A 144,179-nucleotide genomic window follows, 5' to 3' on the forward strand; every position below is an offset into this window, starting at 1 on the left:
TCCAACAATGTTTACTAGCGTGATCCGGCTTAAGCAAATGTCCACGGAAATGGCAGTATGTGATTCGCAATCTAACGTGCCAGGAGTCAATGATGAGCAGGTACCTGTTGCATCTACATTTCTTGAAGTACTTACTCCTATATGCAATGCAGGGGGGAGGGAGCCACCCAGTCGAGAGACTGATAGTAAGAGTCCAGGAAAGAGCGGGGAGGTGGTGGCCCCCCCCCAATGGGGTATGAGAAATTATCTGAGCAGGAACTCAAAGATTCAAATCAGGGGCCTCAGGAATCTAATCTAGAGAAATGTGAAAAACAACCTTGTACGTTAAGCTGCAAGTTAAACTCGCAACAAGCTGAGGGTATGGCCAAGTCCCCCACGACATATGAGACTACCCCCTCAGCTCCAGTCCAGAGGGGGAAAGAGGCGAAACCAGCAAACATTGATCAGGGGCCATTAGATACAGCAGAAAGCTTTTTTTCTCTCTCTGATCAGTCTAGAGATTCAGACTTAGACGAAGAAATCCCTTTAACAGACTCAGATATTGAGAGTAGCTCTGCAGCAAGTATCTGGGTATCCAATTATTCAACATGTAGAAGAAAATCAGTTGAGCAAACTGATGTCAGGAGTAGTTCAGGGGCCAAGCTTAGGAGAGATCCGCTTAAGCCACAAGAGGAGGAAGGTGAAATGCAGTGGGACTATACGGCCACCCAACAGGCTTTTTCGAAAAGTGATTCGGCCTGCAGTACTCTAGGGCCCCCTTCCATGGGTGGCCCTGCAGAGCCTCCCTCGTTGGATCTTATCTACAGGACAATGGTTCAGAATCATGAACAGGCACAGAGGGAGAGCAGGAAAATGAAAGCAGCAAACAGGCAGTTACAATTATCCATTAAAAAAGTGGGCAAATCTTGCCAGGACATTGGTGCACGCATCGCCACCATGGAGACTCGAACTGAGGAGCTGGAAATCGAAGTTAAAGCAGCAACAGCACAGACGACGACACAAGGACAGCAGATTTTGGATATTCAATGGAAATTGGAAGATGCAGAAATCCGCCAGCAGCGGAATAACTTGAGGATTTTGGGTATAGCAGAGGACCTTGAGGGGCAGGATACTAGGGCCTACATAGCTTTACTTTTTAAGAAAGCATTTCCAGACCTGATTGGGTGGGATTGGGAAAAGGAGATTCAGAGAGGACACCGTTTTCCGTTAACGAGGAAAAAACAAGCCTTGACCTCTGCCGGTAGAGACCAGAGCTATCCACGGGCTATTATAATGTATTTTGGTAATTTTTTACTGAGACAGGCTGTGTTTGAAAAAGCTCGCCCCAATTCAAAGGTGATGGTGGATGGTGTATCATTCTTTAGTAGGCCAGACTTTGCACATGCCACTGTAGAGAGACGGTGGCGACTCAGGCAGATGATTGCTCAATTCCAAGAGTTGGGGGCGGAAGCCTACTTGTTAAGCCCTGCACGTCTAAAAGTTGTCTATAAAACAACTATAAGATTTTTTCTCTCAGAAATTAAAGCAGGGGAATATGTACAGCAATTGAAAACTGGTCAAGTGCAGGGGGTACGGGAGAAGGGGGGGAGGGTTTGCTGTAAATAGCCGTTTATATATAAATGTATGTGATACTGATTGGGGGTAGGTAAACTCCCCCCGCACTCCGTTCTCTACTCACCCATATTATTATTATTATTATTTTTTTTCATGTATCTCTTTTTGGCCTTTTCTTTTCTTTTTCTCTTTGAATTGTTTATTGGTCAAGGGTTTCGATCGGGAGGGTGAAGAAGAGGGGCCGCGGGTAAGGATTGGTAATAGATGTGTGAAGGTTTTTTTTTTACGTATGGGTGGGCTAACGGGAGCGGGACTGGCAAATACCATCTTACAGGCTCAGGAGCCTGGCGATTCCATTTTTTGGGGTAAGGGTTGGGGGGTGGGTTAAAGGAGGGTGGGGGGGGTCACAGGGACAAAAAGGATAATGGGACACACATCAGGGGGAGTGGGGATAGCTCTCATCAGTGGAAAAAGGGACAGGGTGTGAAAGCAGCAAATTTGAATGGGGCATACAGGGGAGCCAGAAGGACCAACATCCATGAAAATAGCACAGTTAAGTGAAATACGTATTGCCACAGTGAATGTTTGTGGGCTCAATAATAACAAAAAACAGCAGCTTGTAGGAGAGGTTTTCAAGTCATGGAATGTCGATATTATTTGTATGCAGGAAACACATATCCCAGTTACACAAAAGCAACTAATGGAGTTTTATGGCTGGAAGCTAGCGGTTTTTACACGACAACACACAACCACTAGAGGGGTCGCGATATTAACTCGGATCAGTACTTTGGTTATACATAAACAATTTGCTGATAAACTCGGTAGGCTGGCTCTGTTGGAATGTTCGGCTAAGGGGCTAAGGTTCACTCTATGTTCTATTTATGGATCCAACACAGATGATCCAGAGATACTGGATTGGCTTAATTTAGAACTTGCGACCTGGGCAACACCTATCATAATGTGTGGAGATTTCAATATACATTTAGATAATAAAGAACCCATTCAGGAACAAACACTCTACCTGGGTAGAAAGAATAAAGTTTTTAGGGCACTTCAATCATTGGCCATCAATCATGGCTTGATCGACGTCTGGCAGCTGTGTTGCCCGCAGGACTCGGGGTTCACCTTTTTCTCTGCCCCGCATAAGAAATTAGTCAGGTTAGACTACTTTTTTGTGACAGCCTTTCTACAAAACCAAATAAGGATCAACAGACTTCCTAGAATCATATCAGACCACAACCCATTGGTTTTGGCTTTAGAGATTGGGAGAAAGGGCCCGCAGTCTAGATCTTGGACATTTGATAGGGCACTATTAGCCGATCCAGGGTATATCCAAAAAATGAAGGAATGGATCCCGGAATTCTTTAAGATAAATCAGGACTCCGCTTCTTGCCAGACAGTTTGGGATACATTCAAAGCTGCTGTCAGAGGAGAAACCCTGAGCTATGGGTTAAGAAAGGAGAAAATACGCATGGATCAGTTAAAATTAGTTCAGACAAAGCTGGTTAAAGCAGAGCAGCGACTAGGGGAAGCGATCCGCAGCGGAGTAGAGATCGCAGACATTCTGTGTGAGGGGAATATCATTAAGGCAGAAGCCACTAAGATTTTTATGGATAAGGCTGCTGCAAAATTTTTAGTATATCGCCAAAAATGTTATGAGTATAGCGGGAAAGTGGGCCAACAGCTGGCCTTAAGAATAAGACAAAAGCAGGTATTTGGGAACATTAAAAGTTTAGTGAATGAAGAGGGACGGATGGTACACAACGGTCCAGAGATTATGGACGTTTTTAGACGATTCTATCAAAAATTATATACCCAGGAAGAACAGCCCCAAGAAGAGGAAGGGATCAATGCTATGGGCAATGAGATATCAGATCAGTTAAGAGAGGAAGATAAGGCAGCTTTAGAAGTACCTATGACATTGGACGAATTGGAGATAGCAACTCGCGCCTTGGCAAGCGGGAAGGCGGCAGGGGGGGATTTAATTCCACTGGAATTCTACAAAGTTTTTTTTGTGGAGATATGTAAACAGTTGCTTAATTTATTTATTGAAGTACAAGCAGGGGCTCCTCAACCGGCCTCCTGGGGGGAGGCTAAGATAGTAGTCTTTTTGAAAAAGGATAAGGAACCCACGCAGCCTGGTTCATATCGCCCAATTTCTCTAATTAACAGTGATGCCAAAATTTATGCTAAAATACTTGCCAGTCGCCTGAGTTTGGTAATCTCAGGTTTAGTATCTCCATGGCAGCATGGCTTCATCCCGGGGAAGAGCACGGCAGACCATATAAGACGAGTCATCACGCTACTTGATGTTAGTGCAACAGCCAAGCTTCCCATGGCAGTAATCTTGCTAGATGCGGAAAAAGCTTTCGATCGGGTTCACTGGCCCTTTTTATGGTCTGTCTTGCGTAAAAATAACATCGGTTCCGGGTTTGTTAAAGCAATTCAACAACTTTACCATAAACCAACGGCTACGATACAAGTTGCCGGGCTAAAGTCGACCTCAATCAGCATCCAGAGAGGTATGCGACAAGGGTGCCCGTGTTCGCCACTGCTTTTTGCGTTATATATTGACCCTTTGATCAAGAGAATGATCAGTAATGATCGGATCATTCCAGTCTCATTGAAAGGAGGGTGTACTAAGATTTTAGCATATGCAGATGATATTGCGGTGGTGACCACGGACCCCAGGACTGCTATATTGGAAATAGAGCAGGAAGCCCTGCAGTTTGGGAAAAGATCTGGCTACTTGCTGAACAAAAGTAAATGTCAAATGTTGGTGAACGACTCAATATATTTTAAGGATGAGCGGGTGCTGACACAGGTACAATATTTAGGTGTTAAACTCACAGTAAACGTTGACGAAGTTGTGAAAATAAACATGGGCCCGATTTTAACAAAGACTAGGAAAGATCTTGCTCGCATTAACAATCTACATTTGTCACTTATGGGACGTTGCAACGTGATAAAAATGGTCTTTCTACCCAAAATACTCTATCTCTTTAGAACAATCCCCCTAGAGATTGGGCAAGACTGGTTCAAACTAATAGAGGGATTGGTTAATAGCTTCATTTGGTCCTATACAAAGCTGCGCCGGGCTTTCCACTATATGACTCTTCCTAGAGAGAAAGGGGGGTGGGCACTTCCCAACTTTAAACTTTATTATCTGGCAGCAGTGCTTCAGTATGCACAGACACTTTATGTCACAGATAGATCCGGGCAAGATGCTCTCCCTTCGATATATACCCTGATTTTGGGCAAAGAAGCAGATGCAGTCTTTCTGCGGATTCTGGAACCCAGCTACTACAAAAAGGTTAAATTTAAGGTAATCTACGCTGCATTTAAGGCATGGACCCAGGTTAAGCGCAAGATAGGTATAGGACGAATCTGCTACTACACTCCCTTGTGGAATACTCCCACGTTTCCGGTGATATTTAAAGACCATTATTGTTTGAGGTGGAGCAACCGGGGTATTCATAAAGTCGGGGACCTTTTTCATTCTGGCAGCCACTTCAAATCATTTGAGGAACTGAGTGTGGAATTTGCGCTGGAAAAAACAGACTTTTTTAAATTTCTACAGATTAGAGCTTTTCTACTAACTAGTATGACCCAAGGCTGGCACATAGACAAGATTAAACTAATGGAAGTTTCACGACACCCCACTAGCTGCAGCATTAAAAACCTGTATCCGCTGCTTTTAAATACTATATTGGATGACCGGGTTTTACTTGTTAAAAAATGGGAAGGACGGGTTGGAGCTAAAGAGATAGAGGTTTGTGAATCTATGGAAATGGCACGGACTGTTTTATTGTCTGCGAGCCCGCAAGCTCAACATTTTATGGTATTGTATAATTTATATTATACACCTGCTAAGATTGCGAGCTGGGGTAAAACGATGGGAATCATGTGTCCACGATGTGGTTGCCGAATGCAGATCTCTGTCATATGTTTTTTCAATGTGTAAAACTGGAAAGTCTGATTACCGGGATATCCGATATATTGAAGAAAATCTTGAAACAGACTATCTATCTGACACCTCAAATGGTTTTGCTGGGAGTTGATCATGCAGCCTGTAATAGTCGAGATAGATATTTTCTGTTCATAGCAATGTCGGTATTTCGCAGCTGCATAGCATCTCTGTGGCGTGATGTAGACCCCCCACGATTTAATCAATGGTTTTCACGACTTTTATCTATGTATCACTTGGAGAATAGCCTGTATGAACTAAAAGGAGCAGCGGCCGGTAAAAGACTCACTAGAGTTTGGGCACCCTTTTCTGCATGGCTCTCGGGACCTTGAGAATATGTTAATTTAATAAGTAATCTTATATGAGATCTTTAAAAGCAGAAACCATGACTATTGATTTAGAATAGAATGCATGTTTCCCCTGTATGACAACTTTGATGTACTTACGACTTTTTTTTATTTTTGTTTCTCTTCTTTTATGTTGCAAACATGTAACCCGCTGTGTGTTCTAAATAAACAAAAAAAAAAAAAAGGAAGAAATTGGAGTAAAACCCCCTGTTCCACTGGGCTAATGGGACTTCCTCTATGGTGTCTGTGGCTAGAAGCAAGTTGATCTCCTGCTTCAGCAAAACCAGATGGCGGTGCAGTGTTCTGTGCAGTGGAAAATTGGGAGTTTTTAAAAAGAATTCCAGGGTGTAACCATCCTGGATTACATCTAACACTCATTTGTCAGAAGAGATGTTTTACCAATGACATTTGGATAAAGAATTGACTAATTGTTGTGGGAGTGAGGTGACCGGTGCCTGGGACACATCATTGTCTTCTGGAATCCTGTGGCTTTCCTCCCACCTGAGGTTGCTGGTTGCCTGGGGTAGCTGGATGTCACAGTAGTCGTGTATGGAACTTGTGAAGGGTATGATGATCTAAAACCCTGCTGGGTGCATGGCTGGTATCTATTCTGCTGGTAAAGAGATTGTGATGTATACTGACCTCTGCCTCTACTTCCCTGATATAACTGAAAATGCCTCTGCTGAAGTGTGCTAAGCAAGCAAGCTGTTTCTGTGCCCGATTTTATGGACTACAGGGCATCATCCACATGTTTTAAGAAGAAGTTCTCCAGATCAAATGGCATGTCCAGGAGTTTTGCTTGCACCTCTGGGTGGAACGATGATGCATTCAACCAGCCCTGATGACACAAGACCACCACTCCAACCCTCTCACAGAAGGCGGCAGGAGAGATGTCCATTGCTGCATCAATGATCTCTGAATAGGCTTTTTCTCCTTCCAGCAGAATTTCTCTTGCTTCCTTTTTCTTATACTCAGGCAGATAATCTATAAACACCAATATACCTGGCCACATCTAGGATCGTAACTCCCCAAGATGGCAAGAGCATTAGAGGCCCTTATTGATGCGGCCGTCATGGCAGAGAATCTTTTTTTAGATGTTATCTAACTTGTGACAGTCTTTGGTGGAGTTCAGCAGGGAGAAGAAGGATTCTTAGATCGTCGCTGTGCTGCTTGCATGTTAACTGAATCAGGTTGGTATGTTGGTGCATTCGTTGGAGCCCTGTATTTTCTATCTAATTTTGGTATGACTGCTGTACTGAGGCTGGTGTCTTCATTAAATTTAACCCCTCTTGCCCTATATAGTCCACAATGGGTATGGATCTCAATGTACAGTGGGCTGCATCTTTTGAAATTGTACAGAAACCATTCTGTTTGATTTGGAGGAAGGGGTAGATGAAACCACACAGGCACGTGTTCCAAAAGGTGGTGTAGGTGATGCGGACTAATGAATCACATATTCAACCCATTTTGGTCCAGCTCCTATTACATTCAAAGGGATCTCTCCTTCCTCCTGTTGTTTTTTGCCATCATTTTCCACCAAAGTATCCCTGATAGTGATGGGTGGAGGACTTTCAGACAAAGAAACTGTTTCAGGGGCCTGCAATCGCCACAAAGTCTATGGAGCTGACTTTTTAGCCTCTGGAAACGTTTATAGTAATCACTAAGCATGAAACGCAAGTCCTTGATTAGAGAAATAGAGATTGCAATAGAGGGCCCTTCTACCTTATGGTCCTCTCCTGGTTCATCATAGGGGTAATGTTCCTAAAATGTATCATATCCCTGGACCGACTATTGGCTTCTGTCTCTAAATGAAAATTTTCCCTCCAGGTATATAGAAGGACATTGATCTACATCCTCATCACTGATGTCCCAGCACTTAAAGTTCAGTTTGGAAGGACTGTACGCAGGGCCAAACATACCTTCTTCCCCTGACACCTGCATCTCCAGCAGACAAACTGGAGGCAAAGGGGAGATCTTGCAGAGATCAGATTGCAAAGACAATGAAAGGGCTTTTTCTGGCAAAAGAACAGCCTCCTTCACTATCGCTGATGGAGTGGAACTTGATGGAATCTTTGTTGACTGTAGACAGGAAGTCTGCATCAATGGAGTTGTCATGGACATTCTTGTTGCCGCCAACAGTCTTGTTGATGATAGCGTTATTGTCGTCAAAGCCTTCATAGACGACGCAGAGGTAGTCATTATCAGTCTGGCCACCGTAATCACTGGCGTCGAACAGGGTCAAATTGGGATCACAATTAGGCCCAGCCACTCTAAAAAAAAAAGTGGCCCACATGCCCGCACTGTTATTATTTTATTGTAGATTTAGTTGGTGTGAAGTCAGCCCGAAGGCACTGGAGCAATTTATGCGAGCACCGGTACACTACACAAGATCAAATTAATTTTTATTTTAGGTAGGGAGATTAAATGATTTGCCCAGAATAACAGGATGTTGAGCTGATGGTTTCCCATTGTCAAAGTCGGTTAAGGGTACATACACTTCCAGTTAACTGCAAAAATTAATATCTGCCAACAAAACGAGAACAACAGAGGCTCATGCATACTCCCCCCCCTTTTTCCACATAGAGGAGGGGAACATTAATGTGTGAGGAGTGTCCTCACTGGCCCTTATCAGTCCCCCACCACCTTAACTCTCCAGCCTTCGTCCCTATCAGAGTTCTCTATAAAGCAATTGCTAGTGGATTCATATCAACAGCTCCTTGAGGCCTCTGTCACACCTAGAGGGAGCCAGGAGGCAGGCACTCCTCATGCTGTGACAGCAGAGCAGCCCATTGTTATTCTGTCCCTGACAATGAGGCACCCTGATGAGGGTCAGACTCAGTATATGTGTGCAAAGGCTGTAACAATAGCCTTTACTGTTGTGCACTTGCAGTAGAAAATGGATGGCCCTGACTGCTTAATCCACAAACAAAAGCCCACAGGCCTATTGGTCGATGGCCGATAGCCAATACGAGCCTGGCATCAAAAATAACTGCATCAGCAATGTCCTCATAGATGAAGGTGTCGTCAACGGGGTGTTTTTGTTGATGGAGCCATTGACAGGCGAATCTTTTGAACAGCTGGTTCCTTAAATGATGTCATAGGAACCGTATAAGAAGAAGAGGGAGATGTTCTGTGAGAGGGAGATTGTACAGGCTGCTCCTTTGTACTTTACCTCTCCGTGCTAGCTTCCCTGATATGGGATTTCACCAATTTTAGTCCTTGTCAGATGAGGATGTTTCCTCATGTTTGCTCTTTTTTTTAGGACATATGCCCTCTTTCCTCATCCTCAGATGCCAGCCAAGAGCCAGTCCACACACACCACCAGCCCACACTGCCAGCCGTGCGCAAGCCACACACACTGCCAACCAAGTGCCAGTCCACACACAAGGCCGACCAAGCCCTAGTCCAGGCACACCATCTGCCACTGTGCCATTCCACACACAATACCAGCCAGGTGCCATTCCAAATACACCGCTATTACATTTTTGTTTAACAAAAGAAAACACAAAACAATTTGAAGGAGATGAAAAACCAACTATAACTACAAACACAACAGGTCTAACTAAATACTTCATACTACTGCCAACCGTGAAACTGAACGAAAAATATAAAACAACACAGACCAGTCAGTTCACTTTATGCTCATGGTTGCGCTCAATAATTGTGTTGCTGTGGTACAAGTTAAAACACGCAGGCACACATAGCTAAGGATTAGGACACTCAGGCAATACTTACGACTCTTCAGACACAGACTCTGCATCTCCTACTGGGTGCGTTTTTTTAGGGGTATGGGAGGAATGTACTCAGGAAAGTGGTGATCTTTCAATCTACCCACATCTTCCACCGCTCCAACTCTAAGAACGATTGCCTGCTTTACTATAACAAGGCTGCATATGACAGACTGCTGAAACTGAACAAAAGTCATTTTAAATCTGGAGAACAATCCTTAAATACAAGAAAAAAAAACATTGAAGGTTGCTAAATAAAACAAATGGATAGCCCAACCTCTGATCTACTTTATCTATAGCACCTATATGCGTATTGTAGTCTAAATTGCACACAGGTTTGCGTGCTTCAGCAACCTGGCCCCAAACAGTCTCAGGTGAAGTACTTTCATCCTGAATGGTTGTCAACATGGGGACATCTCTCCTGTCTGAAATTTTCACAGGTAGAAGCCCATCACTACACAAGGCACTGCACTGTCCCCTATGAAGCATTTTACATACAAGCTCTTTAGGGTAACCTTTACGGTTAGGGCGGGTTGCGCCGCAAGCAACAGTGCCCACTTTAAACCGGACCTTGAACAATTGCACACCAGTGTAGAAGTTATCTGCATATAAATGGTGACCCTTTTTAAAAAGTCTTCTACCAAGTTCTGAAACAATTTTCTCACTGACTCCATAACTGGACGGACAACCGGGGGGGGGGGGGCAATAGAACGATCCCTACCAGTGTATACCCTGATATTGTAGACATCTCCAGTCCTACTCTTAGAAAGCATATACACCTTAATTCCATACTGTGCCTTCTTGCTAGGAATGTACTGCCTTAGACCCAAACGCCCTTGAACAGGACCAAAGACTCCCCCACATCTCTAGAGTAGGGCTCATGTCTTGCACTGTTGTCCGTCAAATACTGTTCAGCATGCAAATTAGTCTGGTCAACAATCTCATCCAAAAATGCATCATCCACAAACAACTGAAAGAATTTTAAAGGCAAACGTTTTTAGTATTCACTCTACACTTGCAACACCAGTAAAGGTAGGCAACAAAGACTGAAACATGTTTGGGGCAACTCAGTATTCATCTCTTCCTATGGGAAGTCTTTCAGACCCAGGCTGCAATCCAGATGCCTCTTGCTAGACTATCGGCATATCAGTGTCCTCCTCTAAAAGAGGCACTTCCTCCACACCGAGAGTGACTTCATCATCAGATGATTCCTCTCAGACAGAAAATTCATTGCCAGAAACATGAACTACCTCTAATGCAGAGTCAGTCTCAGAACCTTGGTCAGAGGAAGATTCATAAAGCAAGTGAACAACCTGCTGAGCAGTAATCCTGCAGTTAGCCATAACCCTTACTAATAAAAGTAACACAACAAGTCAACAATAACCAACACTGTAAAATAAGTAATAAACATACTATGGCCTTAACAAACAGAAAGTAAAACTACTGGCATATAGTAATCTGGAAGGAAAAGTGAGTCAATACAAAGCACACAAAGACCTATACTCTCAAAAACAATCCAACTCACTTGCCAGAGACAGCTAGCCTGAGGATCACCTGCACCTACTCTGCAAAGACACATCAACCACTAATGTTATCCCACTAGAAAGGAAAAACAAAAGAAAATTGCACACAAGACAACAACAATAAGCATCTTGCACAAATCCAAGAAGAACCTGACACACGGTTAAACAGAAGCTAAATATGCTGCAATTATTACACTATTTAATAAAACACATTAACACAGGGCAATGATATTCATTTGAAGTATACAGTACAAAAAATGTTTTCTTACCAAAAACACAAGCAATTACACAAACTCCAGATCTACCAGTGCTGAAACCACATGCAGGAGCTGCCTCCAGGGACATCAAAAACGTTGCACCAGAATAAAAAAGAGAAATAAAACATTAAGATCACTTGATCAAAGGTTGTCAAGAAATAAAATGGTCAAAATATGAAACACCATGAAGTCTGCCCTTGGGGGCGGATCAGCATCTCAAATATCAGATCTGCCCCGAAGAGGGGACAAATCAAAGGCAAGAATTTAATACCCTAGAGCGGAGTGACCCTTATCACAGCCGAAAATCACTTCACACACCACCACCCAAATGCCAGCCACACACATTGTCAGCCAGAAGCCAATCAACACACACCAACAGCTAGAAGCCATTCAACACACCGCCAGCAAACTCCCCAGTTCAAACACACCATCAGCCAAACGCCAGTCCATACATACTGCCAGCCAAATTCCAGTACACACACAGCCAGCCAAATGCCAGTACATGCAGACCATCAGCCAAACTCGAGTTCACATACACACGAAAAGCTTCCCTGGTGTCTACTGGTTTTCTATCCCCTTTGAGGCAGGTGACCTAAAAATGTGACCGATCTACTGCCACGGGGGCAGAAAACAGCCCAAATATTGGCACAATAAAGGAGAGAAACCCTTGCTCACGGGGCCACTCCCGACATATAAATATAAAACTCCCTGGTGTTTAGTGGGTTTTAGCCTAGCCGATCTATACCCAAGGCTGGATGAAACAGCTAAGATATTGACTCAATAAAGGGGAGCAACTCTTTCCCAAGTGCCCGCTCGCCGACATGCAAATAAAATTATTCCTGGTGTCTAGAGGCTTTCTGCCCCCTTGGGGGCAGATCGGCCTATAAATATGGCAGATCCATTCCAAGGGTGGCAGGAACTGCCAAAATATGTGCCCCCATAAAGGGGATCGAACCTTGCCCAAGGGGCTGCTCCCCAAAAGAAAAAAACAATCCCTGGCGACCTAGTGGGCACATTCCTGCTGCACCCGTGATCGGACAGCAGGAATGCACTGCAAAGAGACACCAGGGAAAGGAAAAACTCTTTCCTTTCCCCTGTGGCCTCTTTACCCTCCCCAAACTTTCCTCAGGGGAAAAACTGACTCGGCTCCTCCAGCGCAAATGCCTTTTAGTGCGTCCCGGCATCCTTTTATGATGACGGCACATGGTGTGGGCACCATTATCATCAGATCGCTTGGGGTTGGAGGGGTATCAGCCCAAGTGCTTCTGCTGCCACCCCAAAGGAGGTATGTTGCTGGGCAGCCCATGGGGAGAGTGGCAGCGATTCCCCTGTGGGGTGGGTGGTAGGACGGCTTCAAGCCTTCAGAATGAAAGGGGTTAAAAATGGGAAAGATATGGCCTATATTGAGAGCACATTACTTTCCACCTAAATTCTGTTGGTCAGTTTTGTACCTGTGGGCAAGAATTGTGGGTAGATTTAAGGGCAGAAGGTCTCCAATTGCAGGACCAATTTACTTAGTTTTCCTGTCTTTCCAGTGACCCACTGCCTAATCTGCTTCTAGCGGTGGGGTGTCTATCAGCCTATGCACATCCGATTCCTCTGACTGGAATGCAGAGAAGCAGCTGCAGTTCCTGCAGTCAGAAAGTGAGTGTCATGGTCTAAACCAACAGGGGTTGCGGATGCAGAAACATTCAACCCGGAAGCACTCTGACTTTCTGAGCAGTAGAGTCTCCACGTCGTAATACCCTGGCCCCATACAGCACAAACAGCACATACAGCCTTAAAAAATAATAAAGAGTATGCATTTGAATCTGAATTTTGGCTTAACAAACCCACAAACACCCTCAAAACACCAAATTCAACAAATCAGAAACAAAGGAGGTGAGTCTACCTGGCACCAGGTGAGTGTTGCCTCAGTAGTCAGGGGCAATGGGGCAAGCCCCTTCAAGAGACGTCTCACCTAACTAAATATCACAGGATGGCAGAAACCCCTATTTAGATCGATATTCTGCCACAGATAGGCATAGCAGGGTCCTGGGATGGTGCTTTTCTTACAGGAGCACAGGCTTTTCCCCTTAGGAGACGAATGGTTTGATACCCTGGAATCATCAGTCAAAAGAGAGGACTCCACAGTGCTCTACCCTGTGGGAAGACAGTTAATGATGCTGACAGAGCCCAGTCATTAAACCTCTTTCCCCTGAGGAAGGAACCACTTATCATAAGACTATGTAACCTCCAGGGTCTCAAAAACATCACAAGGCCAAAAGTAAAAACCATGGGATATCTGCATGGATACCTTTCAATGTCTCAAAGAGGCCTTGTGAGGTACAACCGTATCCAGTGGGTAAATAGGACTAACCAGCATTGACCAGGAATAATTTTCCCTATCTGGATGATGTGGATACTAGGTGTTAGAAATGGGGTCTCTAGTTGGTAGTCAGCTTACACCATGTCCAAGTGGGGACCCTCACTCTATTCAGGGTAAGGGAGATACACAGCTCAAAGAATCCCTGTTCACCCCCTTGGTAGCTTGGCACAACAATCAGACTTATCTCAGAGGCAATGTGCAATGTATTTGTACAAACACACACAGTAACACAATGAAAAGACCAAAAAGGACTCCACACCAATTTATAAAAATAGGCAATATTCATCTAAACCAAACAAGACAAAAACGACAAAAATCCAACATACACAAGCAAAGATATGATTTTTAAAGTAAAAAGAGTCTTAATCCATAGAAATCAATGGATGTGTTGTTTTAGCACAAAGTACCTGGTATGCGTCAAAAATAAAGCTGCATGTGCGAGCTTGAGTAGGAAAAGCAAGCAATGCGTCAATTTCTTACTTGTAAATGAGACAGTCTGTTGATTCTTTGTCCGTCGGGTAAGCGACGCATCGATTTAGGGACACGCAGCCTCAGGTCCTTGTGGTGATGCTGAAGATTTTGACGCCCAGGGACAATGCATGGAAAATCTGGATGCACAGCAGTGATGAATCCGCTCTGAGCTGGCGATGCGTCGATTTCACCAGTGCTACGTCATTTTTTCAGCCGTGGTGCAGGCACTGCATCGATTTTTCTGCCGCTCGGCTGTGGTGCATGGATTTTTACTCTGGTTCTGTCAGCTTCTTCTTCCAGGGGCCCAGCGATTGGATGTGGCACCACTTGGCAAGTCAGGGGGTCTCACCAAGAGAGCCCAGGTACTGGCAGATTAACTCTTTGGTGTCCCTGAGACTTCGTAACAGGAGGTAAGCTCAGTCCAAGCCCTTGGATAATCTTCACAGGCAGGATACATAGCAAAATCCAGTCTTTGTCCTCTTTAAGACAGAAGCAGCAACTGCAGTCCAATCCAGGAAAGCACAAACAGCAAAGTGTCACTACTCCTTCTCCAGGTCTCCAGCTCCTCTCCTTGGGAGAGGTTCTTCTTGATCCAGAAGTGTTCTAAAAGTCTGGGGTTTGGGGTCCACAACTTGCACTCACTTCTGACTTTGAAGTAGGGAAACTTCAAAGGAAAGTTGTTGTTCACACGATCCTGCCTTGCCCAGGCCTGGCCCCAGACACACTCCAGGGGGTTGGAGCCTGCATTGTGTGAGGACAGGCACAGCCCTTTCAGGTGCAGGTGTCATCTCATCTCTCCCTGCTCTAGCCCAGAAGACTCATCAGTATATGCAGGACACACCTCAGCTCCCTTTGTGTCACTGTCTAGAGGGAATTCACAAACAGCCCAACTGTCAGTCTAACCAAGACGTGGATTCCACAGGCAGGCAGAGGCACAGAATCGTTAGCAACAAAATGTCCAATTTCTAAAAGAGACATCTTCAAACAGACAATCTAAAAACCAACTCTACCAAAATATATATTTTTAAATTGTGTATTCAGAGACTCCAAACTCCAGATCTCTATCTGTTCCCAATTGGAAACTACACTTAAAAGATACTTTAAGGTAGTCCCCATATTAACCTATGTGACAAATAGCCCTTGCAATAGTGAAAAACCAAATTTGGCAGTATTTCACTATAAGGACATGTAAAACACACCAGTAGTAGTCCTACCTTTTAAATACCCAGCACCCTGCCCATGGGGCTACCTAGTGCCTATAATAGGGGTGACGTAGTAAAAGAGAAGGTTTGGGTCTGGCCATTGTGTATATTTGCCAGGTTGAAATGGCAGTGCACAACTGCATACACACAAACACTGCAGTGGCAGGTCTGAGACATGCTTACAAGGCTACTCGTGTGGGTGGCACAAACAGTGCTGCAGGTCCACTAGTAGCATTTGATTTACAGGCCTTGGGTACCTCTAGTGCACTTTACTAGGAACTTACTAGTAAATCAAATATGCCAGTCAGGGAAAACCAATCATAATCACAATTTATACAGGGAGCACTTGCACTTTAGCGCTGGTCAGCAGTGATAAAGTGCCCATAGTACCAAAAAGCAGCAAAAACGAAGTCCAGCACACAGTCAAAAATAAAGGAAGCAGAGGCGAAAAGACAGTGAAAACTTTGCCAAGGATGCTAGGTCTAACACATATTCCCCCAGCTGAAAGTGGGGAGAACTACCTAACCTCATGGCAGTACTCATCACTAAGTCAGAAGAATCTGGACAGACCATCAGCATTTGCATGCTCTGTACTAGGGTGGTGTTTCACCGTAAAGTCCATTCTCTATAGGGAGATGGACTACCTCAACAATTTTGGGTTCTCACCCCTCATTCACATTAACCATCTGAGGGGCCTGTGGTCTGTCTGAACCCAAAAGTGAGTCCCAAACAAGTAGGGCCTCAGCTTCTTCAGTGCTTAGACCACCGCAAAAGCTTCTCTCTCAATTGCGCTCCACTTCTGTTCCCTCCTACAAATGAAGGCTACGGGCTGGTCTAGGCCCTCTTCGTTTGCTGTGCTAGAACTGCCTCCACACCATGATCTGAAGCGTGAGTCTGCGCAACGAATTCCCTGAAGAAGTTGGGGTGCTTTCAGCATGGGTGCCGTGCACATGGCTGCCTCCAGGGCATCAAAAGCGGTCTGACAAGCCTCAGTCCAGATCACTTTCTTGGGCTGCTTCCTGGAAGTCAGCTCTGTCAACAGGGCAACAATGGTGCCATGCCCCTTGACAAACCTCCTGTAATAACCAGTGAGACCTAAGAAGGCTCTCACCTCTGTCTAGGTATGGGGGGGATCCCAAGTCAGAATAGCACCATTTTTGGGAAGTAGGTGGCCATCCGGCCACTCCCCACCTGGTGTCCCAGGTAAACCACAGAACTCTGCCCTGTTTGGCACTTACTAGCTTTGATAGTGAGGCCTGCCTTCTTCAGGGCCTTCAGCACTTCACAGAGGTGTTGCAGGTGTCCCCCCCAGCTGAAGCTGAAAAGTGCAATGTCATCCAGTTAGGTGGCGCTGAAATCCTTGAGCCCACCCAAATCCTGGTTCTGAAAGGTGACAGGAGCATTTTTCAACCCAAAAGGCATGACCCTGAACTGGTAGTGCCCCTCTGGTGCTGTCAATGCTGACCTCTATTTGGCCCCATCAGTCAGACGTGAAGTCAAAAGTGCTGAGGAACTTGGTAGCTCTAGGAGCTCATCAGCTCGGGGGATGGGGTGCGTGTCAGTCTTAGTGATGGTGTTGAGTCCACGGTAGTCCACGCAGAACCTAAATTCATGAGTGGCACTGGGGGCCGCAGCCTTTGGAATCAAGACCGCTGGGCTGGACTGCTGGAGAACTCTATCACCCCCAATGTTAGCACCTTGGAAACCTCATCCTTGATACTGCATCTAACCTTGTCAGTCACCCTGCAGCTCTTACGCTTCATAGGTGGACTGTCCGCAGTGTCCACGTCATGTGTACACAAATGAGTGACTCTGGGGTCAAGGAAAACAGAGAGGCAAACTGCCCCAGCAACTGGTGACAGTCTCTCTGCTGTTCCAGGGTAAGTGTTGGGGACAGGTTCACACCCTCCACAGACCCATCTTTGCCTTGGGCAGACAGGAGGTCAGGAGGCGGTTCACTCTCCTCCTCCATCCCATCATTTGTTGCCAAGAGCATGGTCAGCTCAGACCTCTCAAAATGTGGTTTGAAGTGGTTCATATGCAGGACCCTCGAAGGGTTCCTGGGAATATGCAAGTTCACTAGATAGGTGACATTACTCTTGCGCTCTACCACCTCAAAAGGCCCAGTCCACTTGCCCTGGAGAGCACAAGGCTCCATTGGGGCCATGACCCACACTTTCTGGCCAGGCTGAAACTCCACAAGAGTGGCATTCTGGTCCTACCACCATTTCATATTGTCCTGGCAGGTTTCTATGTTCACCTGAGCGAGTTTCTGGAAGCGGGCAGGCTGGTTTCTAAGGGCCAGCACGTAGCTAAATATGTCCTGGAGCGGCCTACTGGGAGCTTTCTTCCAGCCCTCCTTCACCAGACTCAGAGGCCCCTCACAGGGTGGCCATACAGCCAAGTCCCCTCTGCGGTACCTCCCTGTATACAAAGAGAAGGCATGGCAAGAGGACATCCCACTTTCGCTTCATTGGTTCTGACAGACCTGTAATCAGGCCTTTCAGGGTGCGGTTGAACCTTTCAACCAACTCATTTCCCATAAGAAGTGGTGAACTTGTAGGTTAACCCACACTCCTTCCACAGAGACTTCATATAGGTAGATATGAAGTTGGTACCCAAGTCAGATACCACCTCCTTGGGAAACCCCATGCGGGTAAAAATCCCCATCAATGCCCGGCCCACCACAGAGGCCTTCAAAGACCTCAGAGGGATGACCTCCGGGTGGCATGGCCCACCAAGATAACTCTGTTGCCCATGGCTGTCTTGGGGTCCAGAGTCCCCACAATGTCAATTCCCACGCACTCAAAAGGAGTGTTTACAACAGGGCACAGTTGGATGGGAGCCTTGCATCTCCCCCCACTCTTGTCACTTGCGTGGCAAGTCTGGCAAGACCTACAATAGGTGTCAGAGTGCCTGCGCATTTGGAGCTAGTAAAAGTGGGTGATAATCCTCTCAAATGTTTTGACCTGCCCCAAATGTCCTACCAAAGGCACACCACGCAAAAAAAGAACAGATGATGGACTGAATGCAGAGCAAATCAAACATTCACCCCCAGTCACAAAGATATGGGTTTAATCCATTGTTTTTTTGCTCACCACGCCACCCCAGTTTGGACCCAGCCATGTGCAAATCAGTCTTTACCATGTCCCTCATGGGAACAGTCCAGCCCGATTTGCCAAGCCAGGTCCTCCCTGGACGGGAAACAAGCGTCCTAGGACTGGTTTCAGGATATCACCCTTCATCGGCTAGGCTAGCTTGAATCCAGTGGCGCAGTGAGCACGGGACCCACGTCTGGGCATACCCTTACTACTTGGGGTGACAAATGCAAAAAAGTACAGATGATGGACAGAATGCGGAGCAATTCAAAAATTCACTCCCAGTCACAAAGATCTCGGTTTGATCCATTGTGTTTTTGCTCACCATGCCACCCCAGTTTAGACCCAGCCATATGCAAATCAGTCTTGACCCTGTTCCTCATGGGAACAGTCCAGCCCGGACTGCCAAGCCAGGTCCTCCTTGGACTGAAAATAAGCATCCTAGGACCGGTTTCAGGGTGTGAGAAAGTAGCCTCTTTCTAGCCTTGTTACCCCAACTTTTGGCCTGTTTGTGAGTATATGTCAGGGTGTTTTCACTGTCACTGGGATCCTGCTAGCCAGGGCCCAGTGCTCATAGTGAAAACCCTATGTTTTCAGTATGTTTGTTATGTGTCACTGGGACCCTGCTAGCAAGGACCCCAGTGCTCATAAGTTTGTGACCTATATGTATGTGTTCCCTGTGTGATGCCTAACTGTCTCACTGAGGCTCTGCTAACCAGAACCTCAGTGGTTATGCTCTCTCTGTACAAATTGTCACTAACAGGCTAGTGACCAATTTCACCAATTCACATTGGCATACTGGAACACCCTTATAATTCCCTAGTATATGGTACTGAGGTACCCAGGGTATTGGGGTTCCAGGAGATCCCTATGGGCTGCAGCATTTGTTTTGCCACCCATAGGGAGCTCTGACAATTCTTACACAGGCCTGTCACTGCAGCCTGAGTGAAATAACGTCCACGTTATTTCACAGCCATTTACCACTACACTTAAGTAACTTATAAGTCACCTATATGTCTAACCTTTACCTGGTAAAGGTTGGGTGCTAAGTTACTTAGTGTGTGAGCACCCTGGCTCTAGCCAAGGTGCCCCCACATCGTTCAGGGCAAATTCCCCGGGCTTTGTGAGTGCGGGAACACCATTACACGCGTGCACTGTACATAGGTCACTACCTATGTACAGCGTCACAATGGTAACTCCGAACATGGCCATGTAACATGTCTAAGATCATGGAATTGTCACCCCAATGCCATCCTGGCATTGGGGAGACAATTCCATGATCCCCTGAGTCTCTAGCAGAGACCCGGGTACTGCCAAACTACCTTTCCCGGGGTTTCACTGCAGCTGCTGCTGCTGCCAACCCCTCAGACAGGTTTCTGCCATCCTGGGGTCCAGCCAGGCTTGGCCCAGTAAGGCAGAACAAAGGACTTCCTCAGAGAGAGGGTGTTCCACCCTCTCCCTTTGGAAAAAGGTGTCAGGGCTGGGGAGGAGTAGCCTCCCCCAGCCTCTGGAAATGCTTTGATGGGCACAGATGGTGCCCATCTCTGCATAAGCCAGTCTACTCCGGTTCAGGGATCCCCCAGCCCTGCTCTGGCGCGAAACTGGAGCACTCCCCTGACCTGCACCGCCCAGAGCTCCTCCAGTGTGCTCCAGACCTCCGCCATCTTGGAAACAGAGGTGCTGCTGGCACACTGGACTGCTCTGAGTTGGCCAGTGCCAGCAGGTGACGTCAGAGACTCCTTCTGATAGGCTCTTACCTGTGTTGCTAGCCTATCCTCCTTCCTAGGTAGCCAAACCTCCTTTTCTGGCTATTTAGGGTCTCTGCTTTGGGGAATTCTTTAGATAACGAATGCAAGAGCTCATCAGAGTTCCTCTGCATCTCTCTCTTCACCTTCTGCCAAGGAATCGACCGCTGACTGCTCGGGTCGCCTGCAAAACTGCAACAAAGTAGCAAATACGACTACTGCAACCTTGTATCGCTGATCCTGCCGCCTTCTCAACTGTTTTCCTGGTGGTGCATGTTGTGAGGGTAGTTTGCCTCCTCTCTGCACTAGAAGCTCCGAAGAAATCTCCCGTGGGACGACGGAATCCTCCCCCTGCAACCGCAGGCACCAAAAGAACTGCATCACCGGTCGTCTGGGTCCCCTCTCAGCATGACGAGCGTGGTCCCTGGAACTCAGCAACTCTGTCCAAGTGACTCCCACAGTCCAGTGACTCTTCAGTCCAAGTTTGGTGGAGGTAAGTCCATGCCTCCCCACGCTAGACTGCATTGCTGGGTACCACGTGATTTGCAGCTGCTCCGGCTCCTGTGCACTCTTCCAGGATTTCCTTTGTTCACAGCCAAGCCTGGGTCCCTGACACTCTAACCTGCAGTGCACAACCTCCTGAGTTGTCCTCCGGCGTCGTGGGATCTCCTTTTGTGACTTCGGGTGAGCTCCAGTTCACTCCTCTTTGTAGTGCCTGCTTTGGCACTTCTGTGGGTGCTGCCTGCTTCTGTGAGGGCTCCCTGTCTTGCTGGGTGCCCCCTCTGTCCCCTCACACAATTGTCGATATCCTGGTCCCTCCTGAGCCACAGCAGCATCCAAAAACCCTAACCGCAACCCTTGCAGCTAGCAAGGCTTGTTTGTGGTCTTTCTGCGTGGGAACACCTCTGCAAGCTTCTTCACGACGTGGGACATCCATCCTCCAAAGGGGAAGTTTCTAGCCCTCTTCGTTCTTGCAGAATCCACAGCTTCTACCATCCGGTGGCAGCTTCTTTGCACCCTCAGCTGGCATTTCCTGGGCATCTGCCCAATTTCGACTTTGTCGCGACTCTTGGATTTGGTCCCCTTGTTCCACAGGTACTCTCGTCCAGAAATCCACTTTAGTTGCATTGCTGGTGTTGTTCCTTCTTGCAGAATTCCCCTATCACGACTTCTGTGCTCTCTGGGGAATATAGGTGCACTTTACACCTACTTTTCAGGGTCTTGGGGTAGGCTATTTTTCTAACCCTCACTGTTTTCTTACAGTCCCAGCGACCCTCTTCAAGCTCACATAGGTTTGGGGTCCATTTGTGGTTGGCATTCCACTTTTGGAGTATATGGTTTGTGTTGCCCATATACCTATGTGCTCTCATTGCAATCTATTGTGACTATACATTGCTCGCATTACTTCCTTTTGATATTACTGCATATTTATGGTATTGTGTACATATATCTTGTGTATATTTGCTATCCTCATACTGAGGGTACTCACTGAGATACTTTTGGCATATTGTCATAAAAATAAAGTACCTTTATTTATAGTATACCTGTGTATTGTGTTTTCGTATGATATTGTGCATATGACACCAGTGGTATAGTAGGAGCTTTGCATGTCTCCTAGTCCAGTCTAAGCTGTTCAGCTATAGCTACCTTCTATCAGCCTAAGCTGCTAGAAAAACCTCTTCTCCACTAATAAGGGATAACTGGTCCTGGTACAGAGTGTAAGGACCCCTTGGTACCCACTACAAGCCAGGCCAGCCCCCTACACAGGGTATCACCCTTCATCAGCTAGGCTATCTTGAATCCAGTGGCGCAGTGAGCATGGGACCCACGTCCAGGCATACCCTTCCCACTTGGGGCGACAAATGCGAAAAAGAACAGATGATGGACGGAATGCAGAGCAAAGCAAACATTCATCCCCAGTCACAAAGATCTGGGTTTAATCCATTGTTTTTTGCTCACCATGCCACACCAGTTTAGACCCAGCCATATGCAAATCAGTCTTGACCCTGTTCCTCATGGGAACAGTCCAGCCCGAACTGCCAAGCCAGGCCCTCCCTGGACCAAAAACAAGCATCCTAGGACCGGTTTCAGGGTATCACCCTTCACCAGCTAGGCTAGGTTGAATCCAGTGACGCAGTGAGAACGGGACCCATGTCTGGGCATACCCTTCCCACTTGGGGCGAGAAATGCAAAAAAGAACAGATGATGGACGGAATACAGAGCAAATCAAACATTCCCCCCAGTCACAAAGATCTGGGTTTAATCCATCCTTTTTTTTTTTGCTCACCACGCTACCCCAGTTTGGACCAAGCCATATGCAAATCAGTCTTGACCCTGTTCCTCATGGGAACAGTCCAGCCCAAACTGCCAAGCCAGGTCGTCACTGGACCGGAAACAAGCATCCTAGGACCGGTTTCAGGGTATCACCCTTCATCAGCTAGGCTAGCTTGAATCCAGTGGCACAGTGAGCACAGGTCCCACGTCTGGGCATACCCTTCCCACTTCGGGCGACAAATGCAAAAAAGAACAGATGATGGACGGAATGCAGAGCAAATCAAACATTCACCCCAGTCACAAAGATCTGGGTTTAATACATTGTTTTTTGTTCACCATGCCACCCCAGTTTAGACCCAGCCATATGCAAATCAGTCTTGAGCTGTTCCTCATGGGAACAGTCCACCCTTTGTCCATTGATGGTCACCCACTGCCTGTATTTCTTAGTGTTCTCAGGCATGAGGGGCCTCTGGACCATCTCACTGTTCCCTAGTGAGACAAGTGTTATCTCAGCTGCTGGTTCCCATCCTTCTCCTGGAACCAACTCTTCCCCAAGCACTACAATGGCCAAACCCTGTGGCTGTGCACCAGTGGGTGCCAGTGCTCGCTTGGGACACTTGGGATTCTCCCTTACGTGATTAATCTAATAGGGTGTGAGTTGGGGGAAAGAATGGGCACTCAGGGATGAAAGTTTTATATTATATATAAATGGTGCAAACACAGGGGAACACCCCAGGGGCCAGATGTAGGACACTCAGGCATTGCGACTCGCAAATTGCGAGTCAGAGCGACTCGCAATTTGCGAATCGCAATGCCGGATGCAGGATGGTGTCCCTGACACCATCTGTGAGTCGCAAGGGGGTCGCAAAGGCCCACCTCATTAATACCTCATTCGATTGCTACTGTTTCCCTTTCAAACACTTCTGTGTTTTACAGTACATTTACGTGAGATTCGTTCGGGCTACTTGATCAGATATTTTCAAAAGCGTACTCGCGGCTGTTCTGTTAACAAAATATCAAGTTTTCCTGGGTAAGTTCAACTCTAAAACTGCTGATCACGGGATGTTTGCATTACATAGCTTGTTTTTTGACGAGGTTATTCGTTTTTATTTGCAGTTTCGGATTTCTCCTATATATTTTCTTTGGATAATTTTGAGCATTGCTTTTTTTCATTGGAAAGATCGCAATTTTCACATAGTTTATTATTTGATTGAAGGTTTGCTTTTATTATTACTATGTCACAATCAGTTACACTTTTGGTGTGATGTGGTTTTAATGAAGTGACGGATCGTCAGTGGTGTTTCATGACATTTCAAATTTGGGTTAGGCTATCGGTGGTCTTATGTACTATTATGCACAATATTTTTCTCGGTTGATGTTTTTTGGACTTAATAATGAGCATACACGTTATGAGAACACACATCGTTGAGGATTTATAGATTATTTTGGTTTTTGCTAACCGCGTTTCTTACTTTTTTCTTCTTTTTTCTTTTCCTTAACACTTGGTAAATTAGTAATAATTTTCTTTCCAGACATTGTAGTTATGAGCACATTTCAGGTGAGAGAGTAATACTCTATATTACTCATGAGTCCACGTATTTGTTTTAGATACTCCATTTGATGAAATCTCAGCCCTGAGGAAGTCGTTTAGGTAAATGCCCTAAGACGAAACACGTGTTGGCTGTCATGGTTGTTCATATCAACATTTCACATTCATCAACTGAAATTTATGGAGTACTGAAATACACATCGATTTGTCTTTCTACATACCACGGAGTACGGTCTATCGCCCAGGACAACCTGAAGTTTTTCATAAATAAATTCTAAAAGAACTGAACATCACTACTGGACCGTTTTTGCGATATAATAAGATGGTTACATATGATTGTTGTAAAGGTCATTCTCTATGACTGCATCACATTTCCTCCCTTACGTGACCCTCCTGATCACATGCATAGCACTAACGGGGATCCCTCTCTGCAGGCTTCCCTGTCGAGATCCATGGCTTCTTGTCACCTGGGGGATGGGAATCCTTACCCTGGAAACTAGGTTGGGTCCTTTAGAGAGCTGCCCTTGTTTACCCTTACACCCTCTTCTTCTGATGGGGACCCTGCCCGCCCTTGGCGGGGACTCCCCCATACCTCTTCTGGACCCTGGTGCTTTCCTAGCGGTCCCCCTCCTGGTCAAGCTTTCTGGGGTAAATCAGCTTACTGTCAATCAGGTGCTGGTTCCAGCTCTGAAAAACTAAGACTATACAAGTGCTTCTATGCAATCAAATTGTACAGCCCCTCATAAGTTGTTACCTTTCTGCCCTTCACCCATCCATCCAGTGCCCGGCAAAAATAATCAACAAATTCCACCCACATTTGAGAATCTCCCTTCTTGTAAGACCTGAATCTCTCCTTGTACTGCTGCGGAGTGAGACCATATCTAGTGAGTAGGGTGTCCTTCATGGTAGAGTAGGTGAGCCACCGAGGATCCCCTAGGGCTGCCAAGGTTTCCCTCCCTTCTACCTCAAAGTGTTTCCATGGACCCGCCCCCCCAGTGTACCTCAGGGACCAGGTTCATGTGAAGAGCTGACTCGTACCCCTTAACTCACAAGTGTATGTCATCCTCCGTAATATGATCCTTTATCAGATCTTTGGGAAGGTGCACTCTCTTCTCAAGTTGCACTGGGGTACGGCTGCCACCATTCAGATCCAGCTCCTTTAAGTTCAGCTCATGAACTAACATTTTTCTCTCCTCCATGGCCAATGCCATTTTCTTTGCCTCCGTCTATCTATCCAGTTCGGCCAATTCCAGCTTGAGCTTCTCAAGCTCCAAATGATGCTTTCTCTCTGCTTGTCTGTCCCTCAGTTTTTCTGTGGTCAGACCTTTAGAAGAAACACTGGTTCCTGCCCTGGAGGCCTTCCTCCAGGCAGGTTCAGGTTATTCGCCAAACCACCATGCATGCTCTGCACCTCCTCATCCACAGCCATATTCTCCTCTGCTGTGTGCCCCTCAGCCTCCTTTGCTGCCAACCAGGCCCTCAGTGCCTTTTGAGGCTCATCTTTCTTGTGGAGCCTTTGATTGGGCATAGGAACTCCTTAAAAAATTGCTTGAGCTGGGCCACTGTGTAATCCTCCAATTTCTCCAGCTCAAACACAACTTTTGCAACAATTGCTGATGGCTCCCCAGACTGAGACATTTTTGTGGACAAGGTTCAATAAAGGTGCAAACTCTCAAAAGGCAGAGAGATTCCAAAAAGGACAAAAAGAAAAGCAAAAGAAATCCAAGAGAAAAACAGTATGTGGTGGTGTAATGGTCTGCAATAAAATATTGGTGCACACCAATCACTAAGGCCCTCAGTATGACTTTGGTGTTCTACAGCTTAGACTGCCGAAGTCCCGCCAGCCCCAAGGCCGCCAGTGATGGCGGTCATCAGACCGCCATGTTATGACTGGTGGCGGCTCTCCACCATAAATTGAGCGGAGATCCTCCAGCAGCCATACTGGTAGTTGGCGGTGCAGTGGAGGTTGCTCCGCTGGCACCACCACGTCAACACATCACCGCCACACCTATTCTGACTTAGTAATAGGCTTGGCAGGGTGGTGTTTGCGGGGCGCTGGTGGCGGAGCATGCGCCATGGACCCCCTGCCCTCCCAGACCACCACCGAAACCACCACGTAAGGTGATTGACTGACAGGGAAGGGGCTAGGGGGCTGTTGAGTGTTTTGTGCGTGAATGGTGTTTGTTTGTGTAAATGGAGGGAGGTGTGGGTGTCGTGTGTGTTTGTGTACGTGTGTATGCAAGTGTATGTGTGCGTGTGTGAATGCATGTATTCAGGGGGTTGTCACGGCCGTTTGTGCATGTGTGTGTGAGTGAGTGAGTGTGCGTGTATGTATGTGTGTGTGATGTGTGCCTGCATGGATGTACAGGGGTGGGGGGGTTTGGAATGGGGATGGGGGAAGGGGGGTTCAGAATGGGGATGGGGGAGGTGCGTGTCACTGCTTGGGGGGTGGGGACTTATGATGGGGTCGGGGTGGGGGGAGGGTCCTACATGGAGGAGGGGTTGGGGAGTCCTGCAGTGGTGACAGGAATGAGCATTCCTGTCGCCAGTATTGTTACTGACAGGGATTCCGTGGCAGGCTGCTGCCACAGAATCCCAGGCGGTAAGGATGCTCAAAATACTACGGCTGGTATTAGGTAGACCGCCTGGTCGAATGTGGTCATCCTTCGGCCAGGCGGTCCTACCCCCCTGGCAGTACAGGTAGTGAACTGACTGCAATACAGCCAGTTCACTTCCACTGTCATAATTTGGAGGTCCTGCACCACCACACTGTCTGTAGTCTAGCCGCTGGCGTGGCGAAGCAGGACCGCCAGGGTCATAATGACCCCCTATATGTCAAGTACAAATACAAGTCATATACCACCGCTGCCCCCAATGTTACAAATGGGGTCTGTAGTTAGCAGTCAGTTTACACTGTGTCCAAGTAAGGACCCTCACTCTAGTCAGGGTAAGGGAGATGCACAGCTCTGATAACCCGTCCATACTCATCCCCTTGGTAGCTTGGCCCAAGCAGTCAGGCTTATCTCAGAGGCAATGTATAAAGTATTTGTACAGCCACATACAGTAACACAGTGAAAACACCACAAAAGGACTCCACACCCGTTTAGAAAAATAGACAATGGCCCTCATTACAACCCTGGTGGTAAATCCCGCTTACTGCCATGCTGAAGGCCACCGACATACCGTGGCCGCAGCAGAAATCCGCTACAGGTATTACGACCCACATCTCGTAATGTGCCACAATACAGACACCCACACAAGTCCGCCACACCAAAGGTCAGTAATAAACTGGCGATACCAAAACCCACACCGTCACGCCAACAAGAATAAGCCCACACTATCACGACCCATGAATCAACGCGGCGGTCTTTCAACCGCGGTAATCCATTGGCGGTACACACCGCCAAGCTCAAAATACAAACACACTTACAAAACACAACCACAGTGGACAATTCAAAATACACACACCTGATACACATACACACACCACACCCACACACTCACAACACTATAAAACACACACCCACATTACCCACAACCCCTTACAATGACATTTTTGTGAAGAAGCAGAGAGTGAGAATAGCAACACTACACCAGCATTCATAAGCACACAACACCATCACTCAAACAACATCCACACACTTCAAACAACACCCCCCACACAACATATCACACAGCACACCAAACATCACCTCACACATTACCCACACCGCATCATGGCACCTCAAAGACACCCCAGGTTTTCTGAGGAGGAGCTCAGGGTCATGGTGGAGGAAATCATCCGGGTAGAGCCACAGCTTTTCAGATCACAGGTGCAGCACACCTCCATTGCTAGGAAGATGGAGCTATGGCGGAGAATCCTCGACAGGGTCAACGCAGTGGGGCAGCACCCAAGAGCACGGGATGACATCAGGAAGAGGTGGAACAACCTACGGGGGAAGGTGCGTTCCGTGGTATCCAGACACCAGGTAGCAGTACAGAGGACTGGCGGAGGACCCCCACCTCCTTCCCCACAACTAACAACATGGGAGGAGCAAGTCTTGGCAATTCTGCATCCTGAGGGCCTCGCAGGAATAGCAGGAGGACTGGACTCTGGTAAGTCATATCTTTACTACCATATCCCCCCACCCCACCTGCATGTCATCACATACACCTGTGAGACCAAGAGACTGGACTCTACCATGGACATTCCTCCACCATCACCCCAGCCCATTGCACACCCCCTCCACTTTTTTGCACAGAAATAAACACCTTTGAATCACAAATCAATCTGGAGTCAGTCTGTATTTTCACAAATGTGTAATTGCAATCTCTCAGAAAAATAGCAATGTCAATGTTCATGTTCACATACCAATGTTACACAGTTGTTGGGCAGCAGTAAACTTAGCAGAGGGAATAAAGTGGGACCCAGATCTGTGAAATGGAAAGGCAAAGTGACATGTCAGGGTCCATACACAGAGGTAAAAAGGCAGATTTATGCAATGTCCTACAGTAGTATGATATGTGAGAAGCAGTGCCATCCTCTTACCTGTGTCTCACTGGAAGTATTGCATGATGAAGTTTTTCGGTTGTGTATATCTTCTTCTTCTACCTCCTCTTCTTCACTGTCCACAGGCTCCACAGCTGCCACAAGACCAGCATCAGGCCCATCCTCCTGCAGAAAAGGCACCTGGCATTGCAAAGCCAGGTTGGCAAACATACAGCGTGCCACGATTATCTGGCACACCTTCTTTGGTGAGTAGTATAGGGATCCACCGGTCAGATGGAGGCACCGGAATCTGGCCTTCAGGAGGCCGAAGGTGCGCTCTATTATCCTCCTAGTTCACCCATATGCCTCATTGTAGCGTTCCTCTGCCCTTGTCCTGGGATTCCGCACTGGGGTCAGTAGCCATGACAGGTTGGGGTAACCAGAGTCACCTGCAAATATCAAGGGACAACTGTTAGACATCTTCCAACCCATAGGGACTCTCCCATACCCAGACACCTATGTCAACTGTATTGGGACCTTGGGCTCACCTACTAGCCACACCCGGTGCCTCTGGAGTTGCCCCATCATATAAGGGATGCTGTTATTCCTCAAAGTGTAGGCGTCATGCACAGAGCCAGGATACTTGGCATTCACATGGGAGATGTACTGGTCTGCCAAACACACCATCTGCACATTCATAGAATGGTAGCTTTTGTGGTTTCTGTACACCTGTTCATTCCTGTGGGTGGGACAAATGCCACATGTGTACCAACAATGGCACCAATGATGTTGGGGATATGTCCCAGGGCATAGAACTCACCTTTCACTGTGGGCAAATTCTCCACCTGAGGGAACACAATGTATCTGCGCATGTGTTTCAGCAGGGCAGATAACACTATGGACAACACATTAGAGAACATTTGCTGTGACATCCCTGATGCCATGGCCACTGTTGTTTGAAAGGAACCACTGGCCAGGAAATGGAGTACTGACAGGACCTGCACTAGAGGTGGGATTCCTGTGGGATAGCGGATAGCTGACATCAGGTCTGGCTCCAACTGGGCACACAGTTCCTGGATTGTGGCATGATCAAGTCTGTAGGTGATAATGATGTGTCTGTCTTCCATTGTCGACAGGTCCACCAGGGGTCTGTATACTAGAGGATGCCGCCATCTCATCACCTGCCACAGCGGACGTGCCCTATGGAGGAGAAGGGTGAGCAGAGGGTCATACACCACATAGGTTTCACAAGGCTGTTTAGCAAAATTGTGATATAATCGGTGTGTGGCTTTGTCTGTCCATATTCCTGGCCAAAAGTCCTGTGACGCAGTTAGTTGGCCTGCATTGTGGCCCCCTGAAATGGCAGCTGCCTGACCTGTAAGGAGGGACAAGGGGAAATGAGGTAACTGCACTGGCATTGTGCAGCGTCTCGGTAGGCGGTCGAAGACCTCTGCACAATTCAGCATTGGTTATCATTGGGCCCTATGGGTTCCAGGAGCCAATGATGATGTACGCCGGCGGTGACGGTATGCACCGCCGCGGACGTGACCGCCATTTTCTATCTGTTCACTCACTTGATACCTGACCTTCAACAGGAGAGGACCTACACTGCAAGTGCTGCTGTGACCTGAGTCTGGAAGCGACAATGGCTACAGTGTCTGGGGAAAGGACCCCTGCCTTCACTGTAGAGGAGTTGGAGAAACTGGTGGCTAGGGTCCTCCCCCAGTACACGCTACTCTACGGTCCTCCAGACAAACAGGTGAGTAAACTGTGTGCATGGTGGATGGCACAAGAATGTATGGAGTTCCGTGGATGAAAGAGACGGGGGGCACAGGCCAGCATGTGAGGATGGTGAGTGTATGTTTTTCTGGGCCAGGGTGGGAGGTTTGTGGGCAATGAGTGAGAAGAATCGGACGGTGGAGTAGCATCCATTCTTACTTTACTATTCCTCTAGGTCAGCGCCCACTAGAATAAGGGTATTTGGCATGCCATCACCAAGGAAGTGCTGCCCCTGGGGGTCTACCATAGACGGAGCACCCACTGCAGCAAAAGATGGGAGGACCTGTGCCGCGGGTCCAAAAAGACGGCGGAGGCCCAGCTGGGGATGGCCTGCCAACGTGGAAGGGGTGCCCGTCGCAACATGACCCCCCTTATGTACCGGATCCTGGCAGTGGCATATCCTGAGTTCGATGGGCACTTGAGGGCATCACAGCAGCCACAAGGGGGTGAGTACAGTCTCATTCAGCTGACTCTGCGCACTTTACGAGGTGTCTGGGTGGGGGAAGTGGGCTGTGGGGTCCCCTAGGCCAGGGCACACGCGCCAAGGTAGATCCATTGTTTTGCAGGCTCAGTGCCACTTCAAACCCAAAGGTGGTAGAGGCCCTCTACACCTAGTCAGGATCCTGTGGGTTCCAGCTGTGCATCAAATGGGTCTAGGCAGAGTCCCCCATGGGCATGTGCTTTTTCCCTGCCCTGTTAGTGCATGGGTTAGTGCATAGGGCTGCTCCCTGTGTGTTGTGTCCGCCAATGGTAGTGGTGTTGCAGGCATTGACCATGTGTCTCTTCTGTCTTTCCCCCGCTTTTTGTTTTGTCACCCTGTCCTTGTGTGCATTAGCATCATCTGGCGGAGGAGCATTGGCACCAGAGCAGGAGGGAGCTGCAAACCACATGGCCCAGGAGGGTGAATTTACGAAGTCTGAAGGCACCAGTGGGACGGAGAGCGAGGGGAGCTCCACGACGGGTACAGGAGCAGACAACAGCGACAGCGACTCCTCCTCTGATGGGATCTCCCTTGCAGTGGCGGGCACCTCTGTGCCCGCCCCAACAACAGGTACAGCCGCCACCCCCCCTACCAGCACCGCCCTCCTAGCAGCCCCTCATCAAGGAGGGTGAGCATCTCCTTTGCCCCAGGAACATCAGGCCCTGCTCCAGTCAGTCCTACTGCCCTCAGTGAGGAGGCTATTGACCTCCTGAGATCCCTCACTGTTGGGCAATCAGCCATTTTGAATGCCATCCAGGGTGTCGAGGTGTATTTGCAGCAAACAAATGCATACCTGGAGGGCATTCATTCTGGCGTGGCAGCCCAACAGAGAGCATTTCAGGCTCTGGCCTCAGCACTGATGGCAGCCATTGTCCCTGTGTCCAGCCTCCCCCCTCCAACTTCCACTACCCAGACTCAATCCCCTGTACCTCAGCCTATAGCAAGCAAACCATCAGACCAGCATGCACACTCATCAACACACAAGAGTGGACATGGCAAACATAAGCACCACACATCCCACAGGCACTCACAGAAGCACCAGACCCATGCAGACACACCAACATCCACTACCTCCACTGTGTCCCCCTCCTCCGCGTCCTCCTCCTCCCTCCCTGTCTCACCTCCACTCACACCTGCATGCAGTACATCGTCAGCCACTACCTCCATCACCAGCACACCCATCACCACACCGCTCACGTGCACTCACCACCCCCACTACCATGCACACATCCCATGTGTCCTCTCCCAGTGTGTCTGTGAGCCCTCCTCCTAAATTACACAAACGCAGGCACACACCCACTCTACAGCCATCCACCTCACAATAGCCTCTGGCCCAGGCACCTTCACCCAAATTCAGCAGACGTACACCTCCTACAATCACTGCCTCTTCCTCCACTCCCAAACCCGCTCCATCTTCCCGTCCCAGTGTGTCTAAAAAACTTTTCCTGGCTAACATTGACCTCTTCCCTACACCTCCCCCCTGTCCTTCCCCAAGGGCCAGGATCTCCAGGTCCCAGCCCAGCACCTCAGCTACCAAATCCTCCAGCACTGTGGTCTCAGCAAGTCCTGTAACATCGCGGGTGGCACCCATCAGGGCTGCCAGTGTGCTACCTAGCGAGGCCAAGGATCAGCCCATTCCGCCACCTGCCAAGGTGAAGAAGGGGCCCACATGCTGTAGGGAAAAGCCACACCAACCACCCAGCAAGGCCTCCTCCAAGCCAAAAGGGGACAGTGCCAAGGGCCCATCAGCAACATCCAAGGTGGGAAAGGGACACAAGGCTAAGGGGAAGTCAGCACAGGGCACGGAGCTTCCGGCTGAGGGACTAGTGTCACCTCTTCTGGCAAACAGAACAGCAACCTGTACGGGGTGGACACCGCCACCTGCACCGCCGCCTTCACGTCTGCTGCCTCAGCAACAGTCCCCTGCATCATCCCCAGTGGGCAGCCGTCCGAGGCTGCAGAAGACTTCCTGCTGTCTCCCTCCACAAGTGCTGACACATGCACCACCGGCAGCATCTCCGCCACAGACACCACTGCAACCACCACCACCAGCCCCGCGACGTGCACAGACAGTGCCACCACAGCCGACATGGCAAACATTCGCAGTGGACAGCCGTCCGAGGCTGCAGGAGACGTCCTGGACCCTAAACAGAGTACATGAGGCACCACACCCAGCACTGTTAGTATCAGCAGGTGGCAGGCAAAGTCGAAGCAGGGTGGAGTGTGTCTCTGACTCCATGGAGTATCATGCTACCTGTTCCCAGGCAATCTTGTGGCACACACTCACCCAGGTGAGGTAATGGGACCTGCCACACTGCATGTGCAGCACTCTGGGCACCAAGCCCCCTCCAGAACCAGTGGAGAAAAGCATCCACTAACACCAGTCCTTGGCAGGATGAAGCACTCTGGGCACAAAACCTCCTCCAGAACCAGTGGAGAAAGGCATCCACTACCCCAGTCCTTGGCACGATGAAGCACTCTGGGCACAAAGCCCCCTCCAAAACCAGTGGAGAAAAGCATCAACTACCCCAGTCCTTGTCAGGATGAAGCACTCTGGGCACAAAGCCCCCTCCAGAACCAGTGGAGAAAGGCATCTACCACCCCAGTCCTTGGCAGGATGAAGCACTCTGGGCACAAAGCCCCTTCCAGAACCAGTGGAACATGTCACCAACTTGAGAGACTGTGGCTTTGCACTCCCCAGGAGCAAGCAGTGGGCAAACCACCCACTTGAGAGACTTGAGAGACTGTGGCTTTGCACTCCCCAGGACCAATCAGTGGGCAAACCACCCACTTCAGAGACTTGAGAGACTGTGGCTTTGCACTCCCCAGGATAAAGGAGTGGGCAACCCACCCACTGAAAAGACTTGAGAGACTGTGGCTTTGCAGTCCCTAGGATGCAGCAGTGGGCAAACCGCCCACTGAAAAGACTTGAGAGATTGTGGCTTTGCACTCCCCAGGATAAAGCAGTGGGCAAACCACCCACTGAAAAGACTTCAAAGACTGTGGCTTTGCACTCCCCAGGATAAAGCAGTGGGCAAACCACCCACTTGAGTGACTTGAGAGACTGTGGCTTTGCACTCCCCAGGATAAAGCAGTGGTCTAACCACCCACTTGAGAAACTTGAGAGACTGTGGCTTTGCACTCCCCAGGATACATCAATGGGCATGGAGCCCTCTTGTGGATCTGGCGTTGTGCACTTATCCGGCTGAGGTGCCCCCGTTCCCTTCCCCCTGAGGTGCCTGTTTTATTTCGATCAGATGCCCCTGCAGTGTTCTCTCCGTTTGGATCGGGTATTGAGTGTGGGCTTCGCCCATGCATTTTGAGAGACTTGAGAGACTGTGGCTTTGCACCCCCCAGGACCAATCAGTGGGCAAACCACCCACTTGAGAGACTTGAGAGACTGTGGGTTTGCACTCCCCAGGACCAAGCAGTGGGTAGTGAACCCACTTGAGAGACTTGAGAGACTGTGGCTTTGCACTCCCCAGGACCAATCAGTAGGCAAATCACCCACTTGAGAGACTGTGGATTTGCACTCCCCAGGACCAATCAGTGGGCATGGAGCCCCCTCCTGGAGCAGCGGTGACATCCCTTCAACCAGCTGAGGTGCCCTCCTTCCCCTTCCCCCTGAGGCGCCTGTTTATTTTCGAGCTGATGCCCCAGCGGTGTTCTCTCTGTTTCGAGTCAGGTATCATGTGTGGGCTTCGCCCATGCATTTTGGGACCACTGGTCCATGGACCACTATCAGGACTTGTGTAGTTGCTGTACATATTTGTATATAATGATCTGTTACAGAGCTGTTTCCATACCTGAATTTTCGATGATTACACTTGTTACAATCATTTCTTTTTGTCCTTGCGTTCTTCCAGGGGGTGCCGGGGTGTAAATGTAATGTTGATGCATGTATTTGTGTGTATGTTGTTGTGGGTGAGGGGGGAGGTGGGGGTGTTGCGTGATGAATGTGTGTGTGTCACTCTCTCTTTCCTCCACCCCTCCCCTGTGTGCTAGCTGCAGTACTCACTGTGGTCGTCGCCGCCGTCTTTGCTGCTCCTGGTAGAAGAGGAGGTAAACCAACATTGGTAGCACCTGAAGTTCGGGCTCCATGGCATCCTGGTTCCTCGTTGGGTGTCGAGAGGTGAGTGGTTTCTGTTACAAAGACTGTTTCTGCTGTCTTTTTGATGGCGTTGGTACCGCCCCGGAAAAGGTGGTGGATATGCGGATAGGCCTGTTGTAATACAGTGGGTGGTACATTGTGTTCCGCCTGTCGGTTGGCGGTTACCACCGCAGTGTTTGTTTCTACAGCCGTGGCGGTCGGAGTGTTAAAGTAGCTGTCTGTGTTGGCGGTGTCCGCCATGGTCGTGATTCCATTTTTTTTTTACCACCGGCCTGTTGACGGTATTACCGCCGCTTTAACACCGACCGCCAGGGTTGTAATGAGGGCCAATATGTATCTAAATCAAACAAGACCAAAACGACAAAAATCCAACATACGCAAGCAAAGATGTGAATTTTAAAAATAAAAAGAGTCTTAATCCATAGAAATACATGGATACTTTGTTCTAGCACAAAGTACCTGGTATGCGTCAAAAATAAAGCTGCAGGGGCGAACGTGCGTTGGAAAAACAAGCAATGCATCAATTCCTTACTCGTAAGTGAGACCGTGCATCGATTCTTTCTCCACTGGGTAAGCGATGTGTCGATTCTTTCCTCGCAAGGAAGAGATGCGCCGATTTCCAGACATGCAGCCTCAGGTCCGTGATGTTGAAGATTTTAAAGCCCAGGGATGATGCATGGAAAATCCGGATGCACGGCAGCAATTAATCCACGCTGAGATATCGATGCGTTGATTTCACCAGCGATGCATAGATTTTTCAGCCACAGTGCAGGCGCTGTGTTGATCTTTCTGCTGCTTGGCTCTGATGTGAGGATTTTCACTTTAGTTCTGCCAGCTTCTCCTTTCTGTGGTCCAGAGACTGGGTGTGGCATCACTTGGTAAGCCAGGGGGTCTCAGCAAGAGGGCCTACGTGCTGGCAGATGAAGTCTTTGATGTCAACGAGACTTCTTAACAGGAGGCAAGCTCAGCCCAAGCCCTTAAAGAAACTTTCACAAGCAGAATACACAGCAAAGGCCAGTCTTTGTCCTCTTTAAGGCAGAAGCAGCAACTTCAGGCCAACCCAGCAAACAAACAGCAAAGGGGCAATACACCTCCAGCTCTCTAGCTCTTCTCCTTGGCAGAGGTTCCTCTTGATCCAGAAGTGTTCTAAATGTCTGGGGTTTTGGGTCCACTACTTATACTCATTTCTGCCTTTAAAGTAGGCAAACTTCAAAGGAAAGTCTCTATTGTTCACAAGATGCTGCCTTGCTCAGGCCTAGCACCAGACACACTCTAGGGGGTTGGAGCCTGCACTGTGTTTGGACAGGCACAGCCCTTTCAGGTGCAGGTGTCAGCTCCTCCCTCCCCACTCTAGCCCAGGAGACTCATCAGTATATGCAGGGCAACCCTCAGCTCCCTTTGTGTCACTCTCTGGAGATACTTCACAAACAGCCCAACTGTCAGTCTGCCCTAGACGTGGATTCCACAAGCAGGCAGAGGCACAGAATGGTTAAGCAAGAAAATGCCCACTCTCTAAAAGTGGTATTATCAAATAGACAATCATGTTTACAGGGCTACTGATGTGGGTGGAACAAACAAACAGTGCTGTAGGCCCACTAGTAGCATTTGATTTACAGGCCCTGTGCACTTCTAGTGCACTTTACTAGGGACTTACTAGTAAATCAAAGATGCCTGTTAGGGAAAACCAATCTCAATCACAATTTATACAGGGAGCACTTGCACTTTAGCACTGGTCAGCAGTGGTAAAGTGTGCAAAGTACCAAAATCCAGCAAAAACTAAGTCTAGCACACAGTCAAAAATAAAGGAAGCAGAGGCAAAAAGACAGGGGAAACCATGCCAATGATGCCAGGTCTTACACTAGGGATGGATAGAATGATCCAGATGAAGATGATGAACCTGTCTGCAGCTGACTGTGGGGCCAGGACACGAGGGCCACACACCCAAGGCAAGAGGCTGGGGACTCAGCAGTCCCTCCAAAAAATATCACCCCAGACATACTATACACTGATGACATTTACCACCCTCCCTAATCAGAGTGGTCTACAGCAGCCACTGTGGCACAATAAGTGATCAACAGACTATGCAAGCAACTGGAGAAGAAGGTGAGAGGCCACCCTCAGACGGAGTGCCCCAGACCCGCTCTGAGGGTACCATCCACTTCACCTCTGAAAAAGATGGTAAGATGGGAAAATCCCCTAACCAAGTTCATGAAGGATGTGAAGAAGGGGATTGATTGATCCTAGAAAACTTGCCTGGAAAAGCTCTTGGACATAGCAGGTCCCCTTACCAAGGTTTTAGATATACACAGGAGGCCAAAGAGATAAGGACATGACCTCTTTGGACATCCTGTATGGATGGGGACAGTGAGCCTTCTGTTTCTATTGTACTTCCAAATGCACTGTTTCTACAGACAGATGCTGCTCACTGCTCATAAATAATGATCCAGAGTTGATGACTTTAAAAGAACTGGGAACATTTTTCACCACCTTTTCACCCCCTGACAAGGCCCAATAATCTAGGAGACGTGTTTGGACAAAGAGGAAGGTGGTGCTCAACTGGTTGGACATTTTTCCCATCTACCCATAGAGGTCAACCTTTGAGACAGGGCTTTCAGTGTCAAGACCAAAGGTATTTCATAGGATCCTTCCCCTCACGTAGTACAACCAGGGGATGCCGTGCTGTTGGGCACCTTGCTGTTTGTGGACCCAATCTACCAGGATTCCTTTGGCCCCAGGATGAAGGGCCAGGGCTCAGCCACCTCCCGATCATCATTGGAAGCTGTAAAGTGCCTTAAGATCTTCCCCAGCATGGGAAGCATGCGCGCCACACTTGTGCGAAGCCTGGTCCAAGGGCAGGCCCTTCCTGCATCTATCAATGCTAGGAGGAGACAAGGCAGGGCCACCCCCCTTGGTCTTTTGTTTTTCTTTTCCGTGTCGTGGTTTGGTCTTTGCCAGGGTAAGAGATTATGTTGCCATAATACTTTATTACCAACTGTCCAAAATTGTGACAGTATTCTTCTTTTGGTGGGACCAAAGTGATGGGCAGTGGGAGTCTGGGAACCTGTCTGCTTTACTTATCTCTGCTTTTGGAGTCAACCATTGAGGAGCTGCAATTTTGTGAGGAACTAGTTGTAACTGTGCCCAACTTCTAGCATTCATCAGAGAGGCTACCTCTTCACTCCTATGGTGAAACACAAAACAACAGATACACTGCAGGGGAAAAGGGTTAAAAACCCTAAAGTGATGGGGTCCCCGCAGCTTGATGGACCAGTCGACAACCTGACCCTTCAAGACATAGACAACTTAATAGAAGAAGTCAAAAATTTCTTAGGAGGAGGAGACTTCAGTAATGCCCATATGGGAACAGCCAAGGAGAAGATCCAGTCTATCTTTCTGAAGAAGCAAAAAGCCAATGTTATTCGGGCTTCAACATCACAAACTCTGTTATCCATTCGCCCAAATAAAAAGACAATAGATCTGAGTCTGAGCCTATTACTAATATGCCTGAACCGGCACTTACTGATCATGTTCCTATACCATTGTGTGTGTTAACAGATTTTCATCCCTTGCATGTCCCATCCTGCCCCTGGTCCCTCCAGAAGGCTCTACAGAGTTACCAGAGACTCCCTTTCTTTCTGTACCACATTCATTGTCTATGGATACAGTTATAGTGACCAAAAAGGCATGTGGGGGATTCGGCTTGGGTGACATGGCCCTTTTGATCTAAAATCTTCACAGAGGTGGCTGATCTGAGGTCTCACTAACAACAGAATTAGGTAAACTTAGATCTATTGCTAAGCCGCCTGGCCCTCTTGACATGGACCACAGGGCTTGTCGCTCCACCCATACTTCTTTAATTAACCAAAACAAAATAGTGAGAAAAATCATAGATTCATGATCCATAAAGCATCTCGCTCTGCCCCATTTTTATCTAAAGCGCCACCCCTGATGGGGCAGATTTGGTGTCCCCTACTTATCCATACCTCCTGGCCAACAGGCCCATCATTTACTCCTGTGTATAGAAAGAGACACTACATCCCTGGACTGGTGGGGGGGAGGCAAGATAGATCCAGGAACACACCGGGAATGACTGACCCAACGGGGAATATTTTATACATAGTTAAGGACCCCAACCTTAGTTAAAAAAAAAATGCTGATGGGGAGGAAGAATCTTTAATAAACAAATATATACTTCACATACGGACAGTCTTTGACTGTTGTTCCATAGTCCGCTCTGACCTGTTGCATGCAAAACGTTTTTCTGAACCCTCTGAACTATCAGGGTGCTTTGACTACATCAGGCTAGAGCTGAGGTCAAAAGAACTGGTGAACAGTTTAATCAATATGGGTTTGCATTGAAGTCTTTCATCTAGGCCATCATCTAGGATTAAACTGATTCCACCATTCTTCTGTGAACCATCTGATGAAAGAATGGAAACATCCAGTGAGGGGCCGGAGGTCTTGCGGACCTCTATGATTGATAGACTAAATGATGAGGCCTAGACATCTAATAACATGGCTAGGGGCCCTACTAGTTTATGGAAGATTGTCCCCTAGAAATAGTACTACACTTTTGACCTTACTCCACAAGCCCCAACTCAGTACTAGACCCAAGACCAAGATAATTATCCTCTCCTGGAATATAGCAAGGATTAAGGCTAAGCTTGGTGATCCGTCCTGGGGGATTTTATTGACCAATTTGATATTTGTCTTCTGCAGGAAACTGGGTCCCTGAAGCCGCTGTATAGATCTAGTTACATAGCTTTTCATGTTCCAGCATTGCCATTTAAATCGGATGACATCTTAGGTATATCCATCTCCAAGACAGGTACTTATACCAACTACCATTTATAATATTTACAATCAGTTTCCCAGTGGTGGGGGGTCCTTCACAGGTGAATGGCGATCTTGATTCGCATAGGGCTACACATAGTCCACATGATAACATCATTATCAATGGTGATTTTCATACAACATATGAATAGTTGAGCTCGGGTACTGACTCTCCTGGTAGTGGGTAAGAGGAGGAATGCCATTGTTAAATGTTACCCAAGTGAAGCGCTGGACAAGTGCTACCTATCAGCTTTTGATGTTTATCTGTGTGGTCTGAGGGCATGTAATGGCCGCACGTTATTGGTGTCCCATGCTGCCTATACTTTTAACTGCCCCAGACACACAAGCAGAATTGATTATGTGCTAATATTTCTGCACCTCTGGGCCAATCTTGTTGACCTGATCATTATAGATAGGAATGATAGCGATCACAATAAACTTCACTGTTCCTCAAAAGATCTGGTTAACTTTAGGACAGATGTTTCCCTTAGTACTAATCTAGTAGCAATGAATGATAAGAGAAGGATTAAATGGGATAAGGTTGTATCAAATTTGGGCATTAGAGATCAGATGGCCCAGGCACTAGTGGGTGCTGCCATAGAATTAGAAAAGTTGAATTCGCTCAGAAGGACCAGTCCTGGGACTTCAACATCACTAAGTGTAATGAGATTTTCTTTAAAATGCTTGGGGAGTGTTTTACCTGCTCTGATGGCTCCACTTGCCCCCCTCCCCAGACATACGTGGTATAATAAGGCCTGCAATTACAAGAAAAATGAGCTCCGACGAGCCCTAATCTGTGGGGAAATTCCCTTGATTTCTGAAAAAAGGAACACGTCCAATTAAGAGCACATAGGGACTGGAGTCCCTTATATGGGAAAACATATATGAAGCTGCCATGCAGTAAGATTCTATGAAATTCTGGAAATTGGTGGCCAATTGTGATCAATGTCCTAGTATGCTGCAGGTGGGCTCCATTCTCCCGGAGGTATGGCATAGCCACTTTTCCGATCTCTATAATCAGGCACCAGAGCTTACGCTGAAGGTGTTCTCCTTTTGAAGGAGGAATTCCTCCCCCCATCAGGGTACCTCGGGATGTAATTAAGCGATTCTATCAAAGCGATAAAAGCTATAGCTCCAGGTAAAGCGGCAGGTCCGAATGGACTCCTAGGTGATCTTTTTCTAGCAGATATCAAGGGCTGGGCTGAATACTTTAACATGCTAATAAACCTTATTCTTAGGGGGGCTAGTATCCCATCCAGCTGGAAGGCTGTTGAAATTATTCTGATTATTAAAAAGGGTGTGCAGGACTCTCCCCTAAATTATAAGCCGATCAGCCTTATTGATGTTGCCCAAAAGGTCTTTGCTAGGGAAATTTGAAGGGTGGATTGAGGACAATCAGGCCCTCTCCCCCCCCGAAGGTGGGGTTTTGAAAATCCGTTAGTGAAATTGATCAAGTTCTTAGGTTCTTATTAATTTATTGGAAGATGATTCTTGTACAAAAGGCACATCTTTAACTGGTCTTCATAGATTTAAAATCTGCTTTTGATCTTGTACTGTGTGAAAAGCTGTGGAAAGTCCTTAAGGATCGTGGTGTTCCACACGATCTCTTGGACGTTTTGGTTTGCCTATACGAAGCTACATATGCCCAGATTAAATGGGGTGGACAGCTTACTGAATGAATTCCTATTCTAAAAGAAGTTCACCAAGGGAGTGTCCTTGCTCAGAACCTATTCCTTCTAAATCTTAACAATGTAGCTTTCCATCTAGAGGACATAAAAAATTATGCCCCACGTTTGACGGCACGTAAGATTCACATCTTACTATTTGCTGATGACACTCTATTGCTGTCAAAGACCCCTAGTGGCCTCCAACGTTTAGTGGATAAGTTTGCAGCCTGGTGATTAACCACTCCAAAAAAAACGTTATGTCATCAGACCCCACTAGTATTTTAGGGGCTCAATTTTGTTGGATAGCAGTCCGCTGGATAAGGTTTCTGAATTCATCTATCTGGTAATTAAGTTAATCAGCTCTATACCTTAGTTGCCCCAGGTCAAGAGGAGAAGCTTGAATCTTTCACACCACTTTGCTGCCATTCTTAGATTTTATAGGTCATCTCGATTTAGGTACATACCCCCTGCTTTTTAGGCCTATGGGGCCAAGGCTGAGAGTAGTGCCCTTTATGGGTTTAAGTTGTGGGGTATTGCTGATCTGACTTCATTGGAAGTGCCAGAAAACACATTTTAAGAGCATTAACTAACCTTTCTAAAAAACACCCCACTAATACCACTCCATTATGATCTGGGTACGGAAGCCATGATCCACAAGGCACAATTAAAACCACTACTGTTCTGGCGAAGGCTGAAGTACTCGCAGGACCTTGTGGATTCTTATAGTTCCTTCCAGGATGGGTTTCCCACCATAGCTCAGGCAAAATCAAGTGTATATGTAAGGTTACAAACCTTCTATTTCAAGTAGGCTTAGGTGAACTGTGGTCTCCCCCCACCCCATGAAATACCTTTCCAGGGCTGCACTCAAGAATGCATATAAGGCGCATATTCATGAAGTTGAAATCAGGAGTGCCTCTCAAGGGTCCTTAGTTTGTAATTATTTAGACTTTAAGTCCGAAACGGACTTTGAGCCACTTTAGACTATGTTTCGTACTCAGCTGCTAGGATGCAACACCTTCAATTTCGTTATGAAAAATCCAGTGTCGCTGTGCACTTTAATACATTCTCGCATAATGTTTGTCAACTGAGATTTCTGGTGCTTGGAATGGTATTGACACCAATAAATATTTACTCCGCCGTGAACAATTCTAGATTAGGAGGTTAAACATTTTACATCCTAAGGGTTTGAACGATTGCATTGAATTCAGTTGTTTCTTGCGATTTTTTTATTCTTTGATTCATTTTTCATTTTTTTTATTTTTCTATATTGGCATTGTATGTAGATTGTTTCACAAAGTTACATGTTTTGATTAACTTACTTTTTCGTTTGCACGTTTATTATTACTTGCTTTGGATCCCGCTGACGATTGGGTCCATTCACAACATTGTTTCTTGTTTGTTTTTATGTTCACAGAAATTTGTCAAATTACTTATTGTTGTTCTAAAGTTCATAGTCATTTTATTACTTCTGGCGCCTTCGTATTATGGTGCCAATGGTTACACCGGTGGCGGTTCTTTATGTTTACTTTTATTAGAGATCGTGCAGTATGCAACTGCAATGCCCCAGGTTAACCGGTTAGCTGCCAGGCCTTTTCCCCTCAGGTGCCAGGCCTTTTTTTGGCTATTTGAGACAGTTCACGCTTAGGCCCTCAGAACTATTTGTCCACATAAGCTATCCACGCCAAATTTGTGTCCTTTTTTTTCAACATACTAGGGATTCTAGAGGTACCCAGACTTTGTGGGTTTCCCTGAAGGAGACCAAGAAATTAGCCAAAATACAGTAAAAATTTTGTCTTTTTTTTTTTTTAAATGGGAAAAAAAGGAGCTGCAGAAGAAGGCTTGAGGTTTTTTTCCCCTCAAAATGGCATTAACAAAGGGTTTGCAGTACTAAATTCACCAGCTTCCCAGCTTTCAGGAACAGGCAGACTTTAATCAGAAAACTCAATTTTTCAACACAATTTTGGCATTTTACTGGGACAAACCCCATTTTTACTATTTTTTGTGCTTTCAGCCTCCTTCCAGTTAGTGACAGAAATGGGTGTGAAACCAATGAGTAGACAAAATTCTGAATTCAGCAAGGTGTAATTTGTGTAGATCCTACAAGGATTTCCTAAAGAAAATAACAGCTGAAATAAAAAATATTGAAATTGAGGTAAAAAAACTGCCATTTTTCCTCAACATTTTACTCTGTAACTTTTTCATGCAATGTGAGATTTTTTAAAGCAATATACCATTACCTCTGCTGGACTCTTCTGGTTGTGGGGCTGTATAGGGCTTGAAGGTTCATCAAGAACCCTATGTACCCAGAACCAATAAATGAGCTGCACCTTGCAATGGGTTTTTATTCTATACTGGGTATACAGCAATTCATTTGCTGAAATACAAAAAGTGAAAAATAGGTATAAAGAAAACCTTTGTATTTCCAAAATGGGCACAAGATAAGGTGTTGAGAATCAGCGGTTATTTGCACATCTCTGAATTCCGGAGTGCCCGTACTAGCATATGGATTACAGGGCATATCTCAAATAGACGTCTTTTTTACACAATGTCTAACATTTGGAAGGAAAGACAATGGGCAATAACACTTGTTTTGCTATTATTCTGTGTTGCCCCAAGTCTCCCGATAAAAATGGTACCTCACTTGCAAGGGTAGGCTTAATGCTCGCGGCAGGAAACACAACATGGACACATCACATTTTTACATTGAAATCTGACGTGCTTTTTGCAAAGTGCCTAGCTGTAGATTTTGGCCTCTAGCTCAGCCGGCACCTAGGGAAACCTACCAAACCTGCAAATTTTTTAAAACTAGACACCTTGGGGAATCTAAGATGGGGTGACTTGTGGGGCTCTCACCAGGTTATGTTACCTAGAATCCTTTGCAAACCTCAAAACTTGGCTAAGAAAACACTTTTTCCTCACATTTCGGTGACACAAAGTTATGGAATCTGAGACGAGCCACGACTTTCCTTCCACCCAGAATTCCCCTAAGTCTCCGGATAAAAATGGCACCTCACTTGTGTGGGTAGGCCTAGCGCCCGCGAAAGGAAATGCCCCAAAACACAACGTGGACACATCACATTTTCACAAAGAAAACAGAGCTGTTTTTTTACAAACTGCCTAGCTGTGGATTTTGGCCTCTAGCTCAGCTGGCACCTAAGGAAACCTACCAAACCTACGCATTTTTGAAAACCAGACGTCTAGGGGAATCCAAGATGGTGTGACTTGTGGGTCTCTCACAAGGTTCTGTTACCCAGAATCCTTTGCAAACCTCAAAATTTGTGTAAAAAAAACACTTTTTCCTCATATTTCGGTGGCACAAAGTTCTGGAGTCTGAGAGGAGCCACACATTTTCTCCCACCCAGCATTCCCCCAAGTCTCCTGCTGAAAATGGTACCTCACTTGTGTGGGTAGGCCTAGCGCCAGCGAAAGAAAATGCTCCAAAACACAACATGGACACATCACATTCTCCCAAAGAAAACAGACCTGTTTTTTGCAAAGTGCCTAGCTGTGGATTTTGGCCTCTAGCTCAGCCGGCACCTAGGGAAACCTACCAAACCTGCGCAAATTTGAAAACTAGACACCTAGGTGAATCCAAGATGGGGTGACTTGTGGGGCTTTCACCAGGTTCTGTTACCCAGAATCCTTTGCAAACCTCAGAATTTGCCCAAAAAACATTTTTTACTCACATTTCGGTGACACAAAGTTCTGGAATCTGACAGAAGCCACAAATGTCCTTCCACCCAGCGTTCCCCCAAGTCTCCCGCTGAAAATGGTACCTCACTTGTGTGGGTAGGCCTAGAGCCCGCAAAAGGAAATGCCCCAAAACACGATCTGGACGCATCAAAATTATCAAATACAAAGCTACATGTTTTTGCGGGGGAGCACCTGCATTTTTGGTCCTGGGCTAAGCAGCCATATCCAGGGAAACCTACCAAACCCAGACATTTCTGAAACTAGACACCCAAGGGAGTCCAGGGAGGTGTGTTTTCTTACCCAGAATCCTCAGCAAACCTCAAATTTAGCTAAAAAATCACATTTTCCCACATTTCTGTGTGGGATCACCGCACCGAGACAAATTTCCTACCACGCAACGTTCCTCTCAGTCTCCCGGTAAAAATTATACCTCACTTGTGTAGGTGTGCCAAGTGCCTGTGACAGGGAAGAGCCAAAAACATGTCGAAATTGAGGGGGAACCAAGCAGGTCCAAAAGGGCAGTTTGAAAAAAAAACATTTTTAGGCTGACAGGTGCAGCAGAATTTCTATCGGTATAGATGAGACAATGCTGGGTCGTAGGAATTTTGTGGATTCCTGCAGTTTCCAGAAGGTTCCATCACAAATATGTGGGAAAATGTGTGATTTCCAGCAAAGATGGAGGTTTGCAGGGCATTGTGGGGAAGTGAATGGTGCGGGGTGCATGTGAAGCACACCACCCTGGAATCACCCAAATATTTAGTTTTCAGATGTGTCTAGGTCTCATGGATTTTTCTACATGGCAGTGTCCCAAAGTCCAAAAAGTGCAGCCCTCACCTTTCGAAGTGGGACGATTTTGAGAGTTAGCCAAGCTCTCATGGCCCAAATGTAAAACCAAAACCCAAAATAATCAAATGTCCTCTTGCTTTTAAGGTGTTTTAGTGTGCGGGAGAGAGCTGAAAGACTGTTATCCCCTTCAGTTGGGGTGGGGGCATAACCAGGCCCATACTGGTTGGTAGCCACCACCCCACTATTTTTTTTTTAATTGCCTGGCATCTAGTATGCTTTCTGCCCCCCAGGGAGTGGATCCGGGGTAATTGCCCCATCTTACCACCGGTGGGTAGAACAACATTGGCCTTATTTATTTGGGGGTGGGGGTATGGCCATACCCCCACCCTCTTATGGTCAACAGTAGTGTGCCCCCCATGGGGAGTGACCCTTGCCCAAGGGGCTGCCCCCCCAAACAAAACACACACATACACACACACCAATCCCTGGTGCCTAAGTGGTTTCTGCCCCCTCCCCCCAATAGAAATAGGCCGATCTGCCCCCAAGGGGGGCAGAAATGGCCTAAAATAAACTTTCCTCCCCCCGGGGAATGTCCCTTGCCTGAGGGGTCGCTCCCCTTGCGTGAAACTGACACAGAAAAATAAAAATCCCTGGTGTCTAGTGGTTTCTGCCCCCCCTGGGGGCAGATTGGCCTAACAAAAATAGGCCAATCTGCCCCCAAGGGGGGGGCAGAAATGGCCTAAATACAATTTGCCCACCAGGGGAGCGACCCTTGCCTAAGGGGTCGCTCCCCATATATAAAAAAATATAAACATAAAAAAATATATATCCCAGGTGTCTAGGGGTTTCTGTCCCTCCCCCCCGGGGGCAGATCGGTCTAATTATAGTAGGCCTTTTCTGCCCCCGGGGGGAGAAAAGGCCTAAAAATATTTTGGCCCCCTTAGGGAGCGGCCCCTGCCCAAGGGGCCGCTCCCCTAATGTAGAAACATAAATAAAAAACAAAACTCCCTGGTGTCTAGTGGTTTCTTCCCCCCTTAGGGGCAGATTGTTATGTTATGTTATGTTATAATACTTATATAGCGCATGGCTACCCGAAGGCCTCCAAGCGCTCGAGAACAACTCTCCAGAATAGGGGGGTAGATGGCCAAGCCTATTAAAACAGCCAGGTCTTTAGTTTTTTCCAAAAGTTCATTTCGTGGCTCGTAGCCCGAAGCCCTTGTGGGAGAAAATTCCACAATTTGGCACCAAGATATGCCATTGTGGTCCCTCCCCATCTTGATTTTTTAACTCTGGGTACTGTGGCAAGAGATGCCGAGGTAGACCTGAGTTTTCTGGTTGGGATGTAAAAAGCTGCCAGGGTCCTTAAATGACTAGGGCCTCTGTTATATAATGATCTGTGCATACAGCACAGGGATTTAAACACTCTGCGCTGTTCCATTGGGAGCCAGTGCAGATCAACAAGGGCAGTTGTAACCGAGATATGCCTCAGTGTATCTAAGATGAGCCGAGCCGCCACATTTTGTACTACTTGTAGCTTTCGTTTAACATATCTTGGTGAGCCAAGTCCATTACCATAGTCCAACCTGGAGATAATGAGGGCCTGGACGATAAGTCTTTTGGCCAAAAAAGGAAGTATGGCAAAGACCTTTCTCAGGAGCCTCATTATACCAAAACAAGTAGCAGAGATTTTCTTAGCCTGGTATTCCATGGTGAGTTGGTGGTCCACCCAATCCTTACTTCAGTTTTGTCTGTATTTAATTGGAGCTTGCTATCATTCATCCATCTAGATTCTGCCTGTAAACAACGAGGCAGAGGGCATTCATCAGAATCTGAATTCGAGGAGAATGACACCACCAACTGGGTATCATCAGCATAAGAAACTAGCGAAATCCAAAATGGCTCCACTATCTGAGCCAGTGGAGCCATATATATATTAAATAAATAGTGTGGGACTAAGGAATGAGCCCTGTGGTACCCCCGCAGCTACATTTGAATTCACTGGAGAGCGATCTAGGACCTGAAATGTTCTTCCCTTCAGAAAAGAGGATAGCCAATTAAGTGCATTTCCCTCAATTCCAATTCCTTTCATCCTCAGACACAGCAGATAGTGATCTACTGTGTCAAATGCAGCGCTGAGGTCCCGGAGTATGATCGCCGTAGGGCGACTCTCATCCATGCGCTTCCTAGCCTCTTCCGTGACAGTGATCAGAGCAGATTCAGTGTTAAATAAAGGCCTGAAACCCATTTGAGTGGGGTGAAGGATATTGTTTTCCTCTAAATATGCGGATAATTGGGAATTAATGTGTTTGTCTAGTATTTTAGACGGGGAAGGGAGAAGTGAGATGGGCCTGTAGTTTTTCATCACAGATGCATCCAGGTTTGCTTTTTTTAATAAAGGTCTGATTATCGCGTGTTTCCACTGATTGGGGACACAGCTTCTCGATATAGAGAGATTCATCAAGTCAGTCAGAACCGGAACGATCACTGCACCACCTAGGGCCAATGTCGATGGAGGGGCAGGGGCCAGGGGGGGATCCGGACTTGAGAGCTGTCAAAGAGGCAGCAACCTGTTCATGTGACATGAAGGAAAATTGTGAAAGGGAGGCAGCGCCGCTCGGATGAGAGTCATTCATATCCTCTGAATGAGGTTCCTTATTTGAGAAGCTAGAATAGATGTCTACAATATTTTGTTGAAAGAATGATGCTAAATTATTATTATGTTCTTGTGAGGCTTCAATAGATTTGCCCTCAGTAGATGAGAGTAAAATTTCCTTAAATATCTGAAATATCTCTTTAGAGGAGTTAGGGGATTGTTCAATCCTAGCAGTGTAAAAGGTACTTTGGGCTAGTTTAATTTCTACATTGTAGAGTCTAATGGCTTTCCTATATTCTTCCTTTAAAACCGGGTCATAGGATTTCCTCCACCTTCTTTCTAAGCATCTACATTTCCGTTTTAGGCTTTGCAGGTGGTAGATAAACTATGGAGCACCGGCTTTCCGGTGCCTCCCCATGTCCTTGCTATAGGGTAGTAAAGTATCTAGACCATCTTTGATCCAATCATAAAATAAGTCTATACTTGTGTCATTTATGTCAAGAAAAACAGGTTTGTGGTCTGTCAGAATATGATTCCAGTCGTTAGCATTGAGATTATGCCATCGCCTGGAGGGCTGACCTACAACCTGAGTCGGACTGCCATTGGAGGGTATGGCCAGGTCTAATGAAATTAGAAAGTGATCTGTCCAGGGTAATGGAAGCGGGGGATTAGTAATTAAGCCTGCTAAATTGCTAAAAACTAGGTCAATCGTGTTTCCTTTCTCGTGAGTGGGGCCTCTTACTAATTGGTCCAGCTCTAGGGCCACCATGTCAGCCAGGAGGCCTTTGGCTGGTATACTGTCAGCGTTGTCTACATGTATATTAAAATCACCTAGGATGGTAAAGTTCAGTTTTCTACAAGATAAATCAGCCATTAGATCCGAGAAAGAATGTAAAAAGTTGTCTAATGGGCCCGGGGGATGATAGACAAGAACTCCCGAAAATATGAATTGGGGGTTCAGAGCCAGTGAAAACAACATGCCTTCACAGTCGGATATCTGAAGAGGCCGAAAAGTGGCCTTTATAGATTCTTTATGAATGATGGCAATTCCTCCCCCTTTTGAGGTGGTTCTGTCTAAACTTATTATTCGGTATCCTTGGGGTAGTGCCAAATTGACATCCATCAAGGATCCCTCAAGCAACCATGTCTCTGTCAGAAAAAGGGCTGTTGGAGAAACCTCACTTATTAAGAGATTTATATCCAGTTTATGGGCTGGTAATGATCGACAGTTGACCAGCAAAAAGATAGTGCTTGAGGGTGTTTTATCTGGTAAGCCCACTGTTCCTTCAGTTTGAGGAGTCCACAGGCATGAGGAACAGGACCAATGATGGTTGCTCTGAACCAAGCAAAGTTGGCAGTGATCTGATGGTGGCAGTCTGAGCCGTTGGAGTATCTCTGGCGTGTAAGATAGCCCCTTAATCTTGTTAGTACAGATTGGCCGAATAACAATAAGCTGATCTGCCCCCAAGGGGGGCAGAAATGGCCTAAAAGTAAATTTGCCCCCAAGGGAGCAACCCTTGCCTAAGCGATCGCTCCCCACATACATGAAACAAAAATAAGCACAACAATAAAATTAGCCCTGGTGTCTAGCGATTTCTGCTCCCCGGGGGCAGATCTGCCTTATTATAATAGGCCGACTCTGCCCCCAGGTGGGGCAGAAATGGCCTAAAAATAAATTGGCCCCCTGGGGAGTGGCCCTTGCCCAAGGGGCCATCCCCTCATGACATAAACAACAACAAAATAAAATTCCCTGGTGTCTAGTGGCATTTCTGCTGCCCAATCGCATCGTAACCGGGCAGCAGAAATGCTGAGAGAGACATGAAAGGAGAGGAAATGCCTTTCCTCTCCTTTCATGCCTCTCTCGCCCACACCACGTGATCGGAGGAGAAATGCTTTTGCATTTCTCCTCTGAACAGTTTCCAGCGCGGTGGGTGCAGCCTCAGATAAGGTCAGCGCGATATTGTGATTCCCCTTCCATCCCTGCCCAGGGAGGGGGGTGCCAGGCCCCCAGGAGGAGCACTAGCACTTCCCACGTGGGACCCTGTCTGGATGCAACAGTTACGTCCTGGGCACCCGAGCGGGGATGCCGAGGACGTAATCGTTACGTCCAGGACACCCGAGGGGTTAAGATGGTGACCTTTGTTTATTTTTATGATTATGAAGTTTGCATTTAATGGCGACCACAGAACACGCAGGCTTGATACAGCTTGTCGCTGTAGCTGACTGCTTGTATGAGCTGGTGAGGAATTGCAAGACAAGTTTCAATTTGGGTTAATTTTATCATTTTTATGGTTGATATTTTGGACTGCATCTACATATCAAGGGTACTGGTGTCCGGTTTACTGGTGTTTGAACCAGTGACATGCACTTTTGCTTTGCTTTTCTCCTATATGCTTGGGCTTAATCATTTTAAATTTTAAATCTGAGCGCACAGTTGTACATTCTGCATGATACGGTTAATCTTGGCTGCATGAGAATATATGTCTTTCACTTTTCCTTGCTGGTGGGTGCCTCATGAGGCATGTAAGGATTTGTCATGCACTGATAAATAACATTCTGGTTTGTGTTTATTGGTGGTTTTCTTTTTTGTTTGAACTGGTGACACGCATGTTATTGTTCATTCTTCTTTTCCACATTTTGTATCATAAGATTCATATTTGCTGCATGAAAACACATTTTTTCCTCATCTTTTCTTTGTGTCAGGTGCCTTATAAAGCATGTAAAGATTGTATACTGATGCTTTTCCTGTTTCTTGGCACAGAGGTGTCACGTGAAAGCACCGTAATTCTTATTTTCTTCCCTTTATTTACTTTGGTATATATCCGAATAGATAGCAGATTTACTCCCTTAACATTCTTCTTGTTTGTTGTAATGTTTGTAGGAAGCATTTCCCCTGATGAAGGGCTTCGCACGAAATGCATTGGGTTGTTTACCTTGATGGTATGGAATACACATGGTGTTTTGTGAATCTAAATTTTAAAGATACAGCATCCGCATGAAGCCTAATGTTGTATTGCACCTTGAACCACCATAAGAATACTGTTCGTATGCATTCAGAAAACAATTATTTTGGATTTCTAAAAAAATAATATTTTTCTTTACATTTTTGGAGGGTGACTACTGAATTTACGAGTACACAAGATTGGAGGGACGCCACTTTTAGAAAGTTGGCATTTGCTTGTCCTAACAATTGGGTGCCTGTAGGCTGGACCATGGGTCACATGAGTAGGTGTACCTGGCAGTTGGTCTTTGTGTATTGCACCCAGACAGTGAGACAAATGGGGAATAGATGTTGGCAGAATGGGCCTTCTCTGACTTGATGGGGGGGCGGAACTGTCATCTACCTCACTTGTACATCACAAAGGCTCTACCTCCGCACACTCACAAAGGGTTTAACACTAGTCTTTTGTGTCACAGGACAAGCTGGGTCCAGGGTTGGGAGGAAGAAAATTCTAAATACAGCTGAGCGTGGAAACCTTCAGAGCCTTCTCCTACTTCATAGCTGGCACCAAGTATAAATATTGAACCCACAGACCCACATCTTCAGTACACATCTGGACCTGTGGATGACTCAGAAGGACTGTTGTACTGCTCTGCTGCAAGAAGGACTGCTACTCGATTGTCCTGCTAATCTTCTACCCTGCTGCCTGAGTGAAAAGGGCTGGTCCTGTATCTAGAACCCAGGACCACCAGAGTGACTCCAAGGGCTAGTTGTTGGGCGCGCTGTCTTGAAAATTACTTACCTGTTGCTTTTGCGTCCTACTGCATTGGCGTCCTGTTGCTTCGGCACCCTGCTGCTTCGGTGTTCCTTGTATCTCCTGCTCCTTGAGATATTGGCGTCCGGTTCATCCATTTAGCGTTGGGTTCGTCAGACTTCGTTTCTTCTGGTATGTTTCCACCAGAAGGCTGCTGTTACCTAAAAGACAAAAGAACACACAAGATCAAAAAGCTGGAAACTCTTTTATTTGGGTGACAGGCTGTTAGCACTTGTGAGGGAATATACCATGCTTATCTGATGAACTTGTTGAATTGAAGTTAGTTGATGTATCCTTGCTGAACTTGTTGGATGTGATTGATTGATGTATCTTTGCTGCGGAAAAGTCTAACGAATAAAACAAACAAACGGGAAAGTACTTATTATTAAAGACTGTAAAGTGAATGTGTTGAAAGACCGACATTAAAAGAAAAACTGTTAATTTTGAAATAGTCTTGGATTTTGGTTTGGGACTTTAGTTAGAGATCCCACAAAGAACTTATTTGTTGAAAACGTGCGTCTTATGTTTAAGAGTTCTTCAAGTACTCCAGAAGGAGATGAATTTTTGTTATTTGATGTTAACACCTTGAGAGTCAGTCAAAGCAATAAAGCCATCATTCATTAGAAATTATTTAGGTATGTGTGTTAGAGAGAGCAAGTCAGCAAACAATGACATGCATACACAAATTGATATTTCCAAGCATGCATTTGTTGTTTCCACAATGACAAGAACTACAAAAGTTAACTCCTGATAAACCAGTTATATATATATATAAAAATATATATATTACTGGTTTATCAGGAGTTAACTTTTGTAGTATATATATATATATATATATTTATATATATATATATTACTGGATTATCAGGAGTTAGATTTTGTAGTTCCTGTCATTGTAGAAACAACAAATGCATGCTTGGAAATATCGGTACACCTGACAAAGGAAGAAGTGGCACTGGGTAACTTAAGATCTGGTCTTTCCTTAAAACATATAGGGTGTCATTACAACCCTGGCGGACGGTGTTAAAGGTGCGGTAATACCGCAAACAGGGCGGCGGACAAAAAAAGGGAATTATGACCGTGGCGGAAACCGCCAACAAAGACAGCCATTTTAACACTCCGACCGCCACAGCGGTACAGACAAGCAGCGCGGCGGTCACCGCCAACAGACAGTCGGAAGACAATGTACCGCCCACAGTATTAAAATCCGCCAATCTGCCACCTTTTCCGGGGCGGATTCACCGTGGATAAAAACACGGCGGAAACAGATTTTTCAAAGGGAAAACGCTCACCTAAACACATCCCACGAGGAAGGAGGACACCATGGAGCCGGAATTACAAATCCTACCTGCCCTTGTCTTCCTACTCATCTACGAACACCAGCGCCGGCGGTGGCAAAGACAACGGTGAGTACTGCACCTACGACATAGGGGAGGGGGGAGTCAAAAGTCAGGGGGACACACACGCAACACCCCCACCCCCACCCTCGCACATTACAACACACACACCAATGCATTTCCAAACATCACTGTAACAACCCACAACCCCCCCGGAAGAATGCAAAGACAAAACAAAATCAGTTCAAACATTGTAATGTATCAAAATACATGTTTCAAATATATACAGATATATATAAACTCATTCAAAAGTATATACATTACGAGAAGTAGTGCAGATATGCACATCTCAATGTCCTTTCACCACTGTGCCAAAAATGCATGGGTGAGGCCCACACAAGATACCTGTCCACAAACAGAGAGAACACTGCCGGGGCATCAGAGAGAAAAACAACAGGCACCTAAGGGGGAAGGGAAGGGGGGGGCACCTCTGCCGGATTACAGCACCACGCCAGATCCACGACGGGGCTCCATGCCCATTGACGTATCCTGGGGAGTGCAAAGCCACAGTCTCTCAAGTCTCTACAGTGGGTGGGTTGCCCACTGCCATATCCTGGGGAGTGCAAAGCCACAGTCTCTCAAGTCTCTACAGTGGGTGGGTTGCCCACTGCCATATCCTGGGGAGTGCAAAGCCACAGTCTCTCAAGTCTCTACAGTGGGTGGGTTGCCCACTGTTACATCCTGGGGAGTGCAAAGCAACAGTCTCTCAAGTCTCTACAGTGGGTGGGTTGCCCACTGCCATATCCTGGGGAGTGCAAAGCCACAGTCTCTCAAGTGGAAAAGCCTCCACTGGTTCTGGAGGGGGACTGGTGCCCAGAGTGCTTCATCCTGTGAAGGACAGAGGTAGTGGATGGATCTCTCCACTGGTTCTGGAGGGGGAATGGTGCCTAGACTGGATTAGGCTCCCCGTGACAGTTCCTGTCCCGTCACTGCCCCAGCTGTACATGGGATAACGATGCTTGATGTGGCGGTCTTTTCCTTCTGCAGCGGTGCTCTGCCCTGTTCAGCGGCGCTTGCCCTGTTCAGCGGTACTCTGCCCTGTTCAGCGGTGCTTTGCCATGGCTGTCTCTGGGCTGTTCAGCGGTGCTTGCCCTGTTCAGCGGTGCTTTGCCATGGCGGTCTCTGGGCTGTTCAGCGGTGCTTGCCCTGTTCAGCGGTGCTTTGCCATGGCGGTCTCTGGGCCGTTCAGCGGTGCTTGCCCTGTTCAGCGGTGCTTTGCCATGGCGGTCTCTGGGCTGTTCAGCGGTGCTTGCCCTGTTCAGCGGTGCTTGCCCTGTTCAGCAGTGCTTTGCCATGGCGGTCTCTGGGCTGTTCAGCGGTGCTTGCCCTGTTCAGCGGTGCTTTGCCATGGCGGTCTCTGAGCTGTTCAGCGGTGCTTGCCCTGTTCAGCGGTGCTTTGCCATGGCGGTCTCTGACCTGTGCATTGGTGTGTGGCAAGATGGTCCCTCATTGCCCAGCGGGGATGTGGCAGCCGGGGCCCTCCTGGGCACTGACTCCGGCGGTGGTCTCCTGACCAGTGACGATAATTGGGCCTTCCTGGGCACTGACTCTGGCGGTGGTCTCCTGACCAGTGACGATCCTTGGGCCCTCCTGGACAATGACTCTGGCGATGGTCTCCTGACCAGTGACGATACTTGGGCCCTCCAGGGCACTGACTCTGGCGGTGGTCTCCGGACCAGTGACGACGGTGCTGGCGGTGGCGTCCCGGCCGCCGGGGAGGATGCCGCCCTTCTCCGCCGTGCTGCTCTCACGAGGCTGTGCAGACTTCTTCTGGCACTTCACCGCCTTTGGAGGAGTCACAGCTGACTCTGCAATCCCCCTGGGACCCTTGTGAGTAGTTTTGCCTCCACGAGTCTTCACCCGGTCCCGTCGGCCACTTGCCAACTTGAGATGCTTTACAGGGGGTGGACTGGCAGTGCCTTGGCTCCGTGTCACACTGCCTGCCCTGGTGGCCGGTGCACTCCACACACCTGTAACACGCACCACTGGTGCTGGAGTCTTTTTGGCTGAGGCACTACTACAGGACTGATGAATTGGAGGGGTGGGGGTGGGGGCAAAGAGGTCAACGTTGCTGAGGGACAGTTTCTGACGAACACTGGGATGGGTAGCTGGAGGGGGTCTGGGAGTGGAGGAAGAGGAGGTGGTTGTAGGAGGTGTCACTTTAGGTGTTTTGGGTGCAGGTAGTGGAGGCTGTCGTGAGGTGGATGGATGTTGGGTGTGTGGGTGCCTGCGTTTGTGTACTTTGGGAGGGGGCGTCACAGACACACTGGGAGAGGACACAGGGGACGTGTAAATGGGAGTGGGGTGGTGAGTGTAGGTGAGCGGGGTGTGGTGCTGGGTGTTCTGGTGCGAGTCCTAGTGCCTGTAGATGTAGTGCATGCAGGTGAGAGTGTAGACGATACTGGGAGGGAGGAGGGAGACGACGAGGAGGGGGACACAGTGGAGGCAGTGGATGTTGCTGTGTCTGCATGTGGGTGATGCTTGTGTGAGTTCCTGTGGGTTGTGTGGTGCCTATGTTTGCCTGAGCTACTTTTGGGTGTTGAGGTGTATGCATGCTTGTCTGATGGTGTGCTTGGGACAGGCTGGGGTAGAGGGGATTGGGTCTGGGTGGAGGAAGTTGGAAGGGGGAGGCTAGAGACAGGGACAATGGCTGCCATCAGTGCTGAGGCCAGAGATTGCAGGGTTCGATGATGGGCAGCCTGACCAGAATGAATGCCCTCCAGGAATGCATTAGTGTGTTGCAACTCCCTTTCTACACCCTGGATGGCATTCACAATGGTAGACTGCCCAACAGTGAGTGACCTGAGGAGGTCAATGGCCTCCTCACTGAGGGCAGCATGGGTGAGCGGGCACAGGGTGAACGCTGAGGGGCTGCTGGGAGGGCGGTGCTGGTAGGGGAGGTGGCGGCTCTACCTGTAGAATTGTGGGGCACAGATGGTGCCGCCACCACAAGGGAGCTCCCATCGGTGGACGAGTCTGTGTCGCTGGTTGGTGATCCGGTGACAGACGTGTAGCTCCCCTCGCCCTCCGTCCCACTGGGGCATTCTGAGTCCGTGGTGTGGCCCTCCATGGCCATGTGGGATGCAGCTCCGTCGTGCCAATGCCACTGTACCTCCGCCTGATGATGCTGATGCACAAAAGAACAAGGAGAGCAGAAAAAGGGGGAGGGGACGACAGAAGAAAAACAGGTTGAGTGCATGGCTTACCGCTACCGTTGGCGGACAATACAGACACAGCAGCCCCCTGCACTACGCCGTGCTCTTGGCCTCTACAGATGCAATTGCTGGGATATGGCCTCCATGGCTATGGTGGACATCTGCACACATGGATGCCACAGGGGCATCTATACCTGTACTTGGCCCACTACTGAGGTGGGGTGGAGTGGCACATGCCCTGCATTACGGAGGGGCCTAGCCTACGTATTTCTGCCTGGCCTAGGTACACCCACAGCCCTCCTCCCCCACCCAGATCCCTCAACTGCGCGCCAAGTCCCCACAATGAGAGTGTACTCACCCCCTTGTGTCTGCTGTGATGCCCTCAAGCGCCCATCCAACTCCGGGTAGGCCACCGACAGGATCTGGAACATCAGGGGGGTCATGGTGCGACGGGCACCCCTCCCACGTTGGGAGGCCATCCCCAGCTGAGCCTCCGCCGTCTTCTTGCTCCAGCGGCGAATGTCCTCCCATCTTTTCCGGCAGTGGGTGCCCCGTCTCTGGTGGACCCCCAGGGTCCGGACTTCCTTGGCGATGGCATGCCAAATGTCCTTCTTCTGGTGGGCGCTGACCTACATGACATGCACAGGGGAAGAAGAGAAGTCATTACCAACTGCACCGTCGATGTGAGTGGCCCACATCCCTACCCTTGCAATGTGGCACATGCATTCACAGTCCTTCATGTTCCCTGAACTCTGCCCCCTTCCCTCTTACAACCAGCCCTCTCCACCCAGGCATAGCCCATACAACGTGCTCCCTTTGTACTTACCTGTTGGTCTGGAGGACCGTAGAGTAGCGTGTACTGGGGGAGGACCCCGTCTACTAGCTTCTCCAACTACTGAGCAGTGAAGGCAGTGGCCCTTTCCCCAGACGCAGCAGCCATTGTCTCTTCCAGACTGAGGTCACAGCAGCACTTGCAGTGTAGGTCCTCTCCTGCTGAAGATCAGGTATTGAGTGATTGAACAGATAGAAAATGGCGGTGACGTCCGCGGCGGTGCGTATCATCACTGCCGGCGCACTTTGTCATTGGCTCCTGGGACCCATAAGGTCCAATGTTAACCAATGCAGCATTGTGCCGCGGTCTACGACGGCCTACCGCGACGGTGTACAACGCCAGCGCAGTTACCTCACATTCCCATTGTCCCAGTTTAGAGGTCAGGCAGCCGCCATTTCAGGGGCCCACATGGCTTCTTTTACTACTGCATCACACATAGCTAGGCCTACACTCAACACACATACAGGAAGAGTTTTGTGTTTGGTGTCGTGTTCTGTGTATCTGTGGGTACATACCTGGAAATTTGTTGACTCTGTGGTCGCTGCTGTTCTTCCTAGGCACCGTCAGCTGGGACATTTGAGAAGATGGCGGAATCCTCCGGTGTACCGACCGCTGGTGGACCTGTTGACAATGGAGGAGCGACATTTAATCATCACCTACAGGTTTGACTGTGCCACTATCCAGGAACTATGTACTCAGTTGGAGCCAGACCTGATGTCACCAATCCGCCATCCCACTGGAATCCCCCCTGACGTGCAGTTGCTATCAGTGCTCCATTTCCTTGCTAGTGGGTCTTTTCAGACAACAGCGGCCATGGCATCAGGGATGTCCCAGCCTATGTTTTCCAACGTGTTGTCCAGAGTGTTGTCTGCCCTGCTGAAACACGTAAGGAGATACATCGTTTTCCCTGAGGTGGAGGATTTGGCTACAGTCAAAGGTGACTTCTGTGCCCTGGGACATATCCCCAACATCATTGGTGCCATTGATGGGACCCATGTAGCTCTGGTCCCCCCCCCACAGGAGTGAACAGGTGTTCAGGAACCAGAAGAGTTATCATTCCATGAATGTACAGATGGTATGTTTGGCAGACCAGTACATCTCGCAGGTAAATGCTATGTCCCCTGGCTCAGTGCATGAGGCCTACATCCTGCGGAATAGCAGCATCCCTTATATGATGGGTCAACTCCAGAGGCACCGTGTGTGGCTATTAGGGGACTCTGGTTACCCCAACCTTTCCTGGCTATTGACCCCAGTGAGGAATCCCAGGACCAGGGAATAGGAACGCTACAATGAGGCCCATTTGCGGACTAGGAGGGTGATCAAACGCACCTTCGGCCTCCTGAAGACCAGGTTCAGGTGCCTCCATATGACAGGTGGTTCCCTATTCTACTCACCAAAGAAGGTGTGCCAGATCATCATCGTCTGCTCCATACTTCACAATCTTGCTTTGCGACGCCAGGTGCCTTTTCTGCAGGAGGATGGTCCAGATGGCAGTGTTGTAGCAGCTGTGGAGCCTGTGGACAGTGATGAGGAGGAATCTGAAGAAGAAGACATAGACAACAGGGAGTCAGTCATACAGCAATATTTCCAGTGACACACAGGTGAGAAAAACTTTTTTTCACATTACATTCACTTTCACACTTCTACCTCTATCCTGTCTGTTACTTAATAGCAGTATTTGGTCACTGAGTTGTACCTTTCCATTACCGTTTCACAGGTGTGGTTACCAACGTGTGTCATCTGCTTGCATCCTTCAAGGACTTGTGATGTGTGACATAGGTATGTTGGCTTTACAATTGGGAACGCATTTTGACACTGTCATTGATAATACAAATTAACCAAATCACAGACTGACTCCAGATTGTTTTGTGGTTCAAGGGTGTTTATTTAAGTGCTCAAAAATGGAGGGGGGTTGTAAAATGGTGATGAGGGACGGTGGAGGAATGTCCATGGTAGTGTCCAGTCTATTGGTCACACAGGTGCACTGCCCATATGGGCATAGGAAGTGGAGCTGGGGCAGTTTAAGTATGGACAGGGTAACAAAGTGGGACAGTGGGAGGACAATCAGGGTGGTCTCATTTCCTGGCGGGGGTCTTGCCATCTTGCTCTGTCCTGTTCCTGGATCTCAGGGACCGCTTGCGTGGTGGTTGTCCGTCTGCAGGGGGTGGGGTGCTGGTGTGGTGGTCCTGTGACGTGACGTCCTGTCCACGGCGGAGGTGGTGGGCAGTTCATCGTCCATGCTAGTGTCAGGGGCCCCTTGGAGTGCCACGGTGTCCATCATGGTTTTTTGTATGTCCTTTAGCACCCCTACGATGGTGCCCAGGGAGGAGCTGATGGTCCTGAGCTCCTCCCTGAACCCCAAATACAGGTCCTCCATCGTCTCCTGGGAGTGGTGGTATGCTCCCATGATGGAGGATAGGTCCTCGTGGAGAGTGGGTTCCCTTGGCCTGTCCGCCCCCTGTCACACAGCAGCCCTCCCAGTTCCCCTGTGTTCCTGTGCCTCCATCCCCTGGTCCGTGTGCCCACTACCACTGCCCCCAGGTCCCTGTTGTTGTTGGGGTGGTGGGTTATCCTGGGTGCCCTGTAGTGGTGGACACACCGCTGATTGACGTGTCCTGGGTACGGAGGTATGGGCCCGCTGGGTGGGTGCTGTGCTGGTGTTACCAGAGGGTGGAAGGTCGTTGTTGGGCTGTGCCTGTGCAAGGGGAACCGACTGTCCCGAGGCCCACGATGGTCCGGGCTGGTCATCAGGATCCAGTAGGGCAGAGCTGCTGTCGTCACTTTGGGCCTCTTCTGTGGGTGGAGTGGAGATGTCTGGACCCTCCTGTGTGGTGACGTTCCTTAGTGGTCCTGCAGGGATATAAGAGCATGATTATTGTATGTGTGTGTGTAATGGGTGGGTGTTTGTGTACCCCAGTGAAAGCATTCCTGTGTGTGGGTTTGTGTGATGATGGTTAGGGGGTTGTTATGGGTATGTGCAGTGAGCATGCTTTGGTGAGGGGTGACCATGCTTAGTTGTGTCATGCAGGGCTTGGTGTTGGGATGTGTGGTTTGTGTTATTAGTACATTAGTGAGGAGTTGGAGTGATAGGGGAGGGGGTGAGGTTGGGGGTGTGTGATGGCATGCAGGTAGGGTGGGGGATATGATAGTTAAGATATGACTTACCAGTGTCCATTCCTCCACCGACTCCTCCGAGGCCCTCTGGATGCATGATGGTTAAGACTTGCTCCTCCCATGTTGTTAGTTGTGGGGGAGGAGGTGGGGGTCCGCCGCCAGTCCGCTGAACCGCAATGTTGTGCCTGGAGACCACTGAACGCACCTTCCCGCGTAGGTCGTTCCACCACTTCCTGATGTCCTCCCGATTTCTTGGGTGCTGTCCCACTGCGTTGACCCTGTCGACTATTCTGCGCCATAGCTCCATCTTCCTGGCTATGGATGTGTGCTGCACCTGTGAGCCAAATAGCTGTGGCTCTACACGTAGAATTTCCTCTACCATGACCCGGAGCTCCTCCTCGGAAACCCGTGGGTGTCTTTGGCGTGACATGGGGTGGTTTGGGTGATGTGTGGGGTGGTGTCAGTGTTGATGTGTGTGGTAATGTGTAGTGGTGTGTGGTGTATTGTGCATGTAATGTTGTATGGGTGATGGTGTTGTATGCCTCTGTGTGGTGGGGTTCTCTGTTGCTGTGCTCTCTGTCTCTCTGGCCTTCGGTCCTGACTTGTGGTCGTAGGGGTTTGTGGGTGATGTGGGTGTGTGTTTTATATTGTGTTGGGTGTGTGGGAGTGTTGTTTGTATGTGTATCAGGTGTGTGTATTTGGAATTGTCCAATGTAGCGGTGTTTTGGAGATGTGTGTGTATTTTGAGCGCGGCGGTGTGTACCGCCAATGGAATACCGCGGTTGAAAGACCGCCACGTGGATTCGTAGGTCGTTATAGCATGGGCGTGTTTCTGTTGGCGTGACGGTGGAGGTTTTGTTTTCGCCAGTTTTACACTGACCTTTGGTGTGGCGGAGTTGTGTGGGTGTCTGAATTTCGGCGGGTTCCGAGATGTGGGTCATAATAGCTGTAGCGGTATTCCGCGGCCGCGGCAGCGTATTTACGGTCTTCTGCACGGCGGTAAGCGCCTTTTACCGCCCATGTTGTAATGACCCCCATAGTCAGTTTCCATTGAGTTTATTTAGATCTAAAGAATTGCTTTTTATCTTGTAGACCCTGTGATGGTCAAGACAACACAGAAGTCTTGAAGTGATAGTCTGGTACTCATCTGTTTTTGTCCCTTTGTCCCGATGTGTCAGGTCAGATCCATAATGTTTGGCCTGCTTGACCTATAGGGAAGTTGGGAATTCTCATCGTAACCATTTTACTCCTTTGAGAAAGAATCTGTTAGGAGCCTAACACTAGTTGGCTTGCCTCCTGATCAGAGCCTCAGGGACAGAAAAGGAGCTAACTGCCTTGAACACAGCACATGGAGTCTGTCTGCTGTAAGCCTTGCCCTCAAGTAGTGCCATCCCAGTCCTGGACCCTTGGAAGTGAGCTTGAAGGTGCTCTGCCAGCCCAGCTGTGGTCCAAGCAGAACCACACAGCGTAATGAATTACCTCACAGCTCCGTATCGGAACTGCTGCTGCATGACACATGCCGAAGCAGAGATTCCGCAGTGCTTTAGAACTGTCTCTGCCTGCCACCTTCACAACACTGGACCTTGCATTGCAGCTCCATAGAACTACCGGTGGGCAGAACTGAGTTTTATTCCATGGAATTCAGCAGAACTACATTACATTCCATGAGATTCAGCAGAATAAAATCAATTAGGAGAACCTGGACCCGGGAGTCCGCCAAACCTGTTGTGCATGATCAGAGCGCACCGTCACCCTGTGTGTTTGAACAAGAAGGCAGATGGGCATGTTTGTAAGTTGGTAAAGGCGCCTCCGTGCCCCTCCACAATAATGGACTGTGTAGGTCAATTTCCGATCATGCTGCATGTAAGGGGTTGCCAGCTCTGAAGTTGCACATGCTTCAATTTGTGACCCCTTATTCATGAGGAATGTAAACAGCCTTTTTAATGAGTTGCTGTTGGCAGTAAATTGCAGTTTAATTGATAAGGTTAGTAACTTGGACTTATTGTCTGATAAGAGCAGCAATCAACCTCATAGGAAGAGCTGGGTCATCTGCTTGTTTTGTATTTTTTATGCACACCATCACACCCAGCTGCAGAGGTAGCCATATGAAATGAATATTCACACGTAGAGTGGAGAATTCATTAATGCCATGGCTCAAAACATCTAGGCCCATATTTATACTTTTTTAGCACCGCATTTGCGTCATTTTTGGACGCAAAAGGGGCACAAACTTCCATGATACAATTGTATTTTCTAAGTTTGCGCTGATTTTGCGTCAAAAAGCGGCTCAAATGCAGCGCTAAAAAAGTATCAATATGGGCCCTAGACTCTAAAGCACACAAGCTCGCCTGCCTGAAAGCAAAGGCTGAAAAACTGCAGCACCTATGAAAGTGAACATGACCAGCATGGGTTTCTTTACTGCAGTTCCCAAAAACAGTCATATATCAGTGGTCAGTGGCAAAATAGCACACACCCCACAGAACAGCAACCATTTCAGAACAGATTTAAATGTAACTTTGACGGGACTCAACATTTTACGAACTTAGGGCCAGACGTAGGTAGGAAAAAAATAGCGACTCGCAAATTGCGAGCATTTGCGACTCGCAATTTGCGTGTCGCTAACTGCAATGCAAGTAGAAAGTGCGCGGACAAATTGCGACTCGCACCCGGAGTCGCACTGCAGATAGCGAGTCCGCTGTTTGCGAGGTCGCTTTTTGCGAGTGGGTGTCGCAAATTGCGACTGTGCTGAAAATTGAAAGCAGGTGCTGCAGAACACTCTAGAAACCACTCCAGAACACTCAGGAAAACACTTCCTGGCACATGATGATGACATCATGGCCAGGAAGTTTACAAATACACCTGGGAGGAGGGAGGACCACACCCTTTTTAACTGCAGCACAGCTAACAGAGCAGCAGCAACCATGGCTGACACTCCCAGGAAGAGAAAGCTCAAGTTTGCTGAGAAGGAGCTGGAGGTGCTAACGGATGAGTGCTGTCAGCACCAGGATGAGCTGTTTGGCAAGGCAGCCCTCACTGTTCCAGACTCTTAAAAAAACGAATTTGGCAGGATATCCAGGACAAGGTAAACTCTCTGGGGGTCAGCCACCGGAGTGTGGAAGAACTAAAGAAGAGGTGGTACGACCTCCGCTCCCGGACCAAGGAGAGGGTGACAGAGCGGCTCCGGGAGATGAGAGTCACAGGAGGGGGACCATCTACCATACCACCACCCACACCCCTGGAGGAAAGGGTTGAGGAGACCCTTGATGTGGAGGCTGTCACTGGATTTGGAGAACTGGACACCTCTGAGCCCGGACCATCAACCGGTGAGTACCATGTGATATGCTTTTACCTCCATCAATGCCATACCCCCACCCACCATGTACACAAGGCAATGCACAACCAAGATAGCTCCATTTCAGAGTAGCAAACACCAGAATGATGCATTATGGGCAATGTAGTCAAGTAGGCATTTCATAGGCTATTGTTTATTAGGAAGTTTTTAACTGATAGTAGACACTGACAGTGTTTTCCCCATGTCCCACAGGTCTCCCACAAGACACCCCCACCAGCCCAAGCAGCCAGGTGCCAATGGTCAGCCAGCACAGAGAGGAGACAACAGGACCAGCCACCACTCCCAACTGCACCGCCAACACCATCCCCTCTCTGGCAACACCTGTTGCAACAGTGGTGTTGGAGCCTGCACCAGGTACAAGCCAGAGTGCCACATCAGACATTACAGGGCCTCCACCGTTGCGCAGGCGACGCAGGATGATGACAGCAGAGCAGCAGGCAGAGTCAGGGTTTCCCTCCACAACACCAACAGGGGCCCAACTGCTACGGGGTCAGCGCCTGCAAAACCAACAGTTAAGGAGGATTAGTGGGGTTCTGCAGCGCTTTGAGAGGAACCATGCCAACAGCATGCAGCAGGTTCATTCACAACTGGAGGTCATTGGGAACAACACAGGTGACCTTGCCCTGTCTATGCGCGAACTGGTGGCTGGACTGCTAACGCAGAGTGATGGTGCGCGGCGCAGGGACCGCCAGCTGCTGCAACACCTGGACAGGATGGCCTCCTCCATCGTCAGGCTGGCAGTTAACACAACTGGGCTGTCTAGGAGAACAGTCAGCCTCCAGGTTGACATGGGCCACTTTGCGGGTGATGTGGCACGGGGACTGGGCCGGATCACCCATGCAATAGACCTCATGGAGGCATGGCAGGTGTCCAGGGGTACAGGTGACACCCCACAAGACAGTGAGGAGGGCTCCACTGTCAGCAGTGTCTCTGCCGGTGACACCAGGGTGCTACGGAGTGGGAGTACAAGGCAGAGCACTGCTGACCCACCTAGTACCAGCAAGGCTGGCCGAGCCTGCCGTAGGGTGTGAGCTAAACACTGTCCCTGATGTTGGGGCACATGATGGCAATGTGTCCCATGCCAGGTGGACTATTGAAGGCCCTGAACTGTTTTTCTTGTATATAGTTTGGTCATTTGCACTTATTAAATCATTTGTTCGTTCCACTTAACACATGGACTGTTTGTTCTATTGGTGAGTATGGTAGAAGTTAGCACGTACCTTCCAAAGTATTGGTTTGCAATGTGTTCCCGTCTCAGTGTGCCATGATTTGGAATGCTCCTATCCCCATGATGGCGATGTGGTAGCTCTTGCTCTTCATCCTCCGAATCTGGGTCTGCAGGGGTGAGAGGTAGCCCACGTCGGGTGGCAATGTTGTGCAGGATAGCGCATGCGACAACTATTTTGAAAGCCGTTATGGGGGTATACTGGAGGGCACCTCCACTTCGGTGGAGGCATCTGAACCTTGCTTTCAGCAGTCCGAAGGTTCTTTCGATTATGTTCCTGGTCCTCTTATGTGCACTGTTGTATCGCCTCTCACATTCATTGCTGGGTGTTAAGTACGGAGTCAGTATCCCTTGCCGTAGTGCATATGCACTGTCACCTGTTGGGCACAAAACGTACACTGTTAGCAAGGCATGGGTGGTTTGCACATTGATCTGTGTGCATGTCTACAAGGTGTATTCAGCTCTACCTAGGAGGTATCTGTCTCCAAACTCCCCACGTTCCAGGCGTTGGTGTATCCCACTGTGCCTAAAAATGTAGGAGTCATGAGTACTGCCTGGAAACTTAGCAACCATGTCAGTGATGACATAATGGGCGTCACAAACCACCTGAATATTGAGTGAGTGTGTACACTTCCTATTGCGGAACAGATATTCCAGGTTTGCAGGAGGGCATATTTGAATATGTGTCCCGTCTACACACCCTATGACATGGGGAAAGTTGGCAATCCGGTAAAAGTCCAACTTGGTGGTGTTAATTTCTGCCTCATTCCTGGGTAGGTATATGTATCGGACATGTGTGTGAGTAAGGCGTCTAGGAATGCCCTAAAGAGCCTTGATAGTGCACTTTGGGATACCCCACCTGCCACAGCAATGACCCCCTGATAGCAACCCGAGGCCAAGAGGTGCAGTGAGCATAGCACTTGCACATGCGTAGGGATGGCGCAGCCGCGCACAGTCTGGCGTTCTAGCTGTGGTTTGAGTAATTCTATTAAATCTAGTATGGCTGCGCTGCTAAGTCTGTATTTGTCATACATTTCCTCCTCAGTTTGCTGGAAGAGTGTCTGCCTTGTTCTGTATATCTTCTCCTGTCTCTGGCTCCTCCTCCTCCTCTGCTGGGCTGCGTGGGCTCTCCTCCTCACTGCTATCAGGTATATCTCCCCCATCTTGAGTAACCCAGATGCCTTCTGGGTCTCCTTTTATACTTTGGTAATGGTTATCACCTGCTCTGAGTTAGTGGTAAATTGGAAGTGCAAAATGGGCTTTTTGCGACTAGTCGCAATTTGCGAGTTGCTATTGCATATGGTTTGCGACTCGCAAATTGCGACTTCCTATTTGCGGGTCGCAAAATGGGGTCGCAAATTTTGCGAGTCGGTACCGGCTTGCATCGCAATTTGCGAAATGGAAATGGGATTTTCCGATTTTGCGGGGTCGCAAATAGCGAATCGGGCCCTTTGCGACTCGCAAAAGTTTGCTACATCTGGCCCTTACATCTAAAGTGTGCCGGAGATTGTTGCTGTGGGAAATGGGACCTGAAGGCCAGAGACATGCCCTGGCTGAAGTGTCACCTCGGATTCAGGGATGGGACAACAGGATCCATGAAAGGTATCCATGTCACCAAACCCCTGTGCAGGAAGAGTTGTTACAACAGTGTCCACGAGGGAAGCACATACCCCATGGATTGTCACCTGACTGGCAATGGTCATCTCTCAGGTCTGAATGGGTCCAAGCCCGCTTTTTCTCTCCAGTTAAAATCTACACCTGAGGCCTAACCTATACGAGACAGTAAGACGTAGACTCATCCAGAGTTGAGGTTCCTGATTTTTGCTATTCGCAAGGTTGGGTTTCTTTTATTTAGGTTTTATGCAACTTACAACAACATACACCACAATGCTATAGACTTTTGAAACACCTTCTGTCTCCGTGTGCATTCCGATCGTACTGCTATTCACAGGGTTTGTTTTTGTTCTTGTTAAGTCTTTCTATGTGGTGATGTTCACTTTACCAGTGCTGATTAATTCTGCTGGCAGAGTTGCAGGATTCATTAGTAATTCTGCGTAACTAGTAAATTCCTCCAATTCCACCAAAGGAGTTAAAAAATTTGACCACCCCTACCTGGAACCACTACTGCATGACGCATCCTCAATGCAGGACTTTGCATTGCAGGCCACCAAAACCACTGGAACATATGCTTCACGATACATCTTTGATGCAGGATCTCATAACGCTCTGCAACCAGGATTTAAAGTACTATTTTCAGCTTGGCTAACTTGGTCCCTGTATCCGATCCGCACTCCGTCACAGTCAGACTGAACTTGTGACTGTGTCCTGGTCCAGCACAACCAGATGACCACAGTTGGAGGTTTGCGCTTGTAGATGACGTGGGGTGTCCTGGGGTTTTTTGAGACGTTTAATAAGCGGGTCGGAGTCAGGATGCAATTTAATACCAGTGTTTTTTTTATTTTCGTCTTTAATTTGTTATCAAGATTCCTTAAATCTAGATCTTAACCGTTCTGGTTTGAGTGTTATTTTAGTCTTTTCCTTCTTAACACAGTCTCTGTTTCTTCTTCTTCTTCCTGCTTTAATATATTTCTCTTCTCCTTTTCTTTCTTTTAGGAACAGTTCTCCCAGGCGTGGTGGAATTGAGAGTGGACCCGTGGTGTGAAAAAGAAAATGAAAAACCAAAAGCAAGGGTAAGTATTTCCACTCTCTCTTTCTTAGTTTTATCTGGTTAGAAGGGTAGTGCAGGGTGGTGGGAAAAACATGCAACTCGATGAGTGCTCCCTGTTATTTGAGACGAGAGTTTACTTTTCTTTAAAGCTTGGAGCCCTGTTAGCTTCACCGGACTCCCTTTTGCCCTTAGTAAGTAGTGGAGGTTAAAAAAAATAATAAATAAAAAATCTCACAAGTAACTAAAACATCATTGGTAGGAAGATGGAGAGATGGACCGTCTATTTGTCTGCTCTCTCCGTTATGGCCTTGTATCGTCCACGCTCCCCTCTCCCCTCTCCCACTTAGTAATTGCCCAGGTTTACTGAAGCAGGCACGTACCTGTGAAAGCCACGTCCATCCGGGGACGTGGCTGGTGTTGAAGCGGAGATTCCTCCCTCTCAACAGCGTCTTGTCCTGTCGTGGCATCTCAAGCTCCTTTGGGTTGCGCTTCTCAGTTCCGGTCGCTCCCGGCAGTTCTCCCTCGCGGACCTCTTAGCTCGAAACTCCTCTCTCGGTCTCCTCTCACTGGTCTTCCTCTCCTCCTTCCTTGAACGGCACGAGCTTCTTTTGTACGTCCTAGCTTTCTAGTCCTGTAACCCGGATGTCCAGGTTGAAAACAAGCATTCCCGTTTCTGTTCTGTCAGAGGTACCTGTGGGGCAGGGTATCACAGGTCGTGGGGCCTCATCTTGGAACAGGGTCTGGACAAATAGTCGGCTGTGCATAGTTGTTTGCCTGGTATATGCTGGACCTGAAAGGTAAATGGTTGTAGTTCCATAAACCATCTTAGTATACGGGAATTAGTATCTTTATGCTGTGATAACAAGGTGAGAGGGGCATGGTCAGTATATAACACAAAGGGGTATCCCAAGAGAGAATATTGACGGTTTTCTATGGCCCATTTAATTGCCATGCATTCTCTTTCAATCACTGGGTATCATTGTTCTCTGGGTAGAAGTTTCCGACTTATAAATACGATGGGGTGATTGTTTTTATCCTCATATTTTTGAAATAATACAGCACCTATTCCTACATTGGAGGCGTCTGTCTGCAAATGGAATTCTTCGGTGAAAATCGGGACAGCGTAACACCGGTTTTGTGGTTAGACTTTTCTGAAGAATCTCATAACTACGATGTTGGGAAGGGTTCAATGTTTTTATTTTCGAGGGTTGTCCTTTCTTTAGGAGATCCATTAAGGGTGCGGCAAAGATGGAGTAGTTCGGTATAAACCTCCTGTAGTAGCCAACTAACCCTAGAAAGGAGTACAGTTCTTTCTTTGTGGATGGGACAGAGATGTGGAGAATGGCTTCTACCTTATTTAGTTGTGGTTTGATCAGTCCCTTACCTATGTGATATCCCAGATAAGCGATCTTGTTACAGGCTAACTTACATTTAGCTGGATTAGCGGTGAGGCCGGCCCTTTCCAGTGTTTGGAATATGGTGTCTAAATGCTCATGTGTTCATCCCATGTTTCACTGTAAATTACTATATCATCCAGATATGCTGCAGCATAGCTGGAATGATGACGTAATAAGTTGTCCATCATTCTTTGAAAAGTAGCCGGGGCGCAGTATAATCCAAAAGGTAGGACCTTAAACTGATATAGGCCAGATGGAGTAGAAAAGGCAGTTTTCTCTTTGTCTTAGGAACATAGAGCAATCTGCTAGTATCCCTTAGTGAGGTCTAATGTAGACATATACTGGGCTTTACCTAACCGTTCCAATAACTCATCAACTCTTGGTATGGGGTATGTATCAAATTGTGATATGTTGTTTAGTTGACTAAAGTCGATACAAAACCGAATGGATGCATCTGGCTTGGGCACTAGGACAATGGGAGAATACCAGGGACTTACTGAAGGTTCTATAATGTACATTTGTAACATGTTTTCAACTTCTTGTTCCACAGGCTTCTGGAATTCTATATGGTCGGAGACGAACGACCTTCCCAGGGTGTGTCTTAATGTGATGTTGGGCCAACAAGGTTTTCCCCGGAATTGTGGAAAACAAGAGCTTGTGTCTCCCAATAACTTTATCCAATTGTTTCTGTTGTTCCGGTGAAAGGGAGGGGTTAATGGGTGGCGCGTCTGTTATGGGGTTGTTGGTGGTAGGGTATAGATCTATTTCCAGCTACTTTATGTTGTTAGCAAGAAACCCTGTTCTGAGTGGGTTTGGGTTCTCTGTGAGTTCTTCCCATTTCTTTAAAAGATTTACGTGATAGATCTGTGTTCTCTTTGTATTTTCAGATAGCTCTATGGTGTATGTCAAGGGGATTAAGATATTCAAAACTTTATATGGGCCTTTCCACCTTGCTAATAACTTGTTATCGGAGCTGGGTAGTAAAATGAGGACCTTATCTCTGGTTAGAACTGCCTAAGATTTGTATTCTTGTCATGACAGCGCTTTTGCTTTTCTTGTGTGCTTTCTAGATGTGTTCTTATGTCCTCCCAGACTGTCTGGACCTGATCTTTCAGTTGCTGTGCATATTCGAGAAGATCTCTGTCCCCGCCCTCGTCTTCTTCCCATTTTCTGCTGCCATGTCTAAGAGGGTCCTGGGTTGGCGCCCAAATACCAGTTCAAAGGGACTATGTCCCGTAGAGGACTGCACATGAGTTCTGCTGGCATAAAGGACAAAAGGTAATTTCTTATCCCAGTCCCTCCCAGAATCAGAGATGGTTTTTCTCAGCAGGGTTTTTAACGTTCGATTATGTCTTTCAACGAGGCCATCCGTCTGGGGATGGTAGACGGAGGTACATATATGGGTCACTCCTTACATCTCACAGATTTGGGTCATCAGGCGGGACATAAAGGGAGTGCCCTGATCTATTAGGATTTCCTTGGGAAACCCGACCCTAGAGAAGAACCCGATCATGGCATGAGCCACACTTTTTGTGGTCATGCTGGTTAGTGGGATTGCTTCTGGGTACCTTGTTGCATAATCAACTAAAACAAGGACATAGGTATAACCTCGGGAGGATGGAACGAGGTGGACTACTAAATCCATCCCTACTCTGGAGAATGGGATATCAATAATAGGTAAGGGAAACAATGGGGCCTTCTTTTGGGCACCTGGATTTATCAATTGACACCTTGGGCACTGTTGACAGAATTGGCGTACTTGGGAGAATCGGGCCAATTAAAACGCCGTAATAGATATTCCTCCGTCTTCTCCCTCCCGAAATGTCCACCCCCCATTTGACTATGGGCCACCTGTAATGTTTGGGTGCGATATTGTTGGGGAACTACCAACTATTTCCTATCTTCGTTATTATGTTTTGTTATTCTATATAATAGTCCTTTCTGTATACTGAAATAAGGACCCACCTGTCCTGTTATCTCCGTTACCGCAGATTTCCAGGCATGCTATAAGGTTGGATCTTCCTGTTGACTACTGCGAAAGGAAGGGAGGGACGTTATTGCCACCTCTCTATGGTCATTATTTTTTTTTCCGTTTCCCTTCTTAGTCAGGTATAGTTGTTTCCCTTCCCGCTTCTCCTTCTTTCTAGGTCTATAACGTTCGTCGCTTGGGTTGATATGTATTTGGGAAAAGGGAGCGTCTTCCCACCAACTTTCCACTTGATCCTTTATCCGTAAACTATCAAGGAGCTCAGAAAAATGGGTGTAATCAGTACCCACAATTACTTCCTCAACCAAGTGTTCCATAACTCCCATCTTAATCAACTCATTCCGTCCCTTCCATTCAAGAGAGACAGAGACTAGGGGGTATCGCTTCATGTCTCCGTGGATACAACAGATAGATACTGTATCGCTGTGTTTTTGGCTTCCAGGCTCCACCAAACTGGCTCTGATCATAGATTGGCTACACCAAGAATCAACTAGGATGTTAGTAGTTCGGTTGTTAACCTTCATTTCTCTCATATATTTGGTGTTTTCTTTCCGGGTATAGAACACTCTTCCCCAGGTAACGCCAATCTGCATCGGCTCGGACGTCTCTTCTTTGTGGGGACAATTACGGGCAATGTGGCCCCACTCACCGCAGTTGTAGTACTGTGGTTGTTGGTTAGGGTTTCTTTCAATAACCCTAGGGATGAATAATTCCTCAGGTCCTTTAACGACTTTGGGACGAGAGGACGGCGTAGGGGTTTGGTTGATCAAAGAAGGCCCCCGTGATGGGTTTATCTTAAAGTCAGAGGATCTGTGATATGCACAAGCCAGATCTATTGCAACGGTGGTATCCACGTTGGGATGTTGCTTTATGCAATTTCGTGTTGATGTAGGTAAAGCTTCTAGGAATTGTTCAAGCAAAATAACCCGAATGAGATCCTCCCTATCTGTCCCGATGGGTCCTAGCCATTTCAAACCTAGATCTTTTATTCGAAAATAAAGGGCTCTGAATTCTCAGCCGGAGACCACATGGTTTCCTGGAATCTGAGTCTATAGTATTCTGTGTCAAAACCTACCCTTTCTAAAATACTCTTCTTTATGTTGGGATACAGAGTGGTACCTCCCTGGTCTAAAGCCTGATACGCAGCTTGTAGGGTGCCTGTCAGGAGGGGGGGCACATATTGACCCCATCTATCCTCGGGCCATGTGGCGGAAGTAGCTACCCTCTCAAAGTTGGTGAAGAACGCTTTGGGATCTTCTCCTTCTTGGTACTTTTGGAGAACAGAGCTCAGTACGTTGGGGTGGACTCCTGTAGCTGTGATTGTATCTGTTAATTTCTGCAAAGCAGTCTCCTGGACTAGCTGGTTGTTGGCTATTATTGTTGCCTGACTCTTGAGAGCGTTTTGGAGAGTCTCTCTATCCGTACGGGATTCTCTTTGCTGTTCTTCCCACACGACTTGTAGGTGTCTCTGTCCTTCTGCCACCTTTGTATCATATCTTCAATTGTGGGTTTGGTTTCCATCCTCTCTTAATCAACGGGTACTGTTGTGCTAATGCATGTCTCCAGCAGCACTCTTCCGGCAGTGCTCTTTTCCCACTTCTGACACCACTGTAGAGGACGTGGGATGTCCCGGGGTTTTTTGAGACGTTTAATAAACGGGTCGGAGTCAGGATGCAATTTAATACTAGTGTTCTTTTTATTTTCGTCTTTAATTTGTTAGCAAGATTCCTTAAATCTACATCTTAACCTTTCTGGTTTGAGTGTTATTTTAGTATTTTCCTTCTTAACACAGTCTCTGTTTCTTCTTCTTCTTCTTCTTCCTGCTTTAATATATTTATCTTCTCCTTTTTTCTTTTAGGAACAGTTCTCCCAAGCATGGTGGAATTTAGAGTGGAACCACGGTGCCAAAAAGAAAATGAAAAATCAAAAGAAAGGGTCAGTATTTCCACTCTCTGTTTCTTAGTTTTATCTGGTTAGAAGGGTAGTGCGGGGTGGTGGGAAAAACATGCAACTCAATGAGTGATCCCCGTTATTTGAGACCAGAGTTTACTTTTCTTTAAAGCTTAGAGCCCTGTTAGCTTCACCGAACTCCCTTTTGCCCTTAGTAAGTAGTGGAGGTTAAAAAACAAACAAAAAAAACGAATAAAATAATCTCAAAAGTTACTAAAACATCATAGGTAGGGAGATGGAGAGATGGATCGTCTATTTGTCTGCTCTCACCGTTATGGCTTTGTATCGTCCGCTCTCCCACTTAGTAACTGACCAGGTTTACTGAAGCAGGGACGTACCTGCGAAAGCCACGCCCCTCTGGGGACGTGGCTGGCGTTGAAGCTGAGATTCCTCCCTCTCAACGGCATCTCGTCCTGTCGTGGCGTCTCCGGCTCCTTTGGGTCGCAGTTCTCATTTACGGTCGCTCCCGGTGGTTCTCCCTCGCAGACCTCTTCGCTCGAAACTCCCCTCTCGGTCTCCTCTTGCTTCCTTGAACGACACACGCTTCTTTTGTCCGTCCTCCCTTTCTAGTCCTGTAACCCGGACGTCCGGGTTGAAACAAGCATTCCTGTTTATGTTCTGTCAGTGGTACCCCTGGGCACTCATCGGGGGAAGAGGGTCTCATCGGGGGAAGAGGGTCTCTGTGACCCTGTTACAATGCTTTTAGGAACTATTTTTACTTAGCTTATTTATTGGGTGTCAAATAGTTTATTAAAATGTACTCTCGTTTTCTAAATTGGTGTGGGATTTTTCTTGTGTTGTGTTTTCACTTTATTAGTGTGTGAAGTGCTGCATAAATACTTTACAAATGGCCTCTAAGTTAAGCCTGACTGGTTTGTTCCAAGCTACCAGAGCATTAAGCACAGGTTGATTAGAGGTTTGCTTGTGATATCACCCTGCCGGGAATTGTGGTTGTTGATTGAGTAGGGTCTAATCCTCCTCAGCCAGCAACCTGATTTCTTACAACGCGTTTGCTCTTTTCTCAATCACAAACTCCCAAGGTTTCTCAGTTGGAGAGCAGACCCTCTAGGAGCGGCCTGATGTGTCCACCCAGGAATGTGGATACAGCTGTTATTTCCAACTTTTGCCCCATTTCGCTTCTACCCCTCTGTACGAAGATTGTTGAAATTTATGTCAATGTTCATTTGACATCTTATCTGGGAATGAACAAGCTATTAGATGAAGCTCAGTCTGGTTTTAGATCATTTTGCAGCACCAAGACAGCTCTTCTTGCTGTAATAGAAGATACTAGTGCTATACTGGTACAGGGGTGCTCAGCCCCTGTGGTCCTTTGGCCCTCTCAGCAGCATTCACTCTGTACTCATTGAACAACTGATTGATATTATAGTTTCTGACCATGCTTTGGAGCAGATTAAGTACTTTGTTAGCCAGGTTAGCCAGAACAAACTGTCTTCTTTGCTCCTTATCAATCAGAAGAATTTAGCCTTCCTTGCGGTGTCCCTTAGTGATCTTCGCTTAGTCCACCCTTATTTAACATTTTTATAGCCCCTGTGGCAGCTTTAGTTAGATCATTTGGCTTTTCCAACATTTCTATTATTTATGACACCCAGATTGTCATTTTCATCTCTGAAAGGCAGGGTGAAACCCAAAGCTGCTTTTCTGCTTGTATGAGAACAATAATGAATTGGATGAGTACATGTTTTTCGAAGCTGAACATTAGCAAAACAGAGATTCTGCTCTGCTCTTTGACTCTAAATACTCTAAATGGGGTTTAAAGTTATGGCTGCAGGTCCAGGGACCCTTAATCTCCCACGTTCTGTTCTATAAACCTGAGGGTACTGTTTGATTCTAAGCTGTCACTCACCCCTCAAATTACAATGGTAGAAGCTAAATGTTTTGTCCTACTTTGTTCTATCCAGTAAATTATTCCTTACTTGCCCGCATCTGCACAGAAAAACAAAGTCTGGGCTCTGATTTCGTCATGTCCAGATAATGCTCATTCCCTCTACTCAAGTTTACCTGACCAAGAATGTTTGACTCTACAAACTAGCACAGGCTCTTCATTCCTCTGGTTTTATGCTCTTGCTGGTTCCTAAGTTTCAGAAGAGTTGAATCAGAGGCTGTGTGTTACCTTACTGCAGCGTTAAGCTGTAGAACTGTAGGAGGCTGGACTGGCTTGTAGTGAGTACCAAGGGGTACTTGCACCTTGCACCAGGCCCAGTTATCCCTTATTAGTGTATAGGGTGTCTAGCAGCTTAGGCTGATAGATAATGGTAGCTTAGCAGAGCAGCTTAGGCTGAACTAGGAGACGTGTGAAGCTACTACAGTACCACTTAGTGTCATATGCACAATATCATAAGAAAACACAATACACAGTTATACTAAAAATAAAGGTACTTTATTTTTATGACAATATGCCAAAGTATCTTAGAGTGTACCCTCAGTGAGAGAATAGGAAATATACACAAGATATATATACACAATAGCAAAAATATGCAGTATAGTCTTAGAAAACAGTGCAAACAATGTATAGTTACAATAGGATGCAATGGGGAAACATAGGGATAGGGGCAACACAAACCATATACTCCAAAAGTGGAATGCGAACCACGAATGGACCCCAAACCTATGTGACCTTGTAGAGGGTCGCTGGGACTATTAGAAAATAGTGAGAGTTAGAAAAATAACCCTCCCCAAGACCCTGAAAAGTGAGTGCAAAGTGCACTAAAGTTCCCCTAAGGACAAAGTGGTTGTGTTAGAGGAATAATGCAGGAAAGACACAAACCAGCAATGCAACAACTGTGGATTTCCAATCTAGGGTACCTGTGGAACAAGGGGACCAAGTCCAAAAGTCACAAGCAAGTCGTAGATGGGCAGATGCCCAGGAAATGCCAGCTGCGGGTGCAAAGAAGCTTCGACTGGACAGAAGAAGCTGAGGTTTCTGCAGGAACGAAAAGGGCTAGAGACTTCCCTTTTGGTGGACGTATCCCTCTCGCCCTGGAGAGTCGTGCAGAAGTGTTTTCCCGTCGAAAGGACGCCAACAAGCCTTGCTAGCTGCAAATCGTGCGTTTGGCGTTTTGGGATGCTGCTGGGGCCCAGGAGGGACCAGGAGGTCGCAAATTGGACCTGAAGAGAGAGGGGACGTCGAGCAAGACAAAGAGCCCTCACTGAAGCAGGTAGCACCCGGAGAAGTGCCAGAAACAGGCACTACGAGGATGCGTGAAACGGTGCTCGCCGAAGTTGCACAAAGGAGTCCCACGTCGCCGGAGACCAACTTAGAAAGTCGTGCAATGCAGGTTAGAGTGCCGTGGACCCAGGCTTGGCTGTGCACAAAGGATTTCCGCCGGAAGTGCACAGGGGCCGGAGTAGCTGCAAAGTCGCGGTTCCCAGCAATGCAGCCCAGCGAGGTGAGGCAAGGACTTACCTCCACCAAACTTGGACTGAAGAGTCACTGGACTGTGGGGGTCACTTGGACAGAGTCGCTGGATTCGAGGGACCTCGCTCGTCGTGCTGAGAGGAGACCCAAGGGACCGGTAATGCAGCTTTTTGGTGCCTGCGGTTGCAGGGGGAAGATTCCGTCGACCCACGGGAGATTTCTTCGGAGCTTCTGGTGCAGAGAGGAGGCAGGCTACCCCCACAGCATGCACAAGCAGGAAAACAGTCGAGAAGGCGGCAGGATCAGCGTTACAGAGTTGCAGTAGTCGTCTTTGCTACTATGTTGCAGGTTTGCAGGCTTCCAGCGCGGTCAGCAGTCGATTCCTTATCAGAAGGTGAAGAGAGAGATGCAGAGGAACTCGGATGAGCTCTTGCATTCGTTATCTAAAGTTTCCCCAGAGACAGAGACCCTAAATAGCCAGAAAAGAGGGTTTGGCTACCTAGGAGAGAGGATAGGCTACTAACACCTGAAGGAGCCTATCAGCAGGAGTCTCTGACGTCACCTGGTGGCACTGGCCACTCAGAGCAGTCCAGTGTGCCAGCAGCACCTCTGTTTCCAAGATGGCAGAGGTCTGGAGCACACTGGAGGAGCTCTGGACACCTCCCAGGGGAGGTGCAGGTCAGGGGAGTGGTCACTCCCCTTTCCTTTGTCCAGTTTCACGCCAGAGCAGGGGCTAAGGGGTCCCTGAACCGGTGTAGACTGGCTTATGCAGAATTGGGCACATCTGTGCCCAACAAAGCATTTCCAGAGGCTGGGGGAGGCTACTCCTCCCCTGCCTTCACACCATTTTCCAAAGGGAGAGGGTGTCACACCCTCTCTCAGAGGAAGTTCTTTGTTCTGCCATCCTGGGCCAGGCCTGGCTGGACCCCAGGAGGGCAGCTGCCTGTCTGAGGGGTTGGCAGCAGCAGCAGCTGCAGTGAAACCCCAGGAAGGGCAGTTTGGCAGTACCAGGGTCTGTGCTACAGACCACTGGGATCATGGGATTGTGCCAACTATGCCAGGATGGCATAGAGGGGGCAATTCCATGATCATAGACATGTTACATGGCCATATTCGGAGTTACCATTGTGAAGCTACATATAGGTAGTGACCTATATGTAGTGCACGCGTGTAATGGTGTCCCCGCACTCACAAAGTTCAGGGAATTGGCTCTGAACAATGTGGGGGCACCTTGGCTAGTGCCAGGGTGCCCTCACACTAAGTAACTTTGCACCTAACCTTTACCAGGTAAAGGTTAGACATATAGGTGACTTATAAGTTACTTAAGTGCAGTGTAAAATGGCTGTGAAATAACGTGGACGTTATTTCACTCAGGCTGCAGTGGCAGGCCTGTGTAAGAATTGTCAGAGCTCCCTATGGGTGGCAAAAGAGATGCTGCAGCCCATAGGGATCTCCTGGAACCCCAATACCCTGGGTACCTCAGTACCATATACTAGGGAATTATAAGGGTGTTCCAGTAAGCCAATGTAAATTGGTAAAAATGGTCACTAGCCTGTCAGTGACAATTTGGAAAAAAATGAGAGAGCATAACCACTGAGGTTCTGGTTAGCAGAGCCTCAGTGAGACAGTTAGTCACTACACAGGTAACACATTCAGGCACACTTATGAGCACTGGGGCCCTGGGTTACCAGGGTCCCAGTGACACATACAACTAAAACAACATATATACAGTGAAAAAATGGGGGTAACATGCCAGGCAAGATGGTACTTTCCTACACAACCCCCCCCCCAAACGAAGGACAATAAGACTAGCCATGGCCTGATGAGTCTTCATTGTCTAAGTGGAAATATCTGGAGAGTCCATCTGCATTGGAGTGGCTACTCCCAGGTCTATGTTCCACTGTATAGTCCATTCCCTGTAGGGATATGGACCACCTCAACAATTTAGGATTTTCACCTTTCATTTGTTTTAGCCAAAGTAGAGGTTTGTGGTCTGTCTGAACAATGAAGTGAGTGCCAAACAGGTATGGCCTCAACTTCTTCAGAGCCCAGACCACAGCAAAGGCCTCCCTCTCAATGGCAGACCAACGCTTTTCTCTAGGGGTCAACCTTCTACTAATAAAAGCAACAGGTTGATCCTGGCCCTCAGAATTAAGTTGTGATAGGACTGCCCCTACTCCTAATTCAGATGCATCAGTTTGGACATAGAATTTTTAATGGTAACAAGGGCTTTTCAGGACAGGTGCAGAGCACATGGCCTGCTTTAGCTCCTCAAAAGCTTTCTGACAGTTTGCTGTCCATAATACCTTTTTAGGCATTTTCTTGGATGTGAGGTCATTAAGAGGGGCTGCAATGGAGCCATAGTTCTTAATGAACCTCCTGTAATACCCAGTGAGGCCTAGGAAGGCTCTCACCTGAGTCTGAGTGGTAGGGGGAACCCAATCAATAATTGTTTGGATTTTCCCCTGAAGTGGTGCAATCTGTTCCCCACCAACAAGGTGTCCCAGATAAACCACCTTACCCTGCCCTATCTGGCACTTTGAAGCCTTGATAGTGAGGCCTGCCTTTTGCAGAGCCTCCAAAACTTTCCATAGGTGGACCAGGTGATCATCCCAGCTGGAGCTAAAGACAGCTATATCGTCCAAATATGCTGCACTGAAAGCTTCCAGCCCTTGCAGGACTGTGTTCACCAACCTCTGAAACGTGGCAGGTGCATTTTTCAAACCAAAAGGCATTACAGTAAACTGGTAATGTCCTCCAATGGTAGAAAATGCAGTCTTAGGTTTAGCATCTTCTGACAATTTGATCTGCCAATACCCTGCAGTCAAATCAAAAGTGCTTAGATACTTGGCAGATGCCAGTGTATCTATGAGCTCATCTGCCCTGGGTATAGGGTAAGCATCAGTTTTGGTTACCAAGTTGAGACCTCTATAGTCTACACAAAACCGCATTTCCTTCTTTCCATCTTTAGAATTGGGTTTTGGTACCAGTACCACAGGAGAAGCCCATGGACTGTCAGAGTGCTCAACCACTCCTAGTTCCAACATTTTCTGAACTTCTTGCTTTATGCAGTCCCTGACATGGTCAGGCTGCCTATAGATCTTACTTTTGACAGCTAAACTGTCTCCAGTATCTATAGTGTGCTCACATCAAGAAGTGGTGCCTGGCACAGTAGAGAAGAGTTCTGAAAATTGTCCTAGGAGATTTATGCAATTATCTTTCTGCTCAGCAGTAAGACAATCAGCCAAAACTACACCTTCCACAAGAGCATCTTGTTCTGTGGAAGAGAAGAGATCAGGTAGAGGATCACTGTCTTCTTCCTGTCCCTCATCAGTTGCCATGAGCAGGGTGAGATCAGCCCTGTCATAGTAGGGTTTCAGGCGGTTGACATGGAGCACCCTAAGGGGACTCCTGGCAGTGCCTAAGTCAACTAAATAGGTGACTTCTCCCTTCTTTTCAACAATTGTGTGGGGACCACTCCATTTATCTTGGAGTGCTCTTGGGGCCACAGGCTCCAAGACCCACACTTTCTGCCCTGGTTGGTACTGAACCAAAACAGCCTTCTGATCATGCCATTGCTTCTGGAGCTCTTGGCTGGCCTGAAGGTTTTTACTGGCCTTTTTCATGTACTCAGCCATCCTTGATCTGAGGCCAAGTACATAATCCACAATATCCTGCTTAGGAGCTTTTAAAGGTTGTTCCCAACCCTCCTTTACAAGTTTGAGTGGACCCCTAACAGGGTGTCCAAAAAGAAGTTCAAAGGGGCTGAAGCCCACTCCTTTCTGGGGTACCTCCCTGTAGGCAAAAAGGAGGCATGGTAGAAGGATATCCCATCTCCTGCGGAGTTTTTCAGGGAGACCCATAATCATGCCTTTGAGAGTTTTATTAAATCTCTCCACCAGTCCATTTGTTTGTGGATGATAGGGTGTTGTGAACTTGTACGTTACACCACACTCCTTCCACATGGCCTTTAAGTATGCAGACATGAAATTGATTCCTCTGTCTGATACTACTTCCTTTGGGAAGCCCACCCTGGAAAATATTCCCAGGAGGGCCTTTGCCACTGCAGGTGCTGTAGTGGTCCTTAAAGGAATAGCTTCAGGATATCTTGTGGCATGGTCCACTACCACTAAGATAAACCTATTGCCTGAAGCAGTAGGAGGGTCAAGGGGGCCAACTATGTCAACCCCTACCCTTTCAAAGGGAACCCCAACCACAGGCAGTGGGATAAGGGGTGCCTTTGGGGTGCCACCTGTCTTGCCACTGGCTTGACAGGTTTCACAGGACTTACAAAATTATTTTGTGTCCTCAGACATCCTAGGCCAATGAAACAGGGGAACAAGCCTGTCCCAAGTTTTCATTTGTCCTAGATGCCCAGCTAAGGGAATGTCATGTGCCAGTGTTAGGAGGAACTTTCTGTACTCCTGAGGAATCACTAATCTCCTGGCAGCTCCAGGTTTAGGATCCCTATGCTCAGTGTACAAGAGGTTGTCCTCCCAGTAAACTCTGTGAGAGTCACTGACATCCCCATTAGCCTGTTTGACAGCTTGCTGTCTGAGACCCTCTAATGTGGGACAGGTTTGCTGTGCCACACTCAGCTCCTCTCTGGCAGGCCCCCCTTCACCCAAAAGCTCAGCAGTGTCTGCTTCCAGCTCCTCTGGTGTAGGTTCTGCACAGGGAGGGAATTCTTATTCCTCAGAAGTTGAATCCACTGTAGAGGGAGGGATAGTAGGAAGTGGTTTGCTTCTACTAGCCCTAGCTTTAGGGAGCACTTGGTCCATTGTTCCAGGATCCAAGCTTCCCTGTCCTTTTTGCTTTTTGGCCTGAGCCCTTGTCAAAGCAAAAATATGCCCTGGGATGCCCAGCACTGCTGCATGGGCCTCCAACTCCACATCTGACCAAGCTGATGTCTCCAAATCATTCCCTAATAGACAGTCTACAGGTAAATCTGAAGCTACCACAACTTTCTTTGGACCAGTTACCCCCCCCCCAGTTGAGATTTACAACAGCCATGGGGTGGCTTTGTGTTATGTTGTGAGCATCGGTTACCAAGTATGTGTTGTTCAGGGTGCACCAGTTTCTCAATCACCATTGTGACACTGGCACCTGTGTCCCTGTAGGCCTGGACCTCAACACCATTTATTAGGGTTAGTTGCTTGTACTTCTCCAAGTTATGGGGGCAAGCAACCAAAGTGGCTGAATCAATAGCCCCTTCAGAGACTAAAGTAGCCTCTGTGGTCTCCCTAATCAGACCAACCCCAACTAAATTACCAAAAGTGAGCCCAGCTACTCCCTTGGATTGGCTATTAGTAGGTTTGCTCCCACCACTACTGCTATTAGTAGGGACACTAGGTGTAGCAGTAGGGGTTGTAGTGGTAGGAGCTGTGGTGCCTTTCTTTGGACAACTGGGATCTGTTGTCATTGGCCTTTTATTTTACATAAATAGCACCATGGTTTCTTTTCCTTGTTCTGATTAAAGGAGGATTTGGAACCACCACCCCCACCAGAGTGTTTTTGTGGGCCTGATGAAGACTAATTTTTAGATTTGTCCCCACCCTTGTCAGAAGACTTACCATCCTTCTTTTTGTTGCCATCTTTGTCACCCCCTGTATGAACTTTTCTGTTCACTCTTGTTCTGACCCATTTGTCTGCCTTCTTTCCCAATTCTTGGGGAGAGGTCAGATCAGAGTCCACCAAGTACTGGTGCAACAAATCAGACACACAATTATTAAGAATATGCTCTCAGGATTAAGTTATACAGGCTGTCATAATCAGTAACTTTACTGCCATTTAACCACCCCTCCAAGGCCTTCACTGAATGGTCAATGAAATCAACCCAGTCTTGTGAAGACTCCTTTTTGGTCTCTTTGAACTTTATCCTGTACTGTTCAGTGGTTAAGCCATAACCATCCAGGAGTGCATTCTTAAGAACTTGGAAATTATTAGCATCATTTTCTTTCACAGTAAGGAGCCTATCCCTACCTTTTCCACTAAATGATAGCCATAGGATAACAGCCCACTGCCTTTGAGGGACATCCTGTACAACACAGGCCCTCTCAAGTGCAGCAAACCACTTGTTAATGTCATCCCCCTCCTTATAAGGGGGAACTATCTTGTGCAGATTCCTGGAATCATGCTCTTTTGCAGGATGACTATGGGGAATACTGCTGCTGCCACCATGGGTATCTAAACCCAACTTCTGTCTTTCCTTCTCTAATTCAAAAGACTGTCTATCCAAATCCAGCTGTTGCTTTTTAAGCTTCAGTCTGGTTTGTTCCACCCTCAACTTATTGAGTTCCCTCTCTAACATTCTGTCATCAGGGTTGGTGGGAGGGACATTTCTAGAAACAGAGCTATGATGGGAATGAACAGAAGGAGACCTGTCCCTTACAGAAGCCACCCTAACAGCTTGGTTAACAGAAACATTACTACCAGTATGGTGAGAATAAATGCTTTTGCTATGATGTGAGACAACACTATTTGTATGGTGTGGCTCATCATCATTCCCAACTATGCTAGACTGTCTAGTAATGGGCAGGCTAGGGAGTTTCTTTCCTGAATCTTTTCCTGGGGGAGTCCCTGAATCAGATTGAGAACTATTAGGTACTTTTTCAACAGATGGGGCACCTATGGCCTTATCCTGTTCTCTAAGCATGTTAAGTAACAGTTCCAAGGAAGGATTCTTCCCTACACTCAAACCTCTCTCTATACAGAGACTCCTTGCTCTTTTCCAGCTAAGGTTGTCATATGCAAGTTTGGACAGATCACCAGTTTGGCCTGTGCCAGACATTTTTAGAGAGAGTTAAAGTGATAGAAAAAGAGAAAAAAGTTTTCAGAACTTTTTGGAAAGACAGAAAAAACTTTTTAAACTTTTAAGAACTTTTTGAAAGTTTAGAGGTACTTTTCAGCACTTAGAAAAGAGTGAAAAGAGGAAATGCAAAACTTTTTGGCTATGTGTATATACACTGACCTTGTTTTGTATATTTTTCTCTTATGAAAAGTACAATGACAAGAGTGGTAAGTAGTCTCAAGCACTTATCCCACCACTGCACAACCAATGTAGGAGGCTGGACTGGCTTGTAGTGAGTACCAAGGGGTACTTGCACCTTGCACCAGGCCCAGTTATCCCTTATTAGTGTATAGGGTGTCTAGCAGCTTAGGCTGATAGATAATGGTAGCTTAGCAGAGCAGCTTAGGCTGAACTAGGAGACGTGTGAAGCTACTACAGTACCACTTAGTGTCATATGCACAATATCATAAGAAAACACAATACACAGTTATACTAAAAATAAAGGTACTTTATTTTTATGACAATATGCCAAAGTATCTTAGAGTGTACCCTCAGTGAGAGAATAGGAAATATACACAAGATATATATACACAATAGCAAAAATATGCAGTATAGTCTTAGAAAACAGTGCAAACAATGTATAGTTACAATAGGATGCAATGGGGAAACATAGGGATAGGGGCAACACAAACCATATACTCCAAAAGTGGAATGCGAACCACGAATGGACCCCAAACCTATGTGACCTTGTAGAGGGTCGCTGGGACTATTAGAAAATAGTGAGAGTTAGAAAAATAACCCTCCCAAGACCCTGAAAAGTGAGTGCAAAGTGCACTAAAGTTCCCCTAAGGACAAAGTAGTCGTGTTAGAGGAATAATGCAGGAAAGACACAAACCAGCAATGCAACAACTGTGGATTTCCAATCTAGGGTACCTGTGGAACAAGGGGACCAAGTCCAAAAGTCACAAGCAAGTCGGAGATGGGCAGATGCCCAGGAAATGCCAGCTGCGGGTGCAAAGAAGCTTCGACTGGACAGAAGAAGCTGAGGTTTCTGCAGGAACGAAAAGGGCTAGAGACTTCCCCTTTGTTGGACGGATCCCTCTCGCCGTGGAGAGTCGTGCAGAAGTGTTTTCCCGCCGAAAGGACGCCAACAAGCCTTGCTAGCTGCAAATCGTGCGTTTGGCATTTTTGGACGCTGCTGGGGCCCAGGAGGGACCAGGAGGTCGCAAATTGGACCTGAAGAGAGAGGGGACGTCGAGCAAGACAAAGAGCCCTCACTGAAGCAGGTAGCACCCGGAGAAGTGCCAGAAACAGGCACTACGAGGATGCGTGAAACGGTACTCGCCGAAGTTACACAAAGGAGTCCCACGTCGCCGGAGACCAACTTAGAAAGTCGTGCAATGCAGGTTAGAGTGCCGTGGACCCAGGCTTGGCTGTGCATAAAGGATTTCCGCCGGAAGTGCACAGGGGCCGGAGTAGCTGCAAAGTCGCGGTTCCCAGCAATGCAGCCCAGCGAGGTGAGGCAAGGACTTACCTCCACCAAACTTGGACTGAAGAGTCACTGGACTGTGGGGGTCACTTGGACAGAGTCGCTGGATTCGAGGGACCTCGCTCGTCGTGCTGAGAGGAGACCCAAGGGACCGGTAATGCAGCTTTTTGGTGCCTGCGGTTGCAGGGGGAAGATTCCGTCGACCCACGGGAGATTTCTTTGGAGCTTCTGGTGCAGAGAGGAGGCAGGCTACCCCCACAGCATGCACAAGCAGGAAAACAGTCGAGAAGGCGGCAGGATCAGCGTTACAGAGTTGCAGTAGTCGTCTTTGCTACTATGTTGCAGGTTTGCAGGCTTCCAGTACGGTCAGCAGTCGATTCCTTATCAGAAGGTGAAGAGAGAGATGCAGAGGAACTCGGATGAGCTCTTGCATTCGTTATCTAAAGTTTCCCCAGAGACAGAGACCCTAAATAGCCAGAAAAGAGGGTTTGGCTACCTAGGAGAGAGGATAGGCTACTAACACCTGAAGGAGCCTATCAGCAGGAGTCTCTGACGTCACCTAGTGGCACTGGCCACTCAGAGCAGTCCAGTGTGCCAGCAGCACCTCTGTTTCCAAGATGGCAGAGGTCTGGAGCACACTGGAGGAGCTCTGGACACCTCCCAGGGGAGGTGCAGGTCAGGGGAGTGGTCACTCCCCTTTCCTTTGTCCAGTTTCGCGCCAGAGCAGGGGCTAAGGGGTCCCTGAACCGGTGTAGACTGGCTTATGCAGAATTGGGCACATCTGTGCCCAACAAAGCATTTCCAGAGGCTGGGGGAGGCTACTCCTCCCCTGCCTTCACACCATTTTCCAAAGGGAGAGGGTGTCACACCCTCTCTCAGAGGAAGTTCTTTGTTCTGCCATCCTGGGCCAGGCCTGGCTGGACCCCAGGAGGGCAGCTGCCTGTCTGAGGGGTTGGCAGCAGCAGCAGCTGCAGTGAAACCCCAGGAAGGGCAGTTTGGCAGTACCAGGGTCTGTGCTACAGACCACTGGGATCATGGGATTGTGCCAACTATGCCAGGATGGCATAGAGGGGGCAATTCCATGATCATAGACATGTTACATGGCCATATTCGGAGTTACCATTGTGAAGCTACATATAGGTAGTGACCTATATGTAGTGCACGCGTGTAATGGTGTCCCCGCACTCACAAAGTTCAGGGAATTGGCTCTGAACAATGTGGGGGCACCTTGGCTAGTGCCAGGGTGCCCTCACACTAAGTAACTTTGCACCTAACCTTTACCAGGTAAAGGTTAGACATATAGGTGACTTATAAGTTACTTAAGTGCAGTGTAAAATGGCTGTGAAATAACGTGGACGTTATTTCACTCAGGCTGCAGTGGCAGGCCTGTGTAAGAATTGTCAGAGCTCCCTATGGGTGGCAAAAGAGATGCTGCAGCCCATAGGGATCTCCTGGAACCCCAATACCCTGGGTACCTCAGTACCATATACTAGGGAATTATAAGGGTGTTCCAGTAAGCCAATGTAAATTGGTAAAAATGGTCACTAGCCTGTCAGTGACAATTTGGAAAGAAATGAGAGAGCATAACCACTGAGGTTCTGGTTAGCAGAGCCTCAGTGAGACAGTTAGTCACTACACAGGTAACACATTCAGGCACACTTATGAGCACTGGGGCCCTGGGTTACCAGGGTCCCAGTGACACATACAACTAAAACAACATATATACAGTGAAAAAATGTGGGTTACATGCCAGGCAAGATGGTACTTTCCTACAAGAACTCGCTCTCATCTCTATTTAATTTTTTTTGTTGGATTATGCTGTTTTTAGAAAGGGCCAGATAACATGGTTGTTTCAACAAGTGTAAATGTTTTTGTTCATCTTTAGGTTCTCAGTGCCAGGACACCCTTTTCTGAGGCAGAAGTGCTCTTTAGGAACGTATTCATCCACCAACCTGCAGAGGCACGGTTAGCCTACAGGACCATCAATGCTGCAAGATCAGCAATATTCGCAGGGCACATCCAGGTAAATGGCATCCCAATGGAAGAACTGCTAGTGTGTAAACTCCTAAGAGGGATTTGACATTCATGTCCATGAGAACCCATATATTCCAATCTGTGGTATGTACATGTCGTCCTCATGTTCCTTTTCAAATGGCAACCTAATCTTTTTTCTGTCTACAAAACAACTGTCTACAAGGCTGGCCAAGGTACTGTGCTTAATTTCCTGCAAACAAATCTCAGAGGTGAGAGCTTTAGATATCTTCCAGAATTTTAAATCCAGAGGGAGTTACCTTCAAAATAACTAGAAGAACCAAGTTTATCACCGGGTGTGTCTCTTATCCAGCATTTCTAGATTTCTCTAGACTTTGTGTGGTCAATCGTCTCAAAATGTATGATGAGGTCACAGAAAAAGATCAGACCTCCAGGGACACTTCAACTTTTGATCTCATCAATAAATCTTTCAGTCTCAAGTCCTACTACCGCCAGATGGATTGGATGGATTATGACTGAGATGGGAATCAATACCTCTATTACTGGAGGGCATTCCAAAGAGGTACTACGGCTTCCAATGCTTTTTCTCTAGGCAACCACTTAGTCCCAGGATGCTTGTTTCCGGTCCAGTGAGGACCTGGCTTGGAAGTTCAGGCTAGACTGTTCCCATAGTGAGCAGAGTCAAGAATGATTTGGATATGGCTGGGTCCAAACTGGGTAGACATGGTGAGCAGAATAACGGTGGATTAAACCCAGATCTGTGACAGGTGATGAGTGTTTGAAAAGTTTCAACATTCCGTCCATCATTTTATTTTGTGGTGTTGCTATGTGTGCCCTAAGGGCCATGGGTATTCCCAGATGTGGGACCCTTGCTCGCTGCACCACTGAATTCAAGCTAGCCTGGCTGATGAGGGGTGATACCCCAAAACTGGCCCCATGGCCCAGTGAGGACCTAGCTTGGCAGTTCATGCTGGACTGTTCCCATGGGGAGCAGGGTCAAGACTGATTTGTATATTGCTGGTTCCAAACTGGGGTGGCGTGGCAAGCAAAATAACGATGGATTAAACCCAGATCTGTGACTGGGGGTGAGTGTTTGAAAAGTTTCAACACTCCGTCCATAATTTTATTTTGTGGTGTAGCCACTTAGTGGATATCATGAATGTAGTGGACTGGTCCACACAATCAGCTTTTAAGAAATTCCAATTACAGGTGTAGCATTGTTGAAGGCCATTAAGCTTTAAACATGCGTAATCCTCGCCTCCGGTCCTAACAGACAGGGAAAAATGTTGAAGCTGGTGTAAAGGAAAGTTTCAGTTTGAGGAATATCCCATCTTCTTCTGTCAGCTTCCATCCCTACAAAAACATAAACAGAGTGTTTGGCATGAGTACTGTTTATTTAATATGAGCCTTTGCATGAAGTTCTGTTTCAGTCCAAAGTATGAGGAGGAATTTAATTGTACTAAATGTCTGAACTTTTTTTGAATTCACATAAAAGATATATGCATATCTGTTAACACTGTATGAGTTTCATAGGAGTCTCATTTCTGTCTCTTAGATGTTGACAGAAACAGAAGCAGGAGTAAGAGTGAGCACACTGTTTTAATCAAATCATCCACCCCACATTAAAAATTAGACTGCTGTTTTTTGAGGATTGCTATGATGGTATGATGTGACTGGATATGGTCCTCACAAAGTTTTCACAAGACAACCATGGGTTATTTAGTTCTCTAGTTGGTCTGAAGTTATTGAGTAGCTGCTGAGTTCAATAAATGAAGAAGGGAATGCATAATACTCATCTCTGAGTCCTTAATAAAACTGAAACTTTCCTTCTTGTTAGCTAGGAATGTTTTCATTTGTTGTAGTCTCCAAAGTAGTGTTAAAAAGATCTCTCGGGTACAGCCCATGGGCATAGTTGTGACAGGTTTTGGGTAACTGTGGGCTGTGCTATGTGAGAGAATTTTAGATGTGAAAAATTGTGGTGTAGAAAGCAAAGATGAGAGGTTTCAGAATGGATACTATGCTCAATTTTTGAGCACAGTAGAATATAATCCTATCCAGTTCAATACCTTGAATTCTGATGCCCCCTAATCTTTGCGGTAGGGTGGCATGATATTCTATGCCAGAAGCCAAGAAGAAGTTTTATTGCAAAAGTTGGAGTATCACAGATCATGCTCTTGTAGTGATGCTGTGAAGAAAAGGTCAAGTCATGATCGGTTAAATGCTGCATCAGTTTGAGGCGATGCTTTTTGATGATGTGTTTGATGTGAGAGATCTTCAGTTTGCTGGGGAACTTGCTGGATAATAAAGATTAGTTAATGTTGGCTCTAGTCCGGAGTCCATCATACAAGATGGGGAGAATGTTCCTGAATACTAGCAGTGTCCATGAATCTTTAGGCAAACCCCTTCACGGAATCTTCTAGATGGTTCTTCCTGTGGAATGCTGACGCAGAATGTTGGGTCCATTCTAGGTCCAGTGACGGGTTGTGTGTGAAGTTCTAGATCTGGCAGTATAGCCAGTATCCTGTAACTGGTGGATGTGAGGTGCTCCTAATAAAAAATCTACTAATTCATCGCAAGATGGCTTGATTTTTACTGTGGTGAAGACTGTAAGAGCACCTCCACCATATTCCCCTGTGCACTGTGGATTCCCACTGGATCTCATTTGGTAGTAAACCATTCAGTTTCACAGTGTGACTGCTGCGTCCATAGTGAGGCATTTATGGCATATTATGGTGGCCATCTAAGAATATCCATTTTTAGGGCCATGAATCAAGTGGCTGGTTAAGGATTTGAAGCTTTAGTGCTGCTCATGGATGTAATTTAAGGGCCGCCAGGGGTCACAGCTGTGACCCCTGGCTTGCCCTTTGCGACCCTGGCCTTGCCTTTGCGATCCCTGGCCTCAGAAATGCTAAATCAATGCTAGGAACACAGTGGCAGCTCGTCCTTATGAATGTCAGTTGAGGATTCACTTACTTTGTTTTGTGTCTATTTTTTTATGGCAATAATAGTGAATAATAGCATATTATTCACTATTAGTGTAATAAAGATGGAGTACAATTAGCTGAAATATGCCCTTCCATGGCAGTTGAGGTAAGTAAAAAATGCATTTAAAAAGATGTTGTTTGCGTGCTTGACTGTGTTTATATGAGAGACAATGCTCGTAAGTGCGCATGAGTGTGTATGTGTAGGTATGTGTGTGTCAGTAAAAGTGGAGGTCAAAGGGTATGTGATGTTACTTCTGTGACCCCTGGCATTTCGGTGAATTGACGTCCATGGTGCTGCTTGCATTACTCTCTACTTCATAAGCAATCAATTTTACAAGTTATTATAAAGACTTTTGCAGCAACAAAGTGGATTTGGATATTAATATTCTCTATGCGCAGTTTGCACGTGCTAACTCTGTTAACTGCAAAACGTGATGAACTTTCAAAACACAGTACGTGTTGGGCAGAATGTAGGGTGACCAGATTCTCAAAACAAATCTAGGCAGACCATCTACCCAGTATGTTGCAAACATGAAAAAAGCGAAGTAATGTTCTCTAGAAAAATGCATCACTCTCTTCAAACAAACCAGAACAGGTACACATGCGCCATTTTCACGTGACGTACAGCAATAACCGCAGGCTTTGGGCACTAAACATTCACACGCATCCACTGACAGCAAAATATAATTCTGCTCAGGGCTCTGTAATTGGTATTTGTATAACCCATAAACATGGGGGGATGATATTAAGGACATATTGCTATATCCTAAAAAGTTCACTAAATATTTCAATTAAGAAGGCAGGTACAATGTTCATTTACTTTGACACATAATCGAATTGAGAAAGATGTGTGCAAAGTGTATTAACACTTCAATTGGGTCAGCAAACAATCTTCTCAGGCAGTGTCCTGCTACTATACAAAATTCCTTTTGAATAAGAAACTGTATCTTTCCTTACTAAGAAAGCAGGAATTCAGTAATTGGAGACAAAACGTCAGTTTTAACTTTGTTAAATAGAAGCAAACATGAAACAGGTGTTCAGGAGCACTGGAACACTTAACTGTGTAAAGTGTGTAAGATCTTAGGCCTATGTCAGGACACCCCCCATGTTATCCTGTCTCGCACTCCCTTCCACCCCTTCCCTTTCGTGTCCCCCCCCAAGCTTTCCTTACCTTCTCCCTGGGCCCTGTCTTGCTGGTGCTCTTAGGGCTGGTGAAGGGTCACGCAGGATGGTTCCACTCCGGGCCCCTTTGGCAGATACCTGATTAGCAGGGTCATGCAGGTGGCTGGCTGGATCTTGCTGCAGGCGGTGGCCTCTGACTCCTGTGAGCAGAGCAGGGTGGTGCTCCTCTTCCGACTGCTGGCACAACAACAACGTTGTTGCTGCTTTGTAGAAAGAGAAGGGAAATCCAGAGAGAACATGTTTCTCTTTATATGATTTCCCTTCGCACTGCAACGCCACCCTAAGTGGCATCATGCTGCAACTTTACCAGCAGTGAAAAGTGAGCATGAGCACATCTATTTTACCCCAGTGCACATGCTCAACCCCCACACAACTGAAAAACCGGGAAATTTCATTGAATAACCCGGGCACTACCCAAAAACCGGGACATTTCTTCAATTTTGAGAAATGTGTCGGGACACCGGGACACTTCCTCAAAAACCGGGACCGTCAGGGGAAATCCTGGACGTCTGGTAACCCTAGCAAAATGGGACTGTGGCCAAGAGAGGGCATACTCATCGGACAACCAGACATTCCCTTCGGACATGTTCCCACACAGACTCATGAGACATCACCATTTTTATTTGTTTTTGTAAGAAGTCAAACACGCGTGCTGCTTTTGGGAATAATCAAACCGATGCCTTTGGTGTGCGCACGCTAGTACTTCCGCATGCTTGGGATGCGCATGTTGAAACCGTGTTGTCTTTGTTACGTGCTCATCACTGTAGCTCCATTTGAGGCAGTGTACATGCCAGAGATGCCTCGTGAAGGCCCAAACGCATGATGTCCCCTGAAAGCATCTATTCAAACAATAAGCTGCGGTTGTATGGACTTACCTTTTTTTTGGCCGTTCAGGCTACTACCTCCTTCAGGCATATTCCTCTGTCAATCCAGATGTTTCAGTGACTTTCATGTGATGTAATCACACTGTCCCTGCTTAATGAAACTATACTGCACAGAGGTAAAAAAATGTGTGACTCTTCTGAGCACTACACTACAGTAGGAAAACCCTTCCTGTTGAGTGGATTTTTTTCTCATTCTTTCATGTGGTTCTTAAAGGGAAAACTAGTATGCTTACTCTTCAGTACTATCTCTTACAAATGCTTTTTATGAGTTTATTATTCTGTTTTTTTACCTCTGCACTACTGAACTCCTGCATTACATTTGAACTTTTCTCCTTTATTGTGCACTTTTAGTGTTCTTCACAAGTATTAAGAAAGGAGAATATTGTACCTCCTCCTTTTTTCCTGACCTTACCGGGAGAACCTACAATAACATGGTCCAAGTGAAAGAAAACATTTGCTCAGCATGTGAAAGTGGGTGGATCAGATCTCAGTCCCGAAAGAAAAAATTCCCCTGTAATGCATTGCCTTGGATGTGAGGGGCAAGAGACTTTTGAAAATTTCTAGATTTGGAACCGGGTGATGAGGAGGATGTTCTTAATGAATATGGCATGTATTTAAAAAATTGATTTGCAATGCTTGCCAAAGGTCAGACAGTATTAGTAAGGTACCATTGTGGAATGTGAGAACATTTAAGTGGGGAGACAGTTGAGGAATATATAACCAACCTGAGGAAATTGGCTTTGTCGTGTAAATTTGGTGAAACTGTGGAAGGACGCATAAGGGATTAATTTATGTAGCGTTGTCACTCTGACAAAATAAGACAAGTATTATGGTTAAAGGATGATCCTGCATTGAATGAGGTGATTACAATTCCCAAACATGCGTAACATTCTTTAGTATGTGTGGAAGAATGGGAGTAAAACTAAATATTTGATATCTGCAAAGTAAGAGTAAAAGAAGAAGAAGAAAAAAACAAAAACAAACAGCCAGCAGTGACTAAATTTAAGGGAGTTTGTTACAGGTGTGATTCTCCTAAGCATGTAGAATCGTTCAAGAGGTGTCCATCTATTGATGTTGTGTGCAAAATGCGTGCAAAAAAGGAGGTTTTGCCAAATGCTGCCATTCGCAAAAAGGATCCGGTTAGATAAAGGGTATTTTCTCTGCACCCAAAGATATATTTGAGGATTGTATTTTGTCAGTGTCAACTGAAGGAGAAATGAAAAAACACCCAAAAGACTTTATAACTATCAGCGGGTTGTCTGTGGAGGCCTCAATATATTCTGTGGAGCCTGGCTCAGGCTTGTGTCAAAATGGGTAATTTTATAAGGAGTTGAGCAATATGTTATCTCTAGAAGAACCTGACTCAAGCCTAGTGGCTATGATGGACAGATCATAGACTTGAGCGGCTTTTTTGAAGCAGAAATAACATTTCAGAGTTGTAAAATCAAGGAGAAACTGTATGTTTCAGTTAAAGGAGACAGTGTTCTTAGTTGGCCTCACCAAAGGGATCTAGGACTTTTGTGAGATCTTAATGTCTCTCCCCCTGTTAGTCTCAGGGAAGATTATATCAGTGAGGTGAGGGGAAGGATGTACAACAGATTCTTTTAAAGAAGAGTCAACCTGGATTTGTTGGAGAGTTTCCAGAACTGTTCTGTAAGGAACCAGGATGTTTTAAAAGGTTATGTACACCAGATTAAGCTATCAAAAAGGGTCTTGCCTTTTGCCACAAAGTTAGATCCATGCCCATCTCTATGAGAAGTGTGGTTTGAATCTACATTAAAGAGGTAATGCACTGAAGGAATAATTGAACCTGTTTAAGGTTCAGAGTGGGTTGCCCCCAATGTTTTTGCCCACAATCTGGTGAGATCAGGTTGTGTGTCGACCTTAAACAAATCTGTGGATGTTGATCATTTCTCATTGCCTAACATCACTAAAATGGTTTCACTGCTGCATGGTGCACAATTTTTCCCAACCCTGGACCTCACTGCTGCATATCACCAGATCAAATTGCATCCTGATTCTAAAGTTCCTAATACATTCATCACTCCTTGTGGTACATTTTGTTTGTAAGGATGATATTTGGTCTGGTGTCTGCAGCAGTGGTCTTCCAGAGGGTGATGTATAAACTGTTTGGCTATATACAAGGCATAAAGTATTTTCAGGACTTACAGAGAGTTATTTAAAGTTTATGATAGCAGGGTGAGACTGAAGCTGGAGAAGAATGGACTAACACTGACGCTTAGCAAATGCAAGTATAGTGAAAACGAAAAAAAATATTTAGGTTACCTCAACCAGGAGGGCCTTTCACCTAAGAAAGGTCTAGTTTTCAATATTCAGAAGCTTCATAGTCCAAGCAAAAAGGATGTGCGTATGTCCTTTTTTGGCATGGTTGAGTTCCATGCCAAATTTTTCCCACATTTGGCATCTAGAACGTACAAAATGAGGTAGTTACCTAAAAAAGAAAAAGGAGTTCAAATGGGATGAAGAATGTGAGGAAGAGTTTGTGAGTGTCAAGGAGAGTCTGGCACCAGCGGAGCATGTGCAGTGTTTTGATCCCTCTGGAAAATGTTTTGTCATGACTGATGCCAGTGCTTATTGATACAGAGTAAAAAGAATGGGAGTGATTATAAGACCACAACTCACATATCAAGGTCATTGCATGGGGCTGAAGTAAATTACTCCACTGTTAAGAAGGAAGTGTTTTGTGTGTTTTGGGAAGTCAGAAATTCGAAGAATTACTTGTGAGGTAAATCCTATGCAATAAGGACAGACCACAAGCCATTGGTTGAAGTGTTGTGCAAGAATGGTCCTGATACCATTTCAATGCACATAAGCTGACGGGTTGTAAGTATACAAGATTTCACATTTGATGTCCAATATGTTCCTGGTGCTCATAATAGTGTTGCAGACGGTTTGTCTAGACTTACTTCAAGTACAGAAGAAGATCTTAGTGATGACAAGGAACATGTGAAGGTCTGTGTGATCTTTGAGGGAGCCATTTGGGAAGGCAACAGTGAAGTTGTGATATTGGTGGCCCAGTATAGATCTGAATATTGAGAGGTTAATAAGAGAATGTCTGGACTGTGTGAGGAGTATTAAGGTGTACAGAGTGAGAAGGCTTTCCATGCATACCAGAGATGTTCCCACAAAACCATGGCAAATCATTGCAGTGGACATTGTTGGTCCCCTGCATAGTAAGAGTACTAATTGTTAACAGGTGGATACAGATTGAAATTGTGTCTAGCACAGAGACCAAGAGAATTATAGATTTCCTAAATGAACTCTTCTGTAGTGAGTAGTTGCCTGACATTATGCTTATGGACAATGGTTTACAGTCTGTTTCTAAAGAAATTGAAGAATTTCTTCAAAAGAAAGGAATCAAAGACAGAAAATGTTCCTTATTTCATTCTGTAGGAAATGGAACAGCTGAAAGGTATAATAAAGCAAAGTATGTGTGCAGTTGGAAATGAGTGTTGGTAGGAACTGGAAGAATGGGCTCAAGAGAACTTTTGTACATATAGATTGACTCCACATTCCACAATGGGCAAAGTTCCTTTTGAAATGTTTGGGGGGGGGGGGGGGGGTGAGAAGTCAATACAGAAATGTGTCCAGGATGGATAACCTAGGGAAAAGGACATTCTGTCCACTGGGATGTGGATAATGGTTTGACAAAAGAAATTAAATATGTTGCAGATCGTAAGTCCCACTATAATCTGCGCAAAGCAGTTTCACAGCACAATTATTGTGTTGGGCAACGAGTATCGATTAAACATCCTGAAAAAATGGTTGTATCTCGAAAGTTTTGGATCCTTTCAAAAGAGTGAAAATATATTGGAATGCAGTGAAGGTAGAAGATGGGAAGTTTTGGAATCTGAATCGGATGGTGGCATTCAAATGAACATATTCTTAAAGTAACTTAATTTCTATGCTTCAACATTGTTTTCATGCTTCAAATATTGAAGTAGCTTTTTTGCTGTTGATGTATCTTCATTGTGTATTCTTTGCTTAGTATTCCGTTCTTCAAGGAGTGATGCAAATTTGTAATAACATTTGTTAGTTACTTATTTTAAGATGTTTTTGTATTTTGTTATTATGGTTTTGTATTTTCGAGCTTGTTCCTAATTTGTGGTGTTGCTTATTGTTGGGTGAAGGTGTGGTATCGCCTAGATGGTTCTTCTCATGGAATGCTGCCACTGAATGTTGGGCCGCATTCCAGGTCAAGCAAGGTGCTGTGTGTGAAGTTCTAGATCTAGCAGTTGAGCGAGTATTCTGTAATGGGTGGATATGAGGTGCTCCTGATAAGGAACCTAATAACTCTTCTCTGGGTGGCCTGATCTTTATTGCCTGGTTTTGATGAGATCCTCAAAATAATCTGTACAGTGCAAGTAGCTTGGGTTGCTATTCAGTTTGTTTTTTCCTAAGTGACAGTCAAATATGTAGGGCTCACCATGGGATTTGTCAAAGAGGTAAGTTTCCAAGTTCATGCTTTGGGGCCATTGATCTCCCAGTGTATCACATATTTGTGTGAGTGGATGATGTTGAATGAGGTGGATTCTAGAAACTGGCAATGATTTTGCTTAGCTCTTTTGACCTACATGCTGCTTTGGAAATGTGATGGATGCCGGTGCAGAGGAGCAGAGGCAGGGATCGGTACTTGCTTTGATAGCACAAAGTGACAATTAGAGGAAAACAGTGAAAGGCAGAGATAATAGCCAGCACAGAGAATGATGGCAAAGGTAGGAACAGTCACAATAAGAGCAGGAGTAATATGGTCAGGGGCATGATAAATAGTGGCATTTAACAAGAAGCTGCAACCCAGCTGTGAAATGCCACCATGTACTCTGGTTGACTTTCAGATACTCTTGGATTTTCAGTGGAGAATACTAAGCATACTGAGAGTTGTAGTTCCAGTTTTACCACTGTAGGTCTGGGCCCACATGTTCAACCATACTTTATGTTTTGGGCTGAAAAATCTAGGACATCACAACGATGGGGACCACTTCGGAGCTATGCCACTGTGACAGAGGCTTTTACCGCTAAAGTAAACAATTTACATTCAGGTGAAAGCATTGGCTTCTATTTACACACAGTGTCAGAATGAGGTTACAACCCTATGTCTGTTCGCCTTCTCTTAATATAGATAGGACTTTTTTTTTTTTTTATATGATTGTGGCATGTGTCTGATTTGGTTTCTGGTGTTGCATATTAACAGGATTAGCTGTGGGTAGGACTTCCGAGCAGCAACATTTTTCATAATGCATATTGGTGTTGGTCTTACTACATGATGTGCTGTTCCTGGGATGATTTTCAGGGGAGAACATGGTGGCTGGCTGAGATGATGGCCGGGAGATCTCTCCTCTCCGTTGTATCGGGTCGGAACACTTTCTGTAAAATAGGGTGGTATTAAGGGTAACTTACCTCGAGGATCTTGGTGGAAGGAGGATTTTGTTTGCATGACCTTTGGCCTGTTTCTTTTTTTTTTTATCTGCAGTGGATGAGCCGGGACTCTCCCAAGGAAAGTCGTGGTGAAGGCGGCAGTTGGCAGAGCTGGGCCATGGTTGGAGGTGCGCAGGGATTGGCAGGTGTCTGCTTTGATTGGCTTCCGGTGAGCACTAGGCAGTGCCAGCACAAGCTGCCGGCTGCATCTCACATCAACAACTGTTCAGGAGATAAGGGCAGAAGTAGACAGTCACCATAGGAGCCTAACACGAGGAGTTGTGTTCGGCAGCAAGGTGAAATACGGAGAGGCGTCTACATTTCCTGCTTCTGTTAGCCAACCCCAAGGTAAAAGGTCGGTGGCCTTGGGGTTTGGGGTGTCTGCAGAAGCCGATTCAGTGAAAAATAAAAACAGATACTCCCTAAGAAATAAATGCAAAAGGGGGAGTGACAGTATACTGAAGGGCACGGTGGCACAGAGTTACCTCCTGCCTTCCCCCTGATGTAAGTACCCTTCATCACCAAGAGGGAGCGTCTGACACTCCCCAGATTCCGAAACAGCAGCCTGAATTTAGGAATAAATTAAGAAAAATTTGAGGAAGCGCAGTAAATTCCACTGACCGCATTAAAATCACCCCCTCTTTAAGGTCTTTCTATAAGGTCCAGTCTCAAAAAGAAGTGGAGAAATCTCCTATACCCTACTAACCTTGCACAACAGTCCGGCTAGTCCTTCAATCAGAACACAAGCACACCACCACACCATGGAAGTAGAACAGCAGAGCCGGAAGACACAAGAGGCTTATAGGCCCTGATTTATACTTTTTGGTGCAAAACTGCACTAACGCAGTTTTACACCAAAATGTTTAGCACCGGCTTGCACCATTCCTGTGCACCAGCCGGGCACCATATTTATGGAATGGTGCAAGCCAGTGCAAAGGGTAGGCTAGCAGGAAAAAAAATGACATTGGTCGGTTGGGGCTGGCGGTATGGAAGAAAGGGGTTTTGCACCAAAAAATTACTTTAGGCAGGTTTGAGTAAAATAAAATGACTCTAACCGGCCTAGAGTCATTTTCTGACATAAAACCATCCATACCCCATGACTCCTGTCTTAGAAAAGACAGGAGTCATGCCTACCATCCCAATGGCCAGCACAGGGGCAAGGATCCCCTGGGCATGGCCATTGCACCCAGTGCCATGTAGGGGGGCCTATTTCAGGGCTCCCAATGGCACTTTAAAATATTTATATATAGTTACCTGTACTTACCTATACTTACCTGGGATGGGGTCCCCCATCTTCCGCTGTCCCTCTGGTGTGAGGGGGGGTTGTCCTTTGAGCAGGCACCTGTTGGCTTATTCCATGGTGTGCTGCCATGGAAATAGGCCCACAGGTCCCCTAACGCCTGCCCTTGCCCAGGCATTAAAAAATGGTGCAAAGCAAGCTTTGCACCATTTTTTGACCCCTCCTCGACCCATGCGTAATTTTTGCACAGGAGGATAAATAAGGCGCTTGGGCCTTAGAGTCATTTTTTGCCCGGGAACGCCTACCATGCATCTCATTGACGCAAGGTAGTTTTCCGCAGGCAAAAAATGACTTTAACTCCAATATTTTTGCACTAGACATGTCTAGCGCCAATATATAAGTATGGAGTTAAGTTTGCGCCGGATTTGCATTAAAGAAAATGACGCAAATCCGGCGCAAACAGAGTATAAATATGCCCCTTAGTGGTTAAGAACAGATTCCAGGCACTAGCGGAGGAATTCTCAAGGATAGATCAGGTAGGAGAGATTCAACTGCTGAACCAGGGTGAGAGAAAAAAGACACAGGATACCACCAGGCAGGCAGGCTTAAAATCTCAGTTGATAACCCTGACGGAAGAAATTAAAATGAAATTTGCAATCTCAGGCCCGGATATAGGGTGTTTGTGATACCTTGGAGGTTAAGATGAAAAACCTTATGGAGAGAATGTGGTCCATAGAAGCCTCCCTAGAGGGATTGAAAAAAGAGGTCAAAGCCTGCCGCAAGCAGATTCAGTTTTTAACAACAGGGGGAAAAGAGTTCCATGATCAATAGAATCTTTGGAAAACAATGCAGGAAGAAACAACTTCTAAATATTCTGGAAGGGTATAAAAGAGGGAACTTTAAAGGAATTTGATCAAGTAATGTATTCCATCAGTAGATCCTAATTATTTGGAGGCAGACAGAGAGGCTCCATCGGAATCCCTTTACCAGGAATCCAAATAAGAAAAACCGTAGGAAGATACTGGTCAATTTCAAGTCCTACTCCTTAAAAGAGCAGATTTTACCAGAGGCCCTGAAGGCTAGCAGTTTCAAAAAAGGTGAGGAGTCTTTCCTTATTAGGTCGGACATTTCAAGGGCGACACAAGATAGGCAATGGGATTTGGAGAAGTATATGCAAGAACTCATATCATAAGGAGCTACTATCCAGTTGAAATTTCCTGTAACTTTGAGGGCAATGTGGAATAATACAATGCACAATATAAAGGTACCAAAGGAGGTTGAGAATCTGATAAAACAGATGAAAGTGCAGCATAAATAAACATTGGAGGGAGGAGGGATTAAAGGGTTCTAATGAATTACCCAAAATGGTTTCCTGGAAGGTTCCCTAAGGAGTGGGGATGTTTTGGGTTGAGGCACAGCAAGATGATGAAGAGTCGGAATGTAGTCACTGGGTGGGGAGCATGTGAGAGGAAAAAAGGGTCCTCATGTGCAATAAATGATGTCAGAGAAGTCGACAAAGTGAAGGGGTCACATTGCAGTAAAGCCTCAGAGACATAGTGATAGACACTAATAAAAAAGTCCAGTTAAGGGTTTTGACTTGGAATGTGAATGGGCTTAGGGTGCAGAATAAAAGGAGGAAATTCCTAGCATATTTAAGGGAGGCAGATGGCAATGTAATAATACTAAAGGAGACACATTTACTACGAAAAGAATGGGTAGGTTTTCTTTAAGTAAACTATGGCTCAGCTCCTGTACATGTAATTCGGGACATCTATGAAGTGTTTATCAGGGGGAAGGGTAATAAGCTATGCAGCACACAAAACCAAAGAAATTAAGAGAAGACTGAATAAGTTAGAACTGAAAACTGAAGGGAAACAAAGAGGCTTAGATACCCATGATAATGCCTGAGAACAAATAGAGTTGAATAATAGGTTCAAAGAAGAAAGAAGTGAAGTGGCAGACTATCTGGAAGGAGTTTTACAGGGAAAATGGGAAGCTAGCAAGCTGCCCCTCAGTGAAAATGTTGATGGCAGAGGAAAACTACTAGTTTGGAAAATGAGGTTGGAAAGCACCAAAAAATTGATTAAGGAAATTGAAATCAAGGAAACTGGGGAACTGTGGAATGGTGCTTAGAAGATCCAGATATAGAACAGGCCTTTGTGAACTTTTTCCAAGAGTAATACAGCGATGAATTAGAAGTCTCAGAAGATACTCTGCCTGTACTAGAATCAGAATTGTAGCAGAACCTAAATTGAGAGATAAGTATAGAGGAAGTGGAAGGAGCACTCAGAGCGCTAGAAAAAGGAAAAGCATCAGGCCCTGACGGTCTATCAAACAGGCATTATAGGATGTTAAATGATTAACTAACTCTGGTGCTGACTAGGCTATTAGTAGGTATCTTCACTGAAGGCCATACCCAGCGACAATCATGGGACGAGGCGACAATCAGCATAATCTTAAAACCTAATAAGGACCCCAAACTTTTTGAATTGTATGGGCTAATCTTGTTGCTAAATAGTTGCTATGAGATTTATACATACTTGTTAGCAAAAAGGATGGAGAAGGTGATTGGGAGGCTTGTGCAAGAAGACCAAAAAGGTTTAATTTAAGGTAGACAATTATTTGAGTTAACCCATGACTTAGTGGGTGCAATAGATGTGGCTGTTGTAACAAACGCTCCCTTAATGGTTCTGACCTTTGATGCCATTAAGGCTTTCAATAGGGTGAACTGACCTTTCTTATAGGAAGTGATTAAGCAGTATGATTTGGGAGAAGAATTTTTAAGGGTAGTAGATCAATCTACAAAGAGCTGACAGCAAGAATTATAATCAATGGGAAACTATCAAAACAGATTCATAGAAGAAGAGGAACACAAGAAGGGTGTTCTTGGTCCCCTTTGCTTTTCAATTTGTATGTCGAGCCCTTAGCAAGCAGGATAAGAAAAAAACAGGAGCTTACTCCCTTCCAGCATAATGACTGGGGGGATAAAAGTTGCATCATACGCAGATTACCTGATGATATATACCCAGGAATTGACCAGCTCTGTTCCGACTATTCTGCAAACAATAAACAACTTAGGGAGAGTTTCAGGTTATTTGGTGAATCAGCAAAAAAACACTAATGATGTGGAATGCTCGGTCCGATAGTCTTTTTAAAAAAAAAAAAAAAGGAAATAAAAGACCTAGGAATTCAGGTAGTAAAGGATTTGGATAAGATGGCCCAAGTTAATTTTAACAAACTCATGGTAGAGACTAAGAAGTTGTCTCCCTCTCACAATACTAGGAAGGGCAAATATAATGAAAATGGATATACTTCAGAAATGTACCTTTATTTGCAAGGAAAATAAAGTAGTTTTATTTGTCCTTCTAAGGGAGCCAGAATTACTTGGAAGAAGCTTTGTAAGAGTAAATTACAAGGAGGCATAGCGTTCTCAGATTTCCAAATTTATTGATGGGCTTTTCAATCAAAGAACATAGGATTATTGCTAACAGGAGGCTTTCAACAGATCTCTCCTCTCTTCTGAGTCTTGACTAAAAACTTGCCTGAGGAAGGTGACTATTTTCTGTTCCAATTTGGCCATCTAAAATAACACTGGATCCAGGTCACGTGGATTTTAGGAATACCGTATTACAGTTACTTTGCCCCAATATGGCACTTACCTGGAAAGCCAGATTGTTTGCAGGACAAATTAGCTAGACATTTAAAAGAACCAGGGTAGAAAGGTCGGGTCAGTTGGTGGAGGAGGTAGCCTGGTGTCTTGAGAAACACTATCGCAGCCCACCGACAACAGACTATCTAAATTTAAGTTCCACCAGCTGGCCAGATGGGCACTCAAACTGAGTAACGCGGGGGAAGGAAATACGGAATAGGAAGCTAAACTGCAAACCTTCCCTTTTCAGAAAAAAAGAGGTGTCAAAATGGTATTGGAATTTGGTGCAAGATGACGATGGAGCCTTTACTCAGCCAGAGAAGATAAAGAGGATAGACCTGCCTTTGCTGGATTAAATACATTTTTGGAAAGTATATAAATCTACTCTTTGGGCCTCAGTAAAATCTGCACCTCTCAGAAGGAATCATTTATTTTCAATACATAAGGCACACTGGACCCCAAAAAGCTATGAAAGTTGGGAGGATGATGTCCATTTATTCTGGCAGTGTTCCACCACCCAGCTCTTCTGGCAAGAAATGGGTAAGACTATAACAGGCATAATGGAAAGAGAGATCAAGGTAAGCCTTATGCTGATTGCTATTTGGCATCCCAGGGGGTGAAGGGCCTGAACAAAAATTACAGAAAAAGCAGTCACTACATTTATTTATATAGTTTTTATTGCACAAAGAGAGATTTGCATGCACGGACTGGGTGATATCATTTCATCTTATTAGCAGGTTGGACTGCTGTAGTCACTCAGGGAAAAGAATAGTGTTGTCTGAGCCTTTCCAGATTTGATATAAGCAGATTTCCGGAGAAGATAAATAATGGGTATATCGGTTAACCCTGGTGTCCAAAGATTAAGATGAAAAATCAGCAAAGGGAGGAGCACAGGACTGGTTATGAAAACTCCTGTAGATTGCTCAACGAGGCTTTGGACCGGAAAAATGATTTGCTGTTTCTGTATATGTAAACATTTTTGATTTTATCTTTTTAAATGTTACAAGAATATTCCCCTGATGAAGGATAGAAGTTCCAAAATGCATTGGAAACTATGGAATTAACATTTCTACTGTGACTGATTTGTTTTGATGGAAATATCACAAATTATTGTTATAATGAAATAAACACAATTCAAACAAAGTCATAAGAGTTTTCTTCACTTCAGTTGTGCAAACTGAAACTATGATTGTTCGCAATTGTAGCAGCCTTTATCCTTGTGCCACTCTCAAAGTATGAACCTGACAGTTTAAGCCTGATTTAGAATTTGGAGGATGGGTTACTCCGTCACAAATGGGACAGATATCCTGGCTACTGCATTATGATTTCTATAGGATATGGTGGAATCATAATACAGCAGACGGAATATCCAGCATGTTTGTGACAGAGTACACCAAACCGCCAAACTCTAAATCAGGCCCATTGTTTCTTACAGAAACATGGCTGACTAAATCCTCAGCACCACATATTGCCTTGATGATACCAGAAGGCTATTTCCTGACAAGTACTAAATGCATTAATAAGTGTGGTGGTGGGGGATGGTTTTATTCACTGTGACTCAAGGACTTAGGGCCACCTAAGCAAACACATTTTAGAGTTTAATTTGAATACTTTTTGCTATAATTGTTTGGAGTGTTCAAGAGACCTATTACATTATCACTCAAACCATAACACATATAAGAGAGTTACTGAGTCTCGCCAGTGCTGGTGCATAGCCCAAGCTTTCTACAGTTCAGCCACCATTTCCTTCTTGTTAGATGCCTTGTTAGTACGGTTGTCAGAGGGTTGGGTGGTGGGTGATATCTGTTTATGACAGATCACACTCAGTAAATGGATTTCTGCCAACACAATGCAGTGCCATACCATGCCACACTCCAATCACTTACATCTTTTCTGCGGTGGTGTGAATTCTGAGAAAGGAAATCTGACAGTGCTGGAGCCAGCTGCACCCTTGGCGCCCCTGCCGAGCAAGGAGCATATTGAAGAAAGGACTGCTGCATTCTCTTTGTAGACTGATAGAAATTCTGTACCAAAGAAGTTGCCAAATGTTATGGAAAGAAAGAATTCCTCATGTCATGAATTACAGGTATAACAAACTGTTTGCTGATGAGGTTTGGATCACCAGTATGTAAATGACAGTCACAGCACTGAGGAGCAGAATGTGTTTTGCAATTGTCAGAGTTTTGTATACTGAATAGACGGGTCTAGGTATTGGAGTCTCTACTTTTTGAAACTTTTGGAGGATTTAGAAACAGTCCCCTGCATACACAGCGATTGAACAACTATCCAAATGTCTTGTATGTTAAACTGCTTTATAACTACTTGTTATAAAAGACAAATATTTGACAGAATGAATATGACTGAGAATTCTATGGGATACAAATGCATTCCAGCTCTGAACAGGAGTAAATTGTGCTTCTTACATATTTCTTGACATTGAAAGCTTTCCAGTGACCTAACGCTAGGGACCTTACATCTATGCACGCTCCAATAAATTAATGGTAGGGGATGAGATACGAACCCCTTGGCTAGGTGCTGAAATTATCCCCATCTACAAAAGGGGAAAAGATCACTTCCTAGCAATTAAAGTCTAATCAGCCTGATTGACAACCTGCACAAAGTATTCTGCCGCCAAGTTCTTGACAGGCTACAAATTTGGTTAGAGGAATCTAAGGTTCTATTCCCACTCCAAGGAGGGTTCCGCCCCAAAGTAAGTACCATCGACCAGGTCTTCAGATTGAACCTTATAGTCTGGAAATACCTGGGGCTTTCTAAGGATCACCTGTACACAGCTTTTGTAGATTTGAGTGCCGGCATCTCTTTATGGTTCAGAAACTTGGGGCATTGGGAACCTGAGTGGGTTGATTTCCAAAGATAATAGTCCAATAAAATGATTTTTTAAATTGCCAAGAAGTACTCCGACTGTTCTGATATTCTTTGATACGGGTCTCAAAAGGATAGGAGATTTGGCCAGGTTGAAGCTGCTACTCTTCTGGGTTAAACAGTGGTTCATCCTAGAACTGATCTGATATAGAACATCATTGAAGCAGGTCATTAATTTAGGAAATGGGGATGTTGGGAATGGGCATGTATTGGTCTAACCTCTCCCTAATAAACAGTAAAATCAAGGCAAGAGAAATATTGGACTATCACGATCCACAGTCACAACCTAAATGCCAAGATGGGAAGGTTGGTTGAAGAGTTCCTGTCATTTAAACCTACTCCCAAATTAGAAATGTATATGGATACATATGTACCTCCTTTAGCGAGTACTCTGCACCTAAGATTTAGGGTAGGTACGTTGCTTGTGAACAACTTTACCTGTAAATGGGACCCCAAGCAACCTAAAACGCAAAATTGGCAATTTTGTAGATATTACAATAAAGATGTAGAGCATGTACTATTTTTTTTGTCCAGCGTACATCAAACCTAGAAGGTTGGCTGGGACCTATCTGTATTTCTTTGGGTGTGAAACATTATAGAGTAGCCTACCGAATTTTAAGGACAGACTGTAATACCTCAATTGCACTAGGCCCTGGCAGATACTTACAGGTCATCTGGTGAGTAAGGAAATCAGTGGAATTATCACGATAATACTTTAATTTAACCATTAAATCCCAAGTGGCTAATGGACATATTGCTTGAAATTGCACTCATAATATTCTAGCACCTTAAACCATTTACTAAACTGTGCATTGTTGATCAACATGATTGCTGAAAAATCTCATGTATTTGTCTTTAATTTTCTATGTTGTATTTCTATTAGTGCTGTATTTTTGGCATGGTGTATGAATTTTAGCTGTGAAGCACTTTTTATTTTTAAATTTAGAATGTACACATGACTGTTTTATTCTTTACAGTCTGTTGTGTTTTATGTGCTTGAACCTGAAATAAACAATATTACTTGCTTACTAAATATTTGCGCTGGTGCAAACAGCAAATAATTTGCATTGTTTTTGGCGTTTCATGGGTTTAAGAAAATAGAAAGAAAACTGGTTTACATGAACCTGTTTGCATAAGGGGAAAAATTAAGCAACAGATTAAATCATTGCGCAATCTGTGAAATGTTAATGACTTCTGAACCCTCCACCTTGTGCAATATCTTTAACTAAGGAAAACAACTGATTGGTTTAGTATTTGCTCACAAATAAAGCTAACTCATGTTACACAGTTAAAGCTGCTTTTATAGAAAACAGAGCAAACTGGTTTCTATCTAGGTTTCTTTTACTACTGTGCCTTGGAACTTGTGGTGCCAACCAACCAAATTCAGGAGCCTATTTTGGCACCCGGTTGTTGATGTGGTATGGAAGTGTCTTTATATGATATACTACAGACTGTGGTAGTGAAACTTCTCACGAAAAGTTTTCAAGTTGATTTGGGAATGTTTTAATGAAACTGCCAACCTCGGCTGCAATACTTCAGAGTGTCATGTCATCACAGATGCACCAGTTTTATGAGGAGCAAAATACTAAGGTCTAGGTGATCTTTAAAGGGATCAGGGAGCAAGACCTCACCATAAGCCTGCCAAGGTTAATCCATTCCTGGAAACTAACACGCTCCTTATCAGTGCTTTACAAGGAGCCCTCTTCCAGCAGTGGTGCCTCCAGCACCCATGTGTCACAGTCAGTACACTCCTCTCTTGAGATAGTTGCTGGCAACTATTCCAAGCAAGATGCAGACTTTGCTATGATTTTGGTCCCGAACATGGCCAAAAGAGTTGGCAGTCAGTGGCCCTAACTAACACTGGCACTTAAAAAGCTTTTCTGGTCTTTATTGGTGTTGGAGTCCTGTACTCAGGTGATGAGGAATCCTAGAACAATTGTTTTTGTTGAAAATGCCCATTTCCAAGACAGAATTTTTGGACTCCACAAGTTCAACTCTGTGACCGGTTCCAAGAATATCCTGGTTTTTGCATACAACTCCAAGACTAGTTCAGCCACAGTCTTAGTCTCATAGTATCAGTAAGAAGGATGATATTTTACAATCGGGGAAACCAAAACAAGGTCACAAAAGATGGACAGACATTCCCACTCAACTACCAATTAACCTGATGGGGATAACGCTCAATAAGAAATGGAGCAGGAAGGGGGCAAGAACAGTCCTTACACAACATATTGACCCTCTGTCCCTTCTGAGGCTCTGTGTCGCTCTACTTTAAACTATGAGGAAACATTGCCAAAGAATGCAATGTCAAATAAAAGCACACTAAAATATGAAAATAAACATTTAACTAGAATGCAGTGAAATACATGTAGATGCCAAAATACTCACAGCCGTTAAGCACCAATGTTCTGAAAATGTGCAATACATCAACATTGAATATATGCAGTGAGAATATATATAGTCAACCTAAATAATTAAGAATTAAAATGCATCACCGTGGGGGTTGAATCCTTCATCCTTGCCAGCATCAAGATGAGGAACCCTGAACGGCTGAAGCAGGAGGTCTTCCCAACATGGGATTTTTTTCCCTGATCGGTGCATCCACGTTCAGGTGAGCTCCTTCCTCAGTGCCAAGCTTCCCTACCTTATATACCTTAAATCAGCTCAAGAGGAAGATTCTAGCAATCTCTCCCTCCCTTTGGTTATGAAATTCAAACTCTGGCTGTTCTTTCTCTGTGTCGAAAACAGGCATAGGAACGGGCCCTGCCTCAATGCGCATTCCAGAGACAGAGCTGTACTTCTCCTTGAGGAAAACATTCCCAGGCTCTCTTATCATGTGTACCTTCCACATCCCCCATGTTTTGTTCCAGGGTCCAACACGGTGTAACAGTGTGCTGCTGAGAAAAGTGCAAACATGTTCTGTGTAGAAAACAAGCTCAGTGTGGAAAAACCATGCACCACCACTGTGACGGCACCTGAAGCTAAGCACAAAATGGAGTCAGTGGTAAAGAGGGAGTCAGTGGTCAAAAACGCATAGCATTACACTCTACCCTTTGACCAATGACTCTCATAGCATGCTGGTCTAAAAGTAACTTTTTTGTTCTAACCATAGTAATTAGGTTAGATATGCATTGCATACAGCAACATAACATTATTACAATACAAATTACTACAAGTATTCCACCTAAAATTGACCTAAGTCAACCTAAATCAGGAAGCCAGCTAAATAACCAATCCCACCACCCTTTGTCTACAGCTTACTTCACTCCTTTCACCAATTCACCAATTCATGCAAGGCTTCAATGTGAGAATGGATGGATTTAGAGTGATCTGGCAGATTAAAGCAACACATACCATCAAATTCTGAGCAACCGTGGTCATGTTTCAACAGTAAACAGTCAATGGCTGCCCTGTTTTGCATTGCAGCTTTTCTAGAGCCACTTATATCTAATAATAATAACTCTGCTAAAGCAATAGATGTGTCGTTAACATTCTTGACCCTCAAACATGCTAATTTGGTAATAACTCGAGTATTATAAACAGCTAATCCTGAAACTCATACTATAAAAAGACGTAAGCTCACTTATTCTGATTTAGATGATAACTGAATGTCAGAGTCACAGTCTTTGATAATTGAACTGCTCCCTTTTATGTTGAGTATGTAATATTGTAATAAAATATATTATGTAATATGAAGTGAAATAGAAACATTATAAGACCTAACCACGTAAAAGCACACGGTCCTCCGGTTATATTGGCAGGAACGTTCGAGTAGGTGGTACTTCCACAAGAAAACAACTACCCCACAGGTAATTTGACATTCTTTATGTGACTAGCAGCAATCACTATGTTCTCACAAGACATGCTGTTGTTAACATTTTTACACATTTTATTGCTCCTTTGTTGACATAGTATTCGTTAATCCCATTGTATCTCGTTAGGAGACTCCATTTTCACTTCAAGGTGCATTTGAGCAAATTTTTCAATTTTGTAAGTGTTGCAAGTTAAGTTGTAGCAGACATCACCAGTAGTAATATTATAAATATTCACATGTGTTAAATTATCACATTTTACATCAGTTGTGTCTTAGCAAAACCGGCAGTATTCCTAGAGTGTAAAGTGTGTCAACAAATCACTTTCTTCCACGGCACCATCCTTGGTGGCATTAAAGATCTGCAGCAAAATGCTGGCATGGATTCGGTTCCATCTGGATGCAGGGGGAGATGATGCGTCATTGTTCGAGATGTGACAATTCCTTGTGACCTGATGGGGCCACTTGTTCCGGTCCGTCAGGATATGATATGTCGACCTCGCAGTGTTGCGATGACCCTGAGTGACGTCAGCGGAGGTGCAGCAACGTCAGACTTGCGTTACAGGACGTAGTCATTGCCTGCAGCATGGTCCATGGAGCAGGAGCAGGCTGTGACATTGCTGGCCTCTGTGAAGTCATTTCGGAGTCGGGTACTAGCAAAAACCTAGTAGTTGAAGTCTTTACTGTTCCTGAGACTTGAGAACAGGAGGCAAGCTCAATCCAAGCCCTTGGAGAGCACTTTAGGGGGAAGGCAGAGTCCTTCCAGCACAGTCAGAGGCCAGCGGGGCAGCAGGGCGACAGCAGGACAGCAGTCCTTCTCAGCAAAGCAGTCCAGAGAGTCCATTGGGCACCCAGGCAGGTCTTCTGACAGAGTTCAGGCGCAGGTCTAGAACTGTCTGAGTTGGTGGGGGTCAGAGACCGAGTTTATGTACCCAAAAATGCCTTTGAAGTGGAGGAGACTTCAAAGAGTGGTTTTGAAGTGTACAAGTTCCCCTTTCAGCCCAGTCCTGTCTGCGGGGGTCCCAGTGGGTGGTTATCAGTTCTTTGTGTGAGGGCAGGCCGCCCCTGGCCTTTGAAATGTGTCAGGCCCTCCATCTTTCCAGCCCAGGAAGACCCATTCAGTATGCAGATGTGAATGAGTGTCCTGTGTTTGTGGTTGTCTGGGTGAAATGCACAAGGGAGCTGTCAACCAGCATATACCAGATGTTGACTGGAGACAGGCTGCAAGGCACAGATGGTTGTAAGTGCAGAGAACTGCTCACTTTCTAAAAGTGGCATTTCTAAAATAGTAATATAAAATCCAACCTCATCAATAAGCAAGATTTTCTATTACCATTCTAGCCATACCAATTATGACCTGTTTACCACTTTCAGATCAGAATCTACCAATCAAAAAGTATGTGAGGGCAGTACTAATGCTAGTCTATGCAAGGAGCAAGCCTCACAGTAGTGGAAAACAAATCTAGGAGTTTTTCACTAAAGGACATATAAAACACAGGTGTGCATATCCTGCCTTTTACCTACATAGCACCCTGCCCTATAGGTTATCTAGGACCTACCTTAGGGGTGACTTATATGTAGGTATAAAAAGGGGAGTCTAAGGCTAGGCAAGTACTTTTAAATGCCAAGTTAAAGTCGCAGTGAAACCACACACAAAGGCCTTGTAATGGCAGGCCTGAGACATGGTTAAGGGGCAACTTATGTGGGTGGCACAATCAGTGCTGCAGGCCTACTAATAGCATTTAATTACAGGCCCTGGGCACATGTAGGGCAGTTTACTAGGGGCTTATAAGTAAATCAAATATGCCAATTGGGGATGAACCAATGTTACCATGTTTAAGGGAGAGAGCATATGCATTTTAGCACTGGTTAGAAGTGCTAAAGTGCGCAGAGTCCTAAAACCATCAAAAACAGTGTCAGAAAAGTGGAGGGAGGCAGGGAGAAAGTTGGGAGATGACCATCCTAAGGCTGTCAGGTCTAACATGTGTCCCCCACCAGCTGAAAGTGGGGAGAGCTACCCAACACCCTGGGAGCTCTCATCGCTAAGGCAGGAGAATCTGGAGAGACCATCAGCATTGGTGTGGTCCTTTTCCTGTAGGGAGATGGACCATCTCAAGAATTTAAGATTTTCACCCTCATCTGCATGAGCCATTTGAGGGGCCTGTGGTCTGTTTGAACCTGGAAGTGAGTCCCAAACAGGTATGGTCTCAGTTTCTTCAGTGCCCAGACCACAGCAACTGCTTCTCTCTCAATAGCACTCCTCCTCTGTTCAAGTGGTAGTAGCCTTCTGCTAATAAAGGTTACTGGTTGGTCTAGGCCCTCCTCATTCAGCTGTGCTAGAACCGCGCCTATGCCATGCTCTGAAGCCTCTGTATGTACAATGAACTCCTTGAAGTAGTCAGGGGCTCTGAGCACGGCTGCCGTGCAAAGCCTCTGTACAAATCACCAACCTAGGTTGCTTTTTTGAAGTTAGTTCTTTTAAAGAGGCCACCATGTTGCCAAAACCCATTAACAAACCTACAGTAATACTCAGTGAGGCCTAGAAAGGCTCTCACCTCTGTTTAGGGTTCTAAGTAGTTGCCAGGATTGTCTCAATCTTGGCCTGGAGGGGCTACACCCTGCCACCACCTACTAGGTCTCCCAAGTACACCATGGAACCCTGCCCAATCTGGCATTTACTGCCTTGATTGTCAGGCCTGCCTGTTGCAGGGCCTGGAGCACCTCTTGGAGGTGGAGCAGGTGTTCCTCCCAGCTGGAACTGTAGACAGCAATGTCCTCTAGATAGGCGGCGGAGAAGGCATCCTTACCAGTCAGGACCCCGTTAACCAACCGCTGGAAGGTAGCGGGGGTATTTTCAAACCAAAGGGCATTCCTGTGAACTGGTAATGTCCCTCAGGAGTTGAAAAAGCAGATCTCTTTTTGGCTCCCTCAGTCAAGGCGATCTGCCAGTACCCTGATGTCAGATCAAAAGTACTGAGGAATTTGGCAGTGCCTAGCCTGTCTATGAGCTCATCAGCTCAGGGAATGGGGTGAGCGTCAGTTTTAGCGAATGTATCCCCAGTAATCCACGCAGGGCATAACTTCTGGCTTGACACCAGGTGGGGCAGCCTTTGGTACCAGCACCACAGGGCTGGACCAGGGACTGCTGGATTTCTCAATTAACCCTAGAGCCAGCATCTTGGCAACTCCATCCTCGATACTGGTCTTCACCCTGCCGGACAACCTGAATGTTATTCTTTACAGGGGAACTGTCTCCTGTGTCAATATGACAGACACACAAGTGTGTGAGTCCAGGGGTGAGGGAAAACAGGGAGGAGTACTGCTTCAGCAGCTAGTGGTTCAGGGTCAGGGAGTCAGCGAGAGTGACACCCTCCACTGACCCATCACCTTCTTGGGCTGAGAGGAGGTTGGGGAGAGGTTTACTCTCCTCATCCACACTCTCACCTGTCACCAGAGGCATGTTGACTTCAGTCCTCTCAAAATAAGGCTTCAGTCCATTCACATGGAGCACCCTTGGGGGATTCCTAGGGAACTGGAGGTCCACTAAGTAAGTGGCCTCCCTTTTACGCTCCTTTATCTCATATGGGCCAGTCCAGCGGTCCTGGAGAGCTCTAGTCTCTACTGGCTCCATCACCCAAACTTTGGGGCATATTTATACTCCGTTTGCGCCGGAATTGCGTCGTTTTTTTTTACGCAATTTCGACGCAAAACTAACTCCATATTTATACTTTGGCGTTAGACGCGTCTAGCGCCAAAGTCCATGGAGTTAGCGTCATTTTTTTGCGTGGACACCTACTTTGCGTTAATGAGATGCAAGGTAGGCGTTCCCGTCTAAAAAATCGACTCCGAGGCATGTGCGTCGGATTTATACTCCCGGGCAAAAATCACGCCCGGGAGTGGGCGGGTCAAAAAAAATGACGTACGGCCGCTTTTGCGAAATTTTTTAGCGCCTGCAAAAGGCAGGCGTTAAGGGACCTGTGGGCTCTGAAGGAGCCCAGAGGTGCCCTCCCATGCCCCCAGGGACCCCCCCTGTCACCCTTGCCCACCCCAGGAGGACACCCAAGGCTGGAGGGACCCATCCCAGGGACATTAAGGTAAGTTCAGGTAAGTATTTTTTTAATTATTTTTTTGTGGGATAGGGGGGCCTGATTTGTGCCCCCCTACATGCCACTATGCCCAATGACCATGCCCAGGGGACAGAAGTCCCCTGGGCATGGCCATTGGGCAAGGGGGCATGACTCCTGTCTTTGCTAAGACAGGAGTCATTTCTATGGGGGTTGGGAGTGAAAAAAAAATGGCGCAAATCGAATTGAGGCGCAAAAATTGCCTCAACCTGACTTGCCCCATTTCTTGACGCCCAAGCTCCATTTTCTCCTGCGCCGGCGCTGCCTGGTGTACGTCGTTTTTTTTAACGCACACAAGACGGCGCCGGCGGCTAACGCCGGCTAACGTCATTCAATAAATACGGCGCCCGCATGGCGCTTCAGAATGGCGTTAGCCGGCGCTAATTTTCTTGACACAAAACTGCGTTAGCGCAGTTTTGCGTCAAAAAGTATAAATATGGGCCTTTGTCTCCAGGCTGAAACTCCAGCAGGGTGGTCTTCTGGTCATACCAGTGTTTCAAAACCTCTTGACTGGCCTTGAGGTTGCTCTTTGCCTTCTTCTGGTAGCGGTGCGGAGAGCCAGCATGTAGCTGACATCCTGAGGGTGTACCTTGGGAGCTTTCTCCCACACCTCTTTCACAATGCTTAGGGGTTCTCTGACAGGGTACCCATACAGAAGCTCAAAGGGACTGAACCCTAACCCCTTCTGGGGTACCTCTCTATAAGCAAAGTGAAGGCATGGCAAGAGGACGTCCCACTTATACCTCATGGCCTCAGGGAGGCCTGTGATCATGCCCTTCAAGGTCTTGACCATTGGAATGAGAATGATAGGGCGTGGTGAACTTGTAGGTCACCCCACATGCATCCCACATGGACTTCATGTATGCAGACATGAAGTTTGTGCCTCTGTCATACACAATCTCCTTTGGGAATGGCATGGTCCACCAAAACCAGGATCAACCTGTTGCATAGGGCAGTTTTGGGGTCCAATAGACCAATGATGTCGATGTCAACCATTTCAAAGGAGGTGCCAATGATGGGGAGTGGGATCAGGGGAACCTTGAGCCTTTTCACTGTCTTCCCACTGGCCTAGAGGTAGGACAGGACCTACAGAATGCATCTGAAGCCATCCGCATTTAGGGCCAATAAAAGTGGGTGACAAGCCAGGCTAAGGTCCTGTCTTGCCCTAAATGTCCTGCTAAGGTAATGTCGTGAGCCAGGCCCAGTAGGAAGACCCGGTAATACTAGGGGACCACTAGCACATGTGCTGCCCCAGCCTCTGGCACCTTAGGCTCACTGTAAAGGAGATCATTCTCCCAATAGATAATGAATTCCCCAGAGGTTTCACCTGCTTCTTGGGCTGAGGCCTGTTGCCTCAAGCCAACAAGAGTGAGACACCCTTTCTGTACCTTGCAGAATTCTTCCCTGGTTGGCCCACCCTCAACTTGCCAGCCAGCAAGCTCATGTACGTCACCCAGGGCACCAATGTCCTTCCTGGTTGGCTCAGGGGCCTCCTCCTCAGGGACCCTGTCAACCACCACAGGAACTTCTGGGCCTGGTTCCCCTGCCCCTTGCCCCCCTCCTTGGCAGCTGTCTGGGCCTTTCTTCCAGGCTCCAGACGCCCTTGATTCCCCTCCCAGGCAGCCATGGACCTTGTGGTCGTGCCGACTCACTCAGGCAATCCCAACATCTCCAAGTGAGACCTTGGCTCTACCTCCCTTCAGGTAGTGTGCTCAAGGTCATTGCCTAACAGACAATCTACTGGCATGGCAGGACTCACAACTACTTTCAGAGTACCAGAGACCCCCCACACACTCACAGAGAACCAGAGCTACAGGTAGGTGGCTCTCACAATGTTTGGCAACTATGACTTGGTGGAATGTGTTTGGTAGGACCAGTAGTCATGCTGGTTCCTGTGTCACGCACAGCCTCCACCTGTTGCCCATTAATGGCGACCCACTGTCTATACTTGACAGTATTGGCAGGCATGTGGTCTTTTGGCACCATTTCTGCATCCGCCAGGGACACTAGGGTTATCTCTGTCTGTTCCCCAAAAATAACTGGGACTACCTCCCCCCGAGCGCTACACTAGCCAACCCAGGTGTCTGCCCTCCATTGGGGGGCTGTGCCCTCTTTGGACATCTGGAGTCGTCCTTAGAGTGACCATACTTAGAGCACTTCATGCATTGGGGTACAAACCTCCCTATCTTATGGTCAAAGAGACCTTTCTTTTTAGATTAAGACTGGGATTGGCTACCACTATTCCCTTGAGAATTATTTGGGCCCTTTTGTGCACTCCTTATTTTTAAGTTTTTCTCCCCCCCTTTCTTCTGTTGACCCTGACCACCTTTGTGGGTGTCCCCCCCAGATACGTTTTTGGACACCCCGGTGCTAGCCCAGAGGTCCGCCTCCTCAGCAAGTTTCCTGGGATCAGTCAGCTTACTGTCAACTAAGTGCTGGTGCAACTCTGTAAAGCAAATACTGAGCATATGCTCTCTCAGGACCAAATTGTAAAAACCCATGTAATCATTTACTTTACTGCCCCACACCCAGCCATTCAGTGCCTTACTGGAAAAATAAATAAAGTCTACCCAGGTTTGGTTGGGGAGCTTGTTACTATTTCTGAATCTTTGGCAATACATTTCAGGGGTCTGTCCAAATTTAGCAATTAAAATGGCCTTCATACGGGTATACTTGGTTTGGTTTCCAACCTATAATGTGAGAAGTGTGTCCCTCCCTGGTATTGGGACGTGTTTCCACAAGACCACTTCTTTATTGCTCTTCAGCAACCCCATGAGCCCTTCAAGCAACTTCATAAGCAGAAAAGCACTTGTCAATGTCATCTCCCACCACATAACTTGGCACTACATCTTTTGGATAACAAACCTTCTTGTCTCCAGCAGGTACGGTATGTATGCTACGACCATCACTGCTGTACTCAGACTGCCTAGACTTGAGCTCCAGCTCATTCAGACTCAGTTTGTGACCCAAGATCAGTTTTGTTTTTGGCCAAGGCTCTCTCAACCTCAGTTCTCCTTTCCTCTGCCTCTATTTTTAATCTTGACAACTGTAGTTGAAATTCTCTTTCCTCCCTCCTTTTTTCTGTGGTTGGCCAACATGGGAGACACTGCTACCAGGTCTCAGGAGGAACAAAATCAGGGTGTCACCTCCCACTACTGCTGGTAAATTCTCTGCAGAGCCGTTCACTTGCTCTCCTAATTCAACATGTTCTTGTGAGCGGGCTTCTGCCCGGGCCCTCAGCGCCTTTTGGTACTCCTCCTTCTTGGCGGCTCCATGGGTAGGTACCCTCTACCCTTTGCAGAAACCCTTTAGTTGGTTGATGATATATGTCTCCGTCTTGGCTAGGTCAAACTCTCCAGCTCTACTTGTGGACCCAGTCAGAGACATGTTGTATAGAATTAGATTAGAAAATGTCAAGCAGTGAAATTTGTAGCAAAAAGAAAGAAATCAAAAAATGAACTTTAACTGTAGGTGGGTTGTGTGCATGTAGCTATTGTATGGCACTGCACAAACACAAGTCCTATCCTCACCACTGATCACAAAAGTTAGAAATGGGATCTCTAGTTGGCAGAGGTATACACCCTTGTCCAAGTAGGGATCACAATCCTAGTCATGGTAATTCACAACACAATCCAAATTATCCTGTGCCCACCCCCTGGTAGCTTGGCACTGAGCAGTCAGGCTTAATTTAGAAGGTAATGTGTAAAGTATTTGTGCAGAACTTATACTATAACACAGTGAAAACAGCACAAAGAGACACCACACATGTTTAGAAAAATAGAGAATATGTATGTGACTAAAATACTGCTGAAAGATGAAAATCCATTGTACACAAGCAAAGTTTTGAATTTTTAAAGATTAAATCCAACTAAAGCGTGTAGAAAACACAATAGCTCCAACTGGGGCTATCACAACATCGGTGACGGAGTTGTTCCCAACAATCCAACACCACCGTTGCTGGTCACGGAGTCATATGGACCCCCAGGTACAGTACCTTTTGAAAACGTAGAACAAGGATGTCGCACGGAGTCGGAAAGAGGTGTTGCTGGAGTCAGTACGGTGTCAGTCACTTACGGCTTCCGAGGAAATAGGTGTCAGTTCCGTGCTGCGAAGCAGGTGGACGTGAGGTGTTGGTGCCATCCGGATGTAGGGGGAGATGATGCATCGTCATCCTCGATATGTCGATTCCTTGAGACCTGGCGGGGTCGCTGGTTCAAGTCCCTCAGGATGTGATATGTCGACTTCACAGTGTTGCGATGACTCTGAGTGATGTCAGCAGAGTCGCAGCAACATTGGACTTGCGTGCAGTGAGGTCCACGGAGCAGGAGCAGGCTGTGGCATCGCTGAAGTCGTTCCGGAGTCGGGTACTAGCAAAAAGCTAGTAGTTGAAGTCTTTGCTGTCCCTGAGACTTTAGAACAGGAGGCAAGCTCAATCCAAGCACTTGGATAGCACTTTTGGGGGAAGGCAGAGTTCTTCCAGCACAGTTAGAGGCCAGCAGGGTAGCAGTCCTCTGGGCAGTCAGGCAGATCTTCTGACAGAGTTCAGGTGCAGGTTCCAAAGTGTTTGAGTTAGTGGGGTCAGAGGCCCAGTTTATATACCCAAAAATGCCTTTAAAGTGTGGGAGACTTGGCAGAGTGGTTTTGAAGGGCACAAGTTCCCCCTTTAGCCCAGTCATGTTTGCCAGGGTCCCAGTGGTGGGTTATCAGTCCTTTGTGTGAGGGCAAACCACTTGCCTTTGAAATGTGTCAGGGCCTCCATCCTTCCAGCCCAGGAAGACCCATTCAGTATGTAGATGAATGCAGATGTGACTGAGTGTCCTGTGTTTGTCTGGATGAAATGCACAAGGGAGCTGTGTACCACCACAGACCAGATGTTAATAGGAGACAGGCTGTAAGGCACAGATTGTTTAAGTGCAGAGAAATGCTCACTTTATAAAAGTGGCATTTCTAAAATAGTAATATAAACTCCAACCTCACCAATAAGCAGGATTTTCTATTACCATTCGGCCATACTAAATATGACCTGTTTACCCCTTTCAGATCTGAATTTACCACTCAAAAGGTATATGAGGGCAGTCCTAATGCTAGTCTATGAAAGAAGCAGGCCTCACAGTAGTGGAAAACGAATTTAGGAGTTTTTCACTACCAGGACATATAAAACACATGTGTACATGTCCTGCCTTTTACCTACATAGCACCCTGCCCTATTGGTTACCTAGGGCCTACGTTAGTGGTGACTTATATGTAGAAAAAGGCAAGTTTACAAATTGGCAAGTACTTTAAAATACAGAGTCGGAGTGGCAGAGAAACTGCACACACAGACCTTGCAATGGCAGGCCTGAGACATGGTTAAGGGGCTACTTATGTGGGTGGCACAATCAGTGCTGCAGGCCCACCAGTAGCATTTAATATACAGGCCCTGGGCACATGTAGTGCACTTTACTAGGGACTTATAAGTAAATCAAATATGCCAGTTGGGGATGAAGCAATGTTATCATGTTTAAGGGAGAGAGTATATGCAATTTAACACTGGTTAGAAGTGGTAAAGTGTACAGAGTCCTAAAAGAAGCAAGAACAGTGTCAGAAAAGTGGACAGGCAAAAAGTTAGGGGGGATGACCACCCTAAGGCTGTCAGGTCTAATACTGGATGAAAACATTCCCAGGCTGAAACTCTCTTATCATGTCTACCTTCCACATCCCACGTGTTTTGTTACAACACAGTGTTGTCGCGTAGGCTCTCATTATTCTAATGAGACTACTGCATTTTGAGCTGCAGAATCACCCGCGGTGTGGGAGACTGAGTCCAACCCACGGCAGGTGACACCTGTCGTTCCAATCCGGGTTTTGCTCCGGCTAACTAGCAGTGCCTCATCTCTACCAAAGGATGGTGATGATTGGGCAGCCGAGTGCATGACATACTAGGCTTCTCAGGTAAGTCATGGTCACTCAGGTCTCATCCGGTACCCTCATTTACAATTCAGTCTCATATATAAATGACAAACAGAGGCAGTATATGTTTCAATAATTAGTTTAATAAAATGACTGCATCTTAGATAGCAAAGCGTGAGCTGCAATAACCAGGATGACACAACATGACAGTATTAACTTTGTGATGAGAAGAGTGAAGCATAAAAACAATGCTATCATATTGTCACTATGATCAATGGACTATTTCCTTTCTAGGTTGTAATTGAGCACAGCATGTTAAGCTCTAATTCTGCCTTTCAGGTTCCCCTGGGAAGACATCAACCCCCATACTTGAGCAAAAGGCCTGTGGTCTGCATTAGCATCTGTAGCAAATCATTCAGCAATCATTATACAGTTGTGGTCCCTGGCTGGAATCTCCCTCTAACGTGTAAGGGACAAGGAAGTGTTTATATAATACCACAGCTGATGTTCTGAGAAAATGTCCCTACGTAAGGATGTGTATTTTCTACGAATGTTGGAGACTAAACTTCTGCCACATTCACCGGCAATGTACCGAGCTGTAGCCTTGAATGAAGCACAGAGTGATCAAGAATGTCTTGTTTGAGAACATAGTGCTGGCCTAGGCAAAAACTGTTAGAGAGATGAAAATAAAACAAGACCGTAAAAATGGTTATTGTAATAATAATAAAGCGAAGCTGAATAAAATATATCTAGGTTAAAGTACCCAGCGGCCTAGTGTGTTAAAATAACGTGCATGGAGCTATAACTAAAATGGCTACATAACACCCTCCCCTTGTCGGTTGAAACTGGTTCAAAGCCAAAGCTAAAATTTTATTGCTAAAAAGCTCAACCTAAGATATATATAAAAGCAAAGTAAATTTTGACAAGTAGAAGGGACACATAAGGTGACAATTTAAAACATGAGCATGTGGCATAAAACCTAATTCAAAGGGCAAGTCAATTTAGAAAAGTTCCAATCTAGTTCTGAGTCATGGAGAATAGGAGATCTTCCACTTCTACCGATGTTAAACTCGGAAAGTCCTTGCCAAGAAGGATCAAGGAGCAGGTGTGTTCCGTAGCCTCAGGCTCAGCCAAGGTGGCATCCCGTGGATATGAGTTGTGAACTACTTCCTCCAGGAAGGGCAACTCATAAGTAGCCTCACGTAGCAAACGCAACCTCAATGCGCATGCTCGGTAATGAACCCTCAGCGAGAACACCAACAGATCAGCATCCAATGTAGGCAAGCGCTGCTTTGAAAGGCAGATTTCCAGTGCATATTCGAAAGAGCACCAGAGGCACCGAAACACACACTGCACACAATGCAAAACCGGTCACAATGTCAAAGACCAGCCACACTCCAATTGCTCCAGAAGTGTTGCTCCAAAATACTGCATCATACGTTGATGACACAGCTGCGCTGAAGGGAGCGCTGTCATTTCTCCTCGTTGCAATGGGACAGCCATTGCTCATAAAAAACAGCAACAGCAGAATGCCAGGTAATAAAGTCAAAGTTATCGGAAATCCCCCAAAAATACTAGAGAAAATTGAGTGGATTGCTGATGGTATTAAACCAAATACGGAGGAGACGGTGTGAATGAAACCAGAACCAACACCTTTGAAAAAATGTGTGATTCCATTTGTACTGGACGCATTCAATATTCATCCCACGAGTTCACCAAGGTGTCTCGGAAAGTTTGTATTTAATAGGGACTGTATCTCTGCCTATGACCTTGCCTTCTGACGTGCGTAGGTCTCCCGCTCAGATGTAAGGGCCACATGCTTTTGAAACAGTAAAGCCTTGAGTCTGCTCAACTTGTCAAAATTCAGGTTTGAAGTAGCAATGTGAGGCCAAATATCAGCTACCTCTTTAATTTTAGTGGGGTAAAAAGTACGTTGCCGCAGCATGTAACGACCTTAGAGACCGAAACAACGTAAACTATTCCGGCCCGCATACCACAACAGTCTCCACCATTGAGGAGGACGTAGCTACTGTTTGAAAGCACCTGGAACGTAGGTCTAATCAAGGGGACTGAAACTCCCTTCAGATAACAAGCCAAGTTCGCAGCAGAGGCGTTACACGCCCCATGCAAGGACAGCTGTTTACAAACCATTGAATGGCTATCTGAAGTCTTGCATTCACTACCGCTAAGAAAGACTTCTTTCATGCCATTGAAGCATTTGTATGCGAAGGGAAGCTCCCCCACCCCATGAATGTAACTATCTCCCAGCTTCTCATATCTGCCTACCGGAATGTGTTTTAAACAGGAGGTTAATTGAAGTGTTGAAATAGGCAGATTAATGACCCCATGTATTAACCACTCAGCAGATGGTATTTTGGCCACAGTAAAAGGCAACTTTTCTAATTTCTCGATGTTAAGCATGACATAAGTCGCTTCCTTCTTAGCCATTAGTTGTGGTGGTCGCGTTAAATTAAAGGAAGAAAGAATCTCCCTTGCACTGACATGCTGCCAGAGAACGCGACCCGCCTTCAATGTTTGAAGCGTCCAACCCAACTGCATAATGGACCTTAGCTGACTCTGCCCATGAAGTAATGTAGACATATCTGTTTGTATAATGTCTATAGCAGAAGAGACAATATTATTTAGTGTATGTATCCGGTTGGAGAAGGTGTTAATCCCATTATCCACAACAGCTAATGCTTATTTTAGATTTTCCTGATCTATTTGCCTTAACCAGGCAGCTGCTTCCTGTTGGGAAAGCTTCCAAATTTCATTATATACTGCATATAAGAAACGTTTCCTACGTCGTGTTCTGGGGCCTCACAGGAAGTCCTGTAAGTCAGTGGTATTAGACAAGAGAATGAGGTGTTCTCTAACCGCGTCTAGTGAGGATAATTTTAACCATTGCTGATACAATTTTCCTACACCAGTATGTTCGGATGATATATAGCAAGGGTCTGGCCTACTAGTTCTAAAACCACCAAGGAGTTGATAAAACATTGATGACACCCATTGGTATCTATTGGCCACAATAACCACCCACCAGGACGTGTCAGTGAAGCATTAAACGTACCATTCTGGACCCATTCGTCGAGCTGATCTTCAGTGGCATTTGTATATTTTTGTCGTTTATAAAACTTTGCGGGGGCAGGTATACTGAGCATGTTTAATTCCTTAATTTTAGCTAAGCCTAAACAACTTGTTTGTTGTACTGTTTCATTTTAAAAGATCTTTTGTACAGGAATAAGGCATGCTCTAAACAAAGCTTCCTTTCCCCTAATTTGCCAATTTTTTGTTCCCCATACACTTTTCAGATCGATCGGGAAACAAAGGATTCCGAATATATAAATTTCATATTTGTCATTAATATATGTATATCCTTAGTAGGTGGCTGTCAGAGGCACCAGATCCTCGGGGTCTGTGCACGTTCCCAACACGTCCACCACTGAAGAGCTCCAAGACTCTGATAGATAAATCACAGAAACTGCAAGAGTACAAGAGGGAAAGAGAGGATTAGGAAGGGAACAGATGGGAAGGAGACCTGTAGTAAGAAAAAGGTTAAAACACACAATATGAAAATTATATCTCCTGAAATCACTACTAGACTATGATTCTAAGCCTAGTCACTCTGAAAACATGATCAATCTAAGAGTTAAGTTTAAAATGACTACGTTTCAAGATGGCCGGATACCTGTAGGGGAATCAAGATGAATTAAATGAAAACTTTCTTATTCAAGTACTTTCCTTTACATGAGAATCAGAAAAAACATTCATACTAAATTTTAAACCAGTCATATAAATCCTGTTTTCCGAATGTATACTAGGACCATACAATATTGCATCTAGAAACTCTGGCCTTCTGTGTACTCTTAAAATGTTTCAACACAAATTGCGCATATTGCAGATATATATATATATATATATAGTAAACACCATAAAAGGATTGTGCACCATGAATAACACAATATGGATTTAGGAAACAAATCACATAACTTGTCAACTCGAATATTACATAATAAATATCTTAGAATAGTAGCATACAATAAACAACATGAATTAAACTCGAGGAGAGAATCGTGCTTCTTGCCAATTCGAGTGTTACCATGTAAAATACCAAGAAATGGTAGCACGCAATGAATATCAAAGTCAAATCATCATTAATCGAATCGCGCGTCTTGCCGATTCGTAAAACATGATGTAAATGTCAAGGAATAACAGCTCACAATAAATAAGATCAAAGTACAATGAAACGAACCTTTATGAAATAAATTGCGCGTCTTGCCTATTTGTAAACTACCATATAAATGTCAAGAAATGGTAGCGCGCAAGTAATCTGTTACTCATTTAAGAATTTAATCAAGAATATGAAAATTCTACATTAACGGTGTCTTACCGCCTGGAACAATGATCACCAGTGAAGGATTAGGCCAGAAGACTGGAAGATCCAAATAGGCCGCCGGGACAGGAGCTCAGGAAGAAGCTGCTGCTCTGCACCGGGACCTCTGAATAGTGAGCACTGGAAGTTGGGCTGGCTCTCTTTTATAGAGTCTTGGCCCAGCCCAGAACCACGCCCAGGTATGTTGCAGGGAAAGTCTCTGGAAGGCCCTGGAAAGGGGCCACACCCTAACACACTCTGAAAACCTGCAGCAATACATTGTAAAGGAACAGTATTTGTAAGCATATTAAAAATAAGTTTTCAAGATTGAACTCTGCAATTCAAAAGGTTAAACCGCAACATATCAGCACAATGCATAAATTACTTTGTTTTGCGAGTGCTGGGTTTTTGGATTTTTGTCGCCAATAGAGCGCGTATTGCTCTGGTTTTGACAGTGGTACCTTAAAATAATATGACTCAGCATTTTTTTACATTGTGCCCAGAAAAATAAGCAAACTTTTCAGAATATGTTTTGGAACTCCCCTGTGGTGGAGTCGGACAATGTTCCCATTGTGTATAATTAAAAACAGTTTTGGGGCTGCTCGCTCTATGTATGAAACGGTGCCCATAATAATTATAGCAAAACATATCACCATAATTCTCTTTAAATTGATAAACATCTTCGTTTTCAAAGACAGTATAATACTGCAATTCAGTCATCATAGAATCAACTGTTTTCACACCCCAATCATCAGAAACAATACCTGGTATTACTATATAATTCATCGATAATTTTAACACATACGGTATTTGAGTTACTTCTGTGGGACCATATATATCAAACATTACTTTATCCCAAACAATCCCATCAGGAATGGGTACTGCGAACATGTTCACAAAGGACAAGTCTCTTCGGACCTTATGTGATGAGAAATGTGGCTTTAAAACCTCCTCCACCAGTTCAACTGTTGATTTTTCAGGAAGAAAGTGACCATGTATTAGTAAGAAAAAGGTAATAACAAAACCAATCCAAACTAAAAAGGCTAGGACAGTCAAAGAGAGCCATAGATAGTTCCATGGAAAAACAAAATACTTTTCTTTAAGCCATTTTTTTTGCTTACGTGCTCCTGACAAATCAGCTGTAGAAGAGGCGAATGAGGCTGAGAAGTCATCATTGAAGTCGGCAAAATATCCAGAGGCAGTTCGTGCAAATGGTGAAGCCGCTGTCAGTGGTGGAGTTGGTGTTTCCTGTGGTGGCACAGTATAGATAGCACCATCCGTCTGTGCTGGAGTTGAGTCAACTTGGTCAAATATTTCTAAATTGTTTGATGTTAGTGGAACTAATGCAAGATCATCTTCCACCCTCCCCAAGCTCGGAGAGGTGTCGGTGTTGGTATAAACGACTTGTAGAGGAACTTCTTCACCAGTAGTGAGAGGGATGCAGGAGCTACTGGATGTTCCTCTTGGTCGGCTGTGCAGGATCGGCCACATGGTGTAGTTTGACATTGTCAATGGAGACAAAACGGTTTTCTTTGGCACCTGCCAATGGTGGTAGAATTACAGTTCTGGTACTGTGTATCCCTAGCACTGGGACTGGTGCTTGATAAGAAGGGCCAAATTCCTTTTTCACAGCGACTTTCTCACGTACAAGATGCCCAACTTTGGGAATCCAGCCGGTAGATGTTACAGGCACATCCTTGATTCCTGTGGAGGCAGCACTGATAGAAGAATTATCATCACGGAACTGTTGCAATTCCTGTAAAACAGTGACACGTTAATTTATGTCAAAAGGTGTTTCTGCTGCCTCCACGCCAGGACCATCAAGATCCGGAACATACATTTGAGTTCCAAACAGGAACTCATATGAAGTACTACCCCCCAGGGACCTTCTAGGCAGATTATTTAGTGCTCTTTGGACTCCATATAGGTGGTTTAGTCAACCACGACCCGTACCTAAGACTCTGGCTGTTATAGATTACTTTAAATGACGGTTTAATCGCTCCACGACACTATTTCCCTCGGGATGAAATAGAGACAAGTACTGGAGTTGGACCCCCAACAAATCCATGGCGTCCCTGAATACCCGTGAGGCGAAAGCAGGGCCCTGGTCGGAATGGAAAGCCACAACCGCATATGTACCAATAAAGACTTGCAAATGTTTAATAACAGTCCGCGCATCAGCCGAGCGTTGTGGCCACACCCATAAAAATCTGGAGCATGAATCAACAGCGACTAAAATATACTTGTATGCACTGTCCGGCGTTAGGGGACCACAGTGGTCCACGTACACACATTGTAGTGGTTTGCTTGAAATCAAGAGGGGTGTCTGCGGTGGGTGTTTGGCAGTGGAAACTTTAATTTGTTGACAGATGTCACAACAAAGGATATACTGCTTGGTCTCTTTTTAAAGACCTGGCCATCAAACACGGGCCTGTAGGATCACAATTGTAGCCGCCACACCAGCATGGGCAGATGCTAGCCCCTCATGTGCTGCTTTAATCAATTGTGATCTTATGTCTCTATTTGGAATTTCTCGTACAGCTACGCCTGGTATCTTAACCTCAGCGTTCAGCACACCTCTCATTTGGTAGTGAAACTTGTTAAGAAATCCTTTAGGATAGGGCGTACCATCAGTCGTAGCTGTCACGGCAGCCCATATGCCTGCGTCCGGTTTTGAACTCAAACGAGTCACTGCAGCTACAGCCACTGCGGACTTTGCGGCTTCATCAGCCAATGTGTTTCCAGCAACGTGTATGGACTGGACACAATAATATGAATCACAAACAATCAGCGTAGGCTGTGCAGGATCCGTGTGTTCCAGTGCCATCAGCAGAGCCCTTAGTTCTGCCAACTGTGCTGTGCAATCCCCTAGGGTTTGCGTAAAGGTATGTGGAGGACAAAATGTATCTCCCTCCATGTAGCCACTTACGACTGCGCAAGCAGCAGAATATTGGTGTTTTGTGCCAATTTCAGGTTGTGCCAAGCCATCGGTGTACATGACTCTATGATATTGTTCAATAGGCAATGTATTTGCTGGAACTAGGTATTCTATTTTGTGTTGTAAAAATTCTTGAGTTTGTATTTTTGGGTCAAAAATGTAGTCTACATCAGTGGCTGTCAAGGACGTAGCCCATTGTATCCAACGTGGTTGTAATGCTTTTGCGCTTGGAACGCTGGCTTTTGTGACAGCCTCGAAGGCTGGTATCGGAGAAACGACAATAATGCGTTTTCTTTGGGCAAGAGGTCTTTCTTTAATGACAGACATCTTTACAGCAGTGAGAATTTTCTCAGTGAGAGCAAAGCGTTGTTCTGCCGCTGAATATAAATGTGATTTGTATGCAATCGGCACTGTCTCACCTTCATTAAATGTCACATAGGTGAAACCAATGACAGCAGCTATTACTCTGATGACCAAGGCGGTCATTACAACATTGGCGGTAAAAGCCGCTTACCGCCGTGCAGAAGACCGCCAACACACCGCCGCGGAATTCCCCCACAGCTATTATGACCCACATTTCGGAATCCTCCAAAATTCAGACACCCACACAAGTCCGCCACACCATAGGTCAGTGATAAACTGGCGAAAACAAAACCGACACCGTCACGCCAACAGAAATACGCCCACACTATCACGACACACGAATCCACGCGGCGGTCTTTCAGCCGCGGTATTCCATTGGCGGTACACACTGCTGCGCTCAAAATACACACACATTTACAAAACACAGCCACATTGGACAATTCCAAATACACACACCTGATACACATACACACAGCACTCCCACACACCCATTACAATATAAAACACACACCCACATCACCCACAAACCCCCACGACCAGAATCACCGAGAGAAGGCCAGAGAGAGACACCACCATCAACAAACTAGCATCGACAGGCATACAACACCATCACCCACACAACTTCCACGCACCTCACACAACACACCACTACATATCACCACATTTATCACCACACACTCCACCCCACACAACACCTACACCACCCCATGGCACGGCAAAGACACCCCAGGTTCTCGGAGGAGGAGCTCAGGGTCATGGTGGAGGAAATCGTCTGGGTATAGCCATCCGGACCCTGGGAGTCTACCACAGACGGAGCACCCACTGCCGTAAAAGATGGGAGGACATTCGCCGCTGGAGCAAGACGGCGGAGGCTCCGCTGGGGATGGCCTCCCAAAGTGGGAGGGGTGCCTGTCGCACCATGACCCCCCTGAGGTTCAGGATCCTGGCGGTGGCCTACCCGGAGTTGGATGGGCGCTTGAGGGCATCACAGCAGACACAAGGGGGTGAGTACACTCTCATTCAGCTGACTTTGCACGCATTACGAGGTGTCTGGGTGGGGGATGTGGGCTGTGGGTTTCCCTAGGTGATGGTGAGTTCCGTAGGCAAGGCCCCTCCGTAAGGCAGGCCATGTGGCACCCCACCCCACCTCTGTAGAGTGCCAAGTACAGCTATTCATGCCCCTGTGTCATCTATGTGTGCAGATATCGTCCATAGCCTTGTAGGCCATTTCCCAGGAATTGAACAGTGGAGCCCAAGAGCGCGGCGTAGTGCAAGGGGCTTCTGTGTCTGTCGTGTCCGCCAACGGTAGCGGTAATGCATGCACTCAACATGTCTTTCTTCTGTTTCCCCCCCCTTTTTGTGGTCTCCCTGTTCTTGTGTGCATTAGCAGCATCAGGCAGAGGAGCAGTGGCACCAGAGCACGAGGGATCTGCATCCCACATGGCCCTGGAGGGCAACACTACGGAGTCTGAAGTCACCAGTGGGACGGAGGGCGAGGGGAGCTCCACGGCGGGGACAGGAGCTGAGACCAGCGACACGGACTCGTCCTCTGATGGGAGCTCCCTTGTGGTGGCGGCAGCATCTGTGTCCCCCGCATCTACAGGTACAGCCGCCACCCCCTACCAGCACCGCCCTCCCAGCAGCCCCTCAGCCTTTGCACCGTGCCCGCTCACCTCAGGCCCTGCCCCAGTCACCCCTGCTGCCCTCAGTGAGGAGGCCATTGACCTCCTCAGGTCCCTCACTGTTGGGCAGTCTACCATTTTGAATGCCATCCAGGGTGTAGAGAGGCAGTTGCAACAAACCAATCCATTTCTGGAGGGCATTCATTCTGGTCAGGTGGCCCTTCACCGAGCTTTTCAGACTCTGGCCTCAGCACTGATGGCAGCCATTGTCCCCGTCTCTAGCCCCCCCCTCCAACTTCCTCCACCCCGACCCAATCCCCTGTACCTCTGCCTATCCCAAGCACACCATCAGACAAGCCTGCACACACGTCAACACACAAGGGAAGCTCAGGCAAACATAAGCACCACACATCCCACAGGCACTCACGCAAGCAACACACACATGCAGACACACCAACATCCACTGCCTCCACTGTGTCCCCCTCCTCCTCGTCTCCCTCCTCCCTCCCAGTCTCGTATACACTCACACCTGCATGCACTACCTCTACAGCCACTACGTCCCTCTCCAGCACACCCACCACCACACCCCGCTCACGTGCAGTCACCACCCCCACTACCCTTCACACGTCCCCTGTGTCCTCTCCCAGTGTGTCTGTGACCCCCACTCCCAAGATAAACAAACGCAGACACACACCCACCCAACATCCATCCACCTCACGACAGCCTCCAGCGCATGCACCTTCACCCAAAGTCACCAAACGTACACCTCTTACTACCACCACCTATTCCTCCACTCCCAAACCCCCTCCAGCTACCCGTCCCAGTGTGTCCCAAAAAGTTTTCCTGTCCACCCTTGACCTCTTTCCCACACCTTCCCCACCCCGTCCATCTCATAGGTCCCGAAGTAGCACCTCAGCCACAACATCGCCGGGACCAGTGGTGCCTGTAGTCACCAGAATGTGGAGTGCACCGGCCACCAGGACAGCCAGTGTGGCACGGAGCCACAGCACAGACAGTCCCCCACCTGTGAAGCATCAGAAGTTGGCCAGTGCCCGGCAGGAGAGGGGGAAGACTCCAGCCACCAAAGCCGCTCCCAGGGGTCCCTTTGGGAGTGTGGAGTCAGCTGTGACACCTTCCAAGGTGGGGAAGGGCCACAAGAAACCCGGCAAGTCTGGGAAGAGCAGCACGGCGGAGAAGACCGCCATCATCCCCGCTGCCCAGGAGGCCACCGCCAGCCCCCGCCCAACTTCCAAGGAGGCCACCGCCAGCCCCAGCCCAGCTGCCCAGGATGCCACCGCCAGCCCCAGCCCAGCTTCCCAGGAGGCCACGGCCAGCCCCAGCTGCCCAGGAGGCCACCGCCAGCCCCAGCTGCCCAGGAGGCCACCGCCAGTCCCAGCTCAGCTGCCCAGGAGGCCACCGCCAGCCCCAGCCCAGCTGCCCAGGAGGCCACCGCCAGCTCCAGCCCAGCTGCCAGGAGGCCACCGCCAGCACCAGCCCAGCTGGGCCATGAAGGACCGCCAGCAAAAGGCCTGTTGGGCCATGAAGGACCGCCAGCAGCTGAGACCCTGCAACGTAGACCGCCATCTGAAGCACCGCTGAACAGGGCACCACCATCTGAAGCACAGCTGAACAGGGCACCGCCATCTGAAGCACCACTGCACAGGGCACCGCCATCTCAAGCACCGCTGAACAGGGCACCCCCATGTCAAGCACCGCTGCACAGGGCACCGCCATCTCAAGCACTGCTAGCCCATGAGCGGCAGGGGCACTGACGCAACTGGGTCCTTCACGGGTTGAATGATGCACTCTGGGCACTAGTGCCCCTCCAGAAGCAGTGGAGAGATCCATCCACTACCTCTGTCCTTAACAGGATGAAGCACTCTGGGCAGCAGTCCCCCTCCAGAACCAGTGGAGAGATCCATCCACTACCTCTGTCCTTAACAGGATGAAGCACTCTGGGCACCAGTCCCCCTCCAGAACCAGTGGAGACTGTCATCCACTTGAGAGACTGTAGCTTTGCAATCCCCAGGATTGAACAGTGGGCAACTCACCCACTGTAGAGACTTGAGAGACTATGGCTTTGCACTCCCCAGGATGCAGCAGTGGGCAACCCACCCACTGTAGAGACTTGTGAGACTGTGGCTTTGCACTCCCCAGGATGGAACAGTGGGCATCCCACCCACTGTATAGACTTGGGAGACTGTGGCTTTGCACTCCCCAGGATTGAACAGTGGGCAACCCACCCACTGTAGAGACTTGAGAGACTGTGGCTTTGCACTCCCCAGGATTGAACAGTGGGCAACCCACCCACTGTAGAGACTTGAGAGACTGTGGCTTTGCACTCCCCAGGATTGAACAGTGGGCATGTGGCCCCCTCGTGGATTTGGCGTCGTGCATTCAACCGGCTGAGGTGCCCCCCCCTTTCCCTCCCCCTGAGGTGCCTGTTTTCTTTCTCTCTGATGCCCCTGCAGTGTTCTCTCCATCATGGTCAGGGATCTTGTGTGTGCCTCGCCCATACCGTGTGGTCCCAGTGTTCCACTGACTTTCTTTGTGCAGTACCTGGACAACTATGCCTGGTATTTATTTTGTACATTGTGTATATATATATATATATATTTCTGCCTACTTGTTTTTAATATATTCCGATGTTTACACTCATTTTCTTTGGTCTTTGCATTCTTCCGGCGGGGCGTGGGGGGTGTAACTGTGATGTATTGATATACAATAGTGTGTGTGTTGTGGTGGGTGAGGGTGGGGGTGTTGCGTGTGTGTGTCCCTGTTTTTTGCCTCCCCCTCCCCTGTGTCGTAGGTGCTGTACTCACTGTGGTCTTCGCCGCCGGCGTTCGTGCTCCTGGTAGAGGAGCAGGAAGACTATCGCAGGGAGACTTTGGAGTTCCGGTTCCATGGTGTCCTCGTTCCTCGTGGAGTGTGTAGAGGTGAGCGTTTTCCCTTCGAAATTCCTGTTTCCGCCATATTTTTATCCGCGGTGAATCCGCCCCGGAAAAGGTGGCGGATTGGTAGGTTGTGATACTGTGGGCGGTACATTGTCTCTCGCCTGTCTGTTGGCGGTGACCGCTGCGCTGTTTGTTTGTACCGCCGTGGCGGTCTGAGTGTTAAAGTGGCTGTCTTTGTTGGCGGTTTCCGCCGCGGTCGTAATTGCAATTTTTTTACCGCCGGCCTGTTGGCGGTCTTACCACCGCATTAACACCGTCCGCCAGGGTTGTAATGACCACACAAATGTGTTTTGTTGTCCCTCGTGTGTAAGTGTTTTGCTGCAGGCATGTCTGTTTGCAAATCTCGAAGAATGCGTGTATGTTCAATTGTCCAGAATTTACTTGAGAATTCAGGATGTATCAGATCATATAAAGGTTTTATGCGTGTAGCGTAATCTGAAATGTAAGTTCTGCCAAAATTTATGAAGCCCAATAGAGACTGGAGTTTCTTAATTGAATTTAGTGGTTGTAACTGTGTGCATTTTTCTAAAAATTGTGGCGCTTGGCTCTTTCCTTCATTTGACAGCCCATATCCTAAAAACAGGACGCTGAGCAAGGCAATTTTTTTTTTTTTTATTGAATTTGTAGCCAAAATAAGCAAAGCCTACAACAATGCGGGCAACCTGTCTTAGATGTTGTAGTAGCTCATCATTTGTAAGATAGATATCATCTACATAGGACAATGCTTCAGGGTCAATCTCGTGCTAAATTGCTGTCACACGAGCTGTGAACAGTCCTGGACTGTTCTCATACCCCTGGGATAAACAACAAAATTTTACCTGGGAGCCTAATGCGCTGAAACTTGTTAAGTCTCTACTCTCAAGCGCTATATTCTGGCAGAAAAAACGATTGGAAATGTCCAGTGTTGTTTTGTATTTTTACACGCTATATTGTTCATTAGTGCTGTGCTATGTGAATTTTGTATAGCATAAGTACGTGTATGACTGTTTAAAAGTCTGTAGTCTAAGACTATTCTATATGAATGGTCTGGCTTAGCTACGGGGAATAATGGACTATTCATTGGGGAGACACAGGGTTCAATTACGCCCTGGTACTCTAACTGTGTGAGTATTTCTCTCACCTGTGCTTTTGTTTCATGTTTTATAGGATACTGCGGTTGCGGTTGACTTTTATTTGGAATTACTTGGTAGGGGGATTCCTTATCCCAGCCAACGTGATTTCAGTATAATGCAGGTGCTTGTGACACAGCCCATTCAAAGGAATAGGATTCGGCGAGTTCCTCTGGAACAAGGGGCGAGAAGGAAGGCTTAATGACATCTTCTCCATATGGGCAGGTACAGAAGAATTCAGGTGGCCAATCTTGTTCGGCCAACAAAACATCATATATGTTTACCACGCGATCCCAAAAGATTGCGTCTATTATGTGTTCAATGTCTCCTTCTAACTGTAGCGTTACTTTATACACCCTATCAGGCGTGGGGACACACATGTCAGCAGTTTCTACTTGTATAAAGTCATCAGTTGCTTTCACCTCCAGATGCTCTAGAAGATTCCGGCAAACTATTGTGACCTCTGCCACGCTGTCTAGCAGTGCTAGAATCCATTTCTTGTTCTTCAAGAGGACCCTCTTCCTGAGTGGCATGTTGGACTGCGACTGCTGCCACTTTTTTCTTTTTGAATTGTGGTTTTTGTTGGGCGGGTTTCTCTTCCTTTTTAACAGAAACCTCCGAAGAGCGTTGTGATTCCTGTCTTGGTTTCACGTACTCTGTCCTTCGCTCTGATCGCCCACCGCTCTCATTTCATTTTTCCGATGAGTCCTGAAAGGAACGAGATTGGCGTGTATCAGTATATTGATATCTATCAGGCGTTTTTATATTATCTCTATTTCTGAGATTATATCTGTTCTGCGGGGTCTCCATACGCAGAGATTCTCCCCTCTCTTTTTTTTAGGAGTTTGTTGCTTTTTACCCCATCGTTTCTTATTACCCTCAGGTGCTTGCTTGGAGGAATCGTTACTCGATTTGCCCTGAAATTGTAGTTTAGATGGTCTGGCCCCTAAACTATCTCGACTGATTCTAGAATAGATCTCTGCGATGATTTTAGGCAGTTCTCGTCCCTGATCCTGTTGAGGAACTTCACGGAGTCGCATGCCCACTGCAAGCGCTACCGCTTCCCCTTTAAAATTACTTAAAATGATTGAGGATACTGTGGTAAAATTTCCCATCAATTGCATCCCCAAATCTAGGGGCGGGACAGCCCCATGCTCATCTTGAATTTGTTTTCAATACCTCTGGTAAATTGGCAAGTGTTGGTGTACCGTGTACGGTTGTATAGAGCGCAGCTAATACCGTGCCCCAGGTATTACAGTTATCTATTGTAGGGACCATCCCAAAAGGCAAGCACATCGTTAATATTCTATGTTTATCCTGCCTCCAGCGCATTAATATTTTGTGCTAACCAAAACGGAGTTTCCTCTCATTTGGCGGGTACTTTACCCAGAATCTGTTACTCCATGTAGATGTGCCGGAGCAGCACGTTCTGGGTTTGTATTTAATGTTTGCATTACGAATTGTACTAATCGTCTATATATCGCTGTTATTACAGTATATAAGCGACGAACCTGAGCTACCGCTAAATTTGCAACTGCAGGATGTGGTGTATAGGTGGGCAATAAAGGCCAGGTAGGACCATTGTTACTTAGAGGACCTAACCTTACTGGTAAAATTGTGTGGGGTAGGGCGCCATCAAGACAATTATTATGTTCTTGATAAGATAAAGGTATTTCTAAATATGGATATGTTCTGTATTGTCCAGGTGCATTTGCAACTGTATAATGATGAAATGTATTTGTATTCCCACCAACTGCTGGAAATGTGACCCAAGAATAAAAAAGTTCTGTTCTATAGGCTGCATGGGCATCCACCACAAATGTGGCTGGACCCCCCTGTGCTGTTAGGCCATTCGCTAATAAATGTGCAGTTAGAGGTTCTCTCATATTAACCGCTATTTGTACCTATTGTGGATTCGCCATTGTAGTGACCGTATAAGTTCAGAGAAGGCACACCAAAAAGGGATTTCCTTTTAAAGTTCAAGCTTGAACAACCTCCAGCTGCACATAGGATAGCCTACGCAGCTAGGGTGAAAATCCTCAGTGCCACGGACATCTCTGCATACGGTATTGAGGCGTCATTATATATAATGAGTCAGAGATACTCCGTAGGATCCGAAAATTAGAGCCTGACCAACCGTTAGCGGCGCCATGTCGCGTAGACTCTCATTATTCTAATGAGACTACTGGATTTTGAGCGGCAGAATCGCCCACGGAGTGGGAGACTGAATCCAACCCACTGCGGGTGACACCTGTCGCTCCAATCTGGGTTTTGCTCCGGCTAACTAGCAGTACCTCGTCTCTACCAAAGGATAGTGATGATTGGGCAGCCGAGCGCATGACATACTAGGCTTTTCAAGGAAGTCGTGGTCACTCAGGTCTCATCCGGTTCTCTCATTTACAGGCAGTATATGTTTCAATAATGAGTTTAATAAAACAACTGCATTTTAGATAGCAAAGCGTGAGCTGCAATAACCAGGACGACACAACATGACAGTATTAAAATTGTGACGAGAAGAGTGAAGTATAAAAACAACTCTATCATATTGTTACTATGATCAATGGACTGTTTCCTATCTAGGTTATAATTGAGCACAGCATGTTAAGCTCTAATTCTGCCTTTCAAGTTCCCCTGGGAAGACATCAACCCCCATACCTGTGGAAAGGCCTGTGGTCTGCATTAGCATCTGTAGAATCACCTGAATTGTGGGGAACTGAGTCCAATCCCACACCATGTGACAAATGTCAGCCTAATCCAGTGTTCCGCCTAATTAGCAGCACCTCACCTCTGCCCAAGAGCAGGGATAATTGTGGCAACTAGGCGCATGACAGAAATGACTCCTCAGGGAAATCGTGGTCGATCAGATCTCACCCTTTTCTCTCAGTTACATTAGTCTCACACATGCAAACACAAACAGAGGCAGATAATAATCCTATAAGGTTTATTGAATTAAATGCATCTTAGATACAATGGCATGAATTGCAATAACTAGGATGATAAAACACGCTAGAAGCAAAATAGTGACAAGAAGAATGAAACACAGGAAAAGTCCCACCATACTGTCACTATGCGTAATATATTTTTTGTTCCTATCTATGCTATGTTAGAGCACAACGTGATAAGCCCTAATCCACCCTCCATGTTTCCCCCCTGGGAAGACATCATCCCCCATACCTAGGCAAGGAAGCCTGTTGTCTAGAAAGACCCCATCCCCATGTAGGACAGGGGTCCGGTAGTCTAACAAACAGCTGTAGCGAAGGCTATCATCATACGGTCATGGTCATCTAGCTGGAATATCCCTCTAACGTGTATGGGGCAGAGAAGTGCTTTTATAATAAATCAGATGATGTTCTGAGAAAATGTCCCCATGTAAGAACGTGAATGTCTCTGTGAATATTGGAGACACAGCATACCACTTTGCTGGCAACTCTATCTGGCTAGAGCCTTGAGGAAAGCACAAAGTGAAAAGAATGTCTTGCTAGAAGCGCAATGCTTTCCTAGGCGAAAGAACTAGATAACGAAAATAAAATAAAACAGCACCGCAAACGTGGCCAGTGCTAGAATAATAAAATTAAGCTGAATGAAACGTAACTGGGCTAAAGTGCACAAGCGTCAGGTCTAGTTGCTAAAATAACGTGTCTAAAAGTATGACTAAAAATGGCCATATAACAATCCTTGCTAGTATCAAGCTGAGGAACCTTGAACGGCTGAGGCAGGAAGTCTTCTCAACATGGGATTTATTTCTCTGAACCGTGCATCCATGTTCAGGGGTGCTCCTCCCTCAGTGCCAAGTATCCCCACCTTATATATCCTGAATCAGTTCAGGAGGAAGATTCTAGCAATCTCCCCCTCACTTTGGTTATGAAATTAAATCGCTGGCTGTACTTGGTCTGTGTCAAAAACATGCGAAGGAACGGGCCCTGACCCAATGCGCATTCCAGAGACAAAGCTCTAGAGAAAGATTCTAGCTGACTTTGACGTGGTCCCCAGACCCAGGCTTCATGAAAGGAACTTTGCACAAGTAAGGTGTGGGAATGGGAGGAAGCTCACAGACAATATTCCCATCAATTGTGATGTGCGATAGGAATGTGTGCATGCTCCCACCTTGTTTTCCCTCTACATAAATGATGTGGTGAACTTCCTGCTAACTAGTGCCCATGACAGTCCCAAATGAGGGAGTTTACTCTTTCCAGTATTACTATTCGTGCATGATACAGTGTTAATATCTCGTAACCCAATTAGGTTGCAGAATCCTCTGAACATCTATGCCGATTATTGTGATTCCCGCTGACGGGAACCAAATTCCCCAAGAACAAAGATGGTCATCCTAAAAGCACATAGATCCATAAAGGGAGATTTTATATGAGAGGGACAAAACTCCAGCAAGTTGATCAGTTGAACTATCTGGGAGTTAGGATCGATAAACCCACCAAATGGAAGGCCCAAATATTAAAATCATAACTGTGCTTTCTTCATAGTGCTGCTGTAGTCATTAAACATTACAAGGCTACCACAACACAATCAGTATGTTCAGCAATTGAGCTGTATAGGGCAAATGCACAATCGGCATCTCTTTATGGTTCAGAAACTTGGGGCATTGGGAACCTGATTTGTTTGATTTCCAAAGATAATAGTCCAATAAAATGATTGTTGAAATTGCCAAGAAGTACGCCGACTGTTCTGATATTCTTTGATACGGGTCTCAAAAGGATAGGAGATTTGGCCAGGTTCAAGCTGCTACTCTTCTGGGTTACACAGTGGTTCATCCTGAAAATGGTCTGATATAAAACATCATTGAAGGAGGTCACTAATGTAGGAAATGGGGACGTTGGGAATGGGTATGTACTGGTCTAACCTCTCCCTAATAAACAGTAAAAGAGAAATATTGGACTATCACGATCCACAGTTACAACCTAAATGCCAAGATGGGAAGGTTGGTTGAAGAGTTCCTGTCATTTAAACCTACTCCCAAATTAGAAATGTACATGGATGCATATGTACCTCCTTTAGCGAGTACTCTGCACCTAAGATTTAGGGTAGGTACGTTGCTTGTGAACAGCTTTACCTGTAAATGGGACCCCAAGCAACCTAAAACGCAAAATTGGCAATTTTGTAGATATTACACTAAAGATGTAGAGCATGTACTATTTTTTTGTTCAACTTACATCAAACCTAGAAAGTCTTGGCTGGGACCTATCTGTATTTCTTTGGGTGTGAAACATTATAGAGTAGCCTACCGAATTTTAAGGACAGACTGTATTACCTCAATTGCACTAGGCCTTGGCAGATATTTACAGGTCATCTGGCGAGTAACTAAATCAATTGAATTATCAATATAATACTTTAATTTAACCATTAAATCCCAAGTGGCTAATGGGCATATTGCTTGAAATTGCACTCATAATTTAAGCACCTTAAACCATTTACTAAACTGTTCATTGTTGATCAACATGATTGCTGAAAAATCTCATGTATTTGTCTTTAATTTTCTATGTTGTATTTCTATTAGTGCTGTATTTTTAGCATGGTGCATGAATTTTAGCTGTGAAGCACTTTGTATTTGTAAATTTAGAATGTACACATGACTGTTTTATTCTTTACACTCTGTTGTGTTTTATGTGCTTGAACCTGAAGTAAACAATATTACTTGCTTACTAAATATTTGCGCTGGTGCAAACAGCAAATAATTTGCATTGTTTTTGGTGTTTCATGGGTTTAAGAAAATAGAAAGAAAACTGGTTTACATGAACCTGTTTGCATAAGGGGAAAAATTAAGCAACAGATTAAATCATTGCGCAATCTGTGAAATGTTAATGACTTCTGAACCCTCCACCTTGTGCAATATCTTTAACTAAGGAAAACAACTGATTGGTTTAGTATTTGCTCACAAATAAAGCTAACTCATGTTACACAGTTAAAGCTGCTTTTATAGAAAACAGAGCAAACTGGTTTCTATCTAGGTTTCTTTTACTACTGTGCCTTGGAACTTGTGGTGCCAACCAACCAAATTCAGGAGCCTATTTTGGCACTCGGTTGTTGAGGTGCTATGGAGGTGTCTTGATATGATATACTACAGACTGTGGTAGTGAAACTTCTCACAAAAAGTTTTCACGTTGATTTGGGAATGTTTTAATGAAACTGCCAACCTCGGCTGCAATACTTCAGAGTGTCATGTCATCACAGGTACACCAGTTTTATGAGGAGCAAAATACTAAAGTCTGGGTGATCTTTAAAGGGACCAGGGAGCAAGACCTCACCATAAGCCTACCAAGCTTAATCCATTCCTGGAAACTAACACGCTCCTTATCAGTGCTTTACAAGGAGCCCTCTTCCAGCAGTGGTGCCTCTAGCACCCATGTGTCACAGTCAGTAGACTCCTCACTTGAGATAGTTGCTGGCAACTATTCCAAGCAAGATGCAGACTTTGCTATGATTCTGGTCCTGAACTTGGCCAAAAGAGTTGGCAGTCAGTGGCCTTAACTAACACTGGCAGCGCCAGAGGTCCCAGGAGGCGTGTCAAGGGCAGGAGCCCTTTAAATCTAAAACAGCGCTCCCGTCTCCGCGGGACGCGCCCGGGCGAAGCCCGGGCCAAGGGCGGGCCCGTCCTTGCCCGTCATTGCCAGGAAAAGCCAGGGCAGGGCCACCCCCTAACATCTTTTAAAGTCTTCTGGACTAGGCAGCTTATAAGTGTAAGGCTGCCTGAAGGTACTGTGTTGGGGTTTAACAAAGTAAAATAAATTTACCATTGTTGCGCTATTTCAACCAGGGCTTGCCGGCTTCTGGAATATATCAGTTGTGGCACCTACATTTTTCCCCTTCTTCCTTCTGTTACAACGTGCCTGAGGATAATAACTTACCAGGATGGGGAAAAGGAAAGCTACTAGCAATCCCACTGAGCAGGGAAGGGCTAAAAGAGTACCACGACATGCGGCCGAAAATTGCACACTTACCCAAATTGATGAGCTTATAGAGGAAGTGGAGAGTTTCTTAGCCACTAAGCCCTCAAAATCTCGTAGGAAAGATGCTTTTGCCAGCTCCAATGATATAAAATCCTTCTTCGCTCCTGTGAATAGAGACTCACAGACATCTATCAGGGCACTAATTCAGAATCTAACAAGACAGGAACTCTTAATAATCCAATAGAGAGCCCTAAATTAAACTTGCCTAGTCAGCAAGATGGTGCATCCCCCCTGCCAAATTGTAATAACCGCTTCTTACCCCTTGCTCTATTATCGCCATCTGAGTTAGAGAGAACCATACCAAGGGGAACTGAGGAGTCAACACCAGTTTCAATCATTCCAAAGGAACATCCGGTTGATTCACAGTTAGTACAGATAAGAGCTGAAATTTTAAGTCTTAGAGAGCATCTTACATCTTTTATCCACACGATATATGAGAAGCTGGACGGTATATCCGCGGTAATCGGGGACATAAGGAAGTCATCACAAAAATCTGACCCTAACTCCTTGGTAAAGCCAGTTTTAATACCTGAGACACTCATGACAAAGAGGTGTAGGGGTCAAAGGGCTGAAATGGTAACCCAGATCACTCACGGGGGCAATAGTGTATTTCCTGAAGTGTGCGCCCCTAACAAATGTGATACATTTTTGGACAAGGGGGCTAACTGCAAGTTGCACAGAGAAGAACCCCTAGATAAAAGTTCCAAACGCTTCTCGGGAAATATCCCCCAAAATCAGATTAGGCATAGTGACTACGATATTTACATGATAAATGTTACTAAGCTAAGTAATGGTCAATTAGAGCAAGGGGAATCTCTAAAAAATAAAGTTATCCATTGGATAAGAGGGACAAAGAAGTGTAGGTCCATTATAAGGGATGATATAGTTATCGTACAGAGACACACAAGAATAGGATTAACAGCAGATCTTATAGGGCTAAAATTGACCAGTCAGAGTTTAGCCAAGGGCCTTTTGGCACTCGATGAAAGAGTGAGACCTGGTGCCTCATCCCAAGTGACACTTGCCCACAAACTTCCCCAATCATTGATAAACCTGTTTGCCCAAGAGAGAAATAATACCACAACAGCCCAACATACTTATGCCCATAGAGGGGATCAAAAGCACAGCCCAACTTCAGCCATAGACTGACTTGAAGCACCCGCGATTGAAGTTGGGAGGGATAGAATACCCAGTCTCGATTCTTATATGCCAGTAAACCACATATCTGATACCCTGGGAGCAGAGCCAAAAGCGCATTGCAATGGCTCACTAAAGGAGAAGGCCCAGGGAGTAATAGCTTGCCTAAATGAGACTAGGGAGAAGTCACCAGAAAATGGGGATGATCATGATTTACCGATCAGGATCTTATCTTGGAATGTGGCAGGGCTGATCCAGAAGACAGCTAATCCTGATTGGTGCAGATTTATAGATCAACACCATATCATTCTATTACAGGAGACATGGGCTCCATCTGCAGTAAATAGAGAAGGTTATTGGACCTTCCAGAAGACTGCACTCCCATCACCATCAGGCAGGGCTTCAGGTGGTCTGATAATTTGGCTAAAACATGACTTGTTTCCAAAGGTAAAGGAGATAGCAACCCCCACAAGGGATTATTAGCCGTTGCGGTCGAAATTAGTACTGCCAGAGGCCCTGTTAGTATAATAATTGTAAATATATACGTTAGACCTGGCACCCAAAGGACCCAGACTGTTCAGATAAGTACACTAGCAGACTTTCTTAACTGCCTTCCTGACGGACGGGGTTTAATTGCTGCAGGAGATTTTAATTTGCATTTGAACTGCAGAGATGGCAATCAGCAAGAAGGAATCCAGCTTGCAGATTCATGGGATAGATCTGGGCCGGTGCAAGCCACATCTAAGAAAGAAGGAGGAGCATTAGAACTACTCAAAGATCTAATAAAAATGAAGGGATTAAGAATAGTAAATGGGAACACCAGATCAGATACCCCGGCGTCGCCTACATATAGGAGAGGTTTATATTCTAGCCACCTGGACTACGTTTTAGTAGATGACGCTCTCTGGAAATCCCTTATTGACATGATTGTTTTCCCTCGCACTGATAGTGACCATCAAGCTTTGAGTACCTCCTTTTCTACTATTTTATTCAGTTGTAAGACATTGACAACATGGACCCAAAACAGTGCCCTCACTAGGACCAATGATTGTAAAAATGTGAAATGGGAATGGGTTGAAGGTGACGTAAATTTCCAGCTATTAATTTACAGAACAGTTGCAACAACACTTTCCCCATTGAAACATATAAATATGATATTGGTGGATTTGGTCAGTCTCCATAGTAGCCTGATTACCCGATTAAAACCATATTTCCAGACAGTAAGGAGGCGGACAGAGATTGGGACTAGAACATCAAGGTGTTTTTCTAACCCCTGCCGTCAGGCTAAAATGCAGCTACTGGGAGCACTTAAGGAAGGGAACTGTCGAAAGATAAGAAAATATAGGGCTGTATACAAAGATGTACTTAAAAACGCAAAAAAAGAGTGGGCAACTAGATGTTGGAATAGGATGGTTGAGGCGCTTCATGAGAAGGATTTTAATTTATTCTGGAAACTAGTGGCAGATAAAAGTAGTTCTCAAGGTACGGAAAACTACCCTGTAATTCAGCCAGAAACTTGGGTGACACATTTTTCAAACGCATACAGAAAACCTCAAACTAGTAGTACTATTATTCCTCTCCTAAAACCTAATGACCTTTTTGCCAATACCTTAACAGGTGGGAGTGTAACACCACCCAAATTTGACCTGGACCTCTTCTCCCTAAAAGAAACAACAGTGGCTCTCCAATAATACGTAAAGGGAAGGCCCCTGGTCTTGATGGTATTCCAGGTGATTTATATCTCTCCCGACCGACAACCTGGTCTCTGTATCTAAATGCGCTTAGTAATGAGATATTGAGGGGGGGAGGACTTCCTACTACGTGGCAAGAAGCAATCATAGTCCCTATTTATAAGAAAGGACCAAGGGAACAACCTATTAATTATAGGCCTATCAGTCTAATTGATGTTAGCCAAAAGATATTTACTAAGCAGGTACTGAATAGATTACAGATATGGATAGAGGATTCTCAAATCCTCTCCGATTCTCAGGCAGGTTTCAGAAGAGGATTGAGTACAATAGACCAGGCATTTAGGTTTAACCTTCTTTGTTGGAAATACCTGTCACTTAATAAAAGCCATTTGTATGTAGCCTTTATTGATTTAAAGGCTGCCTTTGACATGGTACCTCGGGATACATTATGGAAAGTTATGGAGAGTTATCAACTCAATGGTGAACTATTAAGACTGATCAGATATCTACACGAAGGGACTTATGTTCATGTGCGCTGGTCGGAAAGAGGCAATCTAACGGAAGCTATACCTGTCGATAGAGGGGTTAGGCAGGGGTGCATTTTGGCACCAACACTGTTTAACCTTTACATCAATGGTGCTGCGGACCAATTGCTACACTGTAATCATGACGCCCCAAGGCTAGCTGGATCCCCCGTCCCCATTTTAATGTTCGCTGATTATACTTTATTAATTTCAAGAACACCCATGGGCCTACAAAACGAATTGGACGCCTTTTATAATTTTTGTTCTAATAGAGGACTTGAAATTAACCCAACAAAATCGAAGTTCATGGCTTTCAACCTGCATAAACTATTTAGGGGGAAGATGACGATAGCAGGCCAACCAGTGGAGAGAGTCAGCCAATTTGATTATCTGGGGATTAGGTTAAGCGACGACCAACGTTGGTCGGCACAGATTGGGAAGAGTCTGACAGCACTTAGGCAGAGGTCAACAGTGATAGGGAGGAAAATAGCCAATACTTTGTAAGGGGAGATAACACCTGCCATCAATGTCTACAAAGCAGTGGCAGTTGCAGCCTCAATTTATGGTGCTGAGCTTTGGGGACATACTAACTCTAGGTGTCTGACCACGGTAGAAAACCGTTTTATACGAAACTTCTTGAAGCTGCCGAGGAGCACCCCTCTCATCCCCCTCAGATTGGACTTAGCCCTAAATGAGATACGTAACGAAATTGCACTAAGACCACTAATGTATTGGATTCGTCTTTGGACTTCAGAGTATCTGTCCACGCTCCATATAGCATTAGATGAATTTCTCGTAAGTGATAGCGTACTAAAGATCCCTTGGTTCAGTCACATTAGAGATACGTGCAAATTCCTTAAGATGGAGGAGGTGTGGAGTGCTCCTCATAATTTGACCAGGGAAACAAAGGAGCGTGTAAAAAGGTGCTATTGGGAGAACATTTTGGCCCAAATTTGGTTAAAAAATCATGGCAGTCTGACTCTACAGTTTTTAGACCATAAATGCAGCCCTAAATTTGAGGCTTACATGGATAATGTAAATCCTCCCTATACTAAAACACTATTCATCAAGTTCAGACTAGGGACCCTCCCGCTCAAGACATTTACAGCGCAATGGAGATTGGAGGACTGTAATTTAATATACTGCCATCATTGCCAAAAGACAAAAGAGTCACTCGCGCACTTTATGTTTTTCTGCCCTAGATATATGGCACCCAGGAAAAAGTGGATTGCTCCATTATGTAGGTTAGTTGGGATAAGGGAATGGAATACAGCATTACGACTTTTAACAACTGACACAAATGATAAAATAGTTTTCTCAGTTGCGAGATATTTGCGAAGTGCATGGGCCATAAGAACAAGAGAATTATTATAATTGTGCGTTTTTTTAACACATTGGTTTTAGATTATACCTATTTAATATAACAGGTCTTAACTGGTTGAAGTTAAAGAT

The sequence above is a fragment of the Pleurodeles waltl genome, chromosome 1_2 (genome assembly GCF_031143425.1).
Source record: "Pleurodeles waltl isolate 20211129_DDA chromosome 1_2, aPleWal1.hap1.20221129, whole genome shotgun sequence".
NCBI classification, from domain to species: Eukaryota; Metazoa; Chordata; class Amphibia; order Caudata; family Salamandridae; genus Pleurodeles; species Pleurodeles waltl.